The sequence below is a fragment of the Curcuma longa genome, chromosome 4 (genome assembly GCF_044706935.1).
Source record: "Curcuma longa cultivar G26 ecotype Majalengka, Jawa Barat chromosome 4, ITB_CL_G26_1.1, whole genome shotgun sequence".
In the NCBI taxonomy this organism is placed as follows: Eukaryota; Viridiplantae; Streptophyta; class Magnoliopsida; order Zingiberales; family Zingiberaceae; genus Curcuma; species Curcuma longa.
This window is the reverse complement of record NC_133864.1, coordinates 17,155,082-17,297,543: the sequence shown is the minus strand read 5'-3', so window position 1 is coordinate 17,297,543 and position 142,462 is coordinate 17,155,082. Positions and strand designations below refer to the sequence as shown.

At 35.4% G+C, this 142,462-nt stretch overlaps 9 protein-coding genes and 4 pseudogenes across 12 annotated transcripts; 6 read left to right on the top strand and 7 right to left on the bottom strand.

Annotated features, from left to right (window-relative positions):
- LOC141826738 (protein VERNALIZATION 1-like) overlaps window positions 1–19,817 on the bottom strand; it is a 34,449-nt pseudogene extending 14,632 nt beyond the window's left edge.
- A 12,330-nt stretch (window positions 19,818–32,147) lies between these two features.
- On the bottom strand, window positions 32,148–35,050 carry LOC141827875 (14-3-3 family protein artA-like). The gene is made up of 5 exons (XM_074715208.1): window positions 34,940–35,050; window positions 34,214–34,520; window positions 32,749–32,836; window positions 32,504–32,613; window positions 32,148–32,418 (listed from the first exon to the last, which is right to left on the bottom strand). Exons 1-5 carry the CDS (start codon window positions 35,004–35,006, stop codon window positions 32,211–32,213), a joined length of 780 nt encoding a protein of 259 aa, XP_074571309.1. The 5' UTR covers window positions 35,007–35,050; the 3' UTR covers window positions 32,148–32,210.
- Window positions 35,051–36,772: 1,722 nt separating this feature from the next.
- On the top strand, window positions 36,773–37,713 carry LOC141827876 (pathogenesis-related thaumatin-like protein 3.5). Its single transcript, XM_074715209.1, has 2 exons — window positions 36,773–36,827; window positions 36,986–37,713. Exons 1-2 carry the CDS (start codon window positions 36,773–36,775, stop codon window positions 37,711–37,713), a joined length of 783 nt encoding a protein of 260 aa, XP_074571310.1.
- A 2,294-nt stretch (window positions 37,714–40,007) lies between these two features.
- LOC141827874 (expansin-A4-like) lies at window positions 40,008–40,883 on the top strand. The gene has a single exon (XM_074715207.1). The coding sequence runs from the start codon at window positions 40,013–40,015 to the stop codon at window positions 40,793–40,795; it is 783 nt and encodes a 260-aa protein (XP_074571308.1). The 5' UTR covers window positions 40,008–40,012; the 3' UTR covers window positions 40,796–40,883.
- Window positions 40,884–49,425: 8,542 nt separating this feature from the next.
- LOC141827732 (ethylene-responsive transcription factor ERN1-like) lies at window positions 49,426–50,668 on the top strand. The gene has a single exon (XM_074715048.1). It carries the CDS (start codon window positions 49,426–49,428, stop codon window positions 50,566–50,568), a length of 1,143 nt encoding a protein of 380 aa, XP_074571149.1. The 3' UTR covers window positions 50,569–50,668.
- A 923-nt stretch (window positions 50,669–51,591) lies between these two features.
- LOC141827734 (vesicle-associated protein 2-1-like) lies at window positions 51,592–56,134 on the top strand. The gene is made up of 8 exons (XM_074715050.1): window positions 51,592–51,702; window positions 51,773–51,843; window positions 52,006–52,087; window positions 52,182–52,297; window positions 52,397–52,534; window positions 52,646–52,672; window positions 54,715–54,789; window positions 55,769–56,134. Exons 1-8 carry the CDS (start codon window positions 51,648–51,650, stop codon window positions 55,901–55,903), a joined length of 699 nt encoding a protein of 232 aa, XP_074571151.1. The 5' UTR covers window positions 51,592–51,647; the 3' UTR covers window positions 55,904–56,134.
- Window positions 56,135–59,970: 3,836 nt separating this feature from the next.
- LOC141827733 (uncharacterized) lies at window positions 59,971–61,570 on the top strand. The gene has a single exon (XM_074715049.1). It carries the CDS (start codon window positions 60,290–60,292, stop codon window positions 61,376–61,378), a length of 1,089 nt encoding a protein of 362 aa, XP_074571150.1. The 5' UTR covers window positions 59,971–60,289; the 3' UTR covers window positions 61,379–61,570.
- Window positions 61,571–68,238: 6,668 nt separating this feature from the next.
- Window positions 68,239–77,954, bottom strand: LOC141828457 (eukaryotic translation initiation factor 4G-like; annotated as a pseudogene).
- A 1,527-nt stretch (window positions 77,955–79,481) lies between these two features.
- Window positions 79,482–91,286, bottom strand: LOC141828456 (eukaryotic translation initiation factor 4G-like). Its single transcript, XM_074715890.1, has 10 exons — window positions 91,183–91,286; window positions 90,737–90,956; window positions 90,390–90,529; window positions 90,069–90,215; window positions 89,837–89,904; window positions 89,677–89,739; window positions 85,568–87,013; window positions 82,365–85,486; window positions 80,348–80,542; window positions 79,482–80,262 (listed from the first exon to the last, which is right to left on the bottom strand). The coding sequence occupies exons 2-10, from the start codon at window positions 90,934–90,936 to the stop codon at window positions 79,932–79,934; spliced, it is 5,712 nt and encodes a 1,903-aa protein (XP_074571991.1). The 5' UTR covers window positions 90,937–90,956; window positions 91,183–91,286; the 3' UTR covers window positions 79,482–79,931.
- A 1,523-nt stretch (window positions 91,287–92,809) lies between these two features.
- On the bottom strand, window positions 92,810–95,603 carry LOC141828476 (uncharacterized; annotated as a pseudogene).
- A 1,418-nt stretch (window positions 95,604–97,021) lies between these two features.
- LOC141826203 (GTP-binding protein YPTM2-like) lies at window positions 97,022–100,164 on the top strand. Its single transcript, XM_074713447.1, has 8 exons — window positions 97,022–97,153; window positions 97,893–97,965; window positions 98,486–98,533; window positions 98,606–98,653; window positions 98,951–99,022; window positions 99,152–99,307; window positions 99,680–99,783; window positions 99,870–100,164. The coding sequence occupies exons 1-8, from the start codon at window positions 97,140–97,142 to the stop codon at window positions 99,964–99,966; spliced, it is 612 nt and encodes a 203-aa protein (XP_074569548.1). The 5' UTR covers window positions 97,022–97,139; the 3' UTR covers window positions 99,967–100,164.
- Window positions 100,165–101,080: 916 nt separating this feature from the next.
- LOC141826898 (protein VASCULAR ASSOCIATED DEATH 1, chloroplastic-like) lies at window positions 101,081–118,191 on the bottom strand. 4 transcript variants are annotated; one of them, XM_074714217.1, is made up of 18 exons: window positions 117,899–118,191; window positions 117,749–117,811; window positions 115,609–115,659; window positions 115,405–115,470; window positions 114,426–114,521; window positions 114,149–114,238; window positions 111,852–111,949; window positions 111,606–111,781; window positions 111,463–111,503; window positions 111,291–111,378; window positions 111,112–111,198; window positions 110,930–110,984; window positions 107,517–107,583; window positions 104,922–105,018; window positions 103,089–103,150; window positions 102,944–102,992; window positions 102,361–102,656; window positions 101,081–101,499 (listed from the first exon to the last, which is right to left on the bottom strand). In XM_074714217.1, exons 1-18 carry the CDS (start codon window positions 118,055–118,057, stop codon window positions 101,260–101,262), a joined length of 1,881 nt encoding a protein of 626 aa, XP_074570318.1. In that variant the 5' UTR covers window positions 118,058–118,191; the 3' UTR covers window positions 101,081–101,259. The 4 variants fall into 4 exon arrangements, with proteins under 4 accessions (XP_074570318.1, XP_074570320.1, XP_074570319.1 ...); XM_074714219.1 differs by having other exon boundaries at window positions 102,361–102,650; XM_074714218.1 differs by having other exon boundaries at window positions 117,749–117,805.
- Window positions 118,192–121,061: 2,870 nt separating this feature from the next.
- On the bottom strand, window positions 121,062–123,839 carry LOC141827190 (protein FAR1-RELATED SEQUENCE 9-like; annotated as a pseudogene).
- Window positions 123,840–142,462: the final 18,623 nt, after the last annotated feature.

The window sequence follows — 142,462 nt, the reverse complement described above, 5'->3', positions numbered from 1 at the left end:
TAGACAATGGGTAAAAGCAATCAGATACTCCTTTGAAATCTTGTGGTTATTGAGAAAATATCTACTAGGTACTGCTAGGAGACCCAATGGTTACTGGAAAAATATCTATTAGCTGACTTTGATATCGAGCGCTCTTTTGAGACTTTATGTGGATAATGCAAAGCATTGGGGGGTAGCCTTGCATGTAGTAGATAAGTGTCTTTTGCGCTGGAGACTCTAGGAACATAATGGAATGATGAAATAACTTAAATTAGTAATAGATGCTTTAAATTCGAGTCACATTGCACAACACACAAAGAATTTTCATGTTAGGTCATAGAAAAATAATTCGTATGTCTATGCTTATTAATAAAACTACTAAACAGAACTAGATGAATTCGCTAGGGATGATGATTGATCCGGTGGAGTCTTTAGATGGTCACGTGCTCATCATGTGATAACTTGGGAAGACTTTGTGTCCTTAAAGTAAGGAGTGAGAGGTTTAGAGAAGTGTAAGAAAGTAGGGTAAATATAATAGTCCTAATTTTTACAGAATAGACCTTCAACTTCTTCTCAGATTCAAACTTGATATCGCGCTTCTATCTAGGATTGACTCCAGCATCGTCTGCTGACCTTGAGATCCAATCTCGTCAGGCGTCAGTCCAACCTCGAGTTCTGGTCTCGACATCTCATGCCGACATCGTCGGGCATAAGTCTGACCTCGAGTTCTGGTCTCGACCTCTCGTGCTGATCTCGTTGGGCACAAGTCTGACCTCGAGCTTCGGTCTTGGCATCTCATGCCGACGTCGTCGGGCACAAGTCCGACCTCAAGCTCTGGTCTCGGCCTCTCGTGCCGACCTCGTCGGGCACAAGTCTGACTTCGAGCTCCGGTCTTGACATCTCATGCTGACCTCGTCGAGCACAAGTCAGACCTCGAGCTCCGGTCTCGGCCTCTCATGCCGACCTCGTCGAGCACAAGTTTGACCTCGAGCTCCAGTCTCGGCCTCTCGTGCCGATCTCGTCGGGCACAAGTCCAACCTCGAGCTCCGGTCTTGGCATCTCGCGCTGACCTCATTGGGCACAAGTCCGATCTCGAGCTCTGGTCTCGGCATTTCGTGGCAGCCTTGTCGGGCACAAGTCCGACCTTGAATCCTGGATTCGACATACCTTGGCGCCACGCGCCGAATGGCGGCTTGCACAATCAGGAGAGCCCTAGACTATTTCTTCCTGAAGAATAAGGAAACTATCTCAAAATATTTCTTAAACGGATCTTTCTAAAAAATTGGAACGGATATCTCGAAATATTTCCTAAACGGGCGCTAATATTTCATAGATCAACTACTATAAAAAGGTAATCCATACTCATGGGCACAGGTACATACACATAAACCCTAATTTCTATAAGTCATTAAACTTCTTCCTCACGCAGTACCCTAACTTGAGTGTTGGAGTGACTTGTCGAGATCCACCCTCGATGCCATTCTAACTCTCCTTTTTGAGTGCTTTTCAGGTCATCTCATCTCTTTGAGCGACTCTCTTCAAGGAGCGTGCACATCAGCAGTTCATGAACTGGTAGTTTAATCATCCATGGTATATTGGCCGGAACAATGATGTTTTATTCACACACATTAGTTTTAATTGTAGGTTTTGTTTGAAAACAAACAAAGGTTTAAGTTTAGATGTATTTGATGTGTGTTCATGTATATATTTTGAGTCTTATTTATCATACAATTATTGCATTACAAGAGTTTATTTTGCATAACTTTTAGTATTTGCATTCATTTCATCTTTTTAGTTCAGATAGCTACGACTTATGCTTTATATTGATAGGAGGTGGAGATTTTGTTATTGGAGCATATTTGAAAATGAAAAATTAAAGGAAACACATTAAAGCATGACCCACAACCTATCTATGGCACCTGCCACGATTGTGGATCGTCCATGAACACAAAATTGACATCAGAGTATTGACTAGAACGTCCAACAAGAAATACAACTCAGGTACTGCCTGAGTGTAGGCAATAGGAGTTCTATCAGATTCAAACCCATGGGAAGCGTGCGGTTGAGCAAGGGATCAATGCTGATTGACATCATTTTTGAAGTTGTTTGTGGTAAAAGCAGCAAAAGGCATTGAGATGGTGGGTACAAGATGAACAATGGCAGATCCCCATAGTGAAGGTTCGGAAGAGTCGAGGCGACATCTTTCGATGGTTCTGGAGACAACAGGAGGTCTCCTTCGATGGGAACAACTTATACGTCTCATCACCGCCGTGATAGATGAGGCACTCAAGTGTGGTTGGGTCATGCTCGCCATGGAGGAAGTAGAAGCACCGACAAAGGCGACACTAGCTATAGAGCCCTCGATGCAAAGTTTGAAAGAAGCGACTTCCACTTCTCAAGTGGAGAGAGTTTCATTATTGACATCAGAGTTTTATTGGCCGGAACAATGATGTTTTATTCACACACATTAGTTTTCACACACATTAGAAGTACTACTGCAATTTCTACCATTAAGATACAATCCAAAGCAACAAGAAAAGATCTAAAGTAAAGTTTTCACTTATAAAGTTATGTTACTTTCATTTGTATTTTTATCTTTGTATTTCTTGTATTTATTGAAAGAAATAGGTTGTAAGAGGTTTTTAATCTTTGAAAGGTATTCGAGAAGGAGAAGATTTAGTGGTGGTAGTTCGTTAGGACTAGATCTTAGATGTAGCAACCTTGGGAGGTTGTGAACTAAGCAAAGTCTCGGTGTTGTGCTTGTGGCATCAATTTGCTTCAAGTTTCCACTGAGTAATCAATCGATGTTAAAGGAGATATTCACCTTCTCTAACTCGCATCTGTCCCAACAAGTTGTATTAAAGCAAGGTTGTTCTTTACCAGACTAATCACCGACAGAACAAAAAAGCTAAAGGAAGAAGAACCTAAAATTTTGAGTCCTCCTATATCAACAAGTTATAAGACTGACCACCGGAAGAATCCAACATTAGAAGGAGCTCAATTTTTTCATGCATCTCCAATATCGATTCGGATATGACATTTGAGTACCTTCGCCTTTCAGATTAGGAGACTTTGATCAATGAAAAGCAAGGATCAAAATTTTCTTCATGATGAATATCAATAATTGGTTCATTCTAATGGAGGGATTTGAAGCTCCGAAGGGTAGCAAAGGGAGACTCCTCAAAAAGAAGAAATGGATCGAGGAGCAAATCTAAAAATCGGAGACAAATGATAAGGTAACCAAAATTTTGATTAATTTGGTGCCTAATAATATGTAGTGTAAATTAGAAAATTTTAAGGATGTGAGTTATGGAGTAAGTTGGCCAAACTTCATAAAGATCCATCTTCCCCGACATAAAATGAAGATGAGTCCGAGGAGGAAGACTCATTGTCTCAAGAACAAGGGGACTCAGAGATTGAGAGGTATTCAACATCTAAGGAAGATATTAAAGAAGCATCCGCCTCAAGAATTGAGAGACTATTGACATCGGAACGAGAGGAACCCTCTATATTTAGAGTCGATGAGAAAGAAGAGTGTGCCACATCTACGAGCAAAGATAGCTCAACTCATGAACATATCATATTTTTTATTGTTAAAAATAAAGATCATATCTTGTGTTTTGAATGTAGAGAAAGAGGGCATTATAAGAGCAAGTGTCCTAAATTGACAAAGAAGAAGACTCAATTGACATCCAAGGCAAGGAGAAGCTAAAAAAAATCTGAACTCATGGTACGGAATGGGAAAAAACATATTGTGTGTTTTACATGCAATCAATGGAAATATTATCGGAACCAATATCCAAAGGGGAGACATCAAGGTAAAGGCAAGGAAGAAAGCTCAAATTTAGGAGGAGCTTTTAAGGTATCACTTCATAATGCAATTCCCTTATGTGATGATAAACAACATGTCAGAAATAAGTTTTATGAATTTAGAGTTTATCATCATAAAAATATAAAGCGTGATAAATCTAAGAAAAAATTTAGGTCATATCATGATAGAACAACCTTACCTAAAGATAGAAAAATAGAAAATAATCTAGGCAAGAACCCTATGCAAACTAGACAAATGTCTAGAAAGAATAAGGCCCAAGTTAGAAATGGAAAATCAAGAATTGATGGTTTAGAAATGGAAAATCAAGTCTTGAGATCAAGACTAAATCATTTGAAGAAGACCCTTAGGGAGATGGAAAATATGATTAAAGGGTCTAAGAAGGAAAATCTAGAATTGGGTAGGCAAGAAAGATTTGGGATACAAACCTAAGTCCAAGGGAAAGTATGCCTTCATACCATAGAGTTCCATATAACTATAGAAAAAAATCCCTAGAATAAGGAGTGAAGTCAAGGTTACAAGGGAGGCTATCCCTAAAATTGACCTTGGTGAAGCTACAATGACTAAGACTTCTAAGAAGCCTAAGAGAGTCATTAGAAAAATATCTAGGAAGGTTATCTTGAGTGAATACCTACACCCATGGAACTCCAACTAGTATTCGGTTTCTAAGAGTGTGATTCCTTCACACTAAGTAGGTATAAGGTGTGTCAACCTTAATTGGAAGGGTAGTTAGCTCTACCATAGTAAAGTTGATATTTTAGGACATTTTTAAGATATAGTGATATCTTAAAAATAAAATTTCAAATTTTACCTTGAAAGATCTTTGTAGTCTGTCAATAAGAATTGAGTTATTAAATTGATTAAAATTGACACGATATGATAGATTTCAAAAGTGTTCAAAGTTTGAGATTTTGACACATTCGTGTGAGTTAGGTTGCTTATGTCAAATTATGTATTTGACAAAATGATTAGTTGATAACACTTAGATTAAAATTTTAAATATTTTCATATTATTATGCTGTGTGTCATATCGTATGTTATGGCATCATGTCATATGTTGATCTTATCATGATAATATGTTGTTTATCTTAAAATATGAATTGATATTTTTATGTCATATTATACATATATCATTTAAGTTATGATAGATTTTTTTAAAAAGTTATGCATTTGATGTATGTCATATTTATTTATATGCATAAATGTTAATTCTTTTAAATAAGGACAAATGATATTAATTAGTTGACATTTTAGGTAGAATAATCAGATCTAGAATGTCTAGATAGAGATGTATAATCTTTTAGTTTTGGGAAAAATAAATTTCACATCTTATAAAAATAATAGGATTAACTTGTATGTGTATTAAGATACATTAGTCACAAGTGATATGTTAGGATGATGAATAAAGTTCAAGATGCTAATTTGATACATTTAAATGAGCTAAGTTTCATCAAATTACATGGATTTTACATGATCAATCATGAAAAACATTAATGTGCAAGTCATGGTTGTAAAATTAGCTTTGAACTTTTAAAAACTATTTTGAAAAAAATTTAGTGAAGTCTATTTATTGATAGGAATCATCATTGATTAAGTTGATACAAAATTACAGTGAAATATTAAAAAAAATTATAATTTTTAACTTTATGACATTCTTTGAAAATAAGATTTATTTCTTAGAAAAATATTTTCTCCTAATAGTATTTGACATAAGTAATGTCTGTATGAATTTTCATGATTTTTTTAAAAATCATACATTACTTATGTATTTTGAAAATTTGATCTAAAATTGATAGTTTTTCAGACACGCAATCAACTATTTCAAACAACTAATCGATTGTTGCCCTATCAATCGACTGTTATCCAATACCAATTGACTATTATGATGAGGTTTGATTAAAATGGAGTTATTTTAGTCGGTTAAACTCACTCCTAGGTATCTTGACTATCTCTAACCCTTTGATATGCTTGGATAAGCATTCCAAGAGAGTTTTTTTAGTGAAAAATGAGAAGGGGAGGTTAAAATGAGGAATTGAAGGGGGCATTTAGATTCAATGTTGAATTATTCACCTCACGACTTAGATTTTAAAATTTCTCAAAGATTGGTACAATGATTGAAGTAGAGCATATCTTGAGAGGGAGGCCCTTTTTAAATGCATGATTCCGATATGAAAGGGAAAGAATGAAGGAATTCAAGAAGAAGATATGATTTTGAGAAGGTAGAGTACTTTCATTGTGATGTTGGAAGGTTTTGAATGGAAGAAGTGATTTGATATTGAAAAGAAATCTTTTTGATATATGCCAAAGGGGGAGAATAAAAGTTTTAAGTTAGGAAATATTCATTTATGTTTTGACATAAGAAGAAGGATGAAGTAGGATGGTGGGATAATGAGGTAGCCTTAATTTAAATATATTATCAAACATCAAAAAGGGAGAGATTATGAGTGCAATAGACCTCTGATCAAGGTTGACTAGATTGACCAAGCTTGAGCTGACTCGTATTGAGTTTTGATGTTTGAATAATATGGTAGTTGGTTGAGTAAGACATCAAGTAGGTTAAGATTGACTGGATACTTACCGGTGGGAAAGTCTAACTAGGAGTTGGTAAGATGAGAAGTTCAAGTGGGTCACAGTTGATCAGACACTTGGTGATTGGAAGTCCAATTAAGGAGTTTGCATAAGATGAGAAATCCAAGTGGGTCACGGTTGATCGGACACTTAGCAGTTGAAAATCCAATAGAGAGTGACATGACATGAGAAGTTCGAGTGGGTTACGGTTGATCGAACACTTATCATCCTATGAGAAGTTCAAGTGGGTCATGGTTGACCGAACATTTGACATGCGAAGGAAAGTTCAAGTGGGTCACGGAGGATGAACACTTAGCATGAAAAGCGAAGTCCAAGTCGGTCAAAGTTGATTGGAACTTGGCATGAGATGGATGAAGTCCAAGTGGATCATGGAAGATCGGATATTTGACATATAGATAAAAGTACTAACAAGTCGATTGGTAGTGGTCAAACTTAGTCAGAAAGAGTCGTTTGTACAATGGTCGGATTCGACGAAGCAGCCGATTGATAGAAGTTGGCAATTGACTTCTAGGCGGAAATTGTCCGACAACAACCTTATAAAAGAGGATTTCAAGAAAGTTTGGCTATGCCAATTCTTGAGGGTTCGGAGATGAAGTGTTATTGCATTTCCTACCATCAAGTAATAATCCAAAGCAATGGGAAATCATTTAAAGTAAAATTTTAATTTGTAAAGTCATTTTACTTTCATTTGTATTTGTATCTTTGTATTTCTTGTATTTGTTGCAAGAAACAGATTGTAAAGAGCTTCTCCACCTCTAAAAAATATCCGAGAATGAGAAGGTTTAGTGATAGCAGTTTGTTAGGACTAGACCTTGAATGTAGCAATCTTAGGAGGTTGTGAACTAAGTAAAATCTCGATGTTGTGCTTGTGGTGTCTATTTGCTTCAAGTTTCCGCTGCATAATCTATTGACACAAAAGGAGATATTCACGCCCACCTCTAGCTCGCATCGGTCCCAACAAGGATAAGATAAGCTTCACTCTGTTTTAAAGAAGAAAAGATCTTTAGGCACTCGACCTATGGTCTTCGATATATCCAAGAATCCGAGAGCCTCCCCGGTCTAAGGGAAGTCGATTGTCTGGAACTAAGTCATGCAATCATCGAACCACAATTAGAGAAAGTGAACATCCTCTCACCTAACTTCTTGTTAATTTATGGAGAGTCCTAGAATCTTTCTTTCGCTCGACTTGTTCTACTTGGTCTTTGGCCATTTTCACCTTCAATTCTTCAAGGGTCTTTTCCAGACCAATCGAAAGGAGTCGTGAATTAGTTACTTTCTGTCTTAGCTTCTCCTTAGCAGCTTCCGCATCCTTGGTCTTTTGTTCCCCCAATTTCACCAAGGACAACATGGAGGATATTTTGCCCAAAGCAACGCATTCTCTCGCTCGGTAATTTCCAAATCTCGAGTGAGATGAACTCGCTCTTGCTACAACTCCCCTATGCAAATTACAATAGTGCTAATTGATAGCACAGGATGAGTATCTACTCCTCGAGCTCGCGGACCTTCATATGATTAATTGCTTCAAGGTTGTGCCCCTCTTGTAATCTCTCTAATATCTCCTAGACGCCGACAAGACACTACGGAAAAAAGAAAATAAGTTATAAGGAAAGGGCTAAATTGAAACTAAGGGCTTATGTAGTAAGGTGAAAGAAGAAACCTGAGTCATTCTTGCGTGATGTTGTCTGAGAGTCAGGGCCAACTTAATTGGTGGATGTTCTCTTGCTTAGTTGGCCCAGGCGTCAGCTATCTGTAGTAGAAAAGTAGGAAGTGTTGGTGCAATCGACCTCTAGTCAAAGTTGACCAAGCTCTAGTTGAGTTTCGATGTTTGATCAATATGTTAGTTGAATGTCAAGAACATTGACATTCAATCAATATGTTAAGTCATTGAGTAAAATATCAAGTAGGTCAAAGTTGACTAGAACCTTGACATTCAATCAATATGTTAAGTGATTGAGTAAAATATCAAGTAGGTCAAGGTTGACTAGAACCTTGACATTCAATCAATATGTTAAGTGATTGAGTAAAATATCAAGTAAGTTAAGGTTGACCGAATACTTAACAATGAAAAGTCTAAGTGGGTCACGGCAGATTAGACACTTGGTATTCAAAAGTCCAACAGGGAGTTAGCATGACACTAGAATGGTTCAGATACTTGGTAGTTGAAAGGTCAACAGGAAATTAGCAAGGGCGAAGTCCAAGTAGATCATGGAGGACAAGATACTTGGCAATGAGTAAAATCCTAACAAGTTGTCTTTGACCAAATGTTAAGCATGAAACAAGAAGTTTAAATAAGTTAAGGAAGATCGGATGTTTAGCAATGGCGAAGTCCTGACAAGTCAAGATTGATTAGATGTTGAGCAACGAAAAGTCTCGGCAGGTCAAGGTTGATTGGATGTTGAGTAAAGGAAGTTATGATAGGTTGAGGTCAACAGGATATTAGGCAAGATGAGAATTCAACATTGGTAAGCTGAAACATGAATACTAATCGATTGATAGGATGTATCGATCAACAGATGGACTCAAAATCTCGAAATTGAGATTTGAGGTATTTTTAAGATTTACTAAAGTAATTGCTATAACAACTATGAATAGTAATTGTGAATAGTAATTACTAAAGTAGATGTGGATAGTACTTTGCCACAGTAGCAGTCATCTGATGGGTTTGCTTAGTTAATTGATAGCACTATAACAATGAAAAGAAGCTTTATAAATCAATTGGAAAACTCAACTGATCGTAATCAGTTGACTAATGGAGGGTATCAATCGACTAATGTTACTACTTGAGTGAACAAGAGTTCAGAACTCGACTACGAGATTCAATTGATTAGGTAACAATTGACTGATGATTTTGGGCAGGGGATTGATGTTGAGGTGGATGGAGTCGTTGAGCTGATAAGTGAGAGCAACGTTCGAATCTACAGTTAATTAATCGATTGATGGGTAAGATTAGTTGATTGATAGGTAGAAATCAACCTGAACAACAATCCTATAAAAGAAGATTTTAAGGTGTTTTGAAGTAGCCAATTCTTGACAGGTTGGAGGCGAAGTGTTGTTGCATTTCCTACCATCAATAGATAATCCAAAGTGACAAAAGAGCAAACAAAAGCAAAGATCATTGTGTAAAGTTGTTTTCACTTTTATTTATATTTGCATTCTTGTTTTCACATTATATTCGTGTAAAATAAATTGCAAGAGATTTCTCCTCCTCTGGAAGGTATCTGAAAAGGAGGAGATTAATGTTGGTAGTCGTTAGGACTAGGTCTTGGATGTAATCACCTTAGGAGGTGGTGAATCAAGTAAAATCGATCGTGTATTATGTTGTGTTTTTAAGTTTCCACTGCATTCTCAATGATGACGCGATCAAAGTTATACACCTATCTAGTTTGCATGGGTATTAACAAGTGGTATTAGAGCAAGATTACTCTTCTTCAGACTAATCGCCGTCGAAGTACAAAGCTAGAGAAGAAGGTTTGATTTTTTGAAGCTCTCCAATATCAAAAAGTTTATCGAACTGATCATTAAAGGAGTTAAATCAAGCTCAAGGATGGATTTGGATATGACATTCAAGCTCCACCGCGTTTCGGATTAGGAGGGTTTGCTCAATGGAAGGCAAGGATGGAAAATTTTCTTATGACGGATATAAAGCAATGGTTTACTCTAACACGAGGATTTGAACCTCCAAAAGATAAAAAGGGAATATCTTTTCAAAGGAGCAAATGAACCAAGGAGCAAATCAAGAGATCTAAGGCTCATGATAAGGTAACCAAATTTTGACTAATTTGGTTCCTAATGATATTTTGTCTAAATTAAGAATTACAAGGATACAAATGAGCTATAGAGTAAATTGGTCAAGCTCCTTGAAAATCCAACCCAATTGGCATAAGATGATGAGTCTAAGGAGGGAGACTCAATGACTCAAGAAATTGAGGATTCAGAAGTTAACAGGTGTTCAACGTCCGAGGAGGATGATATGGAAGAAAATCCTACATCAAGAATTGAGGGGGAGGATAGAAAATTGATATTGGAACAAGATAAACCATCTACATTCGTAATCAATAAGGAAGATCGTGTCGCCTCAACAAGTTAAGAGAACTCAAATTATTAAAGTATATAAATTTCAATTCACAAAGATAAAAATCATATTATTTATTTTCAGTGTAGAGAAAAAAGACACTATAAGAGCAAATGTTCAAAATTGATTAAGAAGAAGATTCAAATAGCACTAAGGGTAAAGGAGGAGTCAAATGAGGCCGGATCCTTGATATACAAGGTAAAGAGCATATTGTGTGCTTTTATGTAACCAATACGACATTACCAAAACCAACATCCAAGAGGGAGAAAACTGATAAAGGACAAAGGAGGAAGCTCAAGTTTAGAGGGATCTCCTAAAGCAAATTCTACGGTATCATTTCATAATAAAATTCCTTCATATCATGATAAAAAGCATACTAAACCTAAATTTTATGAATTTAGAGCTTATTATTATGAAGATAGGAAACATGATAATTCTAAGGATAATTATAGGTCATATCATGCTAGAACAACCTTATCTAAGGATAGGAAGGTAGAAAATAATCTAGACAATAACACAAAGAAATTTAGACATGTGCCTAGGAAGAAAAATGATCCAAGAAGAAATGATAAATGATTTAGAGATTGAAAATGAATTCTTGAGATTAAAACTAAATCATTTAGAGAAGACCCTTAGGAAGATGAAAAATATGTTTAAAGGGTCAAAGAAATAAGATTTAGGTTTAGGTAGGTAAGAATCATCTAAGAAAAAGAAATATTTGGGATACAAATCAAAGTCCAATGAGAGTGTGCTATCATATCATAGAGTTTCATATATTTATGGAACTAATCCTAAGTCTACGAGTAGAGTCAATGTTACAAGGGAGGCTATTTCTAGCATTGACCTTGATGAAACTACAATGACTAAGACTTCTAAGAAGTCTAGAAAAATCATTAGGAAGGTATCTAGAGAAGTTATCTCTAGTGAATACTTGATAAACCCAAGAAACTTCAATAGGTATTGGATTTCTAAGAGTGTAACATCTTCACACTAGATGGGTTTAGGGTATGTCAACCTTAATTAGAAATGTAATTAACTCAATCATGATAAAGGTGATATTTTAGGATATTTTTGAGGTATAATGATACCTTGAAAATGAAATTCTAATTTAATCATTGAAGATTTTCTAGTGTGCCAATGAAAATTGAGTTCTTGAGTTTGATCAAAATTAGCATGATAGGGTAAAAGTCAAAAGTATACCAAGTTGGATTTTTGATATATTCGAGGGAGATAGGTCATTTATTGTCAAATTGTGTATTTAACATAGATATTAGTTAATAACACGAGAATCTATATATTTTATTAGTGTGTCATAATTGTCATGCTTCGTGTATCATATCACATGTCATGTCATGACATCATGACATACACAAGTATTACATTTTGCTATGATATTTTGATACATGTCGTGTCATACATGCATCATTGGGTTATAATAGATTTTCTTTTGAAAGTATGCATTTGATGTATGTCATAATCATAGTCATGTATTATTTCAATTCTTTGTGATTAAAGACAAAAATGATATTAGTTGACATCCTAGGTGAGGATGCTTAAATTTAGAATGTCTAAATAGATATGTATGATCCCTTAGTATTAAGGGAAAAACACACTTTATATATCTCACAAGAACAATAGGATGAACTTGTGTATGTATTAAGACACTTTAGACACAAATAAGATGTTAGGACGATGAACTAAGTTCAATATGCTAATTTAATTTGATGCATTTTAATGAGCTAAGCATCATCAAAACATATGAATTTTACATGATCAATTATGGAAAAAAGTAAATATGCAACTCATGTACATTTAGCCCATAGATTATAGTTGAAAATTAACTTTAAAAACTATTTCAAATTATTTTGAAAACCCTTAGTGAAGTATATTTGTTGATAGAAATCAATATTGATTAGGTTGATATTTAGAGTGAAACATTAAAGTTTTCAATGATTTTCAACTTTATATCATTCTTTAAAAATAAGATGTATTTTTATAAAATATTATTTTTCCTTGATAGTATTTTTTGGAAGGGGAGTCTTGCACAACGACAAAATTGTTATCGCGTGACCTAGAGGTCATGGGTTCGAGTCTTGAAAATAGCTTCTTACAAAGCAAGATAAGACTGCCTACAATAGACCCTTCCCCAGGATGTCCCACATTGGCAAGAGCTTCGTATACCGGGTTGTCTTTGAATGTTTGTATGAAATTTTATAATTTTTTAAAAATCATAGAATTACTTATGCATTTATGAAGTTGGGTCTAAAATTGGAGTGCAGTTTTCAGATAATTAGTCAAGCCAACTAATGCAGAATAGCAGTTGGCTGATGTTCATGTTTTTGACTAAAATATATTTGTTTAAGTCATTTAAATTCACTCGTAGGTATCTTAACTATCTCTAACCTTTTGAATTCTTGAATAAGCATTCAAAGGTTAATTTCTTGATGAAAATGAGAAAGAGATGTTATAAAGAAAAGAATATAAAATTGAGAGGAGGTTTAGATTCAAGATTGAAGTTTTTAACTTCATGACTCAATTTTTTTTATTTACTAAAGGTTTAGGAATTCCAAAACATTGTTGGTACAATGATGGAAGTAGAGAATGTTTTGAGGAGAAAGTCCACCTTAAGAAATGATTTAGGTATGAAAAGAGGAGAATCAAGATTTTGAGGATTGGTGAATGAATGAAGGATTGTATGCTCAAGGTTGAGCATTGAAGATAATGGAGGTAGGGAACCTCGATTGTGATGTTGGAAGTTAGGAATGAAGAAGAGAATAAATTTTCAGAAGAGGTTTTTAATGTTTGTCAAAGGGAGAGAATGAAGGATTCACGTTAGGAAACTTTCATTCATGTTTTGCAACCAAAGAAGCAAGAAAGGAGGGAGGGGTAGAGGACCGAGCGTGGAGGACCATCACTTACCAAATTTATTTTTCACTCTATTGAAGCACTGGTCGACTTCCTCTTCAAATCCACATGGTCTATTGCTCTCTGCCGCAAGGCACAACTTAAACATGCACCCTTCTTGTTAATCACGTTGAATTTCCAATCCTATATAGAGGTCGGAGATGGCTCAGCATAGACCTCTTGTACAAACAATATAATTGCCATTAAGAGGGGCAAAACAACCACTGAGAGTAGTTGTTGATGAGAGGTAATAGTTGCTCCTAGAGCAAGGAGATGAAGATGAAATTGGCCCTCTAACCCTCTATTTACTTGAGGATGGATCGTCAAAGGAAAGGAATTTAAAGTAAAAAAAATCCTACAAAAATGTAAGAAAAAGAAAATAGAAAAAAAAGGAAAAGGAAAATAACAAGGAGAAAAAAATAAAATATAACGGTGACATTATGGCCGTGCGAGGCGATCTCGTGGCCGTGTTAGGCGACCTTAAACGGGGTCACACTTCCTGTAGCTACACAAGACTACTTTGCATGGGTCAGGGACCACTGCCTGTGTAATGACAGCGAGAATAATAATAATTGATAATAAAGATTGACACGAATTGATAGAAAAATATAATATTTTTTATCATATCATTATAATTATTATAATTATATACCATATTTAATTTTTTATTTATTATTTAAATAATTTATATAAATAAGTTCTTTGGCTACGTTAATAATATCATAATTATTCTCAATTCTCTTCTCTGTTTTTTATCATGTATACTTTTTGTTTTGTTCACATGGTAACAGAGTTCTTTATTTCCTCCTAAATCTCTCTCTCTCTCCTCGGTGGTTTTTCTTCTACCGCCGCCGCAAACCGCGTTCCTCCTGCGCTGGCCTTCTTTCTTCTCCTCCTCCTCCCACACACCGGGTTTCTTCTCTCCATCCTAATTTTTTTTTCTCCCTTAATTTTCCAACAATAGCATCTTCCCACCAACTTCCTTCTTCTTCCTCCTCCTCTCCCACTCTTCTTCCAACAAGTACTCTTTTTTTGTTCCCAGCAAACAGACCAACACCTGCAACATCAGCCCTAATTTCTTCTTCTTCTTCTTCTTCTTCTTCACCAAGACCAGCAACAGCCTTCCCTTTTCTCTGCTGCCCTATACGACTAGCAAGAGCAAGAGCCGGCTCAGCCACCAGCAACAAGACCAATATTCCAGATCACCGAGATTCAGCCGTTGCCCTCTTCAGGCTTCTCTTTTTCCTTTTTTTTTCTCCAGCAACCTCTTCTTCTTCCCAACAGCCTGCTTCCTCTTTTTCTAGCAAACAACCACCATCCAGAGCTAAGAAAGCCACAGTAATCTAGCTGTAAAATGGTCGGGGGGCCGATCGTGTGGGGCCGCTAAAAAGAAAAAGAAAAAAAAAAAATAGAAAGCAAAAAACAAAAAGAATCCTGTTGTTGTAAATTTTATTTTATTTTTGTTATTCTTCATCAACATTCCACCCTATCTTTTTCTACTACTGCTATCACTACCACCACCACTATCACTACCACTATTATTCAAAATAATGTCAAATCCATCATATCATTGATCATATACATCAAATTATTATTCTAAAATTAGACATATTGATATTCAATGTCTTAAAATATTTAACTCAAATTTCACTAATAGTATTGTAGCTTTAAGACAATCAATTATTTCACAAATTCATCCTAAAGTACTCTCATCGATGACTACCCTTGGCAAACCACTATAGTTTTGATATATTGACATTGAAATAAAGCAACTCATCATGTCACATCCGACTATGACATCTTTACAAAAGTAATATCATACTATAACTCAGGTACGATGCAAATGTCAATGGCTCAAGTTTACCAATGGTTAATCTTAGAAATATATACTTTCAATCATCTAATCAAACTTTTCACATATGCGACATCTTTCTTGTGTCATCTATTATTAAAAATTTGTTTTCACATATCAATTTTATCTTGATAACAATATCTTTTTTGAATTTCATCATAATCATTATTTTATAAAAGATAGAGAGGAACAAATACTACCTTGTTTAAGGGTGAAATAAAAAATGATCTCTACTATTTTCAAATTATTCAATCAAAATTTTTATTGGCGAATGCATAAATACACCAACTTGGTATGCTCGATTTGATCATCCTTCTATTCACATTGTTTAGTTGATCATTAATCGGTATGATTTAACTACTTCCTTTATCTCCTCTCCATCTCATTTATATAGGACCTGCATGGAAGCTAGTTACTTTTTTCTTCATCCAATCACGTTTCATATTTTCCACTTGAAATAATTAATTCTAATATTCAAGGTCATGTACCTATCTTGTCTAATCAAGGTTTCTTATATTATGTTACATTCAATGATCATTTTAACAAATGTACTTGGCTTTATCTTACGAGAAGGAAATCTGATTTATTAGACATATTCTATTATTTTTCAAAAAAATAAGTTGAATGTTATTTTAATCGCAAAATACTCTCTCTCCATTCTGATTGAGGAGGCAAATATCAAACCCTTCATCGTCATCTTATCTCTTGTAAAATTGTTCGAGTATTCTAGCCTCACACTCCCGAGCAAAATAACTCGACTGAGAGAAAATATTGACATATAGTTGTAATTGCTTTAGCTCTTCTCCGTCATGCATCAGTTCCATATAAATTTTGGGATGAAATTGTTAGTATTGTAGTATATCTTATAAATTGACTTCCTATCTCATTGATCAATCATAAGTATCATTTGGAAAAACTTTATAATTAGACTCCTAACTACACTTTTCTTTGAATTTTTTATTATCTGTGGTTACATCTCTATTCTAAACACAAACTTGACTATCGTTCACTACAATATATTTTCCTTAGTTATAGCAATTTACATCATGAGTATCGTTACTAACATGTTACTTTTGATAAGTTTGTATTCCTTTTTTCAACAGCTTCTTCAATCTCTCCGGATACAGGTGACACCTTTTTGATACCACCTAACGTTGTACCAACCTTAGATATTCAACTCCTTATGGTATTCTAGCTCTAGCTCTAGCTCCATTTCTCTTTGAGGCCTCTCCTATTGATTCCTTTGCTATATCATCTAATAAAAAAATGATCAACTTCCTTCGTCGGATATGCTACATATCGCATCTTCACAATTCCAATCTACTTCCTCACCTTTTCGACAAGTGACTTTAATGAAGATGTTCCTCAGTGCATACTTCCTTTAAGTGACATCTATGCACGATATCCGCCAGTAGCCACTCGATACCCCCTTCCATGAGCTCTAATTCTCTTCTAAACCAATCAAGCCAATATGTTTGACCCAAGTAGTTAAGGATCTAAATTGGCATACTGTGATAGCTATGGAGTTTGATGCTCTCCTTCATAATGGGACATGAAGCTTAGTTCCTCGCACCTTCATGAATATTGTGGGCTCCAAATGGGTCTTCCATATGAATTATCATGTCGATAGTTTTCTTGAAAGGTATAAAATTTATTTTGTGACCAAAGGATTTAATTAACAGCCAGATATTGACTTTAAAATCATAGTCAACTCAGTTATTAAGATTACAACAGTTAGATTATTACTATCTATAACTATCAGTTCTAAATGGTCAATCAACAATTAGATATTTCTAATATTTTTCTTCATAGTCATCTTGAGGAAATTGTATTATGGAGCAATCGGCTAGGTTTATTCATCCATAATTTCTAACACATGTTTCTCAAATCAAGAAAACTATATATAATCTTCGGCAAACCCCTCATGCATGATTTTATCATCTATCTACTTTGCTATACGCTCAAAGATCGATTCTTCTTTATTTTATAAGTGCAATGCTACCTCTAATATATTTTTTTTATTTATATGAATGATATTCTATTAACTATGGTGATCAATAAGGCATCAATACTATACTCTGTATTCTTAATCAAGAATTTCCGATTCGAGATCTTGACAATGCTGATTATTTTTTTTTATATTGAACTTTTGTCAAAGTTTGAAGGTTCACTTCTCTCATAGAGTAAATACATCATTGGGATTCTATAATAAGCTAAAATGGATGGTGCACGTTCTATTTCTACACAGATTATTGTAAGTAACTTTTCAACACAGTCATCTTCTCCTCCTATGATCCTCAAATGTACTGATGTATTGTTGGAGCACTGCAATATGTCACTATCACCCGACCTAATATCACTTTTGCTATCAATCGAGTTTGTCAATTTATGCATGCTCCCTCTGAACAACATTGAGAAGGTCTTAAAAGAATTCTTCATTATCTTGAGACTATTCTTCATGCTCACTTTTTATATCTCCAATTCTTCCTCAAACATACTGAAGTATTGTTGGAGCACCACAATATATCACTCTCACTCGACATGATATCACTTTTGGTGTCAATCGAGCTTGCTAATTTATACATGCTCCCTCTAAACAACATTGGGAAGGTCTTAAAAGAAATCTTTATTATCTTAATGGTACTATTCTTCATGCTCTCTTTTTATCATCCTTCCTCAAGAGAGTTAAATGTCTACAGTGATACAGATTGGATTAATTCTCCTAAAGATAGATGTTCTATTGATGGATATGTAGTATTCTTTGATCGAAATCTCATTTCATGACATTCTAAAAAGCAATGTACTGTTTCTCATTCAAGAACTAAGGTCGAATATAAAACTATAACCAATGTAAAATCATTTGGCTTCAGTCCATTAATTCTTTCTGAATTAATTTTTCTACCAATGCTACTCCTAAAATATGATATGAAAATATTAGAACGACATACCTTATCGGAAATCTAATTTTCCATGCTAGTACTAATTATACATGGAGATTGATTTTCATTTTATCTACAAACTTGTAGCAACTTGACAACTTTTAGTTGATCTTACATCTTTATAGAAGATCAAATTATTAATATATTCATCAAATTATTATCCAGATAATATTTTACCAAATTGATAATCAAACTCAATGTTCAAGCACTCCCATTGAGTAAGGGATAATGACATCAAGAATAATAATAATGAATAATAATCTCGAATTGATTTCGATCTATCAAAATTTACCGTATCTAGCATTATAATCAAGATTAGTAAGAACCGATAGTAACAGATGATATTTTTAAATTTATTATATTCATTACTACGATAATAATTATTATAATTGTATACTATATTTAATCTTTCTATTTACTATTTAGATAATTTGTATAAATAAGTTCTCTGGCTACAATAATAATATCATCCAAAATAATTATTCTCTGTTCTCTAGGCGAGCTTGCGCCTGGCTAGGCCACGCAAAGTGATCTTATGATCGCGAGAGCTAGCTCCTGACTATGAACACCGTTGAGAGAAATTCAACTGTCTTTCGCTACCGCGAGCACCGTTGAAAGAAATTAGGAAAGAAAAAGAGAAAATTATTTTCCATTCTATTTGAACAGATGAAAAATAATTTTAAAATAATCTACAGTAATTGCTTTCCAAATACATCATTTCCCTTGAGTAACAGGAGAAAACAAATTATTAATTCATTATTCTTTATGAAACTAATATGGAAGAAAAAAAATTCCTACAGTAGTTTTTATTCCCGTACGTCCTCGTCGGCCAGGGTCGACATAGATGAGATGTTGGCACAGGAGCAAGTGGCCATGTCACGATATAAAAAGATTGCAGTAGGAAAACGAAAGAGAATCCAACCCTAGGAGTACCTCAAGCAACCATGGTCACAAGTAAGGAAATGGATGGGATGGAATCCTCGGGGTACTCAGAAAGCTAGCCTATATGTGTATTACCCGAATATAGTTACTTTTTCCTTCTTTGGGTATCATCCCCGAATGAATCGTCTATTTTAGACAAAGAGTTAATGTATTCGTGTAGAAAATCCCCAGGTTGGAAGCGCCCGACGCATAGATCATAACCTTGCACCCATTGCAAGATGTAGCAGATCGATTACATGCGACAGAGAAAACCTTTGTCTTCACAGAGTATCGGACTGTGTGAAAGAGAGCAAAGAAAGAAATCACTTCTAGAAGACTACGATCGATCACAGTTGGAAAGAAGAATTCAGATCATCAAATTATTCTAGGACGTACGTACGACGGAGCAGAGCGGACGCACCTGGAATCGGTGGAGTACTCGTAGAGCTTGCCCTTGGTGGAGAAGATGATGAGGGCGACTTCGGCGTCGCAGAGGACGGAGATCTCGTGCGCCTTCTTGAGCAAGCCGGATCTGCGTTTGGAGAAGGTCACCTGCCGATTTATCTTGTTCTCGATCCGCTTCAGCTGCACCCTCCCCCGCCCCATCTCTGCCCCCCTCCTCCAACTCCTGCTGCGTGCCCCGCGCTTCAGAACGAGAGCGACGACGTTGGCGACAATCGACGGGAGAAGAGAGCGAGAAAGGGAGAGAGAGAGAGAGAGAGAGAGAGAGAGAGAGACTGCGCGGAACGGAGAAAGGGGAAGAAAGCTGTCTTATAGAAAACCAGGGCGGTTTTGGGCCACCACGTTGTCGAGCGATGATTGGATGGAGGCAACAACGGCCTGCGCTGCAGCAGCTCCCTCCGCACTGTCCACAGCGTATCATCGTACGGATCGAAGCCAGAAAACCTTCTGGGCCACCGGCGACCGCATGATTATTTTTTAAAAGACAAAATGAAAATAAAAAGGCCAAAAATACACACCTTTTAATTATTGAATCATTAAAAAAATATTTCTTTTTTTAATTTAGTACACAAAAAAGGTGTTTTTGTATTCGACAAATTTATTCCCTCGACTACCTGCCCCGTTGCACTCTCATTTCATTAATTGCCTAGCTACACAAAAATATTATTTATGTTGATTTTATCTATTTACAAATAAAGCTTTCATAGTCCTTTGGATCTATTAAGATGATCTATAAGGATTCACAAGAGGATCATTCAAACACTTTGAGTTTTGACTCTAATGACTCATCGTTTTCTAAGATAGCGGCATGAATGAGGACAATTTCATTTTAGATACGTTGGATGAGGACCTAAAGCTAAGAATATTACGACGAAAGAACCTAAATTTGGCTAGAAAAAGTGATACAATTAACATTTTACTATCATGCTTTTGTCATCCCAATTTAAGTTTATTATTATAGAGTGCTTATAGGTGATCCATATAGTAAAAAATTTAGAAAGATTTTGTAAAATTATATGATTTTAAAAGGCTTGATAAGACACGTGAAGACTAGAATTGTTATAAAATGAAGTTATACAACTAGTTGTTGTACAAAAACCTTTAAAAAAAAAATGTTACATCAGAGTCTTTGCTAACTTGCGCACTTGCAATAAGACAATAAAAAAGGGTCGAGGGCAAGTACTAGACTCTAAGGCTCTAACCTGGTCAAGAGCTTGAGAAGGAAGCCCAAAAGAAGTCTTAGGACAATAAAAGCGAGCCCTACAGCTTGAAAATTTTAAAATATATGAAAAAAATTAAAACTAAATAAAAATAATTTACAACTATAAAATTAAATGGTATATGTTTTGTTTTTTTCCTCTAATGTCTTTTTTACAAAAATTGTCAAATGGGTGCTCCGTCATATTTTATCTCGATAATATCTTTACTTTTAACGTTATTGTAGAAGCTATGATTAACTACTATAATGCTATAATTAATATAATATAATATAATATTTCACTTTAATCAAAATTCTTATACATAAAATATTATTATATCAAATTTTTTTATCAATTTGATTAAAATTATTTTAACTTGATTAAAATCACTTTAAAATTTTTATAATAGTCATTCAGTAGTTGTTACAATGTTATATTAGTCGGTATACCTTAGTAGCTGTTTAAAAAAATTAAAATGATTTTAATTAAGTTTAAATAATTTTAACTAAATTGATAAAGAATAATTTATTAGAATAAAATTTTATATTTTATACACATTGTAATAGTTAAGGAGATAGTTATTATATATTATAACAGTTAGTCGTAGATGATATAATATCATTGGAGTATAAATATTTTTGAGATAAAATATATAATGACATGTATATTTGATGATTTTTGAATTTTTATTTATTTATTTTTTAAAAAAAAAATTATTGGTTAGTTGTGGATGGCAAATTTGAAGATGACATCACTGATGTTGGCTTGTCAACCAACTAAACAGGTGGTGGCGCCACCTGGTCAACGTGCCGTTAGTTCCAGAAGAAGACCAAACAGCGAAACAGCGTACAAGAGCTGTCACCAACCAAAAGGAGAAAAATTAAAATTAAAATTAAAATTAAAAATTAAAAACAAGATCTGTCATCGAGTCTGCTGCTCGCCTGCCCTCTTCCCCGCGGCCCGCACAGACACTTTCGCTGCAGTCCGCACAGACACTTGTCCCTGGTGTACGTACAGACACTTGTCCCTGCACCCCGCACGGAGACACTTGTCTCTGGGGCAGAGGTCAGCTGTCGCTTTCTCTGCCCGCCTAGAAACGGATATAAAATATAAAGAGCTTATTCTATTTTAAAATGGCAAAAAAAAAAAAAAAAATCAAAATCAAAAGAATAATAATGTTCTACCTATAATTTAACATCTAAAATACTTTTTTATGCTCCATTTTAAAGGAGTTTTTGCTTAAATGGTTTCAAAATAGTATAATTTTAGTTAAATTTACTATTTTTAGGTGATCTTATATTTAATCAAATTTATTTAAGATGGAGCCTAAAGAAATTTTTGGGTATTAAATTATAAGTGTGACATTATTTTAATAATCGAAGTATATCTTTTAAAAATCATTAAAAAATACACTTATATATTATTTTAGTTAATAATGCTTTATTAAGTATTTTTAGCTAAAAATATTTAATGATTTTTATTGAATTTAAATTATTAAATAGACAGACTCAGAGAAAAATTAGAGGTGAAATAATATTTATTTTGCAGGAATTTAAAGGAAATTTAAGGAAAAAATATTTATATAAATATAAGAAAATACTAGGAGTGTAATTATTAATGTTAAATGTGTTTAACGACTATCAATCAATTGAATAATAATTTAGGCAGAGGGACATTTTAAAAAATAAGTATACCTTTAATAAATTTTTAAATATAATACTAATTTTGATTACTCAAGGACAAAACGTCTATCAAAACACCAAATGAAAGTGTTAAACCCTAAAATCCTAATGCATAAAACTTGCATTGTTTCCTATTTTAATATATATGTATGGTAAATATATTTAAATAAATAATAAAATAAATTTATAATTAAGATTTAAAAAATAATAATAAATAAGAGCTCTATTCATAAATAAACATTAAAGAACTAAGTTTACTCATCTTTAAAACTTATTTGTTTTTATATTTTCTTTACTACTAAAAACGAATATAAATGAGTTAAATCTTTTCTTTTCTAAGCTAAACATTTTGATTCAGTTTTTACTGCAGGATCGTGGATGCACATTAGAGAGGGGGTGAATAGCGCGGTCATCTTGTTTTTCGTTCGTTCGTTTTATCAGAGATACTTGCAGCGAAATTAGTAAAATATACAGGGACTCGCAGATTTACTTAGTTCCTAATCCCCCATGATTAGTACATCCAAGGCCTATGTACGAGAGGCACCCGTTCACTAGTGGTCTCCTTTCCGAACCTTGTTCAGAGGCGGAGAAACCCGTCTTACAGTCTAGAATTATAATAAATCAAAGTACAAAGTAAGACAAGTAAAGAATAAACCAAACAAGTGTCGAAGCCGATCCAGAAGTCATGAGCATCACACTCCTCCTGGAACTTCCCTGATTGCACGAGCCTGGCCCCGTTCATGTTCAGCAGCACCACTAGATGGAAAGGATGACTTTGAGAAGTTGTATCTCTGTTGTGCACGTTCATCCTCCTTATATAGCCCTTCAGGCGCCTAGATGCTTTATCCGAGCACCTGGAGGCTTATCCGGGTGCTTGGATAAGATGTGATCCGATCCGATCTTCTCGATCTTATTTGGACTGAGTCTTCCTGATAGAGGCGCCTGGAAGCGCTTGATGCAGGAGCCTAGCGTCTGGAAGCGGAATAGAGGTTCCTGTAAGACAAACATACAAATATGCAATCAACCTAAGTCTTACCTTGTGGGTCTAACTTCATATTTCAATGAAATCCTGGGTTAATTTGATGTCTACTGTTCCCATACTAGGAATGCGCCCTTATCCACTCCAGTCAAGAGAATTTTCCTATTTTGCCAACAAGTCCTCCAAACTTATTGGACTTCCCGCTTAGTCATGATCCTCGGCCCCCAGGATTTGCTACTAGGCTATCGATTCACCTGACCGCCTAGACTTCCATCATGCATCTAGTCCTCCTGACCTGTCTGGATTTCTGCCATGCTTTCGGCCCTCCTGACCCGTCTGGACTTGCACCTAGTGCACTTGACCTTGCTAAGACTTTTGCCTGATCCTCCAAATCAAGACTTGCACTGCCTAGCCTCCATCTAGGACTTTCCCTGCCCAGCCTCAACTAGGACTTTCCCTATTTAGCCTCAACTAGGACTTCTTATTGCCTGGTCTAACCGACTAGGACTTCTCGCTAGTCTTCTGGTCAAGCTGACCTAACTAGACTTTATTTATATCCAAACAATAAGTCCTGTTTGGATCAACTCTTGGTCAAACTAACTAGACTTAGGTATATTGTCAAACATCGAAACTCTAGGGTTAGACCTAGTGCTTCTTGCACCAACATTTACTATTGAATAAAAAAATGCATCAAAACAAAAAAAAGTAAAAAATTTTATCGAATGTATTTCACTACAAAAAAATTTGATAAATTAGGGATGAATTTTAAGACGAATTTTATAAATAAATTTGTCTTAAAAATTTTTGCGATAAAATTTGTGACGAATAAAGTCTCATCGCGATTAAGTCATCGCTAAGTTCTACAACAAAAAACCAAAATTTTGTCACAATATTTCATAATAAAAATCGAATTAGTCCTTAAATTTATCGCCAATTGACGAATTCACAAATTCATCGCCAGTTGATGATACACAGTAATTTATAATATATTTGCGATGAAAGTGTTTTCGTCATAAAATTCATCGCAAACTATAATTTTTTCCCAAAGATCCTTCCTATTTCTGTATTTTATCGTGTATACAAAAATGGATCAATCCAAATTTTACAATAAACCTGTCTAGCATATTCACAATTTTAACAATCACAATTTCAATCCATACATTACTACATATATAAACATACAACACCTGAAGACAAAAATATTAATGATCATCATATACAAAAACAATCTCAACACAATAACTTAAATAATCTCAACGATCATCATATACAAAAATATCAAAAATAACAATCTAATATGATAAAAAGGTTCACCAAGTCATGATATCCAAATGAGAATCCCTATCAATAAGTCTCAAGATGATAAAAAGATACAAATAGTAATCATCGTCATCGTCTTCTTCTGCAGGAGTCACTACTTCCTTCTCCTTCCATGTCTTCTCTTCCTGCATAAGAAAAATAAAGAAAAAAATATCATTCTTGAAAAGAAAAAAATATGAATAATGTATAAATAAAGGGTTTATAAACTTAATAAAATAGCAAATGTTAAAAATACTAATTCTAAGATAAAAAATATTCATACGTAAAAAAAACTCATGAAGAACCACTACCATCGTCGTCGTCGTCGTCATCACCATCATCACCAGAAGCGAGAGAAATCTGACTTGGAGTGAAACTTAACTGAAGATGTTGTATGATCAGGTTTTATTGTCAGCGCAAATCGAAAATTTTCTAATCCCTTTGCTTCATTTCCTGATCCCTTTGCATTATTATCTCTTTCAAATAACTAACCTCTTCAGTCATGTTATGTATTTGTGTCCTTACGGTTGGAGGGATGGTAGAGAATGTACTAGCAATTTTATGGATTCTGCTGAAATAACTCATGCCCAATATCCTTCCCCCTTTGGACTCCCACTCGCCTTAAGCCATATACTCATATTATTCCCAACAGAAGGCTCAGATCCATCATTAGAGTTACTAGCACCTGAATTTCTCTGTGCTAGCTCTAGCTAGCTCATCATATTTGTCCTGTATTGTTATGAAAAAAATTAAAATAAAATTAAAATAATAAAATTTTTGAAATGCATATAATATTAATTATATCTTGTAAAATACATTTAATATAAAGATAGAGCAGGTACACAACTAATAACATCTATTAATATAATCTAAATTATATTGTAAGATCCATGATTAATCCAAACCTTAATTATTTTAGCTCTATCCCCGCTCTAAGTCTTGTCCCTTTTTATTGAAATGTGCAAGTGAAAGTGTTTATGAATAATGGCTCCTGCCCCATTTCCTTGGCTAAAAAATCATAGTTAAAAATAATGAAATAGTTTGAAATAAATTAAAATTTAAATGTTTGAAAAAAATATCAATCTTCGTGTATGTTCATCGATATTGATTGAGCCGCTCGTATATATTGGAGATAAGTCTCTAGAATTATAAGCTTGATTGAGTTTATTTTGTTGACTCCTTTTTTTGCTCTCTTCAATTTCTCAAAATTTAGAGATCCTGACCCAATTTTCTTCGGCGATGTAGGATGATTTTTTCCCCTCATCTTTGTGTGATTAAGTACATATCGGATGTGATTACCATATATTTTCTTAAAAAGTCTCCTTATTTCCAATTCTTAATTAGGATCCCAAGTGAACATCTGTTGAAATGAGAAATAAATAATTGATTATATATTCAATATTAATTTCATATATAAACTGAAGGGGATATGTTACATTAAATTCATTTCACCACAACTCTTTTTTGGGATCAGAAGTGCTTATATAAGTCATCGAATCCCCTCGCCAATGGTTATTCATAATTCTATTAATCTAGTGAATAATACGTATAGAATTAATAAATCTATAATAACGTATGAAATAAATGATGTTGATGGTTGACAAAATTAATTATTCTTAAGTACTTACGAATCTTCGAGAGGGGATATAGACTCTCGACTGTCGGTGATCGCGACAGCTGATTGTCTGGTTGAAGAACCTTTTATGGGGACTGAGGAATGAAAATATCCTGGCGATGATGCATGGGAAGGTCCTACAACTGAAGAAGGGGGCGTATGTACAAATTGCCCATGAGTACTCCATCGATGACCACGTCGAGATTGTCAAAAAAAATTCCATCAACATAAAACAAATAAAAATTTGATGCATAATTAAGAACATGAAAAAACTTACCATATGTAATATTTCTTGAAAGAGTGCACGAACCAACACACCAAGTTGTCACATCTAATTATCTATAGAAAAAAGATAGTGCAGTTAAAATATATAACTTTAAAACAATAATTATATAAATAACTAATTGAATTAAGAGTTTTATAAATTTACATATTAAAACTAAATTTATAAATTTGAAGATTAAAACTACTTTATAGATTAAATTGAAATTTACATATAAAGTAAACATTTCATTACCATATATTAAAACAAAATTTACATCTCGTTTTCATGAATTTCAATTGTATCTACATTTATTACTACTCCGCTGGGATCTCATAATGTTAAAATATTATATTCCTCGGTCTGAAATATGTTCGCAACTTCATCTTATTGATACGCAATATCCTGCCAACGTTCTTCAATTTTTTTCCCATGCTTTCGTTTTACAAACAACCCACCAATCATTTTTGTCACATTTTAAACTAGGATATGAAGCATAAAATACTTGAATCGCTTGTTATATTAACACAAATAGTTCATATCTCTTATACAATCTCTTATGATTTATTTCAATCAAAGTATATCATGGATGCAACGACAGATAAATAAAATAACTCATATTTCTGGACCAGAGTATTTTACATCTATAATTTAATCAAGTAACCCATAAAAAATCATTGTTTGCAGCTCCATCATTAGATGATTAAACACAAATCTCACTATTCATTATAGTCTTTCCTATATTTTATATTCCTAAATATGAAAATTATATCTGTTTATGAAATATGCTGACCAAGTCTGTACCACTGCTTTTAGCCCCTATGAAAGATGGAATAACAATTCTTGCTCAACATGAGCTTGATTATTATGAACTTAAAGTCAAGTTTCAAAATTAATTAAAAGTCAAAATATGTGTAAATAAAATTTAAATTGTCTACTTAGATATGATTTGAACCATGGTGCAAATTCTTTATCATAGAAGCAATTAAACTCTTGTATCGATATTTTAAAATTTAAATTTTAAAAAATCCTATAAAAATAAATAAATTATAATACAAATAATTTACGATATAAGAAATATAAAATTAAGAAATATATACTCACTAAAAATATGATGTTACTTCTGTATAATTTAGTAAAATATATGTGTGGGTTGTCCGCCATTCTAATTCACGAGTTAAGTATCTCTGTTTACATGATCGATTTGGTCGACCAAGATAATTAAAAATTGAGAATGAGTTCAAATTGGGATCAACAGGACTCTTATCATTTCTTCTCACTCTCCGTCTGTTGCTCTAAACATGAAGCTTAAAATAATATGATACAAAAGTTGTTACTTTCTCCATAATGCATGCATTAATAATAGAGGCTTCAACATGTGCCTTATTTTTTACTTTTTTCTTCAAATGATATAGAAATCTGATTGTAATAAAATAAATTATATTAAATATTAATATATATTAAATAATTTCATTTTTTATGCATTAATAACGAAGTATAAGAAATATGATTTTACCTTTCAAATGAATGCATCCATCGAAAATAGACAGGACCTCCAACTTTAGTCTCATATGGCAAGTGAACCATAAGATGTTTCATCGAATCAAAAAATAATGGTGGAAAGATCCTTTATAAATTACACAAAATTTTTGAAATTTCTCTTTCTAACGTCTTCATGTATGAGTGTCTCAAAACTATTAAGCAAATATCATGAAGGAAAATATTTAACTCCATAATGATACCCTATACAAAATTTGGTAAGAGCTGCTTCTAAACGATAGGAATGACCCTTTCCATGAATATATGACAATCATGACTTTTCAAATCAATCAATTTATATTCCTTCAAATCGACACATCTTCCAAGATTAGAGACATAACCATCTAAAAATTTTAAAATTTTCACTCATTCACAAGCAACACGTTTTTGATCCCTATTCAGTGTATAAATTGCCTTTAGCTTTGGTCCCCTACTACTTTCATCGATATCAAGAATGAGTCTTTTACAAAGGAGTCGTATATCTTTTCTTGTATTCAGATTATCTTTTATTTTTTCGACGATATCCATTGTTGTACTAATCAGATTATCAAAAATATTCTTCTCAATATATATTACATCAAGATTATAATGAATTAAATGACCATACCAATATAATAAATTTTAAAATATACTCTATTTAGTCCATTTATATATACTTTCATATTTATAAGTTGTATCATATGGATCTTCAATAACAGATGGAAAGTTAAGCATTCTGTACCAAATATGTTGACTTATTAATTTCAATGGCAGAGGTGTTCTTTCAATTCTATTCTTAGTAAATTCTTTTTTATTCCTTTTGAAATTATGATTTAGTAGTAAAAATTGTCTATGTCAATCAAAATAACTCGGCTTCTTTCCATGTTTCAATCTGATTGATTTTGATCTCTCCATACATATTGAATATCCTAAAATCTCAACGGTACTCCATCTTGATAACATGTCATAAGCTAGAAAGTCATTTATAATCCAAAGAAGAGTTGTCTTCATTACAAATATCTCATTAGTATGCATATCATAGAAAATCTTCATCCAATACTTGTTTCATCTCTACAATCAGTGGTTGCATATAAACATCTATTAACTTCTTCGGATTTTGTGAGTCAGACACAACTAATGTTATAAACATATGCAGTGTTTTCATGCACATTCCAGGTGGAAGATTACACAGAGTTACAATAATTGGCCAATAAGAATAATTTCTTCTTGATTTACCAAATAGAGCAAATTCATCAGCACATAACTTAACCGAATGTTTTGAGTCTCTCCTTCATAAATTTAGGATATGTTCTATTAAAATTTTTTCACACCTCTCCATCTAATGGATGACACATTAGTCCCTATTTTATTTTATGAATTGTATGCCAAGTTATGTGTTGAGCAGTTGCCTTTGATGCATAAAATCTTTGTAGCCTAAAAGTTGAAGGCAAATAAAATAACTGAGTGTATGATTTACATCGTTGTTGACTTCTTTTGGTACTCTTGTACCTAGTTTGATTACAGAATATAAAAACTTCTGCATTTTCATCAACTCCCCAATATAATATACAACCAGCTCTGCAAACATCAATTCTTTCCACTGGAAGATCTAAGTCTTTCATAAGTTTTTTATATTGTAAAAATCATTGGACATTATGTGATCACATGGCAACACCTCTCCAATAACTTGAATAAAATCATTAAAATAATCTTCAGACATATTATACTCTGTCTTAACATTCAACAGTCTTGCTGTGAGAGATAATTTAGTGTGATTATCACAACTAAGCTACACTGATTTATCTATAGCACTCAACAATTCTTGGAATTTGAGATATGGTTCATTATTCATATTTTTCACCAACTGTTGGTACTTCTATCTCCTCCAACGATAATGCATCAGTAGTAATATATTTGTTCAACTATCATAGGAAAACTAGAACTTACACCACTCAATTCAGCAATAAAATTCTGACCTGCTGTATCAATTATCATCCTCTGATATGGATTTAATTAATCATAATAACTCTGATCCCCACTAACTAAGACTTGTAAATAGGAAAAAAGTTATTTCGGAACTAGTAGAGCTCACGGCGAGAGATGAACTCGCAAACAGACGAATTCGCAATTAGCCAAGCTCATGACCAACCAAGCTTGCGACCAAGCTCGCAGAGGGTGGCGAGGCTCATGGGCAGCATGCCACCGGCCTCGCGGCAACCGGCCTCACAGACAGCACCCAACGGCCTACCGCCTAGCGGCCTCGGGGTCGGCGGGCAGCAGCCTCGCGGCCACCAACCTCCGGCCAACAACCAGTGGGCAACAACCCTTGGCCGACGACCACTGATCCCTAATCAACGGCCAGCGACCCGCAGCCGACAACCAACGACCTCAGCCTGCATCCCACGCAACGAGCGTTGGTCATAGGCCCTTGACCCATGCGGCCAGAGGCCCCCGACCACTAGCCAACAGCGGGGCCTACGGTTGTCGCAGCCCCTGGCCAGCGACCAGCACCCGCAGTGTACGGGGAGCAGTCTCAATGGGAGGAGGCGTGGAGAGGGGAAAGGAGATGGGTGAAATACTAGTTCGTTGTCGCGGACTTCGCTCGTTGGAGAGATTCAGCACGGGCGAGCGACGAGGTGATGGTTGATCCCTTGTTGAGCCAAAACTTCCGATGAATAATTTTCGAATATTCATCTCAAATTTATCAATTTTTATAATGTTTATTTTCTAACAACAATTAAAATATAGTTAGACTAATTATCCATATTTATATATATATATATATATATATATATATATATATATATATATATATATAACTAATACACATGGTACTCACAGGGTGTGCAAATCTTTATTTATTTATCTATCTATCTATCTATCAAGACCTCATAATTTATTTATTTATTTTCTATCTATCTATCTATCAAGCATAACTTTATTTTTAATGGATAAATACAAGATTAAAACGAAGAATGAAATATTATCCTATTATTTAATTTGTTCTGTACTTGGATATATAGTTCTTCCTTAACATCCGTACGGATACAGAAGTTGGAGTTTCTATCAGTCATAATGTTGGAGACCTCAGCTCGCAGGTACAAGGAACAGTGTTGAATCTCTACTGAAACGGCAGTGCATGCATTAATTCGACAAGAAATAAAATGGTTTTAATTGGTTTAGTAGTAAATGAAATGAATAGTAATCATGAAGAACACATTAAAATGCAAAACATCATTAAATATTTCATCAACTTCTAACCATATAATTAAATTAATGTTGATGTGACGAAATTATGAACTATTATTAGTCTCCGAGAGGTCTTGTATCTTTCTAAAACATTCATGATTACCAAGAGAGTCAAACTCTTAATGATTACATAAATAAATAATTTTGTAGGCCATATTTTTCATTGGCTAGTATTATTTCAACTGTTATATTCTACTAGATAATCAATAAAAAAATTAATAACAAGTGCAATTTTAACAAAGATAACTAAAAAAAAGTAAATCATAAAAGGGATATGAAATTGCTTTACTAACGCATTATGTAGCTTCTCCTAATTTTTAAATTTAGAATAGAAAGAACAAGATATATTAATTTGAACAAAGAATAATCCAATGTACGAAACTTCCATCAATGAAAAATCCTGAGGAATGTTCTATTGTATATGCAATTTTACTTTGTTTTGTAAGAAATTATTTCCAAAATTTAAATCCGTAATCTCTAAGTCATATGATAACAATTTTACCGTTGCTCTCGTTCAAGATGTGTTAATTGAACAAGAAGAGAAAAATAAAAAATAATCTATTAGTCCCGTTAAACCCATTTTAGAATAGTTATAAAATTACTACTTGCACAAAAACATATTCATCTAGCAAGATGAGTTGGGAAGGGTAACAGAAGGTTTTAAGGTACCACACATAATAAAATGATGGATTCCACTTATTATTCTTCATAATTTGAGTGCAGATGTATCTTGTCACTTCTATTGAAATTTCTAGAGAGAAAGAGAAATAATCAACCTGCTGAATGTCATTGTTTGTTTTGTTTCATTATTTCCTAGTACCAATCAATAATTAGACAAATCTTTTGTTTAGCTAAGATTCTTATATTTCGTTGTCTGCGTTGTAATAACCTAAACTATTACAATACAGTCTTGTTTCCTCATCCTCGGGAGGCAACTTTGAAGTCCAGAGTTGGAGATTGTCCCTTAGCAATTGTATGATCAAAGCGCTATCTTCATGTGGTTCTTCGCACGAGTTGTCTTGCTCTGCAATTGCAAGATCAAAAGCTTGCTTTGCCAGATAGCACGCCCTAAAGAAATCAACAAACCATAAAGATAAGAGCAGAGTCAACCAAATAATAACAGACGTATAATTTGGGAAGAAGGTATATATACCTATCAGGAGAATTTAGGATTTCGTAGTACAATACTGAAAAATTGAGAGCAAGGCCGAGTCTAATAGGATGAGTTGGAGGCAAATCAATTTTGGCTTTCTCATAGGCAATCTATGGAGATGGAAAATATTAAAAGTAGCCATTATGAATGCAAGACGTAAAAGAATAAGTTGTCTATAATGTTTTAAAGAATGCAAGATCTGTATCCAAGATGCTAAAGATAAAGGTTATAGGATCTTGACATGCCTCATAAGCTTTCATTGATTGATCAGCTGCTTTTTGTTTTTCTTCTCCAGTCTTGAACTCTGCAAGGTAGCGAGAATAATCGCCCTTCCTAAGAAAAGACAAAACCTTATAAAATATATCAAATTCTTACATATAAAAGGAAAATGTTGCACTTTCTTGAGAACATGACTTCTGAAATCTTCTGAGAAACAATGTTGCATTTTCTCAGATGGAAGAGAAAGGGAAAGAAAGAAATGATACGAAGGAGGTGAAGCGAAGTTCCGGCCCTAGTTACTTCTGAGTGAAAATCCAATCAACTGCATGTCGGACTAAGAGAACCTTTTTTACAAGAGTACCTTTCCTACAAAAGTCAGGGTTCAAAGTACGATTGTAATTTGTAAAACGAGTATTGTATATAAACAAATACTGATATTTGTTCATCACATTCTGATTATTTTTGAGGGAAAATTGATCTAACCCATCATAACTTAGCGATCTTGCACATGGCACCCTATGTTTCATAATCGCACATCTTATAGTTTTGCATCATAGATAACAATATATAATACCTTTACTTGCTAGTCCACAGAATAAATTAATTCATAACTTCATGTCTAATCATCAAGCTTTTATTTCAATTCTTATTGATTGTAATGAACCCCCTCCCCCCACTGTTGGAGCTTCATCAGTTAACCAACACCAACATAAATTGATTAAAAGGGCTGATTGCGGGGTCCGGGGAAATCCATGGAAAAAATAACCCGTGACCTCTATAAAGCAACCTACCAACATAAATTGATTAAATTGGAAAAAATAAAATAAAATAATTCTTTGCTAACTAGGGACAATTCATGGATACTGTGTAATTTTAAAATGATTGAAATGTCACTTACAATCTTGTAGAAGTACATGAATCAAGAAAGTGTCAATGCAATTCCTAGTCACCAAAAGCAAAGCAACTACACATAAGCAATCAGAGAAACAAGAATAAGTATGCTCAACAAAGACTTGATTTGGTGGCATAATCATCAATTCAAATTAATAGCTCGATGATAAGTAGAAACAATTGTCAACCAGCCATCTGGCTAAAAACTTTAGAAGATTGAATTAACCGGTAAAAAAATACTTGTTACAGAAGTGCATCACTGGGACAAACAAACAATCTTGCATAGAAAAAGGAAAATAGATAAGCAAACTAAGCCGTTCACTAGGCCTTTTTCTAAGTCATTATCATGATGATTAAACAATTTAAACCTATATAAAGAAGTTGTATGCTATATATATTTCCTTTTTGCACACTGTAAGAAATTTTAATCCTCACCAACATTTATGACAACTAGTTTGTTTTAGTTCCCTACTCTAACTTTTCAAATTTGTGCCACCTCATAGTTTTATTCAACTTCAACATTTTGAAACAAGAACTTGAAAATAATAGTAAGTTTGACTGGTTGATAATTAGCATAATTTTTTAGAATAATATGCTTACATTTTGTGATAGAAAATTGTTGGTTCGATACTGCTCGAAGATGGGATAAGATGTTGGTCAATGATGGCCAAAATTTCATCACAAATCTGGACCAGTTCTTCTTCTACCTTCTGCCGATAGCTTTGGATTAACTCAACACTCTGCTCGTTGCTGCTGGACTCCTGTTTTTGCTCAATCAATGACATGATGCGCCATGAGGTTCGACGAGCTCCAACAACCTTCTTGTAGCCAACTGAGAGGAGGTTTCTCTCCTCTGCTATTAACTCTACATCAAGCTTGGCAACTTTCTTCATGTTTTCAACCATTTCTGTATCAACATTACAGATTACAATCACAAATTTACAACAAATAACAAAATTCAGACCCATAATCTTAACCATAAAATTACCCATCAGGAACATCAATCGGATTAAAGAGTAACATGATAAAAATCCACTACGGAACGACAAAAGTACTCTATAAAAAAATTATAAAAAAAATAATAATAATAAATAAAACCACAAAAGGCGGCACCTTTCCCATTCAAATCGCTTAATCCCTTAAAACAATAATAAAAGGAGAGTAAATTCACACATATTTACTCCGAAACTGAAAGGGGAACCGAAATGAAAATGTCTTACACAAGCAATAGCAATCTGAAATGAAAAGATAAAAGTACGATATTTAGGTCAAAAGAAATATGGCCAAGGACAGGCAGATAGATAAAAAAAAAAAAAAAAAGATCACCATCATAGCGCTCGGCTTTCTCTGCGAGTTTGGCGAGAAATATGAAGCTTTCCTTCTCATTCTCCATGTCGAAATCGACTGCACGGACGAAGAACTCGAGGAATTTGAAGAAGGAACTGTCCCCAGCAAGTGGAAACGCGTCTGTCGGATTCCATAAAAAGAGGAGAGTTACGTCTAGCGGGCCCGATTCCGGCGGCCCATGTCTCTCGATCAGTTTGCTAGAGACAGAAATGGAAATTCGGCATTTTATAAAATCACGCCTCTAATATTTCATATTTACCAAATCATGCTCTCTATTTAATTTTTGCTGTATGTCTGACTTGGTTGACAAACAAAAGGTGTGATTTAATAATTTTTAAAATATATAAGGGGTGTCACTTGATAAAATGATCATGGAAACTAAATAGTAAAATAAATTACAATGAATGACTTTTTCCTAATTTTTATTTATAAATATAATAAATGTTGGTGTAAAAATATTGGTAAGTAGTCGTATTTGATCTTTCATTTTTGATGTTTAAATAAAGAGTTTAAGTTAGAGTTGTATTTGCAAAGACATACATGGAGTTCATGGAACTAGCGACTCGATGAGATTGAGTAAGGAAGGCAACATGTTCACCTTCACCAAGCACACTCTCCGCCTCAACAGCGGCCAGACCTTCCTCTGCTACTCCTCGCGCAGCAGGGCAACTCGCTGCTCTTCGCCCCGGGCTTCGCCGGTGTCGTGCGCCTCGCAGCTCTCCCTGATCCTGCCTATGAGCCAGTCCTCGATCCGTTCAGCACCTGCTATCCGATCTCCGACGAAGCCTCCTTCACCCGACCCTTCTCTGTGGAGTACAGGTGGGAGGAAAAGGGATGGGGCGACCTGCTTCTCCTCGCCCATCCCCTCCACCTCCGCCTCCTCTCCTCCCACGACTGCCGCGTCACCGTGCTCGACGACTTCAAGTACAACAGCATCGACGGTGAGCTCGTTGGACTGATTCTCATTTCCATTCCAGTATCTATACCAAGCACCAAAAATTTGGTAATCATTCCCATTACCATTAACCCCTCAATGGAAATAATACTCATTCCCATTACCGAATGTATACCAAGCGCCTCAATTCTTTCAAGGCTCAACAAGTTTGAAGAAGATTGCATAAGACATTCGAGGGATGAAAGGACAACAAACCATTAAGATAGTATTGGAAATCTTGTATAATTTGACTTGACGTGATCAAGTTAATTAGCTTGAGTAACTTGAAGTTTCGTTAGAAATCGAACAAGGATGATATGAGATATTTGAGAGATCACAAATGAGAAGTATCATGTCACGAGTTGTAAGCTAATACATTCAAGGGACTTGAGGAGTGTGGGAGATGACTTTAGTGGTGAAATCAAATTACATAAGATAATTTTTATATAAGTTGTGAGAGTTGGGAAACATATATCTTTAAAAGAGGATAAACTTAGACTTGGTGAAGGAAATATTTGTATTCAAGACCTAATCAAATAGGTAGTCAAGTGATTGAGTTCAATCGATCAATAATAGAGACTCATTCCTCGTATTCAGATTGAAATGGACAACGCAATTACAATTTAAGTATGAAATTCCCAAAACAAACTTATTTTTGACTAAATGTGATATTTTGTATCATGTCATATTAATTATATTACAGATAGGTAATATCATTCAAGTAAATAAACAAAAATTACATAAGCTCACATAAAAATAAATTATATATCCTAAAAAATAATTCAATAATATTTTTTTCTTTCCCTCATAATTCTACTATAATTCTATATCTCCCTCCCAGCTTCTTTCATCTATCCAAAATCATCCAATTCATAGTAATGGAGAAGACTCTCCTTCTAAGCTTCCTCCTTCCAATATTTTTGAGATTCTCAGGCAAGAAATCCACAAATATATAGTTTCTTAACTTCTTATCATTCTTTTCAAAGGATTAAAAAACTCCTTTTTCATTATTATTTTTTTTATTTTTGAGCTAAAGATTTAGATCATCGATGTACTCTGTTTCAATAATTTGCTCTGTTTATGTGAAACAGAGACTACGTCGGCGTCAGGCCCCGGCGCCACCTTCACCTTCAAGAACAACTGCCACCAGACCATTTGGCCTGCTACATTATCCGGGAACGGCCTCTCCGTCGTCGCCGGCGGCGGCTTCGAGCTCGCCCCCAACGCCTCCGCCTCCTTCTGGGCTCCCCCGTCCTGGTCCGGCCGTTTCTGGGCCCGCACCCGCTGCCTCTTCGGCGATCCCTCCTCGGCCTCCGGTTCCTGCGCCACCGGCGACTGCGCAGGCGCCCTGAGCTGTGCCGTCTCCGGCGCAGCGCCGGCCACCCTTGCGGAGTTCACCCTCGGCGGCAAGGACGACTTCTACGACGTCAGCCTCGTCGACGGCTACAATGTCGGCATCGGCGTGCGCCCCTCGGCAGCGCCGACGGCGGAGCGGAGGTGCTGGTACGCTGGGTGCGTGGCGGACGTGAAGGCCCGGTGCCCGGCGGAGTTGCGGGTGGCAGCGCCCGGCGGCGAGACAGTGGCTTGCCGGAGCGCGTGCGAGGCGTTCGGGGCGCCGGAGTACTGCTGCAGCGGGGCGCACGCGACGCCGGAGACGTGCGGGCCGACGAGGTACTCCCAGCTGTTCAAGGCGGCGTGCCCCGCGGCGTACAGCTACGCCTACGACGACGCCACCAGCACGTTCACGTGTCCTGCCGGAACCTCCGACTACCTCATCACCTTCTGCCCCTCGCCGGAGGGCGGCCAGAGCCAGAGCTAATCTCTCTCTTCCGGCGGACGTGTGAAAATAAATTTGGCATTAAAAATCTTAACATTTTTTGCACTTTGATTTCCTGAATAATAGTCTTTTTATATTCAATTCTCAATTTTAGATATTTCGGATTTTACATTTTTAGCATCGAAAATAATAAAATCAATCCGAAATTTTATTTTAAACTTCGAAGAATAAATTTTTTTTAGAAAAACTTAAAATCTTGACAAAAAAAACCTAAAATCAACCAAACGGAGTATGAAAAGTTCGAGTTCGAACATTCGTTTATGTTGAACTCACCAAGTAAAAGAATAAAATTTTGTCAATATTAAATGGTATATATATATATATATATTAAAAAAGAGAATATGATAGAATGAAAAGGCTTTTTCACAAGAAAAAACGATATGAAAAAGTCAAGGGCGAAAAAGGAAAATTCCTTTCTCTTTTTACCGTTGCCACTGAAGCAGTTCACGGCTTGTAGCTTTTCGCCACCACGTTCCTCTCGCTCCTTTTTTTCCTTTCTTTAATTAAAAAGTAGTAGTAATTGTGTATTGATCGATTTTAAGAGTTGGTAGAATTTCTCTTTTTGATGCTAACAATTCGTCACGTTGTTGAAAAAAATTAATATTCTTTTTCATCGGTGAGGAGGGGATGTCTAAACTCTAAATCCTTGAAACTTGGAGAAGTAAACAACCGATGAGCTATCTTTTAAGGTAGATTGATCTGATGAAGAAGGGACTATCTAGATCTATGTAAAACTCGATGAAAGTTAGAATGAAGATTAAGGCAAACCTTGGCTCAAGCCATTCCGACTTTCAAATATAATCTCAGGAGCAGAAAAGGAGGAGAAGAACAATAGATGAAAAAGAAGTGCTTGGAGAATAATTTTTTTGCACATATCTCCGTTTGCTAATGCAAACTTATTTTTATAGCTTCTCGCTGTATGAGAATAGGTACCCACATTCTCCATGTCTTAATTGAGGGAATATCACTTACAAGTATAGAGAGGTCCCATCATCATATTCTGAGAATCACATCATCCTAGATCTCGTTAACCTTGTTATCCCATGTTTGTGGAGGGGGCGTCCCATCACCATGCTCTGGAAGTTATGTCATCTCACGTCTTGTTGACTCTGTCATCTCGTGTTTTGAGAGTCATGTTCTCCCACGATCAATAGAGGCTGGTGTTAGGAGATTGGCAGGGTTGAGTAGAGCTTTTGATAATGAACACAAGTGGCGACGAGATGAGTCATATCAGTTTGAAGTATTAGTCAAAAATATCCGACTAGTAAGATATTCCGGGATAGGATCCGAGCCCCTACATGATTTTCGCAATACCCTCGGTGGATCTCCCTAGCACATAATTAGCATCTTCAGAGCTGAGGTATTTGAGGAAGGGATGCGAGAAAGCATGTTCGTATAAGTTCTCCGATCAAAGTGAAGCACACTACCTCCTTTTGAGAAGTCGGACATGTTCAAGATTGTCAGGCAGATCTCCCTATTGCAAGAAGGAAATTAGCACGTGGGCTGCCAATCAGAGTCACCTTGGCCGGAGATCTGATCTATCTGAGCAATCAACTGGACTTGAGCAGCCTGATCATCCAAATTTAGTTAATTTATTTTACCTTCTGATTTTCAATTCCAGGATCTAACTGTCCCGAGTGCCATGTGTAAGATGTCTATCCCACAACATCATATACCTTCTTGGCATGTTGATTGGCGTAGGCAAGTTGAGTTCGTCGAGTAGAATAAGAGAGTAAGGTGGATCGAACAAGTTGGCCGAATCAAGAATTTGAACAAGCTCCAAAGTTAATTAGGCGAGTTAGGCCGTCTCTCTGCTATCTTGCGCCAGTACCGATGGTGGACGAATAAGTCAATCCAAACCGACCCACCGACCATGTGATCTTCATTATTTGAGGAAGCAGCCCCCACGGGCGGGTGCAATGATATGACATCTGAATTATAATCCAGGGATTCGCGGTTCGATCCCAGGTTGACATTTGCGATAATTTTCTTCCAAATGGGCCACGCAATTCCAAATCCCTCGGCCACCATGGATTGGCCAGTCCCGCGTTCACCGTGATTTACCTCTCCACGATGGGAAACTTCTGTGGGACCGGATCGATCACCTCAAGGTTGAGTCGGAAACAACCTTTTGCAGCATTGATTATTTGAGGAAGCATTATTCAGATGATCAATACCGTTAATGGCGGTCCAATGATTAGTTTACTCATCACTTCCGTTGAAGTGTTATAAATAAATGGAAGCAGAGAGCAAGCAGATCAGCGGAGAGACGAGGAGATCGATGGCAATGGGAAGTACGGCGATGAGTGCGGTTGTCGTCGTGGGTACGGTGATCTCGGTGGTGGCTCTCGTGGCCTCCACTGCGGTGGCGAGCGGCGGATGGCAAATCGCCGACGCAACGTTCTACGGCGACATGTCCGGCAGAGCCACCATGGGCGGCGACTGCGGCTACAGCGACCTGTTCGCGCAGGGGTACGGTCTGGCTAACACCGCCGTCTCCGGCGTGCTGTTCAACGACTACGAGACCTGCGGCGCGTGCTACGAGGTGCGGTGCTTCAACGACACGCGCCGGTGCCGTCCGGGGAGCAGCATCAAGGTGACCGTCACCAGCCTCTGCCCGCCCGACCCGAAGCTTCCAGGAGGCGGGCTCTGCCAGCCGCCCCGGAAGCACTTCGACATGTCGGAGGCGATGTACACGAAGATCGCGACGACCCCGTACGCGGGGAGCATCCCGATCCAGTTCCGGCGGGTGGCGTGCGTGAAGGACGGCGGGATCAAATTCCAGATCAAGGGCAACCCGTGGTGGATCCTGGTGCTGGTGTACAACGTGGGCGGCTCCGGCGACGTGGCGTCGGTGGCGGTCAGGGAGTCCTCGGGCAGCGGCGCGTGGAGGCCGATGGAGAGGGAGTGGGGGCAAAACTGGCAGATCACCAAGACGCCCGAGCTGATGGGGCAGGCGCTGTCCTTCCTGGTGACCACCGGCGACGGCGGGGTGGTGCAGTCGGAGGACGTCGCGCCGGCGGACTGGCAGTTTGGCGAAATCTTCGAAGGCGGACAGTTTTAAACTAATCACGGCAGTCAATGTGTGAGACAAGACATTTGTGTTGTCTGACAGATAATCATAATGCTGGCAGTTATACAGTTATTGTAAAATAGCTGTTATTTATCCCGTCATGGTCTCATATGATAAATTTTACTATCATTTATACAAAAATAAATTAAAAAATTATAATTGATCACGAGCATTACTTTAGTTTCGATAAAATTCAATCTGGATCCACTTCAACAAATCTGTCCTACAATAACTAATTTTATGAACTACTTATTCAATTTTTTATAATATTAAAATTAATACTCAATATTTATATTTATCAAAATATATAATTATTTTTTATTATACCCCTTCTCATCAATGGAATGGATAATGGATTGTTAAACTTTTACTTATTATGTATTAAATTTTGTAATGAATTTATGATAAAACATCTCAAAAATAAACTTTGTCCATTTTAAAAACTCATAATTCTATATTTAGATTATGAAATTCATGAGAACGTGATTACTTTTAAAATGATATATTAAGTACCATAGATTTGATTTAAAATATTTTTGAGATATTTAAGATTTTTAATTAATTTTAATCCAAATTATAGTTTTAAAATTTTAGAATAATTTCACATTAATATCAAACCGTGTTAAAATTTTAAAATTTTTAACACTGTAAAATCATCAATAAATTTTGATCAAAATTAATGAATGATTTTAGACATTTTAAAAATATTTTAAATTAAATTCATTGCACTTTTTATATCATCTTGATCTTGAGTATAATCATACCTTCAAAAATATATTTCAAAATTTAAATAGAGAACTATGACTTTTTAAAATTGAACATATATTAAATAGAAAGTATAACCGTCATTATAGAATACTAAATAATTATATATTTTGATAAATATAAACATTGAATATGTATTTTGAATATTAAAAAAAATTTGACTCGACGATTCAATAAATTACGATTTAATAAATAAGAGTTTAGATATCAGGCAATAATTCTAGCCATGGGAGCTCGATCGGCAACGACGTAAAAAAAGAGGGAACATGCAGCCGCAGCATAGCATGTTCCATTATTGTGGTTGTTGGATCATTTCGATCGGAAGTCAACGACAACAACTGTAGGATCATCAAAACGGTTGGAAGAAGAGAGAGAGAATAAGAGGTAGCTAGCTGCTGGATAGCGAAGCAGAGCGCATGTGGCATGCATGTGTCTGTCTGTTGCAAAAGATCATACGTTGATGTTGAGCACCACATGTGAATGTGATCGATCTCATAATCAATCATTTGTATGGTAAAGAAGTAAATTAAAAAATCGAAACAGATGAGAGAACATGATGATCGACTCGGCTCTCTCCTCTCCGGAGGCATGCATGTGCCCTATCAATCAGTATAATTATGTCATGTCAGTTGAAAGCTGAGGCTATCGATTTATTATCCTTATCCCTGAAAAAGAGACGTGACCTCTTCCATGCGTTTTGATCCATGTGCGAGAGTAGTCCCAACAAAGCTAGAGGCACTAGTCAGGCCCATGTGAGGTTTGTCACGCCTTTAATGGAGGACAAAAATCTTTTTTTTTTAACCTCCATATAAATAATTTCTCATCTAATCATTAATATTTTAGATTTTTCACCAAAACTATCATAAATAGGATATTCTGATTTAAGTACGGGTTAAGTTAAATCTCTAATAAATCATGGAAGATTGACTTTCTGAAAATGGCATACGAAATTCCTCGATGAAAAGAGTTGGCAGAAGTAAGATGAAAGGAATCAGTATGAGCAAAAAGAATCAATGGAAGTAGGAAAGATTCGACCGAAGGAATCGGTAGGAGCAAGGAAGACTCAGTTGAAGGAATCGGTAGAAGCAAAGAAGACTCGGACGGAGTCAATAGAAGGAGGGATACAGGGAAGGTAGCTACCAAGGAGTCTTCTGTATAGAAGTCGGTTGTAGGAAAATAAGCCACTAAGAAGTTTTTTGCAGAGAAGTCAGCCATCAAAGAATTTTTTGCAAAAAAAATCAATCGCCAAAGAGTCTTCTGCAAAGACGTTAACCCTGAAAAGACTTAGCAAGACGTAAGAAGGGTATTGTTCATAAAAGACTTTTTGAACAATATCATACCATTGTGGAGATATTTTGATTTAATTGGTTTTAACAATTATATCAATCGTCAATAACTAATAAAACAAAATAATAATAATATTATTATTAATGATGATGATATATAAATAAATAAATTCAGATAATATTTTAGAATTTTTTGAAATAATTTTTTTTGAACTTGATACTAAATCTATTTAGTTTATCTCAATTATAGGTAGAAATTGATTAATTCAATTAAATAAAATTTTAATTAAAAAACTTAAGTTTGAAAAATTAATTAAAAAATCACATTCCCGATCTTCACGCTTGTCGCTGACCATCCCCTGCAGCCCCTTGCCAGGGCCGGCTCTAGGCATAGGCCACTAAGGCCTATGCCTAGGGCCCCATTTTAATTAGGGCCCAACTTTGAATATATCAATATATATATTAAAAAATAAAAAAATATTAAAATAAGTTTATTAACTGGTTTAATCGATTAGAGTTCCGAAAACCCCTTAAAACGCCCAGAAAATCCTAAAAACCGTTCACCTTCTTTTCTCTCTAAAATCTGAATCCCCGATTTGAACCGAAATTTCCAAGTCGTCGTTCGCCTTCGCCTTCGCCTTCGCCCCGCCCTGCTGCCTGCGCCTTCGCCCAGCCCTGCCTTGCGAGCCCTTCGCCTGGCCCTGCGCCGTCGCCTTCGCCTTCACCCAGCCCTGCGCACCCTTCGCCCGGCTAGCCGGCCCTGCACCTTCACGGCTTCGCAGCTTTGCCCGGCCCTGTGCACCATTCGCAGTTTGCCCGACGACCCCGACCCTGTGCCAGTGCCGCAGTGCACCTTTGCCTTCGGCCGAGTGCCGACCCTACGCCTTCGCCTTCAGCCGGCCTTGCGCGCCCTTCGCCTTCAGCCGGCCCTGCGCGCCCTTCGCCTTCGCACTCTAACCCTTCGGCCTTCTCGCCTTTGCCGGTGAGCAATGATTTTTTTATTAAATGATCTTTATTATTTTATCAAATGATTTATATTATTATGATTTATTTCATCATTAAATTACTGGCATCTTTTGATGATTAAACAATCAGACTAATTACTTCATTTAATTTGATCAATGACGAGATAATTCTGATTGAAAAAATGGAATGAAAATATAGTTTTCATGTTCATGAACGAATTGAATTAAGAAATAAATATATATTGATAGAATATGTAAATAAAATATTATAAATTGATCTTTCTTCTACCCCTTAAATAATTTTTTAGGGTGAAAATTAATGTATCTGATTAATGATTAATGTATGTGTTTCTTTAGGGTGAAAAGTTTTTAGAAAGTTGGAAGTCTTGAGGGCTTATTTTTTAAGACATGGAAGCTAAAGAAAGTACACAAAATTAAGGCCACTTCGCTAGACCTCGACGGCTCGTTGCGGTTGAAGAAGAGCAGGACCGAAGAAAAGTGGTAAGCACCGAGCACTCCCTTTGTGAATCTGTTCCTTTTTGCTACGCATAAATTAGATTGTATTATTATTTAATTCTAAAATATTTTTATTTCCATAAAATAGTAGGAAATTATATTATTATTATTATTATTTGAATATAAATTAAATATGACTAAAAAATATGATTCTGGATATATAAAACGCATGAAAAAAATAGAAGAATTTAATGAATCTCAAAAAAGCGCACTTGATAAATTAGTTATTAATAATAAAAATCAAAACTCAGAAAATAATATAATTGAAATTTTAAATGAAATAATAAATCCAGAATTAAAAACAGCACTTGAAGTATTAAATTTTATAAAAAAATTAAATTCTTTTCTTAATGCATGGATAGCTTATAGAATATTACTGACCATACCTGTTAGTGTAGCTTCAGCAGAAAGAAGTTTTTCAAAATTAAAATTAATAAAGTCTTATTTACGTTCAACTATGTCTCAAGAAAGATTAAATAATTTAGCAATGTTATCAATTGAAAAAAAATTATTATTAAAATTTGAATATGAAAATTTAATTAATAATTTTGCTTCTCAAAATGCAAGAAAATTTAATTTTATATAAAAAATTTATTTTTAAAATTAATATTTTAATTTATTTTTTAAAAAATTTAAACTCACCCTTGTTGGTCTCAAGTCCGAATAAAAAAGGGTGAGAGAAAATTTTTAAAAATAATAATAATTATTTTTTAAAAAAATTCGCCTAGGGCCCCCTATAGGCTTGAGCCGCTCCTGCCCCTTGCCCATCCAACGTCCGTCGAACGCCAATCGCCCTCCCAATGCCGCTGTCACCTTTGGCTCCAGCCAGTCTTCCACAACAAGGAAAGGGAGTTCTTGCGCTGCTTCCACCACTTGTCGTTCGCAACCCGCTGCCCATCGAACGTCCGCCCAACGCCCATCGCCTGCCGAATGCCTTTGACACCTCCGACTCCGACGAGTCTTCCACGCAAAGGTTATCGGTGTTCTTGTACCACTTCGCTCGTCGCCCGCAGCTCGTTGCTTGCCCAACGCCCGTCATCTGCACAAAGGAACATGAACGACACGGATAACCCCGGAATAGATAAAAATCTAAAAAATTGGAGGTAATATAATTTCAGACTTAATTCTCTAATTGCTGGTGTTTCATGACATGGTGGGAATCAACGATTACTCAAGAATTGTCGATAACTTAACCAAACGAGATTTTTATTGATAATCTGAGATGGATAACCAAGATTATCAAGAATAATCTTTAACCAAACACCCTCTTAAAGAGAGAAGACTAAAGGATGTATCTCATACCTCTTTAAAAAGAAAACCAAAGAGTGTCTTTCATTAAAGGCATTATAATAATTGTCATATCTCTTCTTCTTTGCAGAAGAAGAAAAGATAGATGACATGATTTTTGCTTTAACTCAACTAAGGGATTTCCAACATGAACTCTCTATTCACTAATTCAAAAGTGTTTTTATGTGGCAAAAATATTTTTTAACTTCTAGGTCACTAGGATTCGAACCATATATGCTTAATTAATCTGTTAAACATCTTACTATTACATATCTCTTGAGGCACAAAATCACTATGATAGATAGGCGTTCAAGTTTTTGTTCCCCGGCCCATTTGAGCACCTTCCATTTGCATTCGTAATGATCTTTTAGTGCGCTACAAGAGGATACAATTAATTCTATGTCGATAAACAAGTTTACGATATACAAGGTTCGCTTATTATATACAAGAAGCAGTATTCTGAAAAATAATTTTCAATTTTTACGAGTCAAGAATAAATTCATCATTAGGATTCAAGACCCAGTTAACCAAATAAATGTTAGGCGAAATCTAAAATTATATAAATAATTGAATAATATGAATTAATATTTGGTGAGAAAAAAAGTCAGACTAAGTTTATAATAATAAATTATTTAATTATTTCTAGAAAAAAATTTATAAATACATTTCTATTAATTGAATATAGCAATCTCAATTTCTCATCGAAACCGTCAAATTGCATCGGCCTCGTAGAGAGACTACGAAGAGGTCGCAGCCAAACCAAGCCAAGCTTTGAGGCACCCCAATGCAACGGTCAGACCAAGCCTTGCGGCCATGAGGCTTGGCCCCGACTTTACGATGGCAAAGTCTAGCCGCGAGAGCAAGGTTGACCACTAATATCCTTGTGTTTTTTTTCTCCAACAGAGTTAATCTATTATTGATATTTTTCCTTTTAATTGTAATTTTTTTTTTCCACTACTAAATCTGATGTGGCAAGATAGTCAAGGCCTCGTGGCACACTAAGACTCGGAGAGATAGCCGAGATAAAACTCGAAATTGGGACAGCCGAGATCGAGATCGAGATCGAGATGGCTGAGATCGAGACAATCGAGATGAGACTTTGGGGCTGGACAAAATTACTTTGGAGGCTCAAGTGAGATCTAAGACCGAGCCAGAGGTGACAATTATCTCACACTGATGGGATCGTTTCTCTCGGGTTCATATTGACTTGTTTTGTCAGGTCAGTCAGAATCCTGATATTCACTTGACTCTTGATTTTTATCATAAAAGGAGTCACGTCATCTACGACACCTGTATCAACAATCAATCATGATTATTTTACAGAGTCAACCCATCCCTTAACCTCGTACCATCAAAATCCTTTCTCTCCTCTATCCGTAGCATAAGAAAAGTGATTATACGTTTCAAGATTTTTAACAATATATTAAAAGATTATCTTTCCTTTTGAGCAATGCTAGAGGCAACAACAAGGTATCATGACACTTCTTCCCTTTGCATCAAACCAGTTACCACCAACCTCCATGGCCTTCTTCCCTTTTGCCCATCTTCGATGGAGGCAAATTTAAGCTTAATTAAAGAATGCATGCATTCGATCCACTGACAATCAAATAGGAAGACAATTGCCCTCATAAGATAGAAGAAGAAAAAAACAGAATTATGTTCTTTAATTTCAACACTGCTGTTCACATCAAACGATGCGACAACCTGCAGAATTATGAAACTCCTATGAGCCTCCGAGCGTCAGCATGCACGCCTGCTGCTATTTAACAACTCCGTGACGCTCAGGTTGCTGCCACTCGGAGATATAAAATTATGATCGTCATCAGTATTCCTCTGAATCAATCAGTTAAGAGAAAGACAGAAACAGCATCAAACTACGTACGCACATCTCATCGTTTTTTGTGAAAAGAAGAACGTCTCTTTTTGTTTTATGACTTAATTCCTACCTAATCAGTTTTTCTGTGTACTCTCTCATGTCCAATTCCTCTTTGATGATGCGTGCATGAACCAAAAAACAGAAAAGTGAGAGTTTGTCTGCATCTAAACGTACGCATTAATTGTTTTTACTTGATTGCAGATGCTTAAGTTCAATCATCTTTGTTCAAAATTATATTCCTCTATGATGATGCATCCATGAACCAGAATAAGCTATGAGTTTGTCTACATCTGAAGCCATTGTTTAGGTTTCATTTAGCTTCAGATGCTTTCTTCCTCCCTCCCTTATGACTTCTCACCTAACCAGTATATAAATCCATGGCGGCATCAAGGAGAAGAAGACCATGAAAAGTTAGATTTTGTCTGCATCTGGAGATCACTATGATGATTAATTCTTTGATCATAGAGAAGTTGAAGTTACTGTATATTTAATTTCTGATGCCTACATGAAGTCTTTACTGCTGTTCACATTATCAATCATCTTTATTGCTAATCAGTCGTTGCCAAGAAAATTTTTCTCATTTGTTTTCTGATAATTTAGTTGGTGGCTCATTCATAGTGCTGATAAGATAAGTTTAACCTCAATTTATATTTTATTTGCCACTCGATATGTTAGTTCTTTATGATTTATACCCTTCATCTGTAGATATCTGTCAGAGACAAAAGTCAAATCATACTGCAGTTTTGATTTGCAGGTTTTAGAGGGAAAGTAAGAACACTGTCAAATCTTTATTTATTTGCCACAACTTCTCAGATGTGTTATGGACGCGTAATGCATATCTTTTTCATGAATCATTCAAAGATGAACAGTAACCCTAATAAGTTGACCAGGCCAGCATTTTGTAGTCATACCATTATCAAACTAAACTAGTCAACGGTTGTGGTATAGTGGTAAAACATTCAGCTAAGTAATAAGGATCAGAGTTTAAATTTTAAATAGAATAAATATTAAAAACATTAAAAATTAATTAGCCTTAATCAGTGGGTTAGATAGCTCAGCTAGGAGGCTCAAACTGGTTTTTAATAAAAACAAATACCATCAGCAGGAACTAAACATAAACAAACAAACAACTCCTTCATCTGACACTTGTAGACCCAGCTATAAAAATCAAACTTACAGAGGAGGCCAAAAGAAAGGTTGAATTCCTTGCTCCCTGAACATTAAGACGAGTATGATAATAAACTGACAGCGAAATGGCCTGGAATAGATCGTAATTTCATACCATATAATTCTTCATTGATGACAACAAAAGGCCTCCATTTGTCCCTTCTTCCAGATACAATCTATGACTGCATCTTCCAACTGGCTGTCATAACATATTTCATGCTATTTCAAGCTAAAATTCAAACAGCTTGCTTCTTCTAACTTTACCCCTTGACTGTCATGGAGAAGCTCTCGACAATGAGTAGTGAATTTCTCAATGAATCCCCTCCCTCAATATCTCAGTTTCAGGTCTGGCAAACAATGTGTTTTACAGCTATTTGGGACAAACAAACTACTGCTCTGTCTCATCCAAGCTTGAAGGAATCAACCTTCTTGCCATGTCGTTGCACCTGAGTTTCAGCTGTTTGGCACAGAGTGCAAACCAGGTCCAAAGATTGAAACCTAGAAATGCATTGTTTAATTAATAATAAATTGGCAAATTGATCAGCAGATGACTGATTCAAAACCTAGAAATGTATTGTTTAAAGGACCTCATATGCATACAAATGTTGCTGCATCGTGAACAGCACACAGGAAGAAAGACCAAGTCAAGGTTATTATGACAATGCAGTAACTCCAAATGGCAAGGCAATTGAGCTGCAATGTTGTTTGTTATATATCGCGTACCTCCTCTCGTCTTTCTGCAAGTGCAAAGAGCCTTCAATGGCGAGGAAGAGGAAGTGCACTGATGCAGTAGAAGGCAAGGAGGTCTGTGTCAGTAGTGCCCCGGGATGGAATGGGACGATGGCTGTTGAGGCAATTGGGGGAGTCCGGCGAGCGCGCAAGCGCTTCGTCGGAGTTCGGCAAAGACCGTCTGGTCGATGGGTGGCGGAGATCAAAGACACCATACAGAAGATAAGGATGTGGCTGGGCACCTTCGACACTGCTGAAGAAGCTGCCAGGGCCTACGACGAGGCTGCCTGCATTCTTCGCGGCGCCAACACTCGCACCAATTTCTGGCCTTGCTCCTCCCTGCAGCCATCGCGGCCATCGGTGCTGCCGCCGAAGATCACTAATCTCCTCCTGAGGAGGCTCGAGGCCAGAAACCTGCACTCTTCGCCGGACGAAGTCCAACGGCAACAACTGGGAGAAGAAGAAGCGCATCGTGAAGACGGAGAAGAAGAGGAGGGAGAGGACAACTATTTCTCCGACTTCTTTGTGAACGACGCCTCGAATTCTCTACTTCCTCTTTCTCTCGTCGGAGAAGACAGCGCTCAAGATAGCTGCACGAATCATGCGGATTTCGCTCCTGACTATGAATTGGGAGGCGCCGCTGAATTCAGCAGTCACGGAGAAGAAGCGAGTCTCGACGTTGGTTCCATGGATTTCCACTTCATGGACGAGATGCAGGAACCATCATACCTCTATTCGCCATTTGAGATCATGGGGGAGATCGAGGAGCCGCTGGAGCAAGAGAGTTGCAGCGACGAGCCATCGCTGATCAGAGCGACGATGAAGCGGATGAAGTACGAGAGGAAGGTCTCAGCATCCCTGTATGCTCTGAACGGCATATCCGAGTACCTGAAGCTCAAGCTAGGAGAAAGAAAGGGAGGAAGGATGGAGGATCATCTGTCCGGTCTCAGAAACGCATGCATGGAGCAAAAGGGGCGCGGTGCAGAGTCGGCAGAAAGGGAAGGAGACGAAGTAGAGCTTCAAAATCGCTCTTGCTCAGGCTTCTCGTCGACTTACACCAACGCCGCTTCGTCTTCCTCGTCGGCATCACTGCGATTTCCTTTCTCACCTTTGAATTCGAGCAGCGACAGCGAACTGCTGCTCTGGAGCTCTCTTGATCTTTCTCCAATATGATCCGATTCTTGCAGAACCAACTATTTAATTTGTATTACAGTCAAAACATCACGGCGTAAAAGTTTTATTCCTCGATCGATGATACAATTAAACCTTTTCATTTCATGCATATAATTAGCAGTGTTCATCTATCTTTAAGCTGATTTTGTAAAATCTCCCATGTGTTTCAGAGAACGAAATACTTTTGAACTCTAGACTTAAAAATTATTTAAAAATAATCATAAAAATATTTCAAGTCTCTGAAAAAATTTTAAATTATATTTTTTGGATACAGATAACAAACTTAGATCTCTTTTGGATTTGATAAGAATAACATTCCATTTTAAGATCGGACTTAATAAATCAAACTATTTTAAAAGTAAAGGTAGGGTTATAAATAAAGGGAAATGATATTTAATGAAAATTTCAATATGAATAAGCATGACATTCACAATTACATATTAGTAAGATCCATTATTTATTTGAGTGTCATGCTTCATTCATATTGAGATTTTTCATGTATCATTTTCCATAAATAAATTGGATGATCATGATACATTTAATATTTCGATTCGATAAAATTCATTTAGGTTCATTTAATTGTAAAAAATATATATATATAAAAATAAATTTGAAGGTTATTCATGAATAATTTATAAATAAATAAATTTATTTATTATTTTATATAAAATTTAATGGTTAAAAAACAATATATATATATATATAATATTATGAATAATTTTTATAATTCTTTTTTATAATAAATTTTATCACATAGACAATTATTATCATAATGTGGCTGGACTGCTTTATTTTGATTTGGACCGGACCGTGTATCGTACGATGGCCTGAATTGAGTGCCAGCAAAGCAATTAATCCTTTTTTAAATAAATAAATTAAATTTATAATAAAATAAACCCTGCTGCTCTAGTGCTCTTCCATTTTCTAACGAATTAAATTATTAAATTAAAGAATTTCTGGGGAAATGGTTGGTTGTTTCATCATTTGAATCAACGCCGTCCCCTCTCCGTCGGACTCAGGCGATCTCCGAACCCTTGCGCCTGCGCTTGCTGGGATCTGCTCCGTCTTCCAGGGCAGCGATGGGTGTGGGCGGCCAGATGATCTCTATTCACCCGGAAGAGCTCACCTTTGGATGTAAGCTTTTCTCTCGAAAATCAATTGCTGTGCCCTGTGATCGTGACGAACTTCCTTGTTTGATGAACAGTGGAGTTGGAGAAACCGTCTTATTGCAATCTCAAGGTCATCAACAATACGGAGCAGCATGTTGCGTTCAAGGTACTCGAGTAATTGGCCAAATGTTTGTTTATTTTCCCTATTTCTTAGATTTGGATTTGTGTCTTCTGGAAGGGAAAAGCGTGATTTCTGAAATGAGATTTGTTTTGTTAAAGATCTTGACTTGGCTGTGATAAATTTAGGATTGTCTGGTTAACTGAATAGGTGAAAACGACGGCTCCGAAGAAATACTTTGTCCGCCCTAACACTAGTGTGGTGCAGCCTTGGGATTCATGCACCATCGTGGGTTGGTATCGAGGAGAAATTTGATTTGTGGGCTCTTATTGATTCAGGTTCCGTCATTAATTTTGTGGTGAGCTGGTTGTTTTCTATTTTCTCAGTTACTCTCCAGCCCCAAAAGGAGTACCCACCTGACATACAATGTAAGGACAAATTCCTCATCCAGAGTGCCAAAGTGCCCCCTATAAGTGACATGGACGAAATTCCTCTGGACACAGTGAGTTCTTTGAGATAAAGATATCAGAACTTCTGACAGCAAATTTTTTGACTTCATTTATGGAAATTGTGATGTTGTTGTTGAACATCTCTCTGACAGTTTAGCAAAGAAGGTGGTAAGGTAATAGATGAACACAAGCTCAAGGTGGTTTACACATCTCCGGCACAATCTGATCATGGAAATTCGGAAGGGGAGTCTGGCCTTGCTTCCGCAGCCTCCGGAAGAAGAGGATCTGATGTACGTCCTACTTTAACATATTTATTCAAAGTTTTTTTTCTTTTCCTTTCAAACTATTAGATAGCTTATTGATTGCTAATGAAGTATATGATTGTTTTTCTTGAATTGCAGATGATGAATAACTCAGGTATCGAGGAGGTAACCTGCAATTCCTTGAAGTTGTTTCTCTTCTCTTCTTATGTTTCATAAAGTCATTGACAAATATATTATTTATAACTTGGACCTTGAAATGCAATCAATAAAAAATTGTGCCTTTGCATTATTGTAAATGAGAGTAATCTTACATGTGAACTTAAAAGCATTGGTCTTAAATTATATCATAGTTACTTACAATTATGCAAACATAAATATCCTGGACAAATTGAATCCTATTTTTATTTGATGTTGGTTGATCGCTACCAATGTCTTGGTGATGTGTTCTGATGCATGACTAAGTTTCATATGCATCAACTGCAGTGAATGGAATTATTAAAAAATCTAGGATGTATATAATTTCTCTTTTTATTATGTTCTAAGAGCTTATCAAAGAAATGTTTAAATAATTTGTATTATTGGAACTTGGAAGCTATTCACATATTATAAGACAATTGATTTTTTATATAGAAGTTTACAATTGATTTACAAACAAAAATTAGAGCAAAAACAAGAGATAAAATAGGAGATCTAATCTGTTCAATGAGATAATATATGAGGTTTGCTTCTTTTGAATTGGTTCTCAGAGTGTTTGACCAAGAATGACCTTGGAGTTGAGAAGCTCACTTGGGATGGAGGCACATATTTACATGCAAACGAATATTTTAGTCCACTATGTATACAGGGCTTTGACAGGTGGAAACAGAAGATAGCATGTTTGAGGATGGCTGGAGTGAGCAAGATCTTGCTATAATAGTTGAAGCAGACAATATATTTTTTTAAGAGATTGAAGGAAGTAAGAGCTGGCTAAGATAGGCAAGGAGAAAATAGTATAAGCCTATCTAAGGTAGATTGAAGTCAAGAAAGATCTTGCTATGATAGGCGAAGCAAACAATAAATTTCAAGAAGATTTGAGGGAAGCAAGAGTCAGCAATGAAAAGGTGAAGAAGAAGATAACATATTTACGTAGATTTGAGGGGAGCAAGAGCCACTTAGAGAAGACAACAACATTTAAGCAACTTTATGGTAAGTAGAGTGAAGCGAGAGCTGATAGGAGCAAACAACAAATTTTATGCAAATTTGAGAAAAGCAAGAGCTAGAACAATAGTTGACTACAAGATTGAAGGAGACCCAATGTAGCAATCGAGACTGATGGGTGATGCAGAAAGAAGTCGAGGCCATAGATGAAGAAGACACGGTCAATTGCAATGGGCTATACACCATGAACAAGGCTGTGGTCTAAAAGAAAGGAGAGGCAGGAAATTAGGTTTTTCTAGACAAGGATGGACAAAGGAGAATAGAATTATGTATTTGTAGAGTGTGTAAGGGATGGTTGTCTCGTCACTCTGAACTTTCGGCCTCCCACTTAGAGTAAGAAAGATTCATCTTTGATACCTAATAAATTATTTATGTTATTGGAATCTATAGATAAATAATATGGTGGATGAATCTTAATATAGAAGTTTAGAATTGAATAATCAAACATACAACAGAGATAAAACATGAAATAGAATGAGAGACTTCATTTGTTTAATGGAGATAAAATAGGATTGGTTTATTTCTTTTAAATTTGTTGTGATAAAATCTTTTACTGTTAACAATTCAATTGGTAGTGTCACATCTAGGTTTTGTTTTAAAACCATGAATAAATCACATTTAGCTTCTGTTCTGTCTGATTCCCACCAATCACTAGTATTTTTCATCGTACAAAATAGTAAAGGAGTTTGTTTGTTGGAAGAAAGAAAAACTTAGATTTTTCTTTTGCTTTTTTGGGATCAATGGGTAGTTATGCTTATGAATAATGTTTGAATCAACACTATAACTCAAATATGAATCTGATCAAACAAACATAGTCTTCGAAAAGCATATTGTGTTTCCATTTTCTTTTTCAGTGTGCTAGCTTGATGGCAAAGTGTTTAGCATATTTAGTTTGCTGATCATTTGGACAAACTGAACTAAAAAGCTAACTATATCTTAGTTATTTAGTCTTAGTTACATCACGATTTATTTATTCCCATTTCATGTGTTTGTTTCTTATATTTGTTCAGACCCAAGCATTACAACGTTTGAAGGAAGAAAGGAATGCAACTCTTAAACAAAATCATCAGTTCCAAAGAGAATTGGTTTGTATTTGTTGCTAGCTATTCCTTCCATTCTCATGTTACATAATTAGATTATTTCATTTGTCCTTGTCGAGTCTGTTGCATGCATGTCCAGTATTCAAGCATATTCATTGTAACACGGCAACACCAATAAGTTAATCTCATATATCTGAGGTTGGGACCTTTTCCCACTTAGCACCTATGACAATGATGCTATTAACAGTTTTGTTTTAGCTGCCTGGCCTAACACAACTCCAAATTTTTCATCTGGGCATGGGAGGGCATACATTGATGGTGTTCATGTTGATAAACTGTAAGAAGTTATTGTTGTGTCTCCTATGACAAAAAAAATGACAGTCTATATATAGCTGAAGCTTTTGATAAATATCTCGCCGACAATGGGTGGTTGCTATCATCTTTCAAATGAAGATGCAAACACGTATGTTGGAGACATGTCAATTGACAAACTTGTTACCTTTGGTCTAGCATTTTGTTGGCGTTTAAAGTCCTAGATCCACCAAGTCTTTCAATATTTTTCCTTGTTTGGTTCCTTTGATGAGTTACTGATAAGTTCTCTTTCATTATCGTTATTTGAGGATGATGGGAATTGAGGTTTCATCTCTTAATCATGATAATACTCCATAAATTCCTCCTGTTTAACTGTTCTTGTAGCATGTTCAAGTTACACTACTAGAACTACATCAGAGTATCACCAAGCTGACTAATTGTTTTTAATAGCATGTTACATGTGCACAGAAAACATTGAAAAAATCTGGGACTTCATTTCATTACCATCTGATCATGATTGTATGCGAGTGGCTTCATGTGTCTTGATCAAGCTGAGTTGAGATTCTTTTCTGATGTTATGAGTTCCTAGATAGCAAAACAATTTCCCAATGGAGAAATTGGGGACACATGTGCCATCAGAATAGTGCCTTTGGTTCTATATACTTCTCAGACCTTTCTTTTCTTTCTGAAACTTGTGTGATTCCTGTTTTAGGAAATCTTGAAGAAGCGCAGAAGCCATAAAGGTGACGCTGGGTTTTCTTTGCCATTTACAGCATTTGCTGGTCTAATAGGTGTGCTGGTTGGGTTCATCTTGAACCTTACCTTATCAACACCTTCATCTGGATAGTTGACATTGATCTTTAGATCTTGAGAATATCTTAAAATGCTTCTTATTTTTCTTCAGCATTTGCTTTGGAAAATCATTGATTGGTTGGAGATTTTTTTTCACTTTTATTTATTCACTTCGTTATGGATGCATTCTTTTCTGTATTTGACTTGTAATTTTGCACAAGAGGAAGCTTGGCTGTTGTAAGATTCTACACTGCATTCCAAATATTTGTCACGTCTCTCTTTTTTTTTTGTGTGTGTGTCTACCGATTTGCAAAAATAAGACAAACTTTTTTTTTTTCTGAAAGTTAAATGTATATCATCAACAAGTACCCTACCGTTCAAGGAATCAAATATACCTGCTCATGTCATATATGATGAAGTATCATATCTGAGTAGGAGTCTATGGTATGATATCATTGTAAGTACTAATATTGCATCTAAATGATCCCTATCAAAACATGCTACGGGTCTTTGCCAGTCATATATGGGCGACATCGCAGGGTACTAACCTCGCATGTTCTTGTGATCTCCTCCTCCAGCATCCTATGTCGACATCCTTTGGTCATATGCTCTATTAGGCCTGAGTCGTCGATATGTAGTCATCTTTGTGTCCCCCAGAGTTAGTTGAAAAGGATCTGAGTCGTGTCTCCACTCTATATTGTCCACTCGATCAAGGGCAAAGCCACTCCTTAATCTACCCGGGCTTTAACCTGGGGGTCGATCACAGCCGATGACATTGAGAAAGAGAATGTCAAGTGAGTCGGCGGTGGGAGAGAAGAAAGTAGTCCGGGGCATAGATCAATCTGGGTAGATGGGCAGTTTTGGCTCTGCCATTACACTCGATGGTAGGGATCCTTGGCAGGCAGCCATAAGGGAGCATGTAGGTCTAGCAAGGTGGCGTCTTGTATTAGGCTGGGAAGGCAAACTTCATTGAACTATATTGAGCTTGTAATGCATTTCACTTGGTTGTGTTTCTGGAGTTTTGATTTGATTTGGCAATCAGAACCTTTTCACAGTAGTAAAAGTGGAATTTGCTACCTCAGCGGCTCCACACGATCAACTCTACGATCATATGTGAGGAAGTAAATTGAAAAATTATAATTGACTACTACGGGGGAGGATATTGTCTCGACTTTGTCGAGATTCGACCCTTGCACACTGTAATAAGTCTGTCCCATAGTAACCAATTCAACCATACTTCGGGGGCAATCAAAACCTTTTCAGCTTGAGTTTTATGAGCATGACAATTTTTATTGCTTATTGTTGAGATAGTTTGGAAGTTCTTAATATAACTCTTGATAAGTTCATAAAAAAAAATTGAAATAATTTTTTTTTGTCAAAATGAAATTTATGCTTTAAACTATTCTGAAAATGTTTGGTTCAGATTTACTTGTTTTTTTAAAATGCATTATGTGATATCTTATAGTACTTGGTCAAGTATAAATCAATTGATGTAAAATAGTACGAAGATTTATCAAAAGGCGCACATATATTTGGGAAATTCTCAAATCATACATCATATTTTGAAAATAACCAAAGGGTGCATTGATTTATCGTAATCTTCTCGTTCTACCTCTCCCCGTCAATATTAACTTTCTATACTTTGATTTTTCAAAACATATCACATTCAAAAGATTAAATATAAAAATTATTTCTATGATTTGAATGTATATAATTTTAACATCTCTCTCCTCTCTCTTCGTTCGTGGAAAGTAAATCTTTCTTCATTAAATATAAAAACTATTTCTGTGGCTTGGATGCATACAACCTCAACATCTCTGCCCCCCTCTTTCCCCATTCAAAGTAAATCTCTCTTCAGATTAAGAGATCAGGCGCAAACATTCTACCTAAAAGTGAGCATAATATTGAAGCACCTCTTAGGAGCCCAAAATAAATAATGGAGGGCACATTTGAACTTCTTGCAACTTCAGAAATCCACAGGACTTGAAATGGATGCAATCTGAGCTCTCTAGATCGATTAGTGAATTGTGATCGAAACTCAATAATGAATCTAAGCTATTCAATTTCTGCAAACTTGCATCCATCTGGTAGGATTGAGTGAGAAGAAGATAAATACAGTGTCAAATCTTAGTTCTGATCAAGGGTCTGGTGTAAAGAGCTAGCCTTAACTTGGGCTTGATAGGTTTTGATCAAGAATTTGGTATGGGGAAATCAGATCCAACTTGGCCCTTATATGAGATATGCTCTCATATTAGGCCTAAGTTGGGTCTAGTCTCCTCACACTAGACTCTTGATCAATACTAATGTTTGACATCATATCTATATTAGGCCTAAGTTTGACCTTTCAAAGTTTAGGGTTTAACATTTATGTTATACCAGCTACGGAACCGTAATTGCTATAACTGTGTAGCAGTTACGAAATCATAACTGTTACAACTACATGACAACTTAGTTGTAGCAGCTATGAAATTGTAATTGTTACAACTGTATAACAATTACGGTTTCGTAGCTGTTATAACGTGAATGTTAAACTCTAAACTTTGAGAGGTCATAATTTTTAACTCAAGTTTAACCATGAGATATACAATATATCAAATTGAAATGCATTCAAAGATCTACAGCTAGTTAACCATAATAGTCAAATTTCAGGCTCAAAAAATCTCTTTTAAAACCTTTTCAGTGGCTCCAAACAATTTTAGTCAAAAGATGCGCTCTTTTGACTTTTGCTCAAATTTTTTTTATAGCAGTTATGTAGCTGCTACAACTATGTGGTAGCTCAATTGTAGCAGCTACAAAACTGTAGCTCCTACAACTGTATAGCAGTTATGGTTTCGTAGCTGCTACAATACTGGAGGATAGTTATATCATTTTACAAAGGGGTGGGACGCCCTTTGGATTAAAAAAATCAATATATGACGCATTGTTGACGATTCAGAAAAAAAGGGCACTCTTTTGACTTTTGCCATAATAATATTAGTGTAGTAGAGATGAGAATGTTAAAAACTAAAACATATTACTATTAGTTAGATAAAATTAGAGAAGTAGGTTGATACGCTACAAACATGTTCAAACAACAAATAAATTTCTCAGCCACTAGTATAGGAGAATCGGTTAGAATAAAAGGTGTAAGACATAGATGATGACTAAAAAATGACTCTAGGCATTGTAATTTAGATGATCTGAATAATACCAACGATATAAATTTGAGTAGAGTTCAATAGAGGAGCAAAACTCATGTAGCATACAAAAGTTGGGACTAACAAGATTTAGCGATGAGTTACTAATATATTATGAACATTAGTGACATGAAAACTCAGAGTTTTCTAATTTTTAATGGTACTGAATGAGCCAAATCATAGCTAGATTTTTTAGATTGTAGAGTTGCATGATCATATAATTTTAAGATTATAAGATGAAGATATTTATATTGATATAAAATTTTTTAAATAAAATCTAAAAATAAAATCATAAGATTGTGAATTCAAAGTAGATAATATCATACCGTTTTAAAAATATATGTTGATTGAGATCCGGACCAATAAAGGGTCCAAAGTCTTGTATTAAAAATACATGAAAAAAAATCATGAAATTATAAAAAAAAAATTTTTAATAAAATTAAAAATAAAATAAAGACTTGGGTCCAAAATAGATATATCCATCGAATGTGATATTGTAACAAAGCTAGTGGCAATTGATTTTATGTTTCTTAAGCAATTTAGGCATTTGAGAGAGTTTTCAGTTTTTTTTTTTCCTTTCAATTCTCAATTGCAATATTGAGGGATGAAGACAGTTTCGATGTCGTGTAAAAACAATTTGAGGGTAAGGGGTGAATTTTTGAGATAGGAGGGCTTATCTGAAAAAATTCCATCGTGTGGGACCCACGACTAGTTGCCCCTAGTTTAACTCTACCGTGATTAATAATAAAGGAAAGCGGAATATGCCTATAAATAACGAGAAAGGGAAGGAAGAGTCGTAGTGCATACGAAAACGTCAATGCCGTGGTTATTGTTGCCCTCCGCAATGACCGTTGAGCCCAAACAGCTCCACTCCACCCAAGGCCGAGGCCGACGAGCCGAGGCCGAGGGCCGAGTCAGCCCTACCTCCCCCCACCCCCGGTCAGCGCACCGCCCGCCACTGCCCCGGTGGAGGCGGCCCACCTCCCCACCCACGCCCTCCCAGCCGCCCCCAACTAACGAGACCACCGAGGATCATCTCCACTCTCTCTCTCTCATCGGGAGCGGTGCGCCCACTCCGCTGGCTTGCTTGCGTGCGGGCCGCACCCTAAGCCGCCCACCCCCGGGCGGTGCCCCGACTCACTACCCAACAAAACCACACCATCTCATTATTGCGATCCCCTTCTCTCCCCACCACCACCGCCTCCTCCTCCTCCTCCTCCTCCCGTTTTCCCCAAACCACCGCCGCCGCCTCCTCCTCTTCCGTGATGGCCGCCGCTCCCAACTCCTCCCAGAACCATCCCCCCTCCCCCACCGAACCTGGATCCCCCTCCCTTTCCCCCTCATCTGACAGATCTCCCTCCCCTCCCCCCCGCCCGGCCTCCCTCCCGCCTCCGCTTCCCGCCTCGGCGCCCTCCGCCTCTCGCCGCCTCGCAGCCCCGATCTGGAACCACGAGGAGACGCTCGCTCTCATCGAGGCCTACCGCGACAAGTGGTACGCCCTCCACCGCGGCAACCTCCGCGCCCCCCACTGGGAGGAGGTCGCGGACGACGTCGCCCGACGCTGCCCTTCCGGCCTCTCGCCTCCCAAAACCGCCGTCCAGTGCCGACATAAGGTCGAGAAGCTCCGCAAGCGGTACCGCAGCGAGATGCAGAAGTCACTCCGCGTTGATCCGTCGCTTGCCCCCGTCTCCTCCTGGGTCTACTTCCCCATGATGGACGCTATGGAGGTTGGAGGCGGCGGCGGCGGCGGCCCCCGCCGCCCCTTCGCCTTCCCTTCCTTCGCCGCTCCACCACCCCCTTCTGACGACGACGAGGAGGAGTTAGAAGAAGACAATAACGACGATGATGACTTCGACGGGCGCCGCGGGGCCGGCGGATGGGGCAGCAGACGCAGCGCGCAGCGCCAGATGGCTAATGGCCGGGGAGGGATCGGCGAACTCACCTTCTCGATACCGAAGGCGGTGCGATCTAAGATCTCTAGGACGGAGGACAGGTCCGCGTCCAACTATATCATGAGCCCTAACCCTACAACTCGATTCTTCAAGGGTTACAGTGGCGGCAGCGGCCAGCCCGCGATGGGGGAGATGCGACGAGGTCTCGAGAAGAAACGAAGGAGGGTGGAAACAGAACAGAGCGCGGTCAGTGATATGGTCGCGGCAGTGAGGATGCTGGGGGATGGATTTCTGAGGATGGAACAGAGGAAGATGGAGATGGCGAGGGAGATGGAGAAGGTAAGGATGGAGATGGAGATGAAGCGCACAGAACTCATCCTCGATTCACAGCGCCGGATTCTGGATGCTTTTCTGAAGGGCTTCTCTGCAAAGAAGCGAGCTAAGGTCTTACCAGAGGACTGATAAGGTCTTCGCCCTCTTTGCTTTCTGACTTGTTAGATTAGATTTCTTGATGTAGAAGAATTCGCATGTTATTTTTAGTTTATTTAATAGTGGTTTGCTCTTTGTTGCTATATTAGCTTGTGGTGATCGAACAATATATAAGTTTCTGGCTTCAATGTCCAATCTGGGAGGACCAGCAAGGTCTTTATCTTCCTTGCTTTCTGACTTGTTAGATTAGATTAGATTTCTTGATGTAGAAGAATTCACATGTTATTTTTAGTTTATTGAATAGAATTGCGGTTTGATCTTTGTTGCTATACTAGCTCGTGGTGATCTAACAATATATAAGTTTGTGGCTTCAAAATCCAATCTTGGAGGACTGGCAAGGTCTTTATCTTCTATACTAGCTCGTGGTGATCTAACAATATATAAGTTTATGGCTTCAAAATCCAATCTTGGAGGACTTGCTTTCTGCTAATCTTGATGTAGAAGAATTTGAATGTTATTTTTTGTTTATTAAATTGTGGTTTGCTCATTATTGTTATGTTAGCTTGTGGTGACTGAACAATATATGACTTTTTGGCTTCAATGTCCAACCTTATCTATTTTTTTTCGAGGTAAATTGGGTGTTTGCTTTTTAGACATAGGCAGACCTTGATCCTTTTGGGGTTAGAAAAGTTTTATCTAATGTTGCTTTGTTTGTCATACATTTTCATTCTTGTACACTCACTTAGTGCTGCACGTCTCCTGTTCATTTTTTTGGCAATTTGGTATGAACCTTATTGGTTTTAAAAATTGTGCTTTAAACTTGTTTAATGTTTACATTATGTGCAAAAACTTATGCCTACTCAGACCCATTAAATTAGAATGTACCTCTTTTTTCAATCATTCCCTTTTTATTTCATGAACTGCGGTTCCACGCTCAAATGGCATACAAGTTTTTTTTTAATGTGCAATGTAGATTCCATTATTTATTCTCTTGACAAGCTACTCTTTATCTTTAAAGTCTCTGACTCTTAATTAATTTGTGAAAAAACATACCATTGTGGTGCCAGTAATAGTTTTCTGGACTCGCTGGTTTCAAATGATGGCTCAACTCAAAGCATTGCTCATAATTTTATTATTTGTGCAATCTTCATTTCATTTTTCTTTAAACTTCAAGGTATTTGATTTAGATGAATGGAAATGATAATATAGATTAACACATACAAGTAATTTATCTTTCAACAAGTAAATGATTGTATATTGGATATTTGTTTCATAATCTGTTTCACTTTTCTTTTATATAAAGGAATGGGATACGATGCAAATTTTTGAAGCAACTTTTATAAATTAACACATGCAATGTTGGTCCTTCAACCAGTGTAGAGGTACTTATTAGTGCCTCAAGTGAAGTTTGTTCCACATAAGAGATATTCTCAGCCAATAACCATACTCCCCTTGCAGGTTTCGCTCATTGTTTGTTTTAACCTTAATACTACAATATGGTCATAGAACTTTCCTTTGAATTTGATTTGAGGGTTAAATTAGTCTATTTTCCTGTGTTTACTCCAATGTATTGTTTACAGTTTAGTTGAACAACTATCAACAGTTCTTTTGAACATGGTAAATATGGCATTAAGATTTTATATTGAAGAGATGGGAATGCTAAGATGGATGTGTAGTATTAGTATTTGATAGAAATTAGGTGCAGATTCATTAGAAATTAAAACGAGAGAAAAAAAAAGGTTCAGACGGTAGGAACATATTTAACCATGACTAATAGATTTTATAGGAAGAGTTGAAATGAACATAGTTGAAGGCTTAGATAGAGAGAGGTCAATGAAAACTTTGGTTTCATGTAGTTAGAAAATTCAATTAATTTGCTTGCATAGAACTCAATGGAAGGATATAAGCTTAGTCTATCTCTAAGAGTTTGAAGTGATGTTATATATTAACAATTAGAATTGCAATCTTTCACAAAGCAACGAGAAGTATATATTTGTTTGTTTGTTTTTTCGGTGCCTCTTCGTTGCATGGAGTATATTCTTTATGTTAGAACATGGCCAGAATAGTTACCTATTTTTTCAATTTGAGGGTTAAATTCGTCTTTGCGTCTTTGTATGTGATGATGGTTTACAATTGCAAAGAGTGTATTAGTCACACTCTCTAGTCTTGGGCTCAAATAGCACAGCTAAGTGATAGAGAAAGTTCATATCGGCTGCAGTATTTTAACCTACCCCTACTGTTTATTTTTGGAGAGAAGTGTTTTTGTGGCCAAACTTTGAAAATCCATGAATTTGTTTTAGTAATCAAGTGACATTGTCAATGAATATTTTTGACATCCTTTGGATGCAACTACTATCAATTTACATGACAATCAAATGGCTGAAGCTTGTGGCACCTGCTTTATCTGGTCATTCAAGTTTTGAGTTTGTTTATCTGTATGATCTGAATAAATAAAACTGTAGGGTATATCAGGATGATCTATCAAGGACCTGGAGGAGAACCGAGAGTCGATGAATGTCGGTTTGCATATTAAGGTATATTTAAGTAATTGTCATGGGTTATATTTGTTGTTTTGATGATGATGAGCAATTGATTTGAAAGTGGAATGGTAATTTATCTTATTTCATGTTGATGTGGTCTTCAGTAGAGCAATTTTTTTTTCTGATATGCCTGTCCAACTCTTGCATGAACTTAATACTGATTGCTACAGAGTTTAATAAGATCGAGGATTTGATCATAGGGAAGTAATATTTGATTCGCTAATTCATTCATATTCTTATGGCTGCACTTGAATTCAGGCATTTTATATTTTATAGGATTTGATTATCGTCTATAATGACATGGAAAACATGAAAATATCTTTACAAGAAGGTTTTATTGAATATATTAGGAAATGTAGGGTAAGTAAAAAAAATTCTCTTCATTTCAGCCCTGCTCTAGGTGTTCTAGCTAGCTATTAGTGGTTGGAAATATGCCTTTTCAGTATGCACTGTAATATATTCTCCCATCTCACCCCCTTGTTCTTCATTCAAAAATATTCTCAGTATTTTTTGAATTTATTTTGGTGATCGATGAAATTTTTTTATAGAATCGATCATTCATTTCAGAATTAATTATTCTCAATTGGGCAGAAGTAACTTGTATGAGAAATAGTATGAAGTATGATTATCTAAGTGGATCGGCACATGATTTTATCAGTAGTTTCAAATAGAGCAAGATATTATATGACAATGGATTGATCATAAAAATTAATTATCAGTAGCTTCAATATAAAATGGATTGATCATAGAGGTTAATTATCAGTTAGCTTAATTCAATTTGATGAGTATTTTTTGAATTTATTTTAGTGATAGATAAAAAATTTATAAATGGTCGGTTCAGTTATTTTTTAATTAAATTACTCATTCATTGTAAATGTAAGAAAATTTATATATGAAAAAAGAATAAAAATTATTTTTATTCTCAATTCTTAGACTCACATAATCTCTTTTGCTATTCTATATTTTTTTCCACCGTGATTGATACATTCCTTTCCTCTCATCCTCTTTGCTCCTTTTCTCTGTGTAGTAATATTCTGAATCAATCTTATTTTAATGTAATACTTAATTGTATTACGCAAAACATTTTTTGCCCAAAAAAAGTCCGGAATTTAGATTTATAGAACTGATTTATCATGGAACAATAATTATTTGATAATCAAATGTTTAAAATTCGCTCAATTAATCTGAAAGGTAGATGATTTTCATTTTTAATTCATCTATTCAGTAAATTTAAAATATAATTTATATATATTCAGAAGTTGATTTTAAAATATTTATCAAATTCTGATCTTATTTATTTCTTTGAGTATTACCATTGCACCATTCGAGCGAGCAAAATTGTGAATATTTTTGTGAGTTCTATCTAACTCTCAGGCAAACTAGTAGTGTGGACTGTGGAGTAACAATCCTCATTTATTGCGTTACAAATTGCACAAATAACTTTTTTGCTACATGATGCATATTGCTTTATGATTAAGAAAATAAATTAGTTATATTTAATAATGTATCAAGCAATAATATTTCTTCGTATACTGAGTTTGAATCTTACAATAAGTATGAAACTTGAAATTAATTTTATCTAAAAGAAATGATTTTTTTTCATTGTTGAATATTCCATATTGATAATCCCTTAAGAAATAAACAAAATTAAATCTTGTGAATGTATTTGACAGTATAATTTTGTGCCTTGCTAAAATAATGGTCCTTATTTATCAATCATAAGTTGTCTAATCAAATTGAATTATCGTGCTCTATTTCTAAAAAAATCTAGCTCATGGTCATTCTTATCCCAATTAACTAAGAGATCTTTGAACATAAGGCTCAAATTGAGCTCAAAAAAAAAAAGAAATTATTCCACTAATTTCTCAATGAGATATCAAAAATATGCACAAGACCATAAAATTGGATAATTGTCTCAAGAAAATCCTCCCCTTAAAATAATATTTTCTTTTAACAAAAAGTACCATAGACCAATTCTTATACTATTTCAAGCAAAATTATTTTATTTTATTTTATTACAATTAGCTTTTTATCAAATATCTCCTCGTATATTAACAGCATCTTTATATATAATATATTAATTTGATTAATTTTAGATGTGACCATTGATCTTATTATAGAAAAGCACAAAACGGACGATTCAACTTTATAAAATTTTCAAACTCTTTTGTAATATGCTTTAAGTAAAATTTAAATTCTATCTAAGAAGTCTACTCACCTCTTACCATCGCACATAATTAGGGGTGAATAAAAATTTGATTAAATTAAATAAATCGATCCAATTTAAAATTTTAATTTGATCATTTCAAAATTTTGATTATTTTTTTAAAAAAGTCAATTAATTCAGTTTAATTTCATTTTAAAATTTCTTATTTGATTAAACTTAATAAATTAAATTAATCAAAATAAAAAATAATTTATAAATTCTTAAATAAGTAAATTTACAAATTCCTAACTAATTGATAAAATTTATTATAATATTTAAAATTTTTAATTATTTTAATTAATTTAATTTAAAAATTAAATTAATCAATATTTTATCAATTTGATTTGTTTAATTTTTATTTGAAAATTCAATCAATTTAATTAGGTAAAAAAAATTTAATTTCATTCAATTTTAATCGAATATTCTACACGTATCTCATACACATAAAAACATTACACGTAAGTGATAATCTTTTTATTACATTTTACTGTGATTTAGACATTTGAATTAAATATTCTGTAATATCTTTTTTTTAAATGTCATGTATAGTAATAACAATAGTACATCTTGCAACTCACATAACCACTCCATACATAGGTCATCAACTTCAGGAGCATGGCGAAGACTTAAATATTGATGTCAACTATCAAAGAAATAAACTAAATTTTTAATTGACTTTTAAGAAAAATATGATTTTAGTTTCATCACAAGGATAGGAATGGTACTTGAGAAGAGTCAATTGAGTGTTTGCCTTAGGATTAGTTAAAATACAGAAGATTGCTTATAAGACCAAAAAAAAAAAAACTCAGTAACACTCTAAAAAGGAAGAGTAAAGTGATGTTACTACTTCGGGGTCATCCTAATCCAAATACCTAAATGAGTTAAGTATGCTAGAAAAATACTCTCCATGAGTTTGTGATATTCGGCATGCCTAGAGTGGGCTAGTCTAGATCAGGCATCTATATGGTTATGCAAGGTCTGGATCAGCACTGACTCATGTTGTGCCCAATAGAACTTCGTTTCAAGCCGCATTCGGCATGATCTGGCCGAAATGGGCACAACTCGTCTTGACTCGAGTCATCTTGGGTATGATCCGACATTAAGGTTTTCTCAACAACAATAGGAATATGATTTGTCAAGTAGGAAAATTGTTGAGTTAGCATCAACCTGTTTCAATGAATCTAAAATGTTCTTCCATTTTTAATGAACTTATGCACATGCTATTAATTTTGTGATAAATCCTTGCACAACTATAAACTCAACATATGAAATGATATTTGTTAAAGAATTATCAGTTGACAAAAACTAAATACTTCTTGTTGTTTTTTTTTATCTCATGATCAAACAAGTCATAATTTAATAATTTTATGACTAAGATCATATGATGTGTGGAACTGATGATGCATTTAAGGATAGCATGACTTAGCCATTAATCCTAATAAAAAAGGATTATTGCCGCATTTGAAAAACATAAACTCAGTAGAGGAATTCCCACAATGTCAAGTTTTTTTTACTTTACCTGATACTCGAGTTGACATCAGCTCAAAATGATGAAAATTCACTTCTCCAACTCTGACACTGTCAAAAGACTCCATCCAGTGTTTTTAAGCCTGAAGAACGCCCAAAATGCCAATCACACTCTGCAAACCCTAGATTTTCCATACTCCACAAAATTTCAGCCGTGAAGATAATAGAATTAGGGTTATACAGTTTGATGAGAAGCAATTAGACAATATTTAAAAAATACTAAAGAGGCATAGTTAAGCTCTGAAGAACAAAGTGAAATTCTCCCATTAAAAGCACGACGATACACTAAGCTCGCGTGCATAGTTCAAAACTATTAAGCCTTAGTGCCCAAGAATAGGAATTGAAGATAAAAATGTCACATCATTAAATAAATGAATGTGAATGAATCTGATTTTAATGTACCTAAACTCTTTGAAAAATAAAATAACCCCCAAAACAAAACCCTTTATCCGCTGCAGGTCAAAATGCTGGCCTCCCTAGTCTCTATTGACACTGGACAAAGGAGCAAATATGAAAAGACCCCATAAATAATGCCCCTCTATTGAATCCCAGCAACAATTTTATAGATGGATGAATGGATTTCTAAAGAGACTAAAACAATAACATATTGCTCAAGCAGCCTACAGAAAAGCATCCAATTTTTTTGCTTTCAATGAAGGCGGTGGTAGGAAGTCATCTAACCGGAGATTTGAGCTAACTCGGATCTCATTCAAGACGGAATCTCCTCTTTCCAACTTTATGGTCTCAAATATGTTACCAAGCACCTCTGCTGCTAGGCCAACCTCTCTTAGTTGGCCTGGTTCTTCACCTCCTTCGAGTATCAATCTTCCAATCTCTCTCAAAGCTGCCACATCTTCCAAAATAGTTTTGGCAAAAATGCAACCCAGAAACTCTGCTGCTCTCGGTGCATCATTTACAGCATCCTCCAATGAAGCAAGAACAGATTCAAACCTGATGATAATAGAGAAATGATCGGTAAAGATTGCACCAGTAGTTTAAAAATGTAGCTATACTGTCACAAATAGTTTCCTTTTTTGCCTTCATACCCCTGGAGTAGTTGCGAATGACTAAGCAAGCAATCTCTAGATTTGCAGAGGTTGATAATAAGCTTCACTAGGAGATCCCTTTCCGTATCTTTTCTTTCAAAGGAGTCGGTAACCCATACTGAGATCATAGATGGATAAAAGCTTGGTGCATTCAATTCCTTGATGCATAATGTAACTTCCTTCTCATCCTTGGCACTGGAGAAAAAAAATCAAGTTGTTTAATTGTAAAAGTTTAAAAAATTGCAGTAAATGAAAGCAAGCAATCATAAACCATTGAGTCATTAGATGCATCAACAATTGCTACCAAATAATGGAAGTCCAAACTAACAACATATAAGAAAGAAACTAGTGTTCTTAAATTAAAAATGCACAAAAAAGTGAACAAAGTATGACAAACTAAAAAATAGTTAGGTCTTTGAAAGGCTGCACAAACTAAATTGATCAAAAAAGATATATACATATATATAGAGAGAGATACAGAGATGTTTGAAGCAACTTCACTATAATGGACTTGCAAGAACAACTTTATTGTGTAATTTGGTATAAGGAATCAGCAACAGATTGAGAACAGTTTAACTTACAGACAAAGAGAAAACCTTTTTGATAAATGAAAAAACACAGCCAACATCCCTTTGAAGAAAGATATTATTAGGACCCTAATGTTAGGTTTAAGTTTGCTCCTAAACTCGTACTTATTCAACTATGGCAATTCACTCAAGTTCAATCTATACATATCCCTGCAGAGGGGCTTCCCAGCTTTTATTCGCATATGCTGGTTGACTAGAACTGGCATATGCGAAAAAACACAGCCAACATCCCTTTGAAGAAAGATATTATTAGGACCCTAATGTTAGGTTTAAGTTTGCTCCTAAACTCGTACTTATTCAACTATGGCAATTCACTCAAGTTCAATCTATACATATCCCTGCAGAGGGGCTTCCCAGCTTTTATTCGCATATGCTGGTTGACTAGAACTGGCAAAAGGAACTGAATAATGCACTAAAATATCCAGAGAACCTCCTAACTATTTTTTGTTGGATTTTTTTTTCTGTTCCTAAGATTATTTAATCTTTAGCAACTCAGTTTATCATGGGTAGTGAGATCATAATCAAAATAACCTAATTTCTTGTAAAAGCAAAATTCCTTGTCCTACTGAGTATTTGGAATCCAATCTCATTCAGCTCATATCTACAACTTATGGGAACTTGTTAATTACATATTTCCAGTACTTTGGTTTCACATCAGATCATGCTTGGAAATAAATTTGTTCATGGCCAAAATGGTTTTCAAGACATTCTCTTCTTAGACCCTACTCATAAGACAACTTATTGTCTTAACTATTATCTACGAGACTAGATCAGGATTATCATATTTGGAATTTCCTAAATCAAGAGCTTTAAATAAATTATTAGAAACATACTTGTTATTTAAAGAGCTTTTTTCATGTTCAAGGTCAACAGCCGAGGATTGTACAACAATTAATCATCATTAGCATCATCAACAAGCCATGTTTGTCCAACCTTTTTGGAGTTGAATACATAAATCTTATCCCTCCTCAGGTCAATTCAAAGCTATATCAATAGCAATATTCAAATTATTTACAACATTTTTTATTTCACTGACAAATGTGTTGTTTGGCATAGCTCTACCACTTATAGCCTCCACTATAGTAGATTCGATTTTTATCATTAGTCTTTCAACATGTTCATACCATCTCAATTTAGTTTTCCTCACTCTATTACCCATGGGAGCTAAGCCTAATTTTTCTTGACTACAGTATTTTTTAAATCTTTTCTAATGGCAACACACGTCAACTTTAGCATTCTAACCGATCAAAATAATAACTTGCAAAGATAACAATCCAAGCCCTGGGCCACTTTGATATTTGATCATCTAAGCTTTAGGTGTCTGTGAATGGGTCTCTTCTTTATCATTGCAACCAGCCAAAGAAAACATATGTTCAGCTAATCATTACCCAACTAAAAGAATCCTCTAACCATGGGACTGAGATGAACCAAGCATAAATAAAGAGCTCTAGTAGTGGTCAAATAGATAATTCATCATAATAAGTATGAATAACACAGAATATAAAAGTTATCAATTTATATTTTAGATGTTTGCTAATATTGGTCACAAGTGTGGAAAGATTGAACAGAAACATCATAAGATAAGCACAATGGTAGGCACAAAAAAAGAAATGTTAATAGGATATCATATTGATAAAAATAAAAAGGCTATCACTAAACATTGCAATCTGAATTTTTATAGCCTATAAAATTATAAGAACATGATTGATGAAAAAACCTGTAAAACTCTCTAATTGCTGAAATGGATTTTTCTCGCAAGTCTTCTTCTGAAAATGCTTTTATTTCAGAAACGGCAGTTAGGCCGCTACTAGAATTGCCATATAATTGCCCACTAGGTAGGCCACTTGTTGTAGATCTTTTAAATGTATGGTCTGAAATTTTTGCATCTCCACTGCAGTACTGATTGTTCTTACACATATGTCGCTACAGGAGATCTTTCTGTTGTATAAATAGTACTGTTGATGTTCACCAGCATTTGGAGAAATTTCAGGTGGTGCATTAGATATTGATGGGTGTCCATCAGACATTCCCTGTCAAAATATGAATCATCATCAGTAGACTTATGTTGGAGGGGAAGTGATGTAGTTCCCTTTGGTGTCTATCCTTAGAATACCATAGGAACCTGCGATGGCAATGCACGATGACCACCAACCTGCTGATAACTCCTTAATGGAGCAGACCCACGAGAACCATAATGCTGCTTGACCACGTCTTGGGGCACTATTAGTGACAGGGCCAGTCTGCCTCTTGCCTTTCTTGTGCTGCATCTCTGTGAACCTCATCAATCTTCTTTGGGCCCTCAACTTTTCTCCTCTGTTGCCATTTATTCTTTCTAAGATCAATTGCATTTTCAACATGATCTTACACGAGAAGATAACTGTTGATTTGTTGAAAGCTTGGCCATCATGTCAAAATATGCATCCATATGTTCCTTTGCCTTAGGGTGACATTTTCCCCAATTGTACTCAGCAATTTGCACAGTGCCTCAATATCTTCCTCGTCAGGATTTTGAACATCTTCATTCTTATATAATTCTCCAATCAAACGTATATTACCTAACATGCGCCTGCGGGCCTGCAGCCTTTTCACATCCCTTTCCTCTTTGGACTGCTTAACCTCACCTTCCTCTTCAACATTATTAGCCTCAGCCTGTTCTTTCTCACCTCTTTCAAATTCCTCCTGGCATTTGTTCAGGAGCAATCTTTTAAAAGTTATTTTCTCATTGGCTTCACTGAAATCTGGCAATGTGCTTGCTAGATGAAAACAGAAATTAGCATACATCTCACAGAAAGTTGGTTCCATCAAAGCCTTGTCAAAGATTTGTGAGATGATGCCAGTAAGGGTTACCAGATTATCTATATTAACCTCCTCAACCTGAGTAAAGAGCTTTTCAAAATTTTGAGGAGTCAGCTTGTTAAGGATGGCTTTCAGTTGTCTTTGCTTTGCTTCTTCTGCATCAGACACCTTTCCAACTTCATACTTCTTCTCAGCTTGGTGCATTATCTGTAGGGGAGACTGAGGAGAGGGATTCAAACCTCTTGCTCGTTGCCACCGATCTGCGGCATCAAGATAACCATGTTGTGTGCCTCCCTGAGATGCTGGAGATTGCATTGGTCCTGATAGAATTCCTCCAAGTTGACTGGATGCCTGCCGAGGTAGATTCCTTAAAACAACATGACTACCACCTTGTCCAGGACGAAGACTAATAGTTGCATTTCCATCACGACCAAAGGATGCATGTGATTTTGTCCATTTTTCATCATCCAACAGCCCAACAGGACGGCGGTCTCCCCGAGAAGATGGTCGATCATTGATCCTCCCAGGACTTTGCAATGGTGACTTTCCTTGTGGAAAAATCAACAATACATCCAATATATCTGAACTTTTGTCAAAATCAACAGGAAGCTGAGTAAAATGTTGTGAGAGAGTCATTAAGAAATCTCTCGAGTACTTCCAAGTAGTGGCTTTGCAAACATCTCCATCACGTTGCTTTCTTGCGTCATCAGCATCCTGCCCATGTTTTGGTGTTTTTAGCTTAGGAGTAGATATATCAACTGCATTTTCCCAATCATCTAACTCAGCCTTATTCTGCGAATCTTCATCACTTGAAACCTTAGTAGGACACCCGATTGGTGTGATATTTGCAGCAGCTGTTGGACTATTTGACCTTTCTGACTTAAGAACAACCTCATGTTTTACCTCTGGTCCTTTGTATGCAGTGTAAAGGTCAGATGCACATGCAGCATCAGCTTTAGAAAATATCTCCCTCCTATTCTTCTTTTTGCCAGCAGTGATCTTGGCCTTTGTGTTTTCTAACAAAGGCTTATGCTTTTGGCCCAAGATTGTTGAAGAATTTAATCTATCACTAGGCAAATCAACTTTAGCATCTTGTTTATGTTCCACATAAACAGATGGAATGGGGGCAAGGACTGTTTCCATGTGTGCTTCACTACAATCAATTGAACCATCCTTGATGGGTTTCATTTTGAGTTTGCTGGAGAAGGTATTGAGGTTGTCCTTGGCATCTCTTGCACCCAAAATATCACAATCAACTGCAGTTTCAGAACCAGTTGAGTTTAAAGATGCATCAGTAGAGGTACTTCGTTGATTCTGTGTCTTACTTTCCTGCAATACAGCAAAATCACCACCAGAGCTGTTAAGAAGTTTGCTCTCTTCCTCATCATACTTGATAGATTTCCCTTTCAAACATTTTTCTTGTTTGTGATCTTGTTTTAACAATGTGGACTCGAATTCAGAAGGCATTGCAATAGTAGAAGATGAGTGTACTTTAGCTTTACTAAAATCTTCTAATGAATCATTTGCTGCTTCAAAGGATTCATTCTCTGTTAGCTCAGATCTTTTGTCTCTCCCAACATCCAAACCTGTGCTTCCCACCCTCAAGTTAGCAGTCATACAATAGGTAGGAATTCCACCAACTACATGATCCAGCGAGGTAGAACCATCAGAAGATAGATTCTCTTTGTTAGATAAAACATGAGGTGCTGCAGCAGACAAATCGCCATAACCAACTGAAGCATCCAGTGATGCTTCCTTACCTGATTTTTCTGGAAATGAGCCAGATGCTGCAGGCATTACCTTATCTACAACTGGCTCAGTAGCTCCAGTGTCTGGAAGAGTCCTGTTTTCACATTTAGGAGATATATTTACTCCTTTAGAAGATGCATCTAACTGCAAGAATTCAAACATATTTTTTCAGGACAAATAAGCAGCTCAAACAAGAAAGCAATAGCACTAAGAACACACACCTGATGATGTTGTTGGGTGTTTCTAAAATCCTTCTTGCTTGTCTTCCCGTGATTATCCTTTGAAGTATCACATCTTTGAGCATGTTCATTTTTCTCCCCATCATTTCCATCCAAAACTAATCCAGATTCCCAGTTTGGTGTGTCTGGAGACAGTGAACCTTCAGAAAGCATGGACAGTCTTGAGTTAATAGGAATTGTGGTGCTTATATCAGTGACAGGCACAGACATACTGACTGATTGACTGGAAGCCAATTTAAGCTGTTGGCCAGAGCCACCTGGATTGGTCTCTGTCCGTCTTTCATTAATAGTATCATCTTCGGTAGTTTTTATTGGCATTTGTGGTTCTACCTTGGTGGAAGGCATGGTAATTACCACAGAAGGTGAGGACAAATACACCCCAGCTTTCACAGTTTTCGATCCAACAGGCGGTCTCAAAGTTACCTGGCCAGAAGAGGGCAGTGTGGCAGAAACTGACAATGGTTCCAATTTAAGCCCTTCAGAAATGCGATGCAGAGGTGTAGATAGACTTTTTCCACTAGGAATATGGTTGATTGCAGATGAGTTTAAGAAATTCAAGTTTTGGCCAATTTGATTGAGAGGGTAATTATACCTTGGGGCCTGTGAGTTTGTAGGCATCTGTCCACTTCCCAGAGGAACAGAATTTGGAAAAATAAGCTGAGAGTGGCTATAAGAGTTTTGCTGCATTGGAGAGAAATTCGTTTGATGAGTATATGTAGGAAGAGCATGAGGCTGTGGAATCACATTTGGGTGTGGCCTTTGTCCAGCAGCATCACCATCCTTACTCAAATCAGTATGTTTGTCAAGCCTTAGTTCTTCATGAGTGTCAGGATGAGTAATCTTGACAGTGGTCTTCCGTGCTTCACCATATTTAACAGGTTGTTGCTGTGGGAACTGTGGAGAAATGCCAATTCCCATGTTGCCTAATTGTGGGGACAACAAGTGACCAATAGAACGAGCAAACCCAAGTGCCTGTCCCTGGTGCATCATTGCCTGTTGTTGCACAAAATGAGGTTGAATACTTGGAACAAGAATCTGCTGTGGAACTTGAGGGCTATTCCCCATGGATAATGTCATTGGCATTTGCAATGAATTGGCTGCAAGACCAGGCTGATGCATCTGTACATTAGGGACACCAAATTTTGGCAGAACTTGTGTTTGCTGAAGTTGAAATTGAGTGTGCAGGGGTGAAGGCATCCTAGAAATTGGCAGGCCAGAGGAATTTAGTGCATGTACAGAAGTAGCAGACGGGGCTGGTACACTAACATCCCTCTTTATCTGTGGTACAGAAATGACTCTCGTTGACTTGGTGTGAGCCTGCAGAAGTATCACTAGGTTATCAAACTCAATGTAGCAACTTGTAATCTATTGAAGCTTAGGTTTAGTATCTCAAGTAAATCCTATAAAACTGTTCAATATTCACCAAAGAGACCAGACATAATGAATCAATTGACACGAATAGATACTTCTAGACACCCTAAATAGTTTGACTTGATGACCCTTTCCTTATGATGTAGTCGAAAACAATTTCCCCATTCACAATTTACAGATTCAAACATACAATAATAAACTTTACAGTTATTACCAAAATATGAGTAGCAATGAGAAAGTTATACAAATTTAAAAGTTGTCAGATACCGACGTGTGATTAAAACATGGATACAAGTCACGTCATACATGTCCTGGTGGGTACGGGCATTAACTTTATTAGGGAAAACAATATGGCCACAAACACCTAGCCAAAATGTAGTTGTAGATAGACCCATCGAGACCTATGAAGAAAAGTAGCCTGAACTTTGGATCAAGAAAAGTAAGCCACATAGTTCGTGATTAATATTCTGATCAAGATTTAAAGACAGAAGCATATAAGTTTAAAAAAAAAAAAAACATTGGTCTTGATACCTAGGTTGGACACTAGCCATTAATTGACAATGACCCCTTCCCAAAAAGTACCTTATCAAGTTTCCTTAACCAACATAAGTAGCTTCCAGCTTCCTATGTTAAACTAAATTGATTTCACATTCTCACTCCGTAGGTGATATAAACCTAATGCTTAAGTTCTACCAATTAACATAACCTGGCAACATGGGCAAGCAAATCCCATGACAAAATGAAAAAAAAAAATTAAGCCTACATTAATGGTGCTAACTCAAATTCTTTAATTCACACTACTGTCCTCACATTTTTGACATGAAGCAAAACTAAGATATCACAAATCTAAATCAATGAGATGGGAAGGATTGACATAAAAGATATGATTATGATTGTTAGAAGACCACATGCCCCTCGTAGACTTGTCACATGATCTGTGTGATTTCATGAAAACAAGCATACCTGGTTGCGATTTTGCTCATCGAGATTTGGCGGTGCTGAGCTGGTGCGAGCAGGAAACTTGAATAATCAAAATGAATTTATCCAATATGAGCAAATTATTCATAAGGAAAAAAAATAACAAAATGCCAAAATAATCAGTTGAACCAGCTAATAGAGATTACCTGTAATCCACCCATCATTCCAGGATTTATGGAGCCAAATTGTAGAGTAAAAGTCTTGGATGCATCTCCTAGCGAGATTATAAAATTGAAAATATTTCATAAAATTCCATATTATTGATTACGGAAAATTGTTTTCTATAATGCATTATTGGCAGTCATAAATGTTCAAAAATCTATGATACAGACAACCTACAGGAAAATGAATACACAAAATTAACCAAGTGTAGGATGAACCTTTAGGCGATGGCGTCAGTGCAGAACTTGAAGCTTCAGAAGCTGATTGAGAAGGAGCTCTAGGGATAACAGGTTTTGTAGCAGCTGGTAATGGTGATTCTGAATATCCTGTGAGAGAACTATTGTCAAAACCGATGCTATTTAGGAAAAAGTAGCAATAACTAGTCATGATGCAATAATCATAACACATTGCATGCAGATTCTAGAGCACTAAATAAAAGGGATATAGGCGCGTCTAAGCCCTAGGCAATCAGAAATATGAACACCAGTAAAATTGAACAGAATACCAGGAGAACGTATCTGGGGATGAGCGCCATTCTCAACAAGATTTTGATGGGAAATGGCAGCACCGCTTGATTCAGAGCTTGATGCATTTACCACAGACTGATTGCCTTGCTCATTACCTGATTGCTTGAAGCTATAAAAATCACAATCAAGTAAATCTGTCAAAAAACCTTATTCAATAATTCCAGCTCCAAGCCAAACTAGAGAAATTATAATCACAACGAGAAACAGAGATTAAGACAAAGTGAAAGAGTGGCGTTAAAACTATCAGGCAAAAACCCTAGGCCTATCCAACAGTGCCACCAAACTAAGGACAAGACCGATTCCATCAATCAACAAAAAGGAGAAAAGGACGTCACCTTCGATTAGTCGGCAATGACGGCGCGACTGACGAAGGATAAGCAGCATAGGATGAGGACGAGTGGATAGCTGGCCGTGGGGCGGAATCGCTGCCATTCCAGCCGCCGCCGCCGCCGCCTCCGACCAATCCTTTTGGCTGACCAGCACTTCCCGATCGAACGGGTTTCCTATGCTGCGCCTCCGCCCTCCCTGCCCTGGATTGGTTGACGGACATAAATCCCGGCCGCAGTTCTTCCTCCAAATCTAAATAACAATCACCGCCCAAACAAGGAAAAGGATTAGAGAACCAGCGAGATATGGCAGACACACATCCTAAATCTTCCTCCGTTGTCGCGTATCTCAAAAGACAACCAACCAAACAGCAAACTTACCAACGAAACACGATCAACAAGAAAAAAAACCTACGATCGGAAGCAAGGGCAGAGTGCGGGATCGATTCACCCACCTGACAGCTCGAACGCGAAGAAATCTGGCCGCTTGAGGAGATCAGGTCTCCGCTCGGATGGATGCGAGCGAAGCGGTCTTCATCGACAGAACACCCGGAAGAACAGAGAGAGGAGTGCAGTGTTGAATGATTCTAATTCCTAGAGAGAGAAAATAAAAAGCGGAATCGAGAAATTGGGCAATTAAGCGCCGAGCCCCTCGAAATTCAGGAAATCACATAAAGCAATGCAAAAACAATTGGCAATCGGCATTATACGATAAAAACAAACAAATTATAAAACAGCCCTTCAAATTTAATACTTTAAAAATTCAAATCAATAGATATTTTAATATTAACAATATATTAAGAGTATTTTAATAATTGACGATGAGAAAATAAAATTAAAAAAAACTCCGTGGCGGTTGAGTCGATGAGGGAGAAAGAACCAAAGAAGTTTCGTTAATTTTCTCTCTTTTCTTCTCATTTTATTTCACTTTCCAATTATTATATTTCCATTAATTCCTATTTACAATAATTTAATCTCAGTCCAAATCTTTACAATGATTTAGTTTTGTCTTTTAGGCATTCTACGATGCAAAATGTCAAAAACAAAATAATATAATAATATGTTCATATGGATTGTTAATAAAATGGTTAGATTAAATAAAAGTTAAAAGTTTAATTTATTCATATTGTTATATTTTTTATAAAAAAATAGACAAAACATAACATCAATTGTAATTATGAACAAGTCACAAAGCATTTATAACTTATTTATTGGCAAGTATCTTATAGGAGTTTATTCGCTTATGTCCTCTACATTTTACTCAATTCGAGTTTACTATTTTAAAAGTGTAGTGAAATCGCTTAAGTGTAATAAAAGTTTATTAATGGAAGAATCAAAAAGAACTTGGTAATTAGGCATATGGAATGAGGAACCAAAAGACTTATGCAAGGATACGTTTTTCATCGTGAGGGAATTTAGAGAAATAAATTTTATGTTTATTAGTTTCTAATTCATCCATCATATTCTCCTTCGATTCATCTTCATTTATTATATTCATCTTCATCATCATTCTCATCTTCATCTTGTTATTTCCAAATTGAAGTTCCGGATTTTCAAAAATATGAATAGTTGAAGGAGATAATTGCATTTGTAGTTTGGTTTTCAAGTGCAATGGGTTGGTGGAGAATGAGACAAGTGGTACAAGGGACATAAAAGTAGCGGTTGGGTGGGGAAAAAGGTCAAAATTAAAAAATAAAAAATTAATAATAATAATAATAAATCAAAGTTTTGTTCTCGCCAAAGGAAGAGGTATAAGAAATGAAGTAGGGTAGTAATTTTTTAAGAGGGGAATAAATAAGTAGACTAGAAATAGTCATCATAAATTTGAATATGTCATTGATTTATAAAAAAAATGTAATGCATAAAAAAGAAATGTGGTATAAATAAAAGAAAAGGAATAGCTTGGCCCATTGGAATTAGGGATGCTGTATCCAAGTTCTAGTTGAATCAGCAGCTGCTAAATCTGAACTGAACTGCTATGACTATAATACTTTCACTCCGAGAAAATGATATCGAGAATTAACCATATGGAAAATAGAAATAAAACTAACATAACTTAGAAAGTGACTACAGGAACAGGTATATTGGTAGATGTATATATTAAATTGGGCTCAAGTACAATCACAAGTGTTTTAGCAGAAAGTATAGTGCTAACAGAGAGGATATTTACAAATTTACAAACAAAATATTCATATCGGCTTGTTACATCCTAACTCTTATCCATTGAGTAGTTACAAATCCATTTCATACTCATTTAACAAATACCCGAACCTATTAAACAGATTGAATAATGGTTAGCACCCTAAATACTGACACTGCCATCCCTAACAAAGAATGACTGGACTTTGGTCCAGATGATCGAACCAAGCATGCTTAGAGGATGCTAAACGGAGCCACAATCTAAACCAACGTTACTGGTCTAGTGGACAACTAAAACGTATGCATAAATAATAACTCATATAGCATTCCAACAAGACACATGAACAGCTTGCCTTGTACATAGTATCAGCTTTCACTCTAAGAAGAGCAGACCTAAAGAAATGCATCTAACTTGTTAGCCTTTGACCGATGAGGGGGTTGAAAGTCCTCTAACCGAAGATTGGAGCTTGCTCGGATCTCATTCAAAATCACATCTCCACTTTCCGACCTTATGCTCTGAAGGATGTTCCCAAGTACCTCAGCTGCTAGCCCAATCTCTTTCAGTCGCCCTGGTTCTTCACCTCCTTCGTGTATCAGTTTTCCTATATCTTTCAGAGCCACCACATTTTGTAAAATAACTCGGGTAAATAATCGGCCAAGAAATTCTGCTGCTCGTGGCGCATCGTTCACAGCATCTTCCAATGAAGAAAGAACCAATTCAAACCTGAAGATCATGTAGCAGTGATCAGTGAAAACTGAATGAATAATTGAAAATGCATCTTAATTACTTTCATTTTTAGCATTCATACCCGTGGAGTAGTTGTGCTCGGCTAAGTAAACTATCTCTAGATTTGCAGAGGTTGATAATGAGCTTTGCTAGTAGATCCCTTTCCATGTCTATCCTCTCAAAGGAGTCGGTGACCCATAGTGATATCATAGAGGGGAAAAAGTCTGGAGCATTCAATTCCTTGATGCACAATGCAACCTCTTTCTCATCCTTGGCACTGCAGGAAAATTAGGTTTTACATCAGTCATAATTGGAAATCAAAAAAAAAAAAAAAAAGTTGAAAAGCAAGTTGCTCTGTGGCAAATTGAGGGAATAATAGAACCTCAAACACTACAAACAATGAAACCATAAGCAATGACAATTGAAGGCGCTGGTTTTTTAAAGATGAAAACTGATGAACTAAAACATGTAGCTTCTTGGAAGTCTGCTCTAGCCAAATAGATGAATTAAAATTAGTGAATATAAACAACTTGAATTGAGATACAATAAGATAAATGTGTCATTTTGGCATGCTTAAGGAAAAGAGAAACAAATTGATGATGCAGTATGTTGGTTACAGACAAACTCAAGTAACCCAAACAAATTAAAATTGGAAACATCAACATTAGGTCCAAGAACTAGACCTAGAAACTTTCATTTTTGACCAACCCTTTATCTCCATGGATTAATAGAAATCGCAAAATGCTTAAACTGTGCACAATGACCTCTTTGTATTATCTGCACAACTATTTCTTATTTCCTTATTTCTAAATGTTGCCTCAACTTGCACACTTGCATGTAGCACATGGCTTTTTTTTTATATATTCCTAAATTGCAACTACAGATTTACTAGGAGTAGAACATGTTAGACCAGAATTTGCTCTTCCTAAAGATGTGAGTAGAGGTAAAATAGATATGTCCAGTTCAAAGAACAAGTAATCCAATTAAAGCATCATCCAGTGTTGGTATTGTCATGAACATAGCAGAGTGACATAAGTTTATGCCATATTGCGACATAATAAAACATAGCAAATCATCCAATGAGCATAGCAAACAACAGTTGGATCAATAAAGGATTATTTAGTTGTCTGCAAATAGGTTGCTGTAAATAACATTTGCAGCATTTGGCCTATTTGCAAGTTTTTGACTGCCTTGAAATGGTTAGTGAGCTACAAACCAATTTGCAGATGGACCTCAAGCTGCAAATGCAAGTATAACTTTAAATGGCCACAGTTCGCATTTACAAACTATATATAACATCAAAGTTACAGTAAATATTAAATATAAAAGAGATATTAATACAATACTATTTAATGTTAATAGTTTAATGAATTCTAAATAAGACAAACAAATAAATTTAAATCTATGATGATCATGTCCATGATTTTTTGTTTAAAACATAAATATGCAAAATTAATATGTTATTTAGCTCCTTTAAACAATGTGAGATCAACATATATGATTGCAGTATCACTCTTGAATTAACAAAAAGAAGAATTTAGTGCACAAATTTGTTTTTCTTGTTTTTTCTATGATGTAAAATAACTACTATATGTAAATTATCAAAATTCAAAAAATATTTTCTACTTTATATTAGCATGCAAACTATTCTATCCTCATACTGTAGAGGTTATTAATTCCAAGTAATTAAAAACAAATTCTTTTTTCAAAAAAAAGATTGCAATGAAAATCAAATATATTGATATTTAATATAGTAATCAATTTCATCATATGCTTGGAACTATTATAATAAACTTTTATTTGTGTTAATTAAAGAACTAATACAGAAAGCAACAATTGCATTTGCAAGAAGGAAACAATATCATAGATAACATTTGCAGCATTGCATTTGATGTTCCTAATTACAAGCAACAAAACACCCCCATTTGAAAAGATAATGATTGGATATCGACCAACACAGTTAAACTGTTAAACAATTAAAAGATGAGACACAATAATAAACTAGATCGATACAAATTAAGAATTCTATGAATAGATATTAATTAAGACATCATAAGAATAACTGTCATGGACTATAAATGCATGATAAAGAAGAATACCTGTAGAATTCTCTAACTGCTGAAATGGATTTTTCTCGTAGAACATTTTCTGAAAATAGTTTTGTTTCACGAACTGTTGATAGGCTGCTCGTAGAAGTGCCATGGGTACGCCCAGCAGGAAGTATTGTTGTGGAAGATCTCTCAAAGGAACGATCTGAGATCTTTGAATCTCTGCTGCTTTGTTGATTATTTCGATATCCAGGGCTTAGTTCATCAAATGTTGCTCCAGTAGACCTTTCTGCCATATAGCTAGTACCATTTGCGCCAGGTAATGTTCGACGATGTTCCCGAACTGAAGCAATTTCACCACTGGCTATATTGGCATGTCCTCTGATAGACATTCCTCTGGCCAGGCCACCTTGAGGACCCAGGGTAATAGAATCATCGTCAGTAGACCTGTGTTGGAGGGGAAGAGACACAGTTCGCCCTTCAGACTGATGCCTATCCTCTAACCGTACATCTTGGGTACCATAGCCACGGACTTGAGGTGGCAATCCACGAATACCAGAAACCTGCTGGGAACTAGGAGAACTTAGTAAAGTGGACCCACGGGAACCATAATCAACTGCTGAACCACGTTTTGGGACATTACTAATGATAGGACCACGAGACAACCTGCTAGACTGAGCTTGTCTTTCTTGAGCTGCATCCCTGTGAAGCTCATCAATCTTCTTAGGTCCCTCAACTTTTCTCCTTTGTTGCCATTTGTTTTTTCTAAGATCAATTGCATCTCTCAACATGAATCTTACACGAGAAGATAACTTTTGGCTCGTTGATAGCTTAGCCATCATGTCAAAGTAAGCATCCATATGTTCCTTTGCCTTAGGGTGATCTATCATTTCCCCAATTGTACTCATTAACTTGCACAATGCTTCAATATCTTCCTCATCAGGATTTTGATATTGACCTAACAATTTCTTGATGCACTCATGCATAATTCTCTCTGTCAACATCTTTTTCTTGTATAGTTCTCCAATCAAACGTATATTGCCCAACATTATCCTACGAGCCCGGAGCTTTTTTTCTTCCCTTTCCTCTTTGGACTGTTTGACCTCACCTTCCTCTTCCTCTTTATTAGCTTCTGCTTGTTCTTTCTCTCCTCTTTCAAATTCTTCTTGACATTTGTTCAGGAGCAATCTTTTGAAAGTTATCTTCTCATTATCTTCACTGAAATCTGGCAGCACGTGAGCTAGATGGACACAGAAATTTGCATACATTTCACAAAAGGTTGGTTCCATCAAAGCCTTGTCAAAAATTTGTGATATGACACCATTAAGGGTGACCGCATTGTCTATGTTAACCTCACTGACCTGCGCAAAAAGTTTGTCAAAATTTTGAGGTGTCAATTTGTTAAGAATAGCTTTTACTTGTCTTTGCTTCGCCTCTTCCTCATCAGAAGCTTTGCCCACTTCATACTTCTTCTCAGCTTTGTGCATTACTTGTAAGGGTGTATGAGGGGAGGGTACGAAACCTCTTGCAAGATTGCCACGTGGTAAGCCTACGTGAGATACCAAAGACTGTATTGGCCCTGAATGTATCCCCCCTCCAAATTGATTTGATGTCTGCCGCGGAAGATTCCTCACAACCACATGACTGCCAACTTGCCCAGGACGAAGGCTGACAGTTGCATTTCCATGTCCATAATCCATCCTGTTTTCACGGTTAAACGACAGTTGTGGTTTCAACCACTTCTCATCATCCATAGAGCCAACTGTCCGTCGATCTGCTCGAGAAACACCTGATAGTCGATCATTGACCCGCCCTGGGCTTGGGGATGGTGATTGGCCTGATGGATTGACAAACAATGCATCTAAATCTAAACCAGGCATAAAATTCACAGGAAGCTGAGTAAAATATTGCGAGAGGGCTACTAGAAAATCCCTGGAGTATTTTTTTTGGTTATTGGCTTCATAACCATCACTATGTTTATGTTGCTTTGCTGCATCATCATTAAGCTGTCGACGATCTGTCGTTTTTAGTTTTGGAGTTGAAATATCAGCAGCATTTTCCCAGTCATCCAGCTCAGCTATGTTATGCGTATCTTCCTCATTTGAAGCAGCATCCTTACTAGGATTGCCAGTCTGCGTGTTATTTATTACAAGTGCTGAATTATTTATAGTTTCCAGCTTTTTGACAGTATGTTCTTCCTCTGGACCCTTGTATGCAGTGTAAAGATCAGACATGTCAGCAGCATCAGCTTTAGATAGCATTTCCTTTTTCTTCTTTTTCCCAGTGGTAATCTTAGGCTTTGGAGTTTCTGACAAAGGTTTCTCTGTTTGCCCCAAGCCTGTCACAGAAACCAATACATCACCACGTGAATCCAAATGTTTTGGCTCTGCCTTGCGCTCACTACTAAAATCCAAAAGTTTCAAATCAGGCTTATGTTCTACAGAAAGAGGTTGATCAGATACATTGGCTTTCTCCATGGAGGCCACAACAAAATCAATTAAATCATCATCTTTGCTGGATTTCATTTCATGCTTAGTTGACAATGAATTAACTATAGTCTTTGAGTCATCCAAGTCCAAATATGCACCATTGGGCTTATTTTGTAGATTTAGTATCTGATTTTCCTGTGTCTGACTACCAACATCACCATTGGAGCTGTTTAGCGGTTTGTCAATCATTTTATCATACCGACCAGATTTCACTTTTCCAAAATTTCCTGCACTGTTATCTTGTTCTGATGATGTAACTGCATTTGCATGCTCAGAAGATTTTGCATGTGTGGAAAGAGAATGTACTTCAAAATCATTAGGGTCCTTTGATGAATCATCTGATGATTTAGATTTCTCAGACATTGCTACTTCTAATATGTGGTCTTTCCTAACCTCCAAAACTGTGTTAGCCTCCATAGAGTTAGTATCCATATTTATGGCGTCAGTTCCATCAATTATTGAGCACAAAGAAGCAGGAGATGCAGAAGGAAAATTCTCTTTGAATGAATCAGCATAACCTAGTAAAGCATCTTGGGATGCTTCATTTTTCAGTACTTCTTTGGAAGAGCTAGACTCAGCAGGCATAACTTTACCTTCAACTGGCTCAATTGCTTCCACATTTAAAAGAATTCTGTTTCCAAATTCAGGAGACATCTTTGGTCCTTCAGCAGAATATGCATTCAACTACAATAATACAAACAAAATTGCTGATGAAATAGGCAAAAAAACAAAGCTTGAGAAAGTAAGGAAAATTAAGATACAGACCTGATGCCTTTGTTGGGAGTTTCTAAGATCCTTCTTACATGAATTCCACTGATTATCCTTAAAAGAATCAGATCTTTGAATAGGTTTGTTTTTACTGCCATCATTTCCAGCCAAATCAATTCCTAAATCCCCAGTAGTTTCAGAAGGTGATGAATTTTCACAATGTGTGATCTGTGTTGAAATAACTGAGACAGCATCAGTACTACTTGTTTCATTGACAGGCAATTTAACAATGTTTGACTGTCCGGAGACGGATTTCAGTTGTTGGCCAAGTCCATCCAGCTTGGTTGCTGTCTGTTTTTGCTTATAACTAGTATTATCTTCAGTTGTCTTCACTGATTTAGCTGGTTCTTCCTTAGTAGAAGGCATACTAATAACCACAGAAGATGTAGACAAGGATGCACCAGATTTCACACTTTGTGAGCCAACAGAAGGCTTTATTGTTATCAGGACTGCATTTGACAGGGAGGCAGAAACAGGTAAGGTATCCAAGTTAACCCCTTCAGTAAGGCCACACAAAGGTGCAGAAGATACAGATTTTCCACTAGGAACGATGTTTAAGATGGATGAATTCAATGTCAAATTTTGCCCAATTTGATTGACAGGATGACTAAATCTTGGAGTTTGTGAGCTTGTAGGCATTTGTCCACTTGCCAGAGGAACATTAGTAGGAAACATAAGCTGAGGATGACCATAAGAAGTTTGCTGCATGGGGGGGAAGAAACTCATCTGATGAGAGACAGCATATGGTGGAACAGACTGAGACTGGGGAACATTCGGAAGCACCCTGTGAGCAGCAGATACATTATCTTTGATTATGTCAGTGTTTTTGTCAAGCTTCAACTCTTCATGAGTATCTGGATGAGTAATTTTCACTGTGGTCTTCCATGTAGCACCATATTTTCCAGAATGTTGCTGAGTAAACTGACTAACCCCAATTCCCAGGCTCCCTAACTGTTGTGGCAATGGGTGGCCAATTGGAGGAACAAATCCTATACCTTGTCCTGGATGCATTATTGTTTGATGTTGCACATAATGAGATTGAATGGTAGGAACATAAATCTGCTGCGCAACTTGGGAGTTATTCCCTACAGGTAAAGCTATTGGCATTTGCAGAGAATTAGCTGTGAGACCAGGTGGCTGTAATTGTGCATTAGAGCCACCAAATTGAGTAGAAACCTGTGGTTGCTGAGGTTGATATGGCATAGCCATGGGAAAGGACATTCCAGGAATAGAAAGAGATGATGATTTTGGTACTGGTACAACTGGGGCCGATGGAACAGGAACAGGAACAGTGAGATCCCTTTTTACATGTACAGAATGGGATTCCTCACTACTGGATTGACGAGCACCAACAACATCCTTTTTCATTTGTTGTTGTTGTTGTTGTTTAGGAACAGAAGGTGCAGGCATCTTAGGAGCGGTTCCGAGTGACTCAGTCCTAGCCTACAAATTTAGCAGATTAAACTCAATATAGCTGATTTTATTCGTAGATGCTGAGATATTGTAGATAAAACCATAGTAAGGTGACAGTTATTACATTAACAACAGACACTTACCAGAACCAATCTTATAAATTAACCACACTGTTTACTAACAGAATGCCACTTCTTTCTTATATTTTTGGAGACACGAGGAAGTCAATATACTCCTTTGTATCTTAACTTAGATACTAATGACAAATAGTCAAAACTGATACAAATTGCGGCCATACAGGTAATTCCATCAACCAACCGAACTGAAGCCTATCTGTTGGATTGCTAGATTGGAAACCACATGTTGCATAAAGATCAAGGCCAACAGGGGTTATATACCTATCAAACCTTAAAAGTAATTGATAGCTGTTCTCATATGACAATGAACCTAGGTGTTGCTCTCTTCAATATCCTGCTTAACAACCACATCCAGGTCCCAAAATTCAACATCATTGTCCCATGTCGTCATCTAGATGGGCATGCCCTAAATATTTAAGGTTGAGTACAAGGATCTTATCCCTCAATTTCTGCAAAAAGGTAAAATCCACCACCCTAGCGGCCCCACACGGTCGGCCCCACGATCATATGTGAGGAGGTAAATTGAGAAACTACAGTTGGCCACGATAGAGGAGGGTATTGTCTCGGCTTCGCCAAGATTTGAAAGGATCTTATCCCTCAATTCAGCCCTAAGAATGACTAAATTACAATTAATAAAAAAAACAATCTGGTGCACAAAGCTTCCGCCAATGTGGGGTCCTGGGGAAGGATCTATTATACGCAATCTTACCCTGCTTTATAAGACGTTGTTTCTGAGACTCGAACTCGTGACCTCTAGGTCACATAGCAGCAACTTTACCATTGAGCCAAGGCTCCCTTCACAATTAATAATCAAATCAATTAAATTATTTGGAGTTTTCTTTGGTCACCTCCATGCCCTATATCTTATACTAATCGATTTAATTTGTCAAACTATAGGATAAACAAGTCACTTTGATCTTGTTCATACCATCTATGGGAGATACTCATAATTTAATCCCTAGTAAAAGTATGTTTAATTATTCTATCTTTTCCATAGCCCCACCGCCATTCTCACATCTACTGCATTATTCCTTTTTTGTAAGCGTTTCGTTGTGAGAATCAAACAATATAATCCACACTCTATCTTATTAATCATATCTTCGATAATATTGATCCAAGGTATCAAAAACCCTTAATGAAATTTTAGGTCCATCCATCATGTTGATTACTTCTTATTTAGTGAAATTACATTTCTCATATTCAATTTTAATCATACTTAAAACCACTATTTTCTAAAATTGTCTCCACAGGTCAGGTTTAATCTATGTTACACTTTCATCAACTATTTTAATATGATTTACAAATAATATATACCTAAGAGATTTGTCTTGGATATAATTAGTAGTTACTAACAAGACTGAACTGGTTGTTTATCTTTGTCATGCAAGCTATTTTTCAATATTATGTTTGCTACAAAAATTGGTATGATCTAGGTGACTTATTTAAATAATATACCAACCATATATCCAATGTGTTAATTTGCTGCATATGGCCCCATATGCACTGAATAGCAAGATGCAAACCCATATGGAAAATGTGATGCACTCCTGAATACTGAAACAAAAGAAAATTTTGTTTTACATAAATGAACACAAAATTATTCATAATTGCACAAGCTAGATAAGCATTAAGACAAACTTAAAAGTCCTAAAGTGACATAGCTAAAAATGTTTGGAGAAATGTTATTATCAGTGCAATCAAACTTTGTGTGACTAAGAAAACAAGCCTATCATTTTGAACATGCTGGCACCAATAAATCACATTGGCTATTGACAAACAGGAGTTAACATTATTCATGAGTGATTCAAAGACCAAACCACGGAGCAATGTTTGAGAATGCAGAACTATTTAAGGTACTGCAATCACTCTCACTTCACTCTGAATTTATCATAAAAACTACTGGAGATAGGGTTCTAGATCAGCAGATGATGCATTTTGAACACCTAGGAGTTACCATGCCTCTATCTTCTTAATGATCACAAATTCACCTAAATGCACAATAAACTGTATCCAAGGAATTTTTTGTCAATCATCAAATGTTAAGATCTAATCTGATATAGAAAATTTAACTTGGTACCAAAAATAAGATAACTCAAAATCCTTAAGCCCAAGACATTGAAGCAAAAAATCACAGGCTATGAACCAATACAACTGGCCACTTCTTGTGAGACAAAATGGGATGCTACAAATTTACAATATCATATATAAATAAGATTAGCAAGATACAAGAGGAAAAAAAATCAGAACCCATATGAGACCCAACAGTTGCTCTGATACCACCAACTACCAATCATCATGAGTTTTCCCATAATAAGCAGACAATCTGATAAAATGATTAAGCATCAAATCTTACTGGCCAACACCATCACCCTTAAATTTTCCATACAGGACTGAACCAAAGTATAATATTCTATCAATCAGATAAAAAGAATTAACATGATGAATGAGAAGTAAATTGACAGAAGAAGTCCAACAGTGTAAACTTACCTGTAACTATGAACTAGGACATATGATAAGTACAGAAACAATCATGGAATGTCAAAAATATAAACAGACCTGGTTGTGATTTTGCTCATCTAGATTTGGCGGAGCTGAGGTGGTCCGAGCAGGAACAGGAATCTATAATAATCAACATGAATATACGTAGGTGAATACAAAAACAAGGAATAAAGAATATCAGGATAATCATTGAACTGGCAAGATATTTATTATTTACCTGTAATCCATTCATTATTCCAGGATTTATTGAGCCAAACTGAAGAGCAACAGTGTTGGATGCATCACCTGAGAGCATAAAAATAAGAATAGCCTTGAAAATCTAGCTCTTCTTACAGATTTCTTTAATACATCAGTAAGCTTTATACATGTTCAAACTCTGACAGGCAAGAGCTTAGTATGCCAACTCAGAGTAAACAAAAAATTGTAATCATAAAATGACTATGTTGAACCTTTAGTTGGTGTGGAAGGTGCTGGGGAATTCGAAAATCCAGCACTGGATTGAGAAGATGGTGGCTTAGGGATAGCTCGGGAAGCATTTCTGTGGATTGCCATATCGACTGGTTTCATAGATCTTGGGTTAGGTACATCTGAAAATCCTGTGAAGACCAACGTCACAAAATATTAGCTGCCATGTCATCCTCATAATCTACAATATGCAGAAGCCCTACCATACTAGATAAGTGGTTCTTGCTTGACAGCTACATCTTCAGCAGTATGTATATTTATGAACATGAATACAGAATTACATTGGAAAAAAGGGGGTGAAATACCAAGCGAGTGAGTCTGGAACTGAGCACCATTCTCAAGAGCATGATGACCAGTAGTGGAGGGAGCAGCACCACCTGCTTCAGAACTTGCATTTCCGCTGCTGGCCACAGATTGACTTTGTACATTAGCAGACTTTTTGAAGCTACAAAAATGAAAATTAAAGAAGTCAATCATAACCACTAATTTCCTTCAGAAAACAAAACCAAACTAACGAGAAGAACAAAAAACATCAGCAATAAAATGCAAGTGAACAATTTAATAAAAAGGCTGCCATCAAAAGCAATCTCTTGCAAACCCTAGGTTTCCTGAAGGATTCAAAAAAAAAAAAACGAAGACAAGAAAGCAACACCTTCGGGTTGTCGACAATGACGGTGAAACAGACGATGGAGGAGGAGCAGTGGATGTGGAGGAGATAGGCGGAGGGGCGTAGCCGCCGCCCTTCCAGCCGCCGCTGCCGACGAATCCCTTTTGCTGACTGGCGCTACCCAATCGAGCGGATTTCTTGAGATTCCCGTCCGTCCTCTCAACCCTATATTGATTGACGGACATAAATCCGGCAGCCGTTACCCCTGCAAACCTAAACAATAATGATCGCCAAAGACAGAGAGATCGAGCAAGCACGCAAAAGATAAAACCAATCCATAACTCCTCACTACATGAAATCCTAGCACTCCCACCTTTTGATAGATTCCGCAAGCAATCCAGTCGATCGGAAACAAACAAACAAAAAACTGCGCCGAAGAAAACCTAGATGATGAAAGCAACTGGGGATAGTTCGAGGAACGGAACGCTCACCTGAGATCTTGAAGCCAGAAAAACTAGCTCGGCTTAGGTAGACTACGCTTCCCCCCTGCGAGTTGGATGCGAAGGAAGCGGGAAGAACGAACAGCGCTGCGTGACGAGGGGGGAAAGGGAAAGAGAGAGAGAGAGGGGGAAGAGAAGAGACAGAGAGATTAAAGAAGAGAGCGGTGAAGTGGGTAATAAATGAGACAGTGGAAACTCTTCGAAACCGTGTGAGATGTTGCCGAAACGGCCCGTGTGAACCGGACAAATTTGGAGGTTGAGTTGGTCTGATGGACAGGTGGAGCAATCGAGTCAAACCCAAAAGTAGTACGGAGTACGGTCAATTTGGAATTTAAAGGGTACTCTCTATATTTTATTTATTCAACTTTGTCAATTCTATAGAAAAAATAATTTTTCATACTTAATGGATTAAAAATCTGTCTTTTTAGACATGTTTAATATGTTCAAACGATGGAATTATACCGCAAGGATTTGTGCTTTAAATTATTATACTTAATTTTAGTTATATATTTATTTGATTTAAATTATTATACTTAATTTTAGTTATATAATTATTAAATAATTATATATAATCAAGATTATAGATTATGAAATATATAATATAATCTAATATTATTTAATTTAATTTATTTATTTTAAAAAAATAAAATATAATTAATTTTGTATTTATTATATTATTCTTGGTTCAATTTATTTTTAAAATAAATTAAATTTAATAAATAATATTAATATTAATGATGATAATAAATTGATAATATATTAAAAAATAAATATAATTTATTTATATTATTTTTAAATTTTAAAATAAATTTATATATTTTTAATAAAATAATTTATTAATCATTAAATAAAATATAATTAATTAATTTTATTTTTTAAAATTTAAAATATATTTATATATTTTAATAAAATAATTTATTATATTAATAAATATAATTTATTGATATTATTTTTTATAATTTAAAATAAATTTATATATATTAATATAATAATTCTTTAAAATAATTATTATAATAAAATAATTTATTAAATTAATAAATATAATTTATTAATTTTATTTTTTTAAAAAAATTATAATAAATAATCTCTTTTAAATTTATAAATATTTAAATTAAAATTTATTAAATTAATTAACTCGATTTCAATTAAATTTGACGATTCATTTCAATTAATTTAATTTTAATGTAATTTATTAAATTAATACATTATTTGAAAATTATGAAATGTAATGCTACATTAATTGAAAAATCAATCATAATCAACCAAATAAGATTATTGATAACCTTGAATAGATAATCAAGATTATCAATGATAACCCTCAATCAAACATTTTATAAAAGTAAAATTGTAAAGATCGACTATTAGATATACTACTAGAAACACTTTCAAAATTATCCGATGGATGAACCGAGAAAAGATAATTCACTTTCAAAAATAATTGAGTCTATAAAGATATGAATATTTAGATTAATAAAAAAAATAACAATATTATTATGTGCAATCCAAAAACACTTTCATTATCATCAAAAAAACCAAAATTATGAATCGATTTCGAACTCAAATCCAAATTATTTATATTTTTAACTTTCAAATCAAATTCAAATATCATATATATTTTTCAAACTCACAAACCCTTAATTATTTTTCTAAGCCCAGACCTCAGGATACAAGCAAAGAGTGTAGACTTTTTCAGCAAAAACTGCCTTCTGTAACCTACATGTGAAGATATGCTATCTGGAAGAAGAATTACCAAAGAAACAAAGAAATTTGGATACATCTGATACAATCCTAATTTCTTGTCTTTTTTCTCCTCCTTCGGCACTCAAAACAGTCGGAAGACGGGTAATGATCATTTGATTTATTGCTGGGCTTGATTTGTAGTTTGGAAGGAGGAATTTTTAAATCCTCCACGAGTATCTGTTGCAGTCTCTGATGCTCCTCGATCAACTCTTCAAGGACTCTCTGGTGGCCCAGCAGCTGATGAGACAAAACTACACAGATTTAGTTCAGATTGTTAATAAAATAAATACGTTTCCATTCAGTTGTGTTAGAATTTATAGATTCTCCTACTAAATAAATTGTAGTATTCTTTGATCTTCATTTACGTGGAATTTAATCAAGATTGTTGTACAGTGAGCACATTGTTGAGGCTGTAAAACTTACCACTTTAAGCACGTTGTTTTCAAAGTGCAAATTTCCAACCTGAAGATGAAGAAAAGTTAGTGCCTGAGCAATGCTTAAATTTGTGGGAGTTTCAGCATCTGGACTACAAAATGTTTAAGTAGCAAATGTCAAATTTTTACTCCAAAATCTATTCAATTTACAATCAACCGAAAAAATAAAATGTGTCAAGAAACAGCTAGTATCTGCTAAATTGTAGACAGGTTACCATTTCATTAACTTTCATCTCAGAATCCTTGAAAAGGGGATCCTGTAAGAAATTGTTGATTACCCTTTCAGTGTGACTTGTAATTGATCTTTCTGGTAGCTGCTCTTTGGATGCATATGAATTATGCACAACTTCTTTAGTAGGTCCTATATAAGTATTTCCAAACTTTAAATCTGACACCTTGTCACTTGAGATTTCTGCATTTCCAGCATTCGACTTGCTTTTACAAGGTCCAGAGATGGCGCCTTGGAAAAAAGCTAAGCCAGGCATACTTCCTACATTTATCATAACCTTCTCAAGCACCTCCTGAGAACATAAGTTGCTTTCAAAGCAAGAAATATAAGCACCAAAATGCAAGATGTATAATCATAGAAATATTAGTCAATACCCCAAAACTATTTTGGATCCGGTTAACCATTCCAGGCTTCAAGGCAAGTCCTGCCACAAGATAAATAAACAATTACTGTCATTTTCATAAACTTTAGGCCTGAATGAATCCCTTATATGGAAACAACAAAAATAAGGATGGATTTCATAAACTTTAGGTCTCAATGAATCCCTTAATGGAAACAACTATCTAAAAATAAGTGGTTAGAGTTTGAGGGGTGATAAAAATATTAACTATCATACTATTTTGATCATGAAAGGATGGAAAAACAACATTATTATAAAGAATTCTCTTTTAGAAACAGTGACCAGGAGTATTCCCTTTTTCCTGAGAAATTAAAGAAGTTTGTGCCTCAAAACAATTAAAAAGAAAAACTCTACTATCAATCCAATTTCTCTAGAATCTCAAGGTCATGTCAGAAGGTGAAGATCAGGATTGATATCTCTAATAGAGAATTAAAGAACTAGATACATAGTATTTAGTTAAGTTGGAAATTAACATCTCCTACAAAAATGTCGACAATATGAAGATCTGATAGTAGGTACATGATATACCAAAACTATATCAGCTAACAGAAGAAACACAAGCACAAGGTTCACAACCTACTTTTAAAGTTCTTATTGCAAAGAACACTGCTAAGAGACATACCTACACCAAAGTCATGTCCTACACCTGCTCCGCAACCAACACCAACTTCAATGTTCTTCAAACCCAACTTCCTTAGCTAACAGCACAAGGAGAAATCAATATAGTTTGTTAGAAAATAGTCTACATGCACAACAATTTATGGACTGTCCTTACAGAACTATTAACGTGTCTTCCAACTCCAGAAAAAGCATCAGTTGCACCTCTGGCAGCCGTCAAGACATGCTGAACTGCCGGTATTGCACCTGCAAGTTTGCTTGTTGACATTAATATTGCTAGAAAAGCACTGATGATGAACAATGCCATTAGTAGGTACTCATTAACATCAGTAGGTCATTCATTCCCTCCAAACTCAATATATAAACAGGACTCCACGTATATATGCAGTCCATCAGTACGCTTAGATTAGCATCACTTTACCAACTGAGAATAACCCACGGCATTCAAATGCTAACCATTTTTTGTGAACTTTCTCAGAGCCTTTTGCAAGGGAAAAACCCATCATATTCTAACAGCTCGAATCCCAGGCTCAGACGTCTGTTATCAACAAAGACCTCACCTTCACTCATGCACACTCAGAACTTCATAAAAATTGTGAAAATAAGTAGATAAAACTGCTGAATAACACATTTTGAAATCATGAAAACGCCAATGCGGATAGAAACTTCGACAATTTCCCCAAACTAAGACATTAACAGAAACAAAAACAACACCGCTGAATCAAACCCCTACGAGATCGAACAGCATCCGATCCATCGCAGGTGGCGGACGATAGACCGAACTTTGCCTCTAAAAACCTTCGCGGATCCATCAGCAAGAACGGTGAGAGGGCATAGGGAAGGATGGCGTTACCTAGATATATAGGTCGGCAGATGCCTATGCCGACATCACAGCCGATGCCAAACCCCGTGAAGACTTGCGCAACCTTGAGAGAGAAGGGATTCTCCAACCGGAGCTCTGAGCTGCTTTGGAACTCCGCGTGGTTTCCATTGGCGGTGAAAGGGGCAAAGCAAAAGGCGGAGTGATGCCAGGAGCCAGCCGGAAGAAAGGAACATACTGGGCAGAAAGCCGCAGAGGTTACCGAAGACTGAGGGTCCAAAACCTAACCCACTTTATTTATTTATTATTTATTAAAAAAACCCAGATTTTTTTTATTTTTTAACCTAGGGAAAAATCAAAATATACCCTTATTATTATTTTCATAAAAACAAATAAGATATCTCTTTTTAAAAAAATAAATAAAATAACATTTTAATATATTTTTTAAAAAAATAACTATATTTCAGAATTATTGTAGGTATTATATAAGCAGCTAAACATAATTATTATAATTATCAAAATTAATTAATTTAATTTAATATTATTATATTAAAATACTTTATATTAATTTAGTTAAAATTATTTAAATTTAATAAATTTATTTTCACTCAATTAAAATTATTTTAAAAATATTATAATAATTGTTATATAATTATTACATAATAATTTATATAATTTATGCATGGCTGTTAGAGTAGTTTCGTACAAGCTGTAAATTATAATCAAATTTAAATATTTTTAATTTTTAATTTTTATAATAGTGCTTAATTTGCAAGTAATTAAGTAGCTTTTTAAACTTGAATTATAATTTAAATGGATCAAACTCATTAATTCATTAAGTTTTCTATTTTAATTTTAAAATTTAAAATAAATAAATAAACTTTCTCAACTCGCGGCCAACTCACGCGGATCACGGGCCTAAGCGAGTCTTACTTGACGGGACGGGCTAATCCAGCGGGCCTAATCAACTTGACGACTATAATAAAAACAAATAAGATATCTCTTTTTAAAATAAATAAATAAAACAACATTTTAATATATTTTTAAAAATAACTCTATTTCAGGATTATTGTAGGTATTATATAAGCAGCTAAACATAATTATTATAATTATCAAAATTAATTAATTTAATTTAATATTATTATATTAAAATACTTTATATTAATTTAGTTAAAATTATTACATAATAATTTATATAATTTATGCATGGCTGTTAGAGTAGTTTCGTACAAGCTGTAAATTATAATCAAATTTAAATATTTTTTTTAATTTTTAATTTTTATAATAGTGCTTAAGTTGCAAGTAATTAAGTAGCTTTGCGTGTTACGATTATCATATTTATTTGAGTAATAAATCAGCTAATTAATCGTGAAGTAACCGAGGAAATTCAAGCCGGAGGCGATCCAACCGGACCGGGCCGGCAGCGACACGACGAACACAGATAACGGAACGCGAGCACGAATCTTGACGACGTTGAAGCCATCAGAGCCGTCTATAGAACATTTTGTGCGCATCTCGCGCTCGATCACACGACACTTCCCTATTTAATATATTTCACCGACGGGTTGCCCCTCGATTCCGTTGCCTTCTTTGCTCTTGGGATCTCCGAACCGCAGAGGAGCAGGGATCTGATCTCCCTCGATCGCAGATTCCCCCGCCCTCGTCATCTCTCCGGCGACGCGACCGCCGCCTCCTCCTTCCTCCGCGATGAATCCCGAGTAGTAAGTCCCTTGGCCTGCCCCTAATGTTGACCTGTCGTTGATAGCTGAATCCCCTTGGTGGGCATCATAATCTCGATTTTCTATTCGGTCGCGGATTCTGATCTTAGGGGATTTGATCGGATCGCATGGCGGGATTTCTCGTGGATCGGAACTTCCGTTCGCGTGTGAAATTCCGTTAATGTTTCGCTTGATGATGAGTTGCTGCTTTAGATCGGCGATGTTCTCCAAACGAACTTGGCGGATCTAGCACGGTTGTGGTTCTGTTACTGCTCTAGTGGGGTTCTGATGGGTTAATAACAATCAGGGTTGTAAAATGGATCTGAATCATCCATGTGATGATTATATTTATGTTCCTGTGCTAGAAAATTTCGTTATTGATTTGTGCATTCCCCTATTTAGAGGGAATCAAGATGCTTGTTGTCTTCTTGTGTAAAACCTAGTCAAATTTGTTGAAATTTGGTGATATTGATCTTGTTATCTTCATTTCTATATATTTTAGATAATTTATTGTATTTTTCAATGGTGAATGAAATTCATGGTGACCTTCTTGTGGGAACACCATCTATGCTGTTGGAAGATGATGTGTCTTATCTAACTGGTCACAAAAATGTTTTTCCATTGTGTTTGAATTTGATTCTGTAAGCTAAGCTAGCACCTGAATATCTGCATAAGTGAAATTTCTGATAGACTATAGAAATCTATAATGGTATAAATCTAAATTCTGCATGTTTCTTTGTAGTGACTACTTGTTCAAACTCTTGCTCATTGGAGATTCAGGTGTCGGAAAATCATGCCTACTGCTAAGATTCGCAGTGAGTAGCAAGCATATGTGTTGTATGATTTTTTTTTCAGGAAGATAAACATATCTTTATTATGTACTTTAATTGCATGTTTTTGAAAGACATATTGTTTCCTTTGTAATTGTTAGTGAAGTCACCTACTGTCACAACTACATAATCATAGAACTTTCCTTCTTCCATATATGTGAATTGAACAATAAAATATTTAATTGTGCGCCTAAACATTGCTTGAATTCTATTTAGAAGCATAGTGTAACTAGTATTTCAAAATATCTTCTCTGTGCACCAACCTCTGTAAGCATTAATTGACTGTTTATCCAGTGACAATTGGTTACCAACATACTACATCTCTTGTTATGTAAGATGGTCAATAGCATCTATAATTTGGTTTCTCACCCAATAGTTGATATTGCTTTGCCATGTGGAAGAAGAATTCTTATCTATGCTGAGGTGTAGTTATGTGAAGCAGATCCTGATTGCAAAGATTTAGTTCTTCTTGTATTGTGCCTTGATCCCTTTTTTCCCTTTATAGGATGATTCTTACTTGGAAAGCTACATTAGCACTATTGGAGTCGATTTTGTAAGTCAACTTTACTTGTTGATGCAATGTTTTGAGTAGAGCATATGATGAATAATGATTTTTTTTTTCTAGAAAATTCGCACTGTTGAGCAGGACGGGAAGACTGTTAAACTTCAAATTGTGAGTATTTAGATCATGATTCTTTTGCGGAGTTGAAATGTGCTAGATCTTAGATCTCCTATATTCACTAAGTAGCCTGTTAGTTCTGTGGAGATGCTTGTCTTAGTGTGCATACTTGTAGAGCTTCATCATACTAATTCCCTTTCTAGTTAGTGGTTTCATTTTCATTGATACTCTGGTGTTTTTTACCATCATCGCGGTTCTCTGTCCTTAAACTTGTTATTTGATATTGAGTTTCTGTGCTGAAGTAACAATGTTATGTTTGTTAGTTTACAATTTATTTTCTTGTGCTTCCAGTGGGATACTGCTGGGCAGGAGCGTTTCAGAACTATTACAAGCAGCTACTACCGGGGTGCCCATGGTATCATTGTGAGTGTTATTCTTTACAATTAAAGTACAGTTACTGTCATTCTAGTCCTCGAGCTATTAAATTGTGTGGTTCTTGCAAGTGAAATGTTTTTTCTATTGCATGCTTATTCTCTACTGCTGGACTTGTAGGTGGTCTATGATGTGACAGACCAGGAGAGCTTCAATAATGTAAAGCAGTGGTTGAACGAGATTGATCGATACGCAAGTGACAATGTGAATAAACTTCTGGTTGGGAACAAATGTGATCTAACCTCAAACAAAGTTGTGTCGTATGAGACTGCCAAGGTGATTTGAACCAGTGCTATCTTGTTAATTTTTTGCATGGATGAAATACCTCATAGATTCATTTCCAGAACCATCAAAAGGTGATTTGAAATGTCGCCTTATGGTTGCAATACCAAGATCATGAATAAGAATGGTTGTTGGGCATACACTGACTATGAGCATGCTGATAATGATTTATTTGTCTTTATAACGGTATGTGTGGGTGAGCACATACTAGGTTTAGCTTCATGATAAATATTCACCATGTCAACTTCAGTGCTGCCAAATTTTTATTTTAAAAAACAGATCAGAGATTGCCACACAATGATTGTTAGTCATCAATCATGCTTTGATCTGAGTTAATGTTGACTCATTTCACTCCTGATGTTACAGGCTTTTGCTGATGAGATTGGTATCCCTTTCTTGGAAACTAGTGCAAAAAATGCTACTAACGTGGAACAGGCATTCATGGCCATGACTGCTGCCATCAGGAACAGGTATTTCTAAGTTCTCTACACTGAATCAGCAGTTTTCCCACCACATCCTTGAGAATGAATGCAAAATGACACATCACCTGTTTCAGGATGGCGAGCCAACCAGCCATGAACAACGGCAAGCCACCTACAGTTCAAATTCGCGGACAACCTGTTAATCAGAAGAGCAGCTGCTGCTCTTCTTGAAGCATTGCATTGTCAATGACAATGCTGTGTGAAAACTACTTCCTATTCAAATTGATGCTTATGCTATGATCTCCATAGAATCGTAAATTGCTCCATTCTTTTCTTGTTATTAATTGTGTACAAGTGGATTATCTGATTGTAAAATCAGTGTGGATCTCATCAGCTTTTTGCTGTTCTTCTAATTCTCTGTTAGAACAATTCATGTTATGGTGTTTGATCTTGTGTCAATATCAACTGGTGTTAAACAATACAAAATTAGTTCATATTTCTAAACAAGTTGATTCTGATGTAATATTACTTAGGTTTTCTAAGAAACCATTTTTCCTTGATCAGTATTCAATAATAATTGCATCTTGTTAAATTATATTTGTGTTATCATTTCTACTATTCTGTTTCAACATATGATTTGTTGGTTTCTTTAGTTATCATGTCGTGGTATATTGCATTCTAAGGTATTTAATACAAATAATAAAATTTCGTTGAAGAACTGTGAAAACCTCATTCTCAGTTCTTTGATACTAATAGCTGATTCAAATTTGACTTTGCTTGAGACAATATTTCCAGTCTTGTGCGTCCGATCTTTAAGCAAGATCAAAGACCACAAGCTTCCTAACACCAGCAGTAGGAGCAATATATTTCATGACAAGCGATGTCGATTAATGTATCCTATGACAATAAAAATTTAAAAAATTAAAAAAACTTCGAGTGCTTTTTATTTTTTAGTTCTAATTCATTAAACAACCACTTGTACCCTCAACACAAATTTTAGCTTTTCTTCATCAAAGCCCTAATTTCTCTTCAAATCTTTTCTCACCCCAACTCCCAGTTTTGTTTACTTCACCTTTTACTCCATCACTTCAGAATTTCTTGAAGCCTCATAGTTTCGTAACTTCATTTAGAAGGGAGAAACTAACTACAAACGCTTTTTTTTTCCTTTTTAACACCCTTTTCATCGATGAATCAAGTGAACCGCGTCGATCTCCTATCCCTCTTCTGAAGAATACTCAACACACTGTAGCATATGCGACAAGTTCAGACAGATCAGTGCAACACAGTCAGTATTCAGATAAGCGAAGCAAATGGAAATGCTCTGAAGCTTGGGGTTTGCTGAACAAATAGGGAGAAACCACTCTCCTTCAGTAATGTTTGCTATATGATATTCTTTTCCTGTACAAATTTGGCATAGTTTTTATAGAACACGAGTACAAGGGGCTGCTTTAAGAAAGTTAAAACTCTCCAAAGAAAAGAGAAGTTCGTTCCAGATTAGTGAGGTTGCTTTCACCATATTTGCTGTCATGGCTTCTTGACCTTCAGCCGCTCGAGACTTTGAAGATGAGACTTCAACAAGACATATTCATGACGCATTCTCTCCAGCCGGGTTTCCATCATAACCATTTCTTCCTTGAGGTAGTTGAAACGCTTCTCCAACCACTCGACATTCTCGACATTATATGCACTACCATCACTGATATAGTTTCCATGGGTAACCACATGCACTTCGGGAACTCTTGTTAGCAGAAGAATCATGACTAACTGCAAAGAAAATGGTGCAGAACCAATTAATTTGCAAAGCGATCAATCTATCTACCATTGTTAAAAGTAGAACAGCACATTAAAAATAAATAACCACCACTTTTGCAGCAAACAAAGAAAAGAAATCGCAAATCAAAACTTCAAATCGTAAAACAAAATATAACATTCTCTTACATAGAGACCCCCCATATCATCATATCCCTCTGTTCTTTGTTCCGATGATAAATAAGGTCATCATTCTAAATGATCTCAGTGAGAACTTCAAAACCACCACTGAACGACGAAATCAAATGGTTATGTTGTGATACTGCTCATCTCACAGATTAATTAGTACAGGAAGCTTCAACAAAGAGTCTTGACAAGTCATGCTTCCGTGTTTGCTTCGACTATAGAGATAAGGATGTCTTGGGGAAAACTATGCGGCAATGAAGCATTCAAATAGAATTGAGAACATTCTACTAAGGGATGTAAATGGTGGGCACAGCCACTTATAGGTTTGACTTCTAACGTTATCTGTAGTACAAGTTAGACTGCCTATAGAACTATATTCTAAAAATCAACTTTATCAGAAATAATAGCATGGTCATGTTGGTCTGTTGAAAATCTTCCAAACAGAAAGGCGGGGATATGAACTATGAAGCAATTTATACAGTTGATCCATCAGTGGAGAATCTTTTAATTTATATAATATCATCCAAATAAAAACACCAGAAAGAAAAATTGGATTAAAATGGGAACGGTTTGGACACAAGAATGTAACATAAAAACACCTACTGCCAACAAAATAGATATTATTCTTGTTCCCGAAGCAAGATACTTGTCTGTAGTGCATAAAAACGATAAAAATGAGGCGTAACTTACCTGTAGTAGGATAATCACAAAGAAAGCTCCAGCTAAAAGCAAAGGCAATAAACTGTGTCTTCTCATATATGAAAGCGAGTTTTCCCATGATTCTCGAAATGTAGACATCAGTAGTGAACATTTTTCAGACTGTTTGTTGACAATGTTGTCCATCCCTGGTTTATTGCTCATCTCGTTGATGTTGCATAGAAGGTTTCTTGAAGTTGATGTGGGATTTTCTATCGACTCTGGAGCTCTTTTAAATTCAATGCCTTTGTCAGGAACCACACAATTACTCTTCTCAAAAATTCCTGCTTCTGACGCAAGAGATATTATGTGAGGAGATATATAGGAACCAATTATAGCTATAGACCTATTCGAGCAAAATTTGCCAGGTTTTATGCACATGTATGAGCCACTTGCCTTGTAAATTTTAAGAACACATTGTACTAAATGCCAGATTTGTGTCACTGACTACATCCTTAATCCTTTTTTTTTACCATGATATTTTTTATGCAAGAAACTATCATGTGAAACAGATTAGCAAGATTTTCATTTTTCAATCTTTGGAGCATGCAGGTATTAAGGGATCTAAGATACAAACCTTTTGATTGTCGAACATTTTGTTCCCTTCCCTTTACTGTATCATGAGCCTGGACATCACCATTGAGAATTAGCTTTATCCCTTACAAACTCTTGTGGGGGAAGAACGAAGATTTGTATTTTAGTTCTCAACAATAAGCACTTACAAAGATAATCCAAGTAGCATATACTTCTCGACACTCTTCCTTAGTTGATTGTTCTATCTTCCCTGAAAAAATACAGAGTTCAAAAGTTTCTTAATTCTGTAAATAAAATAACTACACTTTCAAACCCATAGTCAGCTGAGAAACAAATGAATAAAAGTGGAGAAGGAAATTTCATTTGCTAAAATGTAACAGTTCAGAGATTAGAAATTACAGAAAGTAGCAAGTAATGACTAAAGGTTCAAAAAAAAGGTATCATCCTTTCCTCCAACATAAAAAAATGAGAAAATTGAGATTAAATGTGATCAGTGGTAAGGGAACTACATATTATAAAGCATGATGGAGAAACTTCATTTTAACGCATGCTCCAGTGAAGATATAGCAGAATATAGATATAGTCATGGTTTGAAATCTCATATCATACTGGGCGAAATGGTCAACACATATCATTTTGATAAATCACCAAAACTCGATACCACTTGGCATCAAAGCTCAAAATCACAAACTGTGTTGTAGTTTAGGTCTTTGATCAGAAAAATAATGTTCTAATATCGTGTCAACACTCTGATACATGGTGTCGGTGATAGATTTAAGCGAAAAGAGATGAAGCAAAGGAATGAGACATTGTATGTGTTGAGTGGTATCGAATTCGATAATTTACCGGAATGATACGTTTTGACCGTTTCGCCCGACATGCTACAAGATTTAAAACTATATTTGGCACAAACGTCTCCTTCCTTTTTCCACTCTAATCCATTACCGGCACCAAGCATCGAAACATCGGCACGATACCGAAATAGTATGGTTCCAATTAAAGAGTGAAATTTTGACACGGTTCAAGAATTTGAGCCTTGAATATAGTTACCTTGTCCATCAAGATAAGCATGAAGAAAACAATCATAACTCCGTTATAGTTGGAATAAATATGTTTTGGTATCTTAAACTAGATTGCCTATAATTCAAAGTAAATGAGAAAAGAATTTAATCCTTCACCATCAACAAATTTAGCCTGTTATATAGTGAATTTTGTTATAATTTAATTTATTTTCCATAATTTAATTTTAAATTTTAATGGCTAATTAAACTGAACCAAACAAATATTTTAAAGTTTGAGGATCCATATGAAGTTAGTTTAGGTTTTGATTAAGCCAAACAAATACCTTTTTTATTTACCCAGTTAACAATTTGTGTTTTCCCCATTTTCCTTGCTCTCCAGTTTTGCAAGAAAGAATTGATTCTAAAGTCTTAGTTGATTTCGGCAGTGTAGTGTATAGAATTGATCATAGATTTCTTGACGTGCTAAAAATTGTTTTGTTTTAGTTGGTTTCCTTATTGTTCTTCTCGTTTGACATTTTGTTTTTCTACATCTTGTTATACTTTCTTTTAACAAAAAAAATGTATATTTTGCTGAATAATTCTTGGTTAGCTTGAGTTATCTATTGTCGTTATACTTCTTAAATAATTTCTATTATATTATCACTAGGTTGGGTACCACTTGGTACATGGAAGCACGCCACTAAGTCGTGACATAGCTAACCTTAAATTTCCAGCCTCAAGCTACTGGTTGGAAGAGGCCCCAGAAAGGACTCCCAGGCACAATAGCAGTCCTACCCTACAAGATTGTGGCGTATCCAGTTATGGAATTCTGATACATGCTTTTGGCACCTTTACAGCCTCTTGATGATATGATACAATTCAATCTGATATAGTATTTAGAAAAATCCATGACAGCTTTATTCAATTGTAACCACTTGGCATTTTATCATAATCTGTGTTAAAATTGAATTGATCCTATAGAATCTTCAAAAGAAAAGGCTATACACTATTTAATCATACCCTTGAACAAGGTCTTCTTTGAAAATGCCACGTTAGAATATACTTTTACAGTGCAGCTATTTTCTCCACTGGTATCTTGTACAACATCCCATAAACCCTACATTAAAGAAATAAGAGAATACATTAACAATAACTGGTTTATATATGGGCATGTATGGCGAAGACATACAAACATTAAGCTATTAGTTGCTCATTCCCAAATGTATTTTAAATGTTATTGCTAGGATGATATAAGACCCCAAAAAAATTGGTGAAAAAAAGAGAATAAACTATACATCAGATCTTCCAAAAACTCAATCACCTCATGGATTATAGTCACAACTATCTTACCATTCCCTAAAAAATTGTACAAGCATCAGGCATTACTTACTAAGAAGCATGCAAGAAGACTAATGCACATTTTTTTATCCATAAACCAAAGCTCATCAAAAATTCATCTCAAGGTGCCTAATGTGGGTAAGCATAGGATGTTATTTACGATTGGAGGATAACAATTAGAAACTGTATATGGAGAGTCAAAAATCCTTTTTCCAACTATTTCCTCATCCCACTTTACCAACTCTCATTTATTAAATGATTTTACAATACTTTATATGTTGAATAGGATAGTCCAGAATGTGTGTGTGTGTGGATACCTGTACAGAGAGATGGAATATTTGTGCAGATGCACCTAAAGATAGAAAAATGAAATTCAGAAATGAGTGTACAAAGAAATTGATCACCATAATTTCACAGCAAGGGACTGCCGGATGAATTTAGAAGTCAAACCATCAAATCAAAAATGGTTTGATCCCTGTCAATATAGTGTGGACTGCTTGTCAAGAAAAGGAATAAGCACATTAAGGTTCATGGAATTCAACAAAAGTGATATTTTTATACTTTTGATATGCAGACTGTGGTGTGTATATGATCTTTTAAAAATCTCATTAGCCTTGGCTAGCTTTAACAAATGTCCCATACCAACAGAAAAAACCAGATGCTCTTCCCTTGTTATTCTAGAGATGACCAGACCAATAAAGAATCACCATCACCGACAAAAGGATTTTCTAAATAACTTAATAACAGTTAGTTGCATTTTTTCTGTTCAAACAAAAATTTCATGTATGAACTTTCAGAATTTTTTTTTTTTTTTTTACAACAGCAACCTTGAGGCTGATAATTTTTCTGGTGGTGTCACAAATTCTGAAGTATCAAAAAAATAAGAAGCATTCATTTTTCAAAAAAGAAAATAGCAGATACGTTTTCTGACTGTATGTATGAAGTTATCACATATAAACAATTAATTAACAATTAGACAATATCTTTTTCTAACTATATGCTTATAGAGAAAATAAATTAGAAAGGTTAAGGATAAAAAGGTCCTCAGTGTATGACAAAATTGATATGAATTAATGATGATTAATGGTAAGAGGAAGGCTGCTGGAAAAAATATAAGTTTGACTGTATTTAAGAAATATGGTACGTGCACAAGTTAGTTTCCAAGTTCCATAGAGGCATTAATTAGTATAGGTCCAACCAAAGCATGCCAGTGACATGCTATAACATTATTTCATATGCATTATATGGGTGCATATTTACGTGATTATCATCAAAAGTTAGTATGTTGTGCTTAGTTATATAAAACCTGAAATTATTGATCTTCCTTCCGGAAGCATGATCCTCATTAAATTCCCCATAGTCACTCTTCATAATAGATACCTTCTGCCACATTATTTTCTCCTATAAGTACAACTGAATTTGAAGCTTCACCTTGGCGAAATAACTATCAGCTCTCAAACATGATCCAAATGTGACATGACATGATCCAAGTGGGACCAATAAACACATTTTGTGTTTTAAAGCATAAATTAATCATTCCTTTACACTTATAGCATATTGTTTAATCAAGGAATCCCATCCCTTTTTCTTTTTGTTGGTTCATGTTTACATTAAATTGATATAAACTAGAAAAGTCAACTAATAATTCACATCTAGTTAGATAAAGATATTCAGTTGGTTAGAACTAGTAAACCAGCTTAGTCTACTTGAGCCTAATTTTTGTGTGCCTATTCATATATGTAAATATGTGAGGTAACAAAACACCACAAATGCAAATTTATAAAAAAATGCTAATCTTAGAGTGCTAGCAATCAAAAAACAAAACTATAGAAATAAAGTCAGAATTCCATTTGCACTTTTCTCAGTCGTCAAGTGTTAGATGTGCTTAATGGTAACATCAATGAAGTTGTGGCTTGAACAGCTACAAGATAAAACATGGATTTGGACTGTCTTCAAAGGTGCCTCGTATTGAAAATCTGATGTTTTCTTGCTAAAAAGGTACTTCAAAGTTTGATGCTTCTGGACCAAAATAACTATTTGTAGTTTTATTGAATTAAAAGCTTTATATGTAGTTTGCAATACAATATGTAATGTAAAATTCCACAACTACAAAATCCAGTGGTTTAATGACATGACCAGTGAATAAAGAGCAGCACATCCTTGCAAAGGGGTCGTGCAAGTAAAACATAAGTAATTTTTCATTAATGGAAGGAATAATAGAAACATGGTATCCCATGATTAGCAGAGGGAGAGTTAAGTATTGACATGAAATTTTACCTCAACCTCAAAATAATCCCCATAAGGTACATCACTAACATGCTGTGACGTTTCAATCACCAAATGGCTGTTGGAATAAAATCACTGCCATAAGATTAACAAGGAAACGAGATTTTCACAAAGAAAGCTTAAGTATGGAGTTAGAAAGACAAATAACTAACATGGATTTTTTTACTGTACTTCACAAAATTGAACTATTAATACAATTTGATAAACTAAAATAAGAATTCTTATGGTGTGAATTTAGGAAATATGTTGCTGAAATGATGCTTAGTTGTAAGCAATAAATTTTAACATATTGCATAGAAATTACATAACACACTAGTACACCTTATTATTGGAATTATTCACTACTAAACCAAAAGCTCCTCTATCTCTAGACAAAATAATTCTAAATGAAAGAAACTACATAGCAACCAAACAAATGAATCTTGTTATCCTAACATTTGGGTCTTTTGCCAATCACAGTTTACAATGGAACAAGACATCTATTTCCTAGACCAAAAAAAAATGCAAATAGTGTACATAACAAGTTTGCATAAAAATATCAAATAAAACAAAACATTAATGCACTAATTTGTAGACACGAGCCCATGGTTCTCCAATAGCAACATTTTAAGTGTCCAATCCACATCATACGATTCACATTTACAATAATAATAATAATAATAAACCTATTGATAATTTTCCTTTATATTGAAGATAAAGCCAAGTGTGAAATATTCTAGCTTACTAGGCAGTACAGGTGGTATAGCAGCCCGTACTACCTGATATAGATCATTGGAGTTTGATTCTGAAAAAAAATGGCTAATTTTAGTTTTTTTCTGATTGCCAGTATGTATGCAAGATGATGAAGCCAGGCACATCAAGAGGATTGTAATCAGCCATAGGTTTCATGTGTTACATCATATCCCTATCCAGTGATTTCAGAGTTCCGACATAATAATTTATTTCATAATTATTTTAAAATTGAATATTTGAAGGTCTTGTCAATGCAAGAATGCCAAACAACGCAACAACATGGGGCAATATTATTATATCCCTTCACTATATCCATGGTTATGTTACTAGTAATATGCAGACAAATTAAATCATTTTTATCTTCTTTTACCCTGGCACCTATTACTCAAATGGATTCAACTCTTCTAACTATAGAATGTAATGGTAACTTTTGAACATGTTCATACCATCTTATTTTATTTTATTTAAATTTATCTATTAGATTTACAAATGATTGCTGTCAGATATTGGTATTAATCGTTTTAATATTTCTAGCAACTACATATGAACACAATCATGTCCCATATGATATAACAAAAGGTGGATGGAAAAATTATATTTTGGAACTTAGCACCATTGAACAATATGGTCCAACTGAAACATGTAATAACTCAAAATCTTATACAAAAACACTAAATAAAAATGATATGTATTGATTAGACAAGAATTCTTGAATGACAAAAGACCCAAGTCTATTACTCATTACAGAACAATTTTCATTTAATAAAACCATAGAAATCCACTGGAAATTAAAAAAATACACGTCCAATGAAATGCTTTTGCTATCTGCTTGAATAATGAACCATTGGTATAATTGAACAACTAAAGAAAAAGCAAATAGATAGACCTTTCTCTATCTCAACTCCGAGAGAAGTTCTGAATCAGAAGATCCAATTTTTCCTCTTTTTCTATCTCTGCCTTAAAAGCATATCTATCTCAGCATTCCCATCTCTTCAGCATTAACTTGTGGACAATTTTTATAACACACCCATTTTTAATCAAATTTTACCAAATCATGCCTCCTTAGTTTATCTTTAACAAATTGTACCTCCCACGCTCCCACTAATTTCTTTCTATTATGTTATCTCTACTCCAATTTTCCCATTAACTTGCTGATTATTTAGTTTGATTTCAAAAAAAAAAGATATGAACTCATTATACGTAAGAACCTTAGTCTATATCTCACTAATAATTCATTTAATTTTTCCTCCACCTTTGCAAAATTCAAATTCTTGTGGTATCTTTATTTAAGGGAATTGAGTATGTTTTTACAAAGATCAGACCAAGTGATAAACTTCAGTACAATCATTGCTCTATTGTTATCTCTTCGTCAGAATGAAAAAGGTCATTTTATCTTCCTATTTGTGAGAATCTTATTCTATTTTGCATGGATCAAAATCTATACTCAACCTTTGAGAGTGTTTACAATATATAGTCTAGTCCTATGGGATATTATTTGAATATTTTTATATTGTAATTATATATGGATGTAATTGTTAACTTCAACATAATTCAATGGTTCTTTCCCTCAACATAGTTTAGGGTGTATTTACTTGGAAGATAAGGATTCAAAATAGAATGGGAATGGGAGGAGAGATAGAAATCATATTTACTTGAACATATGTATGAAGAAAAAGAAAGCAACAAGGATCCCTCAGCTCCTCCTACCACAATTGATACATCTAAAATCAAACAAATAGATTGAAGGGGAAGAGAAAGAGAAGTGGTAAAAGGACCATTATACCCTTTCCTTGATGAACATTATTGACTACAACTACTAGTAGTCTGACATTGCTCATCGATCACCCACCACCATTTGTGGCTAGTCGCCACCGCTTTCCCAACTTAGGATGGAAAGGAGATTAGAGAGGCTAAAGATGGCATTTTTATTCCTTCCTCCATCATCCAAGTTAACATAATTTTATCTCTTCTCTTGCTCCCCCGTCTTCCTACTTTCCTCCTTTTCCTTTTTCTTCAATCTTAATCCTTCCAACATAGGATGGAGAGTAAGTTAGAGAAGAGGGTATAGATGACTTTTTTTACTCTCTCCTCCCTCATCCAAGTAAACATGATTTTATCTCTTTTTCCTTTCTCTTCAATCATGATCCCTCCAAATAAACATAGCCTTAACTCCAAGACAAATATGGGAGACTGTTTTTGGAGAAGAAAGAAGAATTGAATTGCAATAAGACAGCTCAGGCCCTAAAATCTCTGGATGAAAATGGCTTGTTCATAAGTCCTACCTCATGGGAGACAAGACAATGAAAGCTAACAGAAATTCAAAAATTTACAAGATACCAAAATATGTTCAGAAAAGCTTTCTTCCTGTGCACCGCCATCGCTTATGTCTAAGAATGAAAATTTGGACAATACTCCATCAGACTAGCAAAGTTTTCTTATTAAGTGTTTTAGATAAATCATAAATAAAGATAAATTTTTCACTTGCAACTTTTGAACTCCTTGGATATGCCTATCTTTTATTTGCATGCTGCCACCAAAATTCAAGACTCCTTCAATCAAAGATTTTTCTGCTATCGAACTCTGCTATAGGCAGTTACTACAATTCAAAGAAACTGAGCAAAGAAAATACATCTATTGCATCGAAAGATTAAAAAGAAAGGATGACATCCTACCTATTCCTGTATACACGAAATTTCTGAATCTCCTGGCAGTTCCCAAATTTAGGACCTTCAATACAATTAGAAGATATCAAGACAAATACTATCCAAAGACAGATTCGACCAAAGTACACTTTATAATCACATTACAAATAGGAAACAGTCGCATAGTGTGAAAATGAATTATCTTGGCTTACCAAGATATACTTTGACAGGATGCACAAATGAAATGTTCCGGGTATACCCAAATAGTTCATGCTTACGCCAAGAAGTGCACTGAAAATCTGGTGCATGAAAATAAGAAATAAACGTGATTAGTCAATGGATATTTGAATAGTAACAACTAATAAAGAAAATTTGTTAAGAAGCTCTTTACCCTTGTCGCCGCATCTTGAATGGAAATCTCTCAGAAAGTCAAGAGCTTCATTGGAAACAAATAGATTGAAAAAATCCTTGACAAGTAGCTATAACCCAAGATTTATGTGTCAAAAGGAAATGTGATGAGATATGAAAAAAAATTAAGTGTCATATAGTGATTTATCCATTACCGGAAACTTTGACTCTGCAACAATAGTAAAACGTTCTGGAACTGCAGTGGGATAATGTAAATACAAGCTTAAGAGGAGGAGACTAATTGACTATGCAGATTAAATGAAGATGATAATCACGGATGATAAAATATAAAAGACACCTGTAGGTGCATCAATATCCTCAACGGTCCATATGAAAGGGAATTCCAAAGATGACTCATTAAATTTTTCTTCACATTCATTTTCTTTGAAATCTGAAGGCTCTAAGGAGATATCCCTAACAACTTCACCATTCAGCAGAGGATTTAATTCCTCTTTGACATTGGCATCCTTAAATCTGGTTCAAAAGTAATAAGTAGATATATGGAAAACCAAGAAAGATATCAGTTTATGTTCACAGGTTTAACCTGTTTGAAGGTGATGAATCATTTGCCAAAGGATTACATTCCCGTATTTTCTCAATAAAAGCTCCAATGCCTTGGCTGCTGCCGTCTGATTTTGTATCCTGGAACATGAAATGTCAAAAATAAACTGCATTTATTTGCAAATCAGCAAGTTACTGATAAAGAAAGTTTTGTACTCCATGAATGCACAGAAAATCTTCAAAGAACCACTACAGCCTGAAATAACCTTAAATTGAAAGTTTAATGAGGAAGACTCCTTAAACTCATAAACCATGTAGATCCCTAAGAATCTGCATATTAGGAACTTGGCATATACATGAACAATGTTGACACCAAGAGAGAACCATCCATCATTCTGATATTTGGTTGTGCATGAACCTATGAAGCAACTATATGAGAGTAATAAACATAGATGAATACTAGTTCTAAACCATTGTAACTTATGGTAACAGTATATGACTTAAACCGTCATATATAACTTAAACCGTTGTAGGTCTACAATTCTGATATTTTTCAATTATGAATAACAATTATGCTAGCAGTATTTAACTTAAACCATTGCAGGTCTTACACTCAAGATCAGATGGTCCTAAGCTCGTCTTCTAGTAGCTTAAGCCTAGTATGCTATCTCTTTGATAGTGGAGTTTCTCGCCATGGTCGATGTGGTTTTGTAAGTAATGAAAATTATAAAGCTAAGCAGCACACAGAAAATTAAGAAAATAAGTAGAAAACTAAGCAAATAATGATGATGATAGTTTCTTTTTAAAATCAGTGGAGGTGGTAGATTAAGAGGTGTGGGAAACTACAGCCATGTTGAGATGAAACGGAGGTGCAGTGAGGAACCACATAAGAAAGCAAGGTATGGGAACAATGATGCGGCAATGAACCGAGCAAGAAGCGGCGGCAATGAGAACATCAACATGGTATGACAATAGCGAGAATAGCATGGGGTCTTTGTTTGCATGCACAAAGTTGAGCAACAATGAGAAGCTAGGGGTGGGAACAAAGAGAGTGGTCGAGCCGGGTCCTATGGTTAGAAGGTAGTAGAAATGGCAAGGAATAATAGAGTGTGGTGGATGGGCATGTGAACGAGAAACATGAATAGAGAGATGAAGTATCAAATCAAACCACTAGCTTTTGGCTATGATATCACTTGACATAGCACAAGAATTCACGCAAAGAAAAGTCAATTCATATTAATCAAAAGTTGAATAAACATGAGACACTGAAACTCTTTATAAGCTCAATTCTACAAAACCTAGAAAACAAATAAGAAAATGAGGAAATACAATTATCCCTATTAATTGACTACTAAATTTAAAAAAATAACAAACCCAAAAATACTAGTTACAAAATAAATTGTATTATTACCAGACAATTGAAATTTGAATTCATAAATTGATTCCCATCTCCCAATCTACTAATCAATGGATGTTTTTATGGTAAATAACGCAATTCATAGGAAGAAATTTATATTTCCAGATTTTGTTTTAGCAATAAAGAACAGAGAATAAACCCATCAATCATTTCAGCATTTGTCCATAGTGTAGGAACAATGATTAGAACCTATAACTGAAGTGTATAATTAGATGAAGTAGAGACCTTGGAATAATGGAACAGAAGAGTTGAACAATATAGAAAAAATATAGTTTGGCCTTCAAAATGATTAAGACAACATAAAATAAAAAGTTTGATGATGATAAACCATGCCCCAGCACAACGGATAAGATCAAGGCCAACACTAACCAAACTATAGATGATACATCTAATCTTTGACTATATGATACCCATGCATATGCCTGTTACATCATCTCATGCATCATGAACTATCACAGGGGCACAGACATAGACAGTAAGATACTAAGATCTACAACAGAGATTGTTCAATGGCAAACACATATGGTCAATATTTATTTAAGTGAATGTTTAGGAAATCTGATCAGGTATTCCATATAAAACTTGAAAAATAACCAAGTCCCATTTTAATTTAAAAAATGTAAATAGATATTCGACCATACATTTTAATAAATCAAATTCGTTTGGATGTTTTTAAAGTAGCCAACCTCATCATATCCTCATTGACTTAACCCACCAACAGAATTTCAAACATAAAAATTGAACAATAATATTTCAAGAGACAATAAAATTTCACTAGAAAATCCAAAAACCCAACACTACTCTACCATGACCCTGTTAGTGAAATGCTTTCCAAAAGTAGTGCAGTGCTTAGATGCAATGACCAGCACTCTCAGTGAACATAATCAATGAAATTGACAAACAAGGAAAAATAGAATGCTAACCATGGTTTTTATGTCACCGCCATGTTGTGTGCAACTATCAATGATAAGCTCATATGCCTCATCACGTGACAAAAATGATCCAAAGAAGTACTGTCATTATAAATAAATAAACTTAAAAGGCAATAAAAAAGATATAGCAGAGGTTGTTATTGCTTGATGGTTATGAGCAAAACAAACAATAGAACATAAACAGCAATAAAGGACAAGCCTTCTCAAAGTAATGCAAGGTATTAAAATGATTGAAGGCTGAAAATTTACTTATCCAACAACTTGTTACCTTTTTCCCTCCAGCAACAATTTCAATTGCATTAGGAAAAATTGCAACTGTTTTTGCTTTACGGACATCAGTTACTTGATTTAAAGGTATTATTCTCTGTACAATAAATCTATTTTTAGAATCAAATATTTTTGCAGCAAATGACAAAAGAAAAGCTTGCGAAAAAATGTACTTAAGGGAAAAATGAAGGATTCACAAAAAGATATTAATTTAGTGTTCAGAGATACAGGGAGCTAAGTAAAAGTTGGCCAAACAAGCACAGGCAAGCCACAAAGTTAATAATTCTCAACCCAATTGACACTAGGAAGCTTTTTGTGCATAGCGAGTTGTGTTGTGTTCATCATGTCATAAGTGGTTCACAGGTCAATATAAAACTCTATAAAATAACATAAAAATCATTATCTATTTTTAAAATAATTTTACAATTTAAATATATATTGGATTAATTAAATTTTCTAAAATTTTATGAAACATAAAATGTTATAAAATAATCTTAGTACAAGGTTAATCAGTATCAGTTATCACTGATTTACATATTCAGATCCTATTGCGTTACTTTAAGATATTGCTTCTTGTAATCATGTTTTAGGATGAATAGAATCATGCCCAATATTTCCAGCACTAGCAGATTAAAATGTAAAACTAACTTTCAGACAATTCAAACCTGATAAGAAAGTTTACATAATGTACAACCTTTAGTGCATACCAGAACCAAAAGCAAAAGGATAATAGGGCATTGGCTTACAACCATCACTCTATTTAACAGATTACTATCAAGTGTGAATTCTAAATTGATAGTACTCGAGCAAATTCATACATCCCAATGTGAGTATAATAAAGGTAGTAAAAACTCGAATTGCATCTAGATAATAATTGAGGAAGTGAAAAAAAAAAAAGTTATATAGTATGCAGCATAACATCAAAATTAGAAGGAACTGAAAAACTCGAATTGCATCAAGATAAGCGCACCTCTTCTTACCTTCGTCTCAAATCCAAATATATTTGAATAAAAGCAGATATGATGGATAAATAAATACATGTGACCCTGCGAAGGAAATCCAAAAAAATTTTGGAAATTTAATTAGGTGTTTAAACCAAGCTAATCATGGCCTTTGCATGATTAGCTTAAGTAGTACATTAAGCCCTTCTAAAACCATATATAACAAAGTAAAGGCAGAAGTACCTGAAGAAGGATGTTTTCTTGGAAGGCACAGTTAAAATCTTTAATGAGAACCTACATACAGAAATGTTCATGCCGATAAACTTCATATAGACAAAAGATCTAGGAAAAACAAAAAACTGGAAACTAGACATTGGATGACAAAGATTGGCATTAGGGTAAAGAAGGTGAAGTTAAAAATCTTGATGATCTGAAAGGTATCATGAAAGCATAATCATGCTTGTGACATAAAATGCCAAATCAGAATGTCCTACTAGGTTATTAAACAAGATTCTATAGATATGAACTTTACATCCATCATGGATATAAAATGCTTAAAACAGTTAGCAAGGGAAACTAACAGTCATTTCCACTAAGATTAGTCTATATATTGAGAATAGCAAGTTGTTTACATTATACATCCAAGTGTAATTGTCATACTTGTACTTATTACTATTTGCTACATAAATAATATATTAATTCAATTGTCTCTCCTTCCACCAGAGGGGAAAAAGGATCCTTGCATAGCAAATCATCACTCCAAGTGGTATGTCAAACCAGTAAGAATGCACAAAAGTGAGGTGAGGTTTTATATCAAATTATAAGGAAATTGTATTAAAAGATTCTATACTAGACTATAGAAGTGTTCTATTATCTTGAGTAAAACACAAGGAACTGTGGTACTCCATAACTAGAGAAATTAGTTGAAGATATATTCAGAGCTAGGTCTATTTTTAAAGGGAGAATATGCTGGAATTGTAGTGTGGCTATCTAAGGGCTTCCTAGGATGATGATAATGGACTTGGAACTTGAAGAGACATGGTAGAGGTATCATCACAATATGTCTTATTTATAAATTTCCTAATGCAGACAACCAGCAATCAGGTATTTGCAACCAAGCTTTATTCTCCTTTCTAGAGACTTAAACTAGCACCTAAACGCTCTTACAGTAGATATTTGTATCATACACTTCCCAATTTTTGTGAGGCTAGCTACACTAGGCATAGGTTATAGAGCTGCTTGTTTCCTTTGTCCATGTTGGTCATATTTTTAAATCAATACCCATCCACCAAGGATCTTTGGAAATTTTATCACCTCAAACTAGGTATACTGCTATTACAAAAGCATGCTTGAACCAACAACTCCCAACACCCTTCGGCTAACCCATCAATCTTCAAAGTTTTGGTTGAAAATATTCAAGATAAAATGGCTCACCTTGAACCTGCATTTGCATTCCATTAGGAGGCATGAGGTTTACCTAATTAATGTCTTCTTCCAAACTTTAACTGATCAGTTGGTAATGGTGATACCTTTGAACCTGTTTGAAGCAAGACATACCCAGAAGATGGTCTCGTCCACAGGCCCAGACTTGATGAAATTCAATGTCAGATGGTTCATTTAATACCACCTTACAGGATAGAGCCTAAAGGAACTGAATTTAATTGTCAAGCTGACAAAGCCTATTTTATTATGACAAGATGTAAGGCAGCAGCAACTTCACAGACCTTGTAATCTGATTTCAAAACTATATATAAGACCCAATATATGCTTCTGTTCAGGGATTTAGAAATCTTCGTAAGGAATTTGATTTTCCATTTTTCTCCACTATGCGGAATTGATTGATTTACTTTGAATTGGCTCAAACGAAACATGGCAACAGGAAGCAGGGAGGATTCTTTCATGCATGTATACTAGAAGCTAATTTTGGCAAAATTTTGCTAACCATCTTAAACTTGGACTGGAGCATTTCCAAACCCACCCTCTTCAGCACCATTTGGATGCTAATGCTTTGAATATAGCTTGCAGTCATCAAGTTAAGCAATCAACCAACTTGCAAATAAATTTACCATCCATGTTGCTAATTACCTGACCAGTAGTCCGTCACCTCAAAATTAATAATGTGACAACAACATAAAGGTACTGAGCAACAAAGCTACGACAATTTTGATCTTCATTTGATTGCCTATGACCAAAAAAATAACGACATGCAAAATTTCCTACACGCAACCCTGGCAAACTGCTCCTCTAATCCACCATCAGCTAACTACCAAACTTGTCAAAGGCAAGGAGGTAAATATTATCTAAAATAAATACCATAATCCGCAAGGAACAAATCTAACACGCACAGACATCACGAGCCGGACAGAAGACGAACACCACTCACCTCCTCAGAAGGAAGACGGAACAGCAACCGGTACTCTTCGCTCCTATTCGATAATACCTGGTTCTGCCATCTCAATTGCGGTCAAGAAGCGCAACGACAACCCTAGATTGAAAAATCGAACCAAGAAGAGCCTCGCTCGACGGTCATTACCAGCATATCGGCGTCGCGTCGGTCGTAGCACTCCGCAGATTGCGAGAGGGATGAGTTTCCGGGCGCGTCTTCGCCATCCGGTTTCGGGGCGACCGGCGACGACGATGGCGACGAGCGGCAGGCATCCGAGTCCCCCGTCTGTGAAGCGGCAGCAACCATGGGATCGCGATCGCTCCTAGGGCTTGGAATTGTATCCGGGAGCGCAGGGAGAAGAGGGAAGAAAGAGGGCAAGAGCGAGGAGAGAGATCTTGCTCTTTCCGGATTCCACGATAGAGAGAGAGAGAGAGAGGAGAGTGGAGTGCGGACTGCGGCAAAGCGAAGGGGAGACGTGCATTAAATTAAAAAAATTATAATTAAAATAATTTCACGATCAAACCTTCTAAAATTTATTCTTTATAGTACTTAAATCTTTCTATTATTGCATCTATTTTTTCTTTTTTTTTCTTTTTTCCTTCCAATATAAAAACACACCTGCCGATTTATTGAAATAAAATATATATATATATATATATATATTGTTTTAGATATTTTAAAAATCTAAAAATAATGCACGATATTAAAAAAAAAAAACTGGTCCGTCAAATGAAACGATTATTCTAGTTGTGAATTTATTGCTTGCTTTTGATGGCCTAAAGTTGAATTGCAGTTGGAGTTTGGTCATAACCATCGTTCAAAATAATAGTTTTAAATGGATAGTAAGGCTGATAATGGACGATCAATAAATATGTGCAATTTATTAAACTATTAAAGTTCACTCATTTGTTGAATGTAGCACAGATGATGGCATAAGTTTTTAAAACATAGTTGAGTTGATTATAATGAAGTAGATTTACAGAAAAGGATAAAAACTTGAATTTTTATAAAATCAAATAATAATCTCCTCCGTTATAATCAACTGTAATTTTTCGATGATAACATAATTTGAATAATAGCGTTAGAAAGAGAAAAAATCACCTACTAACTTTCTCAAATATTTAAATCACGCCTCCTATTTTTATAAAATTTTAAGCGTTCATCCACCTAACTTTCTTAAATATTCAAATCAGGCATCCTATTTTTGAATTTTTAAATGACAAATCCATTTCTCAAAATCCTCCTTCCACGGAAGAAGAATTCTCATAAAAAAAAAGTAAAATTAAAAAATATGTTAATTTTAAGATTTTAAATTTCTTTTATAAGACCATGGGAATTTCCAGTTCGGATCCTCTGCGTCGCTAAAGCCTCTGCGCCCCTGTGCCACTCAGAAACGACAAACTCCTACACGCGGATCACACGTGAGTCTTCGCCAAAAACCTTCGGCGCCAAAAAACCGAGCCTCCTCCGCCTCTCTTCGCCACCACAAACCGAGCCTCCCACCCGACCGACCTCGTTGTCCATTTTAAATATCTGAAAGGTTTCCAACGTTGCACGTTGGACCTGGTCGATTGCGTGATCGACCAAAACACGCTGGTCGATCAGCTGATCGACCAAAGCACGCTGGTCGATCAGCTGATCGACCAAAGCAAGCTAGTCGATCAAGTGATCGACCAGCACATTACGTTGTTTCAACCATGCTTGAATTTCTAATGTGGCAAAGTATAATTAAGTTGGCTTCTTGCATGCATCGTTGGATTTCTAACATCATGCATGCATGCATGAGATTTCTAAGTCAAGACTTCATTAATCAAGTTTAAGTGCATGAAACTTCATTAATCAAGTATGAATTCATTAATCAAATGGTAAGGCATGATCAACCACCATGCAGGTGCTATCACCATTTGCTAGCAATAGCATGCATGCATTAATATGATTAACTTCATTAAACTTCAACTTGTCTAGCCCAATTAGCCCGGGTAAGACTAAACTTAAATCTTTTGTACTTGTCAAACAACAAAACAGACTCAAGTCTGACTAGACTCAAGTCTGACCAGGCTAGACTGCATCAACAAAACACACCACACATGAGAAAGATTTTCTTTATTTCCTGGTTGAGAGAAGTCAATAATGGTTCATCAAGCAAGAAATAATGGTTCATTAAGCTGTTTGATTATCTTTGTGACAAGCTACCTAATGTCCACTGCCCTATTCAATGCACATGAGCACAAGATGCTGGAACTCTGAATCAATATGGGTGTAGTTTGGTTGGCATTGAGTTTCAAAATGAATGAATTCAACAAGCCAGCTGCTTTCTGGCTGCTTTGTTGAATGACATTAAGAGCCAGCAAGCATTCATTGAGTATATGAACAGCAACCAACTCAATGTCAGTAATGAAGGGGCCAAACAGACAAGCCCTTGAATCCTATAAACAAATAAAATTGTAAACTACAATTAATTAAGAAATAAATTAGTTATTTCAAATAATCTTATAGTTTATCACACATCGATATAAATTTAAATAATCTTACATTCCACAAAATGGTTGTATTGACATGTTAGTGGTTTCTTAAACAAAACAAAATAAATCTCAATCTGGCTTCAAATAGATTTCACCCTATTGTACAATTTTGCCACAAAACGTATCTAGAAACATAAATGTTCCAAGTGTCTTTGTTTTCTCAGTTCTAACAGCTCTGTCATTGATGCTAACTGCCAGGTGAAAGCAAAAGAATGCTTGTAGATTCGTAGATCAATAATGATTTATAGATTCAATTGTTGCTGCAAAACTACCCAATCCTGCATTCATATCCATTATGTTTCGGTACCTTCCAGTACCGAAATCACCTCTGTTCAAACATTCTTGCAACAATTTGGATCTACCAGTTCCGTGATTCAACCTGCATCTACAAAAAAAAAAAGATCATTGATCATGGAAGAGATAGATAAACTAGAACTTGAGCGATTAAGTTCAACTGAAACAAACAAACCTATCCAAGTCAACTACAGCGATTAAGTTCAACTGAAACAAACAAACCTATCCAAGTCAACTACAGTGGGCAAATTGATGGTACATAAAACTTGTTAAGCGAGATTATAGTATCCTTGCAATTCTACATAAAAGGCAAATGTGTGACTTACTTTCCTTTGCAATTGATGGTTTGTTGTGAAATCTTTAATCTAATGATCTGAACTGATGAGCAAGTAGGCTACTCATAAAACAATTACTTCTAATTTATTAAAGATTAAACAATTACTTCTAAGTATAAAGAGAATGTGCTTATCGACCTCAAGAACTATCTCAAAAACTTATTGCTTCCCCATAAATTTTCCATGCTTGAACTTGCTGTAGTGCTTGTGGTGCTTGAACTTTCCTTGGCCGATTCCGTGGGAATATATTCCATGCCCCTGATATCCTCCTGTATCCAAAATACAATATACTCACATGTAAATATCATATCACTTATAAACTTGATATGTGAATACTGGTTATAAGGAATGAGACTCACCGTGGTATCCAGGATACCCAAAGAGTGGATGTCCAAAAGGTGGATGTCCAGCTGGGGGATATCCGATAAATGGATATCCTACTGGGGGATATCCCGACGGTGGGTATCCAGCAGGTGGATATCCTGATGGAGGAAAAAATCCAGCAGGCGGCATCCAGCAGGTGGTATCCGACGGTTGGTATCCGACAGGTGGATATCTTCCCTATAAAAAGAGGGAGGTGATAACTTAGTGTGAGAAACAAAGAGTTATAATCAAAAATCATTTGCAAGATATTGTAAATAGGAAGAAGCATATTATAATATGTTACAAGTGATCATCATATTATCTTACTTGCTCTTTGCTTAATATGTTGTCCGAAGATGAGATAGTTGCCTGAAATTCTGTCGCTGAGGAAGTTGCCTAACAATAATCAATATCAAAATTAGTTTACGATAGTTACTTGAATTTATTAATAAATATATAATTTTAAAATGTGAAAACATGAGTGAATGTTATAACATTAGTGAACCTGAGATAATTGAGTTTCGACCATTCTCAAATCTTCAACAAAGCTACCAAGTGTTTGCATATGATTTATAGGCTAAAACAATAAAATATAATCTTAGATAGTGTAACATAATTAATTTAGTTTAACATACAAAAAATAATCCTTAACTTTATTGATCATCCGTTGACCTTCTTCATTGGACATGGTAGATAAACTTTCATAATGCTCTTCTATACCCTATTAAAAAAAATCTGAACTGATTAAAGTCTGTATGATTATTAGATGCTATACCAAATAAAAAATTTAAGTATTAGTAAAGATGATACCTGAACCGCTGGAGTTTGCTTTGTTTTACTTGTCACTTTCTTTTTCTTAGAAATATGTTCTAGGCCCTATTTCAATCTTTTTCCTGAAACTGTTTTCTTCTTGAGTTTAATTCCTTTGATTGCAGGATTGTTTCGGGCGCCAATTGGACACTCTGTTTCATTCAATTGCCTTGAGTCATCTAGAGATTGAACCAATTGATCAGCTTCTTGGCTCACTTTTGATTTTTGGACATTTGATTCATTAACTAGTAACTTATCATCCACCATTTTACATAAGCTCAACATAGCATCTTTGACAAACAAATGAGTGTCATCCCTTTCTGCAGCCTTGGTAACCAACTGAATAGATAACCCACACAAATCTCTATATCGCATATTGTGAAGGAGTTTTGGATCCAAACTATCTTTGTTCACAATTGTATCATTAACTTCAAAGTATCCACCTTTTGCTTTTCGTGTCCACCTTTTCAAAATATACTCACTTGGGATATTCATGATATTGTTAAGTGTGAATATTTTCAAAATATGAGCACACAAAATTCCAGCAAATTCATATTTTCTACAGCTACAATGACACTGAATTTTTTCATTTGATGAATCAAGTGTAACTATATGATGGTACTTTTTTTTGTGTGAAGTAACTCTATATGTTGCATGTGATCCAACATTCTCATACATTTCTGCAATAGAATCATGAGATTTGCACCACTCTTGTTCAAAACACTTGTATACCTCAGGAGTATAAGTACGACTCGCATGCTTTAATATTTCAATTGGAAACATTAAGCATGGAACACTTGAATTTGATTTAAAATCGGCCTTTAACTCATCATATCGGCGATCATCAAGTAATCTTTGGAAGTGCTTGAAAAAGTCCAAAAACTTATGCTGATAAGTGACATACCTTTTCACCATACTATTCATGCTCTCACTTCTTTGGGTTGTAGTCATATCAGCACAAAACATTTGTCGTCCATAAACTAAAGCCCATTTTTCCTTTATGTGAAACAAACGTCTCAATCAATCATTATCTTCAAGTGTATACTTAGTTAACATCATGTTCCAAGCTGAAATAAATTCTTCCTCTTCATCAAAATCATATATACACGAGGCAAAATCTTTAGCAAACTCTTTGAACTCAGAAAAAACACCACTCAAATGTATTGCAGCATTTTGATAAATGTGCCAAATACACAAACGGTGATGTGTTTCAGGCCATCTGGAAGCTAAAGCTCTTGCCATTGCTGCATCTTGATCTGTAAGAATGGTTGTTGGTTTTTTTCCAGACATAGCTCTAACAAATGTATCAAACAACCACTCAAATGTTAAAGCAGTTTCATCATATAATAATGCTGCACCAAAAATTATGGATTGCTTATGATGATTAACACCTACAAATAATGCAATCAGACGACCTTCATTGTTCTTTCTGTAGGTGGTGTCAAAGCAAACAACATCTCCAAAATTGCCATAATCTGCTCTCATCTTAGCATCAGACCAAAATATATTAGTAATCAAATCATCTTCATCCACTTGAATAGCATTAAAAAAATTAGGATCATCAAGTTGCATTTTCTGCAAATATTCAAGTACACCTCCTGTATCCCCTACCCTCATATTTCTTGTTCTTTTGGATCGCAAGTAGTTTTTATAATCATTAGGAATAAAACCTAAATACTCCCTCCCACCTACTTGTCTAGCCATAAGATCATGAGATGCTTTTGGGGGGATTCCCACATCACTAGCCATCTCAATTTGTATTGCAGCAGAAGAAGATATATTCCTATGACATCTGTAGAGATGTGTTTTGTTTGGACTTGAAAGATAATGATTATGCTCTTTAACAAATTGAACCACAGAAAACTTGGTAGTATTCCGACAACTAATCTTCATTTTAGCATTACAACCAAACCTTGTTTCAGGACGACTTTGTTTCACATAAATATCTCGTTTGTCCTTTCCCCTTTTACCTTGTGCACTACAACAAAACACTCTATCAAGTAATTTCCCGGATTGATCAGTATGTGTTCTACACCTTCTTATGCCAAATCCAACTTGTTTAGCATATTTCAAGTAAAATTCATACACTTCCTCTTCTGTTAGGAATTCTATACCCAATTTTGGCATTGATTCTTCTGGAATAACTGAGTGAGAAATCACTGTATTATCTCCAATGTTCGATCCTTTAGATTCAATCAAATAATAGAAACACACTAATCACCAATGCATGTATTCAATCAAACTATTCAATATAATTCCAATAAAATTATTAATACCTTGAACATGAATGGGACGTTCTTCATCTGCTTCAAAAACCAAACCGCCTTCATTTTCTTCAGAATCATCTTCACTTAACTCAAAATTCAATCGACGACAACTAGTAGAGTCACCTTCTATGATAATTCTTTAATCCTGAAAAAAAAGAACCACACAGTAACTATAAGCGAAAATTGTAACTATAAATAAACCAAAAAAAAAGAAAGATTTGTCATTCAGTAAATTTAAAATTTTCAACTTGCAAGCATCCGACTTTACTGCTTAATTTATTTACATTGAAAAAAAAGGAAGAGAACATAAATAATGTGAAAAAACTTTATCATCTTACTTTTGAATGATGAGGGAATTAGGTGGAAGAACGTTATTTCGGGAAGTCCGGGTCGGTGCACGACGGGGAGCAAAGCGACGGGCGAGAGGAGCGACTGCGGTCGCGATGGCTTCGAGAGGGGGCCGGAGTGCGCCCGCGATGGCTCCGATCGCGATTTTGGGAAGTCCGCCCGCGCACCGTCGAACAAAAACGCAGATCGCTCGCCGCCGGTGTGGAGGCGATTTGGGGACTCGGATCTTGAGTGGAGCTTTGAAATATTTATGACAGAATTATTGATATTAATTCATAAATTGACCAATTAACATAAATTATATTTCCTTATTTTCAATAATCATATTGTACAAAATAATACATGTATACGATGTCCTTTAAATTATCCTTGTACCAAAATTATCATGGACCTTTAATCATTGATTATCGAGATTGCAGCATTCTAAATTCTTGTTCGACATCCTTTCTTAGCAGCCTCCTGTCATTCCTTAAACATCTTTCTCTTAAGATCTCTGGGGGCACAAAAAATTTTGATGAAAGTAGCCCATTATAGTTATATCTCATTGTTAGATAATATCATTTTATATATTGTGCATTGTTAACAATAAAATTAATCTATAATGTATTTCCTTGTAAGATGTTGTTGAATAAAGGTGATTCGTTAAACATGTTGATATCATTATGCAACCTTGCAATTCTAAAAAAAATGTGTCAGATTCACAAGTCCATGGATGTGACTGCTTCAAGCACAATTATCAAGATGTTATGATCTCCTTGAGTAAATTGATCTTTTCAAACAATAAGGTAATTTTTTTTATTGCTAATGCATATAATCAAGACTATCCAACATGCTAAGGAAGGCTGTGTCTTCTGCTCATGCATTTCAAGTAAGTGTTGGATGTCAACAACATTTGATCTTCTCAAATATTGAGACTCCAAACACTTGAATCACACATTGACAGAAGTTGAATAAAGCATTCGATGATAGTTGTTTTAACAACCGTAGGTACTCATTGTAATGATCAACAGGGACTCCGTACACCAATTGACGGATAGCTACCGTGCATTTTTGAAGTGGCGACAAACCTTTTTTTCCTATGGCATTGAACCCTCCATTGAAAATATTTAGAATGATTTTTAAGACATCGATTATGCGAAGGAATAACCCTCTTTGCATTTGGAATCGATGTCGAAATACATCATCGGAATATACTAGCTCATCAAAGAAGTAATCATTGAAAAGACGAACATGTCTGACTTCACAATCTTGATTCAAATACCTTCTCCTTCTTTGTTATGTCGGAAGAACTTTGAGCTCTTTGGCACACTATTTGTCATTGCTCATATAGCCGAAGGATTATTTGCTCATCTATATCCTCCACATCTTCCATCAATTCATTTATCCAAATTAAATTCACGGATCAAAGATCTGTTAGATCGATTTGGATTTTCAGATATTTAGAATAAATGAAGATATTTACCTAGTTGAGAAGATAATATTTGTAAAATAGAATATTCTAGTTTCTTTACTTGTATATATATATACTAGTTTGTAACAATTAATTTTTAGCCATTGAAAAAAAAATAATTGTTGAACAATTGATTTTAATCACAACAACTAATTTTAAATTAGCCATTGAATAACAATTAATTTTTAGTCGTTGATCTTTAATCAACAACTTAATTTTAATTTTTTATTCGGTTAAATATAAATAAAAAATTAATTAAATTATTTTATTTTTAAGTAAATAAATAATAAATGGATGCCCTTAGATATTTAAGATCAATACATTATAAGTTGAAATTGCATCGATCGCAGCATTGTAAGCTAGCTTTTCCACTGTGTTAGATCATTGACTGTGTTTCAGATTTTTCATTTTGCATATTTAATTTTTATAATATCAAAATCACACAACACATTCGACAAAATTGGTCGATGGACATTGATTTCAATTTACACTATTGAACTTAAATATAAGAGCACAGATATATTAAGGATACTTTCATAAATATATTAATTTTGATTTGAAATAGTTCAGAGTTTTTTAGAATAGTTTTGAAATTCAATAACATAAATTGAGAACAGTGAAATTTTGAATGAGTAAAGCAAAAAATTTAAAGAAGAGAGAAATTTTTTACTACAGTGAAAGGAGGAGTATAACATGAATGCTTTTCAAGATTTTGATATTATAAAAGTTAGATATGAGAAATGAGAAATTTCGAAATCTACATGCATGATTCAGTAAAATGTCGAAATTAAGATGGGTGGATTGTGACGACTGAGATGGGGTGAGAATTATGTTACAAGTCTTTCTTTTGATGGCATTAGGATCCAATGAAAAGATAGTCGGGTGTGGGACAAGGTTGATTGTTGAGCGAGCCTCAGCCGGTAGTACACCTCTATGTTACACTGTGCAGTTTTCTTTGCTAGATTTTTGCTTATGGATGTTGTTTATTAATACATAAGAGTCGTGGAAGTGGACACAATTTAGAGGGATTCTCTTGGATAGTTGTGCTAATGGCTAATGTTTATTAATCCATCAGCTGAATTGGGTTGATTCACAATCCAATAATACCATAAACTTTTATAAATTACACATGAAAATGAGATTGCTAATTGAAATTATTAGTGCAGAGAGCATCAGAATCGAATTTATATTTTGATATTGATAAAAATTTAAGGTTAAGTCTAGCTTGATCTAATGCGCATGTAACACAACTAGAAAAGTCCTAACTGAAGGTTAAGTAAGGCAAAGTTCTAACTGGAAGATAGACAAAAGAAATCCCAAGTAGGTCAGTTGGATCAGACTAAGCAAGGCAAGTTTTAACTGGATGTTAGATAAGGGTGGACCAAACTAGGCAATGCAAGTCTTAGCAGATCAGGGACACTAGGCTAGAGGGACTTGATGGAGTTAGAGAGGACCAAAAATCAAATCAGATAAGTACTGAGGGTCAAGTGATCACAGGCTAAGCAGAAAGCTCAAACGGGGTATGAAGGACCGGGGTTTAGCAAGGTAAGCTCCTGAAGTAGAATGGTTCTTTCAAAAGGAAAAACAAATAAGGATGAGTTCTCATTGAGAACGGATGTTATGCTAACATCAATTTTGCAGAATTGGTAGATCGAATAGGATCAGTAGACCGATTAGCAGGTTTAGTATACCGAATGCTAAGTTGGCAACCTAGTGGTCTAGAGAGCTAACATGGCATCTGACGTAGACAAGATGGCTGATGAGGCACTAGATAACAATGAGGTTGCTGATGCGGTAGGAAATTGTTATTGGAAAGTTGACATGACGACAGATGGTCAAATGGTTGCCGGATTGGTACACAGATCAACCTAATTTGGATCTGATCCCAAGACAATCGATATACCGATCAGGAAATTGGTACACCGATCATGTCCTATAAAAAAGGTCTTGACTAAGACTTCTTCATCAACTTCCAAGTGCTCTAACCTTCGCCATGCTCTGAAACACTGTGACTGTAATGAACTACTGCTCCGACAACCACATTCTACTCTGGATTTCTTGTCATTAGTATATTTGTGTTTTTAGTTATTATTCTTCTTTTGTACTTTCTTTAAAACAAATGGTAAAGTGTTACCTTCCTCACATTTGTAAATACGAGTCTCTTTCTTGATTAAGAAGGAGATTAATAGTGGATTGTCTATCGAAGCGATTAAGGATTGCAAGCCTTAGAGTAGTAGCCAGAGGCTTTGAACTGAGTAAAAATAAAGTTGTGTTTGTGTTTTATTTTATTATCTATCTCCATTAAAATCTTTGATAAAACAAAATAAAATTTCAAAAATAAGTGAAAAAGTGACATACGCTATTCACCTCCCCCCTCAGTGCACTTCTAGATCCTACAATTAGTATCAGAGTGGGGGTGCTCTGAATTGATGTAACCACCATTCAAGCAACTTTTTTCACTTTGGTTTTCATTTTTTCCTTTCATTTTAGTTCACCCGCACTACTAATCTAAGACCAAGTTTTGGAATTCCTCTCGATGTTTTTTGTGTGCAAGTTTTTGCTGAATGACCGACTAAGAAGGTTACAACACTGTCCGACTGCAACTATTCTTTGACAACGACTTTGTCTATTGGAATGGACAAATGGAGTTCTACCTAAAGACTTAGGTGGATATATGGATAATCATCTCGGGTCCTTACTCCTGATCGATGAGCAAGGGGTACCACTAGGGGGCGAGAAATGGGACAATGCCACTAAAAAAAAATAGAAGCTAATGCGAAGGCGACCCATACCCTCCAGTGTGGACTAACCAAGGAAGAGTTGAACTGCATCAGATCCTTCATCAACGCAAAAGACTTGTGGGACAAGCTGGCCGAGCTGCACGAAGGGGCATTGGACACCAAGGTACGCAAGCGATATTTGATTTTGAATAAATTATATAATATTAAAATATAGGAAGAGGAGTCAGTAAGCCAGCTACAAGCCTAGACCCAAGACCTCCTAAATGGATTTTGTGCCATTAGACAACAAATCAAGAATTGAGACATCATCAGGTATGCTTTGAAAGCATTCCTGAAAAACACTTTATGGGCATTTATTGTAGATGCTTATAAAGTTTTGAGGGATCTTTCAAAAGTTAAATTAGATGAATTATTTTTTTGAATTTGAATTACACGAACAATCTAATGCTATTGTGTCTAAGAAAGATATTACATTATTTGCAGGTAAAATCAAAACCAAGGAGCCAAAGTCCAAGTCCCGAGTTAAACTCGAATCCTAAGACAAGTCAGATTTATCAGAAGACAAGGAGATCACTTTTGAACTAGTTAATCTAGTTTAAAAAATATTCAAGAAGGAGAAGGGGTTCACCAAGCGTGAGATTAAAAAGGCGATCCAGTCAAAAACCAAATCACCGGGACCAAGTCAAACCACAAAAGCAAAAGATGAAAGCATTTGCTACAAATGCAATCAAAAGGGGTATTTCAAGTCTGAATGTTCAAACATCAAGGAATCCAAGAAGCCTAGAAGGAAGAAGACACTAAAGGAGACTTGGACAAGTCTTCATCAGAAGAATTGAACGAGGAAGAATAAGCTCAAGTGAGTTTCCTGGCACTACCGACACAAGAGCAAGTGGCCGATACCAAGTTCGAGCCTGAGTCTGAAATTGAGTCTGAAGCCAATTTGGATCCAGCTATATTTGTATCCATTTCAGAAGGTTCCAACAACAATGTAAGTTCACTCTAGTAAAAAATTGTATGCAATGATTTTTTGTTTAACTCGTAAGTTAGCCAAGTCCACAATCTGGGTCAAGTCACTCCAAAAGGAGGTAACAACCCTTAAGGAGAAGACTAGCCCAAGTTTCTCAATTGGATATGTTCAAAATGGAACTTCAACTCAAACCCAACAACTTGAAGAAGAAAATTATCACTTTGAAAGCTCAAGTTAAAGACCTTAAAGGTTCATTGGAATGATTCACTAGGACTCCAAGTACCTTGATATGATACTTGGAACTCAAAGGGTCATATACAATCAATTTGAACTCCAATACAAGGCTAATAAATGGTATAGATCATATCTATCACTAGTTAATCGAAATAATAAACCAAGAGTCCACAAGCATGGGTTCCTAAGTCTAGCTTGAGCAATCAAGTTAGACTGAATCAATATTGGGTCTCCAAGGATCAGATTCATTATCTAACTAGACCTTATCAAGGTCATGATCTAAGGGGAGCCAATTTAAAACATTTTCTTAGATAAATTGCATGATTGCTAAATTTACTACTTTTTATGCATGATTAATTTATTTTATACTTAATTTAAATCGGTTAGTTAGAAAAGGCTTAACCTAACCTTGATAACCCAGTATCTGAAGGGATTGGGATGATAATAGATTAGGGAAGCTTTATCGAATCATGTCAAAGTTGAATCATATGTGTTCTACTTGGTGCATGCACTTGGCTTAGTGGAACTAGTTGAAGCCACCCCAGTTCAATATGAGCTAGTGAGACCAAGATTTAGTATTAGGTCTCTTGGGCTGATTGTTTCGGGAAAGCATTGTCTTAGGCACGTGGTTACTTTAATGACGTCCATTGTGGCTCATCACAACTTATACCAACTTGTCAGACCCAAAGCTCAGTTTGAATCTAACACAAGGTCAGATAACCTTCCTTAGGTTCAAATTTTAAATCAAGAAAAATTGAAAACCATCTCACAACAACTCATAAGGCTAACTTGATTGACAATCTAGAATAAGTTAGATGCTAAGTTAAAGCAAATAAGAATCTTGATTCTAATTAATTCAAACAATTTAAACTTAATTTGAAATTCTAATCTAATAATTCAATCTTAATAAGGCAATTTTAATTTAAATAATTCAAACTTAATTAAACATTCTAACAATCCAAACTCAATTTAAATAATCTTAACTTAATCTAAATTAATCAAAACTTTACTTAATAAATCAAATTAATATCAACTTAATCTAATAATTTAAATTCAATTAAAACCCTAATTAATTAGTTTAAAATTCAATTAAAACCCTAATTAATTAGTTTAAAATTCAATTATAATTATAATTAATTAATTCAAAATTTAATTAAAATCCTAATTAATTAATTCTAATTTAAATAATTAAATCATGGAAATTAAATAACTCTAATTAAATAATTTTAATTTAAACTTAATTTAATTTAAATATAATAATTTTAAGTTAAAACTTAATTATTAACTTAACCTCAATTAATAATTCTAGACATAAATAAATCTAACTTAAATAATTAAATCAATTAGAGGAGGGTGAATAGCGATTCGTCAATTTTTTGCTTGTGTGAAAAATTTGCATAAATTAGTGTACAAAAAGCAGTGGAAATAAAAGAAATGAACACTTTTATTTACTTGGTTCATAATCACAGGCTGCTACTCCAAGGGCCATGATCCTTGATTATTTCCGACGGGCAATCCACTATTAAACTCCCGTCTTATGAGAAGGAGTTTTCACTTTTACAAAATATGTTAGGAATGGTAAACCTTTACCATCCTAAGAGTTTAAGTACAAAAGGAAATAACAAGCTTACCGACTAGTAAATTAGAAGTGTAGCGCAGAAGTCAGTATAGCTCCTCAGCGTTACAATGACGTACTAGATGTGCTATTCGCACATAGGAAGTCGTCGTAGTAGCGTATGAATTATTTCTTAGGGTTTCCCCTTGCAACTACATATAAAGGCCAATCTGGGCACCTGAAAGTCCTTCCAGGTGCCTCCACGTCATCCCGTCGATCCTCTTCCGACGCTGACTTAACATCTTCTGGGTGTTTGTATCCCTTCCGGGCGCTTGGATGCTAACGTGGAGGTTGCCGGATCAACTTTGACTCCGCAACATCTTATCCATATCTAGGGCACGCTTGGAGCCCTTTTGGGAACTAGAAGGTTTAGGTGTCCTGACTACTGGGACTTTGCCACCTCATTTGTCTCGTTGGCCCGCTCGACTAGACGTCCGGGCGCTTGGATCCCTTCCGGGTGCCTAGATCGTTCGATCGCTTGGATCCAGATAAGGGCACTTAGAATTCAAAGTTCTAGTTCCTCCTTTTCTGCATCACAAGTTAGTCCAGAATAAAATATAAGTAGGAATTTGATAGTTTTGGCAAACTATCTGGTCTTGACTTTTAGATTTCTCGTGAAAATCCTAGGTCAGACTGATGTCTATTGTTCTCTTTCTCGAGAACACATCCTCACCCACTCCACTTGGGAGAATTTACCTTTTGCCAACTCGATCCTCTAGACCTGTTAGACTTTTGCTCAGCCTTTGATCCTTAGCCCCAAGACTTCCACCATTAGACGTTCGATCCTCCAGACTTGCCTAGACTTTCTCGCCTAGTGCTCTGATCTGCCAAGTCTTCCTGCCCAGTCCTCCTGACTAGGACTTTCTTGCCTAGTCCCCTTGACCAAGACTTTCTTACCTAGTCCTCCAAATCAGGACTTGTTTTCTCAGTTTTCCTTACTAGGACTTTCTTTGCCTAACTGCAACTAGGACTTCCCAGTGCTACCTAGGCACTTAGTTTAGCTCATTAGTCCACTTTACAGACTTAACTTGAATCTTTTTCCTTTATCAAAATTCTGATTCGATCATTTGGTGCTCCCTGCACCAACAATCTCCCCTTTTTTGATTATGATAACCTAGGTTTCAAGTTAAGTATAAATTTCTTTAATAAAAGCACAATGAAATTCCAAGTCAAAAACACTGACTCCCCCTTAACTCAAGATTCTCCTCTGAAGTTAAGGTATACTTAGAAATAATTTTAAAAATAAGTTTTTTTCTCTCCCCTTAAACTTGACATAGTTCTTTTTACTTTTTCAATTGGTCTAAGAACCATCCAAGTCATATTTAATTTTTTGAAAATATTTTCCAAAAATATTTTATAAAAGTTTTGCTTCTCTTGAAAATAAACTAAGATTGTGAAGTTTTGAACATTTTCTAAGGATATTTTAAAATAAGAAAAAGCTATTTTTAAAAAGAAATTTTGAAAGTTTTTTGCAATTCAAAAAATTTTACTTTAAAATTTGAACTTGTACTTGAATTAAAATATTTAAACTTGTACTTTAACTTGAACTTTCTCTCTCCCTTTGACATAATAAAAAATAAATTCGAGGGTTTTTTGAAAATTTTGAGGGTTTTAAAAAATTTTTAAGAAAAATAGACTTGAAAAAAAATAATAAATACAATTTCAATCAAGCTAGAAGTTGGGTTTGAGTCTAAGCATGTCATTTATATAATATATATAAAAATACTTAGATAAAAAAATTTTATCCTTTAGTCACATGTCTAACTTATTGGTACTAGCTGACTATCAGAAGATAGCAGTTTTGACCAAGTTAGTCAAGTTAAGTGTATCATTCTAGCTAGTCTTTTACTATAGGAACACTTAACCTGATCCATGTTTGTACTTATTTTTAGCCCAGATTTATTTTGATGCACTGACATAAGCATCGAAAATCTAGGCTTTTACCCTATGCATCTCACACCATTCTAGGTTTCACAATACACAAGCAAGTTATATCTAGTGTGCTTTGTGAGATGCGGTTAACCTAAATCTATAGGTGCATGATCTCTACTGGGAGTGCCTAGGCTAAGTCTAAATTTTATCTTTAATTTTGAAATTAAAAAATTTTTGAAAATATCTTTCTGAAATTAAGTTTTTTTTTTTAAAAAAATGATAAGTAATTTTAAAAAAATTTGAAAGTATAAGTAATAGTAGATTTGAAAATCAAGAGTTTTAAAAAAAATTTATGACAAAAAAATAATTTAAAATTTTGATCCTTAGTCTACCAAGCACATTCCTAATTTAGCAAAACAGATGTAATAAAATGAAATAAGATAAGATAAGTTAATGCACTAAATAGGAAATGAGTCAAAGTCAACACAGTACTAACTAAAGTCAAAATACAACTCAATAATAAAAAACTAGAACTAGTGGGGTCTACTAGGGAGGTGGAGGTGGGTGACCCATGTCCCAAGATTTGAGCATGTCCATCATCTCAGCATGCCTAGTCCTGACTCTGCTCCTCCTAGACTCTCATACTGGCTAGTCACAGTCTGTTGCAGACTAGTGACTGACTCCTCAAGTCTGATCACTCTTTGCTCTAGAGTGATAGGAGGTGGAGGTGGAGGAATCTGAAGGAGGTCTGCTAGGTCGATGTCGTCCTCCTCATCCTTGGCTGCCTGCTCTAACTGAGGCTGGTTCCCCCATCTCCAGGATAAGATCCCATCCTCATCTATATGAACCCCAACTAAGGAGAAGTTTCTAATGCCTAACATGTCATACTCACTCACTAGTTTGACCTCATCTAAGGTAATGTCAAACCCAAAGGATGCTAGGAGTGAGGTCAAAATGTGGCAATAGTGCTATGAGTCATCAGAATCTGACTGATGGAAACTAGGTCAGAATGTCTGACTGGACCCTCTCCTCTCCAAAAAAGTATGAATGCATGATATCTAAGGTAATATGTGAATAGGGATCACCAAAGGTCCATCCCTAGGAGGGTAGCACAAAAAGGTGCATATGAATGTCTAAGTCCTAAATGCTCTCTAATGGTAGTGGGAGATAGGATGAAGTCCCTACATCCAACTCTGGTGGAGTAGGTCAGATTATTGATCTGAACTAGGTTATTGTACAGCTCAACACACATACTTGTATTAATCGAGCTAGTACAATAATGTTATCTCTCTAGGCCGTATGCTTTACGACCTCCATAGTAGGTATGCATGAACGTAAAAAAAATATCCTACATATATATCTAGAATGTAAGGGTACAAATGTCATAGAAGCAAATCTAATCCTATGCTCCTCAATGGGAAATTTAGGATCTATGCTGGGTACTAGAAGTCCCAGCATCAGTGGTCTTCCTCTTAATACTAATGCATAATTTAAGAATTTAACTAAAGAAAATGACTTAATTGAACTTAGGATATGTTTAGAGGCTTACCTAGGCATATCTTATCAAAAACTAGAGATTTGTCGACCTAGACAAGCTTGACAGCTGTGCAGGGGAGGTTTTGGAGGAAAATTTGAAGTGATTGTGAATTAGGTCTCAGTTGCCTATATAGAGATGATCCGGTCGCCTGGATTTTAATCGGGGCGTTTGGATTTCATAGTGTTATGGGGCACTTGGATTTATTCTAGGGGCCTGGATTTTGAAAACCACGGGCTCCTACACGAAATTGCAAACAATGTTCGGGTAGTGGTTTGGGGTGTCTGGATTTATATCAGGGTGCTCAGATTTCGTTCGTTCGGTCGGTCTTACGGATTGGGTTGATTAATGTTTTTAAGTTTTTAATTAAGTTTAATTAATTAGTTTAAGTTTATTTAAGTATTAATCAAGTTAAATTAGTTAAGTTTTAATCATTTAAGTTGAATTTAGTTAAGGATTAATTAATTTAGTTACAAATTAATTAATTAAGTTAAATTTAATTAAGGATTAATTAATTTAGTTATGAATTAATTGATTTAGTTAAGGATTTTAATTAAGGATTAATTAATTTAAATTTTACGTATTAATTATTTTAGTTATGGATTAATTAATTTAGTTAAAGTTTAATTAATTAAGTTAAATTTAGTTAAGGGTTAATTAATTAAGTTAAATTTATTTAAGGTTTCTAGTTTCATCTCATCCATGTCTAGATTATCAAACAGTTATTCCTATGGATTGTGTGAGATAGTTTTTTAATTTTTATCTTAATTAATTAAAAGTGTGATTTTCTAAGACTTGATTAACCTTGAGTTAGATTTAAGTTTAACTGTCGACTAATTAAGTATACATTTTAAGAATTAGCTTCCAAGCAGTAGCGAGGCATAGGGGTCTTCTTGGGTATCGAAACAACGATCACCTTCTAAGACAAAGCTAATTCAAGAAATTATACACTTAGTTAATCTAAGAAAAGAACTTTGGTCTAACTAGTCTAGGGTTTGGCGAGGTAGTTTTGATTAGTTTCACTCAGCTAGACAAATCAAATAGGGTACTCTTTACCCCACTTGATTACCTAAATTGAGTTTTTCTAGCGTACTATCATCTCGCCCCACCCTGGTACTAGGTTGGCCAAGTATTAATCTAGCCTATGTCCTTAACTAACCTAGGTTCAATCTAAGTTCAAAAAAAAAAAAATAAAAAATAAAAAATAAAATTAAACAAGTCTTATTTAACTAGAATGGTTTTGGATCCCCTTGGATCATGACTGCCTGTTGGGTTTGATCAGATAGTGTATCTGATCCTTGGAGATCCAATATTGGTTTAGTCCAACTTGATTAATCAGGCTAGACTTAGGAACCCATGTTTGGACTTGGGGTTTCTTGGTTTGATTTACTAGTGACAAATAAGATCTATGTCTGGCTTTGTGTCCAAGTCCAGATCGATTGTACACAACTCTTTGAGTTTCAAGCATCATGTCAAGATACTTGGAGCCACAGTAAACTTTTCTAATGACCTTTTCAAATTGTCAACTTGAATTTTCAGTTTGAAATTTTCTTCCTCAAGTTGGACTTGAGTTGAAATTCCAGCCTGAACCTTTTCAGTTGACAAGCTGAGGTTAATTTTCTCCTTGAGGAGTGTTACCTCCTTTTGGAGAGAGTTAACTTGGACACTGAACTTTGCCAGTTTTTTAGTCAAGCAATATATAATTGAATATAATTTTTCTGTTAAAATATTGCTTACATTGTTGTTTGGACCTTCTAAACTGGATACGGATCCGTGGCTTGATTCCGACTCAACTTCTGATTCTGTGTCTGGTTCAGACTCGGTCTCAGCTAATCTCCTCTCTTGCTGGGAGAGCTAGGAAGCTCGTGTTTGCTTCCTCCTCTGAGTCTTCTAAGGAGGACTCATCCCAGGTGGCCTTTAGTGCCTTCTTCTTTGTTTTGTGCTCCTTCTTTTGGTTAGGGCACTTCAGCCTTGAAGTGCCCCTTCTCGTTGCAGCCATAACACGTGACTTCGACCTTATTGGTTGGGGTCTTGTTTGATCCAACTTTCTGGATCACCTTCTTCATCTCGGATTTCTTGAATCCTCTTCTCTTCTTGAACATCTTCCGAACTAGGTTGACTAGTTCGGTAGCAACCTCGTCGTTGCTTTTAGAATCCGATGACTCTTCGGATTCGGCCTCAGTTCGACATCTTGTCTTGCGGTCCTTTGTTTGTCCTGCAAAAAGAGCAATCCCTTTCTCGACCGGATTGGCATTAGTCTGTTCATGTAATTCAAACTCAAAAAATAATTCATCTAATTTAATCTTAGAAAGGTCCTTGGAGACCTTATATGCATCAACCATTGATGCCCATAAGGTGTTCCTAGGGAACGCTTTCAAAGCATACCTTATGACGTCTCGATTCTCCATAGGTTGTCCTATGGCATAGAGTCCATTGAGCAAGTCTTGAATCCATGCGTGCAGTCCACTCACGGATTCACCTTCCTACATTTTGATATTGTATAGTTTATTTAGGAGAAGGTCGCATTACTTACTTTTGTGTCATAGGTTCCCTCATGTAGCTCAATGAGCTTGTCCCATAAGTCTTTAGCACTTATAAAGGGACCAACTCGTTGAGCTCTTCTTTTGTGAGGCCGCATTGAAGTGTCTGGGTTGCCTTCGCGTCAGCCTTGATCTTGCACTTTGTTGCGGAGTCCCACTTCTTGCATGGCTGTGGGATGTCGTCGATGTCTGTTGGGAGTGTGAACCCAGTCTGGATCACAATCCACATCTCCACCTGTGTCTTGAGGTGGTACTCCATCCTCCCCTTCCAGTAGATAAAATCCTCTCTGAAAAATAGAGGGGGTCTGACGGTACTATAGCCTTCTTGATGGGTCATTACTTGCACAAAAAATTAAAAAAAAATATGTACCAAGACTTGATCTTGGATTAGCAGTGTGGAAGAAAAGTAAATTAAAAATTTAAGAGCGACAAAAAATTGAATTTGCTCGATTAGTGGTTGCACTAATTTTGAGAACCCCTTGCTCTGATACCAATTGTAGGATCAAGTTTGAGCGCTAGGGTTGGGGAGTGAATAACGCTTTGTCATTTTTTCACTTGTTCGAAAAACTTGCAAAAATTAGATTACGAAAAGCAGTGGAAATAAGAGAATATGAACACTTTTATTTACTTGGTTCACAATCACAGGTTGCTACTCCAAGGCCCACGATCCTTGATCATTTCCGACGGACAATCCACTATTAAACTCCCTTCTTACAAGAAGGAGTTTTCACTTTTACAAAATAAGTTAGGAATGATAAACCTTTAACCGTCATAAGAGTTTAAGTACAAAATGAAATAAAAAGATTACCGACTAGTAAATTAGAAGTGTAGCATAGAAGTCGTTGCAACTCCTCGGCGTTACGACGGTAAATTGGATGTGTTGTTTACACATAGAAAGTCGTCGTAGTAGCGTATGAATTGTTTCCTAGGGTTTCCCCTCACAGCTGCATATAAAGTTCGATCTGAGCGCTTGGAAATCCTTCCGAGCAACTCCATGTCATCCTGTTGATCCGCTTCCAACGCTGACTTGACATCTTTCGGGCGCATGTATCCCTTCAAAGCACCTAGATGTTGATGTGGAGGTTGTCGGATCAACTTTGATTCTACAACATCTTATCCATATCTGGGCGCCTGGGGCCTTTCCGGATGCCTGGAGGCTGAGGTATCTTGACTACTATGACTTTGCCAACTCATCCCCCTTGTTGGCATGCTCAGTTAACATTTGATTGCCTGGATCCAGATAAGGCCGCTTGGAATCTAAAGCTTTAGTCCCTCCTTTCCTACATCACAGAGTTAGTCTCGAACAAAATATAAGTAGGAATTTGATAGTTTTGGCAAACTATCCGATCTTGACTTTTAGCTTCTCGAAAAATAAGTTGAAGATGAATCCTATGAATCATCAGAATCGGAGAGCAACAATGAAGGCACAACCGAACTAGTAAACCTAGTTCGAAAGATGCTAAGGAAGAAGCGCGAACTGAAAAGGTCAAAAATAAAGAAGGTGGTGCAAAAAGTCAACTCCAACAAACCACCTATGAACAAGACAGAGCTAACTTGCTATGGATGCAAGAAGAAAGGGCACTTCAAGTTCGAATGCCCTAACTAGAAGAAGGAGCACAATGCAACTTGGGATGAATCATCATCAGAGCACTCAAAAGAGGAAGCCAACACAAGCTTCTTAGCACTCTCAGCCCAGGACGAACCAACTGGAATAGATAGTTACTCAAGTACAAGCCATGGATCCACATTCATTTCAGAAGGACCCACAACCGTTGTTAGTATAGAAAAGTTATATTCAATTATTTATAGCTTATCGAAAAGGCTAGCTAAGTCCAATGCTCAATTTGAATCACTCCAAGAGGAGGTAGCGCTCCTTAAGGAGAAAGTCAACTCCAGATCATCAACTAGAAATGTTCAAGTTGGAAACTGAACTCAAGTCAAACTTGAGGAACAGAATTCCAGGTTGAAACTTTTGATTGACGATATGAAAAGATCGTCAATTATACCCAATCTGACCACAAGAAACATGGAGTCCAAGCATGAGTTCCTAAGTCTAATCTGACCAATCCAGTTGGATTGAACCAGTACTGGGTCCCCAATGATCAAATACATTATTTGATCAGACCTAATAGGGGTTATGGTCTAGAGGATCTAAAATCTTGCATGTTAAATGAACTTATTTGTTTTAATTTTTTAATTTTTATTTGTTTTAGAATAACCTAGGCTAGGTAAGGACTTAAATTTGATTAACACTTGTCTAACATAGTACTAGGATGGGGCAAGATGATAGTACATTAGAAAAATTTGATCTAAGTAATCGCGTAGGATAAGGAGTACCTTACTTGGTCTGCTTAGCTAAGTCAATCTAATCGAAGTTACCTCGCCACATCCTAGACTTGTTAGACCAAAGTTTATCCCTAGATTAACTAATATGTAATTTCTTAAATCAGTTTTATTTTAGAAAGTGGTTGTTGTTTCGATAACTAAGAAGGCCCCTATGCCTCGCCACCGCCTAGAAGCTGATTTTTGAAATATATATTTACTAAGTCAAAAGGTTAAACTTGAATCTAACCCAAGGTTAATCAAATATTAGATAATAACTCATGTTTTATTAATCAAGATAAAAATAAAAAATTATCTCACACATCTCATAGGATTAACTGTTCGATCATCTAGAAATGAGTAAGATGAATTAAGCTTAAATATTTTTAATTTAATCCTTAAATATTTTTAATTTAATTAATCCTTAAATATTTTTAATTAATTCTTAAATAATTTTAATTAATTCTTAAATATTTTTAATTTAATTAATCTTTAAATATTTTTAATTTAATTAATCTTTAAATATTTTTAATTTAATTAATCCTTAAATATTTATACTTTAATTAATCCTTAAAAATTTTCAAAATATTAACCTTTTCAAAATTTTAATTAAGTAATTTTCAAAATATTAATTAATCTTTTTAAAATATTAATTAAGAAAATTTTAAAATATTAATTAACCTTTTCAAAATTTTAATTAAGAAAATTTTAAAATATTAATTAACTTTTTCAAAATTTAATTAAGTAATTTTCAAAATACAAATTAACCAATTCCAAAATATTAATTAACTTATTAACCAATTCTAAAATTTTAATTAACTAATTATTCAATTCCAAAATATTAACTAATTAACTAATTCTAAAATTTTAATTAACTAATTAACCAATTCTAAAATATTAATTAACTAATTAATCAATTTTTAAAATTTTAATTAACTAATTAACCTTTGTAAAATATTAATAAACTTTAATTAATCAATTTTTAAAATGTTATTAAATTTTCAATAAATATTATTAACTCAACTAATTCTTAAAACTTTTTAAACTAAATCTTAAATTTTTTTAATCAATTCTTAAAACTTCTTTAACTAATTCTTAAAACATGTTAACTAATTTTTAAAACTTTTTAACTAATTTTTAAAACTAATTAACCAATTCTAACATTTTAAGTAATTAATTAATAAATTCTAAAATTTTAATTAATTAATTAACCAATTCTTAAAATCAAAACCTAAATTTAAACCCAAATCCCGTTAAAAGCCCTGCTCAACCTTATCCAAGCACTCGGATATGAAAATCTAGGCGCTCCAACCACTGACCCGCCCCAACGTAGTTTTATGCAAGCGCCCCTAGTTTTAGGATTTAGCCACTTGGAATGAATATCCAGACACTGTTAGATTTGAAAGGTGTCCTAAGGCAATCACCTTTCGATTATACTATTTATTGGATAAATAGCAATTTACTATTTGAGTGCACATTCCATATGTGTTTGATTGGATCTTAAACTCAAATACTGAATGTCCGCAATATAATTCATAGCATGAGAGAATTTGTGATTGGATCACAACTCGTGAACATCTCTATATGTGCAATTATGAATGTATTAAAATTATCCCTAGTCGAGGAATTGATGAACACGGACGTCATCGATTCTGTCGAGACTAGCATGTTTTGAACTCCTTGGTTAGCCAAGCAGGTGATCTCACTGCTAGAGACATTCGATGTTGAGAGTTAACGGTGATGCTAGTTAAAGGTAACTAGTTCATCACTACAAAAAAATACTGTTTTAGCAACGAAATTTTGCAACAAAAAAAATTCGTTGCAAATTTGCAACTAATTTTGCAACGAAACAAATATTCGTTGCAAATTTGTGTCGAAATTAGCAACGAAAAATAATTCGTTGCCAAAATAGCAACGAAATAATTTCGTCGGAAAATTCGTTGCAAAAATTATTTTCGTTGCAAAATTCGTCGTAATATTTCCAACGAATAAAAAGTTTATTGCAGATTGGCGACGAAAAAACTTTTCGTCGTAAAATATAATAAATTAGCAACGAAAAAAAATTCGTCGCCAATCGGCGACGATTATTTTTCGTCGTCGATTGACGACGAATTTGTTCGTCGCCAATTGGCGACGAATTAATGTTCGTCGCCAATTGGCGACGAATTAATGTTCGTCGCCAATTGGCGACGAAAAATTCGTCGCCAATTGGCGACGAACAGTAATTCGTTGCCAATTGGCGACGAACTCACTTCGTCGCCAATTGGCGACGAACTAAGATTCGTCGCCAATTGGCGAGAATTTAGCGACGAAACTAACTTCGTCGCGAAATTTGACTATTTTTTACCACCTTCCTGTTCATTATAAACCGCAATATATATCTTAATTTATAACTAATATTTAATGGAATAACACATACACACATGGACAACCTTTTTCTTTTACAATGTCGTATCAGATTTTATTAATAGTTTTTTTGAATAGTTGGGGTCAGTCG

Bases quoted from the DNA above. Each gene is read 5' to 3' on its own strand.
- LOC141827732 (XM_074715048.1), top strand. From the start codon at position 49,426: ATGGCGAGGAAGAGGAAGTGCACTGATGCAGTAGAAGGCAAGGAGGTC.
- LOC141827733 (XM_074715049.1), top strand. From the start codon at position 60,290: ATGGCCGCCGCTCCCAACTCCTCCCAGAACCATCCCCCCTCCCCCACC.
- LOC141827874 (XM_074715207.1), top strand. From the start codon at position 40,013: ATGGCAATGGGAAGTACGGCGATGAGTGCGGTTGTCGTCGTGGGTACG.
- LOC141827875 (XM_074715208.1), bottom strand. From the start codon at position 35,006: ATGGAGAATGAGAAGGAAAGCTTCATATTTCTCGCCAAACTCGCAGAG. The intron at 34,521-34,939 runs GTGATCTTTTTT...ATGTTGATACAG, and splicing joins GAAAGCCGAGCGCTATGATG to AAATGGTTGAAAACATGAAG. The intron at 32,614-32,748 runs GCATGTCAAGAT...CCATCTCCATAG, and splicing joins AATCAATGAAAGCTTATGAG to ATTGCCTATGAGAAAGCCAA.
- LOC141826898 (XM_074714217.1), bottom strand. From the start codon at position 118,057: ATGGTTGCTGCCGCTTCACAGACGGGGGACTCGGATGCCTGCCGCTCG. The intron at 114,522-115,404 runs GTAAGAAGAGGT...TTTATTGTACAG, and splicing joins TATTTGGATTTGAGACGAAG to AGAATAATACCTTTAAATCA. The intron at 114,239-114,425 runs GTAACAAGTTGT...TTATAATGACAG, and splicing joins TTGTTGCTGGAGGGAAAAAG to TACTTCTTTGGATCATTTTT.
- LOC141827876 (XM_074715209.1), top strand. From the start codon at position 36,773: ATGGAGAAGACTCTCCTTCTAAGCTTCCTCCTTCCAATATTTTTGAGA. The intron at 36,828-36,985 runs GCAAGAAATCCA...TATGTGAAACAG, and splicing joins AATATTTTTGAGATTCTCAG to AGACTACGTCGGCGTCAGGC.
- LOC141826203 (XM_074713447.1), top strand. The intron at 98,534-98,605 runs GTAAGTCAACTT...TTTTTTTTCTAG, and splicing joins GCACTATTGGAGTCGATTTT to AAAATTCGCACTGTTGAGCA. The intron at 99,784-99,869 runs GTATTTCTAAGT...CACCTGTTTCAG, and splicing joins ACTGCTGCCATCAGGAACAG to GATGGCGAGCCAACCAGCCA.
- LOC141827734 (XM_074715050.1), top strand. From the start codon at position 51,648: ATGGGTGTGGGCGGCCAGATGATCTCTATTCACCCGGAAGAGCTCACC. The intron at 51,703-51,772 runs GTAAGCTTTTCT...TTTGATGAACAG, and splicing joins GGAAGAGCTCACCTTTGGAT to TGGAGTTGGAGAAACCGTCT. The intron at 54,790-55,768 runs GTTTGTATTTGT...TTCCTGTTTTAG, and splicing joins ATCAGTTCCAAAGAGAATTG to GAAATCTTGAAGAAGCGCAG.
- LOC141828456 (XM_074715890.1), bottom strand. From the start codon at position 90,936: ATGTCCGTCAATCAATATAGGGTTGAGAGGACGGACGGGAATCTCAAG. The intron at 90,216-90,389 runs GTATTTCACCCC...TGGTCTTCACAG, and splicing joins GTTCCAGACTCACTCGCTTG to GATTTTCAGATGTACCTAAC. The intron at 85,487-85,567 runs GTCTGTATCTTA...GTATTATTGTAG, and splicing joins ACTCCCAACAAAGGCATCAG to TTGAATGCATATTCTGCTGA.